Here is a 108468-nt window from a genome sequence, read left to right on the forward strand (position 1 = left end):
ATTGCACTAGAATTATAGAATGAGAGAAGTGAAAAAGAATAAAAAATGAAGTAAATAAATATGACACTAATTTGTATGTTTATTAGGATCGATCGGATCGGATGTTTGATAGATCAAAAATGAAGTAAATAAATTATAACACTAATAGGATATCCGTGCGATCAATCGAACTAATTCATTAGGATCGACCGGATGTTTGATCGATCATTTAATCATATCGCAATCAATCGAACTAATTCATTAGGATCGACCGGATGTTTGATCGATCATTTAATCATATCGCGATCAATCGAACTAATTCATTAGGATCGACCGGATGTTTGATCGATCATTTAATCATATCGCGATCAATCGAACTAATTCATTAGGATCGACCGGATGTTTGATCGATCATTTAATCATATCGCGATCAATCGAACTAATTCATTAGGATCGACCGGATGTTTGATCGATCATTTAATCATGTCAAGTTTTATTGATTGTATCCCGATCAATTTAAGTAATGCACTAATATAATAGAAAATGCTTAGAGTTCAATTAAATGTTCGATCGAACATTTAATTTGTTTGAATTTTGTTCGATTATTTGATGTTATCACGATCGATCTTACGAATGCACTAGGTTGGACCAATTGGATGTCTAATCAAACATTCAATTTCAATTGTTTCAAGTTTGATCTCACATTTGATCATATCATAATCGAAGTTGTTGTACATTATGCAATAAAAATTAAAAAAAATAATAATTGCATAAAATATAAATATATGTATGTATGTATGGTGATTCTGTGATTGCGATCGATCGCACATTGGGTGCGATCGATCGCAATCACAGAATCAAACACGCGGATCCTTGGCCAAGTGCGATCGATCGCACTAGGTGTGCGATCGATCGCACTCGGACAGCACACCACGTGACCTATTTTAGGTCACTTTCCCCCCACCCCCACAAAAATTTCCTTCTCCCCACTGCGCCGTACACCTCTCCAACGCTTGGTCCACGCACCTCCGGCACAACTGATTCGTCCACCATTGCCAATCACTTCTACCACACAACCACCACACGGTTGTCTTCTCCGGCAACCATACCAGGTACGTTTTCACCACCTCTAGTACTTTACACCCCATTCCCCATTCCCATCAACACCCCAACCACGAGCACCTTCACGAGATTTTTTTTTTTCTCATATTTCTGCAATTGTGGGTGTTCATCCACCCACATTGCTTTGTTGTGGTTGGGTTTGGATGTTTTTGCAGGGGGTTTTGAGCGAAGTTGTGTTGTTTTGCAATTTTGCCTATCTCTAGTGCACGCCAGGTGTTCGACAAAAGTCCCCAATCACGCTCATCATGCCAAGAACTCGAGCTTCGTCCTCCCGAGGGTCTGATACCCGAGCCACTTCTCCCCCGCCCACTTTTGAGGAACGGGAGCTGCTATTTGAGACCACTTTCGCCATTCGCGAAGACTTTGAAAATCTTGAGGGGACTCAATGGGCGGTCGCCGAGTTCAAGCGACGGGGGCTAAAGAAGCTTTTCAAGCCGGTCACCCCCACTGCTTACAGAAAATTGGTGATCGAGTTTTATGTCCACCTATATCATGACTGCAGGAACATAGCTGCCCTCTCTTCGAAAGTGCAAGGCAAAGCTATTGACATAACACGGGCCGACATTGCTGCTGCCCTTCAATGCAATGATGAGCAACCTCCAGAAGCCGCACAACTTGCTGACCAACCGGACAGCTTCTACGTGGCGGAAATTATTGACGACATGTGCGAAGGGATGTATGCCGATGCCCACCATAATGCCGCCAGCCGATCAAAGCTACCTCAACGGCTTTGGTTTGTGGACTCCGTATTACACCGTAATGCGTTTCCCTTGGGGCACAAAAGTCAGAGGCGGGATCAATTTCTTCAAGCACTCTACGCCTTCCATAAAGGTGCTTGGTACTCCATTCCCGACATAATTTGGAGGCAAATTTACAAATTTTGGAATGGGGTGCACGTTGGAGGAGCGGGGTCCACACATTCATGGGGGTTGCCTTTCCCATACTTAATCTCCTACATCCTCCGGAAGAAAGGCGTCAAGGGTACCGCAGCTGATGAACCAGTCACTACTACTCCCATATTTGGCATTCGCCAATGGAACAAGAGCCTCTCCCACATGCCCCAGGTAGCTCCAGCACCAGCAGCTGCTGCGGAAGAGTATGAGGCCGAGCCAATGGCCGAAGATGAACCAATAGTTGATTCAGAGGCAGCTGAGGAGGAGGCCCCGAGAATTTTTCGTGAAGCACGAAACCGCTCAGTTAGTGAAGAAATAGCGGGCCTTCGGAGAGAGTTGGCTGGCCAAAGAAAGGAGGCTCGGAAAAATTACGAATCAATGGACAAACGCCTAGGTGCCTTAGAAGAATTGATGCAGTCCATTGTCAACCGGTTGCCACCACCATCTGCAGGAGCATCATCTTCTAGACAACAGTAAGCAGGGACTATCGTCTGGCTGAAGACATTAAACTTAGCGCTCATGGGAGGCACCCCATAGTTTACCCTTTTTATTTTGTTTAGTATGTTTTAAGTTAATTTTTTATTTGTCTTTAGTTTTGTTTCTTTTGACTTGCTTTTGTGTTTTCTTATGGGAATGACCCCGTATTTGCACATCATAGATGGTTTTTGAATTGCAAGGTATCAATATATTTTCACTTAAAACTGAGATGAATTATTTTACGGTTTAGATTTTATTTTGTTATATTTAACAGTGTAAAATCTTTCCATAAGGTATCAATATATTCATCATATAATATATATACACTATTAGATCTGTAAAATTTAATATGAATTATGAAATGAGAATTAACTCTTCAAATTAGTCCATATGTAACAACTAACCAAATGGCAAATATATACAATTTAAAATCTTTCTTTAGGAGGATGGAATCGACGGTGCATATTGTGTCACTTTATTTCAAAATTTTAAATAATGCAGTGATATATATATACACAATTTTAGTAGATGTTATTGGGCAGCAATAAAATATATATATATATTTGAGCTTTTCTGCATGGGTGCGGTCGATTGCAATAACAGAAAGTTGGAATCAAACTTTCTGTTACTGCGATCGATCGCACCTTGTGTGCGACCGATCGCAATAACAGAAAGTTTGATTCCAACTTTCTGTTACTGCGATCGATCGCACACAATGTGCGATCGATCGCAGTAACAGAAAGTTTGATTCCAACTTTCTGTTCTTGCGATCGGTCGCACCATGGTTACGATCGATCGCAGTAATCGAATATTGGATTTCAACATTCTGTTACTGCGATCGATCGCACATTGTGTGCGATCGATCGCAATAACAGATGGATTATTTTTTTTTATTTTACTACGGACTCTTTAGGGTCGACTTTTGTCGACCCTAATACATAAGCATTAGGGTCGACTTTTAGAGTCGACCCTAATGATGTAAGTGGACGCTATTAGTCATCGATTTTAATTTTTTTTATTTTTTTTATTTTACTACGGACTCTTTAGGGTCGACTTTTAGAGTCGACTTTTAGAGTCGACCCTAATGATGTATCTTCAGCGTCCACTTAGAGTGGACGCTATTAGTCATCTATTTTAATTTTTTTAATTTTTTTTATTTTACTACGGACTCTTTAGGGTCGACTCTTGTCGACCCTAATACATAAGCATTAGGGTCGACTTTTAGAGTCGACCCTAATGATGTATCTTCAACGTCCACTTAGAGTGGACGCTATTAGTCATCTATTTTAATTTTTTTAACTTTTTTTTATTTTACTACGGACTCTTTAGGGTCGACTTTTGTCGACCCTAATACATACGCATTAGGGTCGACTTTTAGAGTCGACCCTAATGATGTATCTTCAGCGTCCACTTAGAGTGGACGCTATTAGTCATCTATTTTAATTTTTTTTAACTTTTTTTTATTTTACTACGGACTCTTTAGGGTCGACTTTTGTCGACCCTAATACATACGCATTAGGGTCGACTTTTAGAGTCGACCCTAATGATGTATCTTCAGCGTCCACTTAGAGTGGACGCTATTAGTCATCTATTTTAATTTTTTTAATTTTTTTTTATTTTATTACGGACTCTTTAGGGTCGACTTTTGTCGACCCTAATACATAAGCATTAGGGTCGACTTTTAGAGTCGACCCTATTGAACTTTTTTGTGATTTTTTTTCCCAGCTTATAGCGTCCACTTAAGTGGACGCTATTTGTTAATTATTAGGGTCGACTATTATGGACCCTAAAAGTTTTTTTTTTGCCGCTTAAATTTTTCCCGCCCCTCGGATAATTCCCGCGCGTGTATTAGGGTCGACTTATTAGCGTCCACTATAAAGTGGACGCTAATAGTGCAATTTTCGACCCATTATTAGCGTCGGCTATTAGGTGGACGCTAATACTGAACTATTAGGGACGACTTTCAAAGTCGCCCCTAATAGTTGAGTATTAGGGGCGACTTTTTAGTCGCCCCTAATAAGTCGCCCCTAATGAACAACTTTCTTGTAGTGACTTGACAGTGTGGGAGACCGAGTTTTGATGGTTGCCCAGTAAAGTCCCATCAACATCCTAGCTAAGTCTATCAATTTGAAAATGAGAAACTTAAACTCAGATAATGGTTTATGGTTTTCAAAAATTGAAACAATTTTACTAAAATTAAATAAGTTTTTTGGGTCAAACGAAAAATATTTTTCGTCGATTATTATTATTTTTTTCACACCAATCACCAATATATATATATATATATATATATATATATATATATATATATATATATTCAGAAATTGTTTTATGCCAAATCAAAACGAGACTTTGTCTCTATCAATTAATCAACCCAATTCACAAGTGAGAGTGATCTAGATTGCGGGGGTGATCGGTGTATCTCTTTTTCTATGAAGTAGCTAGAATAGTATTTTTCGACTAATCAAGTTTTTCATGTATAACAAAACACCAAAAATATACTAAAATAGCAAGTTGAATATTTTAAAAATTGAGAAAAACAAAACAACCTGAGCCAAATCTTATTATATACCATTGATTCGTCAATTTATCAAATGCCAAACACGTAAACACAACAACAAAAACATATATGAGTACCATTATTTACGTACGTACATGCATGCATAATGCATTAAGACTTATGGAAAATAAGGTCGTAAATCATATTTCTTTTATGTCTTCAATAAGCTTGTCCAAATTGTGGTAGGAAGATCCACCATGGTTAACACAATCATGAGCCAATTTCACAATCCGATCCATTGACCTCATCATTTCCTCCCTTCTCTCCCCCATCACTGCTCTTATCATCATCTCAATCGTCGATCTATCACACGTGTCCTTCATGTCAAGGCCAATTCTCCATACCTCACTAACCCACCTGCTATTAATTTGTTGGTCGGCGAGTGTGGGCCAACAAACCATAGGGACCCCAGCAACAATGCCCTCTAGGGTTGAGTTCCAGCCATTATGGGTCAAAAACCCACCCACCGCCTGATGGGCCAAGACTTCTTCTTGTGGAGCCCAATCCACTAAAAAGCCCCTTTCTTTGGTGCCCACTTGTAGCTCCTCTGGTATTGGGTGCTCTGCTTCCGCACCCTCAATGTCATCACGCCGTACAACCCATAAAAACGGCTTGCCACTGTTGACCAGGCCGTGCCAAAACTCCAACAACTGACTACGTTTCATCAACCCCGTGGTGCCGAAGCTAACGTAAACAACGGATCTTAACGATTGTGAATCGAGCCAGGTCATGCAACTGCGGTCCGCTTCGCATAAATTATTAAAGGACGATAAAGACGGTAAAATGTCATGTTCAATATGGGATGTCAGAAGAGCAGTGAGAGGTCCAATTGTGTAAATTTTAGAAAAGAGAGGGGCGATGTAAGAGAGAGTGGGATCTTCGAGGCGGTCAAAGGTGTTGAGTATGAGAGCTGAAGTTCGAGTCATGGCCTTGATCTGCTCGACGTAGAATTGAAAGATGGGGCTATCCAATTGTCGTCTACAAATACTGGGTAAATCTCGACGTCGCAAAAGGCCTTCCATTCCTGGCACGCCTTTGACCATCCGATCCATATCGTCATCTGCTACAGTTTCATGAAAGACATTAGCATTTATTAGTCTCTGACAATTTTTATTTTATTTTATTTTTCAAATTTTCAAGAATTTGAACAATAATTATTATTATGAAAGTGTTTATATAAATTTGAATTAACAAACCATATACTTAATTAGTTGGATGAATCCCATAAAAATTTCTTCACATTTCAAATCCTAATTACTAAGAATATTTGATGCATCCAATCCAAGCGCGGTCTGCATTACTCTTGGACTTGGAATATTTAAGTTTCCTAAAGCCTTTTCTTAAATCCTTGTTATCAATGGAGCCATGAAACAAGGGAAAGGAACAAAGAGCCGGCTGCTTAATTGCTTCAGTCTTTCCAACACCACAGCCGATCGACAGGCATAAAGTTTTGATTTTTGTCGCATCTTCTACAAGATGTTCGCTGTTTTCACTTTGGAATATTCTCAAACAATATAAGTAAAAAAGAAAACCCTAAGTGATTTACACACTTACCCTCACCTCCAACAGGGAGCTGACCTTCCTCAATGAGCTTCGGGAGGCAGAGAAAAGGCCACAAGCAGCAAGGACTGAAGGCCCAAAACGTAATTACGCGAACGCCCAATTCCTTAGCAATATCAACTGCGAAGGACATAATGCCATCGGCTATTACACAAGTGACCGGACGCTCGGACTTTGTGCTCAACTCAGCGAGCAGATCGCGGAAGCGTTGCTTGGTGACGGACTTGAGCGAGATCATTAACTCCCCAATAAGCTTCATATTGCGGGGGTGATCGGTGGGCAGGCCATCGGAGATGGAGTCAAAGTAGAGGGTGGGAAAGTGAGAAGAGGGCTGTGGTAGGCGAGTGAGGCTGCGATGCATGTGGTCGGTGTTGAGGAAAGTAACGTGGAGGCCAGCCTGGCATAGGAGCTCTGCTAGGCTGAGCAAGGGTTTGATGTGGCCTAGTGCAGGGAACGGCAAGAGCAGTATATGTGGTTGATGTTCCATCTTTCAAGGCTCTCTATCCACAAAGGGTTTTTTGTTAATTCCTTTGGGTGTTGGATTATTTATATTGCACGATCAAACCGAAAACAAAGAAGACGCGCTCCTTATACAGAGAGTTCACAAGATTCTTGCTGATATTGCAAGCTAATTTTACTGCTCAAAAGAACAAAACAAACATTACAAAGATAACATACCTGGCGGGAATACTTTTGTTAAAGGTAATTATGATTCTTTTGTAGAAAGATATGACAACATGAGTTATGCAAAACTTAGCAGAGATCGTAGCGCCAACCTTGGACCATTACACAAAAGTGATTAAGCATATTGATACCTAGCTACTTTAACGACAGAATTTAGTGGTGTACGCTATTTATGAAAATGCAAAGTGGAATAATATTGAACAAACACATGAAGAGGGAATCAAATTCGCGCTTGCTGTATTCTGCATTATGGACATCTATTTTTTTTTTTTTTTATAATCAAACAAAGGAAAAGGGAAAGGGGCTACAAGGGAGGGTCCTTGCCACTCCTAAAACGAACAGAACTAAGAAAAGAAGAAGAAGTGGGAATGGTTCCAAACACATGGTGGGAAGTGGCCCATCTAGCTACATTATGTGCACAAACATTTGCACTACGAGAAATCTTCAAAGCTGACCAAACAGGAATGGAGAGCAGAAGATCAAGAGTATCAGAGATCACAGGAGCCGAAACCCAATCAGAGAAAAGGTGTGGATCTTTGATAGCTACAATAGACAGGAGGGAATCACCCTCTAAAATCAAAGAGGAACAACCTACTGAGACAGCGAGAGAAGTAGCCAAAAGAGCCGCATGAGCTTCACCCAAATTAGCATCCATAGACGGCAATTTTTTGGAGCACACAGCCAAGAAGTTACCTTCATGATCTCTGAGAGTTGCTGTAGCTACAGCAAAATTAGGCCTAATGGCAACATCAAAATTAGCCTTAAGAGAACCAGGAGGAGGGGAAAGCCATTCTGCAGAGATGGCATCTCCAGACTTCCATGCATGAAGATGGTGGAGAGTAGTAGTGCGAATCTTCTTCAACACAGCTTCCGGGTCAGGATGGGATCCACCATGAATAAGAGAGTTACGGGAGAGCCATATCTGATCGAAAAGAACCAAAACAGAAATCTGGAAGCTATGGACATCCTGCGGCTGAATACCAAGAGAAGTAGTTGGATGCAGCAACGACTTGGCCCAAACAGCAATGGGCTGGGAACTGAAAACTTCGGTGATCAAAGGCCATGGGGAGTTAAGCCACAATCTTCTAGCAAAAGGACAACCCAAAAATAAATGTTGCAAAGTTTCAGGAGGGCCCAAACACATGGGACAGCAAAGCATCTCTAAATCTGCATTAGGAAGAAATCTGAAAATATTAGTACACACAGGAAGTATATTCCAAGAGATTCTCCATAAAAGATGTTTGAGTCTGAGCTGAATTTTGAGACTCCATAGAGTTTTCCAATCTGACTCGGAAAGGGGGGAAATAGAAGGGTTGAGTTGGCTAGAGATCAAAGAGTGGGCAGATTTAACTGAGAAGGAACCATTGGGAGAAGGAGACCAAACCCAACGATCCAAAGAGGGGGAATGGGGGAGATGGATGGCTTGAATTTGAGCAACAGAAATGGGATCAAAAAGAAGGTTTAAGAGAGGTAAGAACCAATCTCTAGTAATGGGGGAAATAAGATCAGACACGTCCAGGTTGGGGAGGGAAAACAAAGATGGGTTAGGGGTTGGCTTAAAACCTGCAAGGGAGGGGATCCATGGAGAGTTCCAAACATTCAGATTATGCCCAACAGAGACCGACCAACAGGCGCCTTTGGCTACTACAGTTATGCATTTTAGGACCCCTTTCCATAACCACGAAGCAGAGGAGGGAATTGGGGAGGAGAGAAAGCTGGAAGATTGGAGGTACTTGGTAGACAGAGCCTTAACCCAAAGAAGGTCTTGATTAGAAAGCAATTTCCAGCCAATTTTTGAAAGGAGAGCAAGGTTTTGGCATTCCATATTTCTGAGCCCGAGACCTCCTGCCTCAACAGGGGAGCATATTTTGTTCCAACCCAATAGAAAAAGGTTATGTCTTTTGTCTTAGGGAAAACCCCACCAAAATTTTCTGAGGGAGGAGTCGATTGCTTTACAAAGGGGCTTGGGGAAAAGAAACAGAGACATGGAGTAACTTGGCATTGCATTGGCAACAGACTTGATGAGAGTTGTGCGAGCCGCTTGAGACAGAAGCTTAGACTTCCAACCAGAAAGATTACTGAGAATCTTGAGTTTGAGGTCTTCAAAAGTAAGGCTTTTGTTTCTGTGAAAAAACAGAGGCAACCCTAGGTGCTTCGCATTGGAGGGGATCTTCCTGAGATTGAGGATAGACTGAATTGCAGCAGAAGTGGTAGGAGAGCAGTTCCTACTTAAAAACATAGAAGATTTTGCCATATTAACTTTCTGACCCGACCAAGCTGAAAATTTATCCAAGCGTTTCAGAATGCAAGAAGCTTCAGAAGCATTTCCCTTGGTGAAGACCATGAGGTCGTCAGCAAAAAGAAGATGAGCCACGGGGGGGCTATTTCTAGAGATCTTTATACCGTGGATATTACCTGCCATTTCTTCCTTGAGAATGAGTCTGGAGAGCACTTCTGAACCCAGCAAAAACAGAAAGGGGGAAAGAGGGTCCCCTTGCCTGAAACCTCTATTAGGAGAAAACTTGCCAAAAGGAGAGCCATTCAAAAGGACCGAGAAGGAGACTGTGGAGATACATTGCTCAATCAATTGGATCCATTTCAAATTAAAGCCTAAACAAGAGAAGATTTTCAGGATGAAACTCCACTCCATTCGATCAAAGGCCTTCTCCATGTCGAGCTTAAGAGCCATAAGCCCTCCATTACCTCTTTTCTTCTTCATAGAGTGGAAAATCTCATGAGCTAAAATAGAGTTATCCTGAATAGAACGACCCTGCAAGAAAGCAGATTGGTTTGGGGAAATAATTTTTTGAAGAAGAGGTTTTAGCCTATTAGCCATGATTTTGGAGATAATTTTATAGGTAAAATTAGAAAGGCTAATAGGTCTAAATTGGGTAACACGAGAGGGGTTGTCAATTTTTGGAATAAGAGCAAGGTGGGTATGGTTGAATTCCTTAAGAAGAAATCCATGTCTGAAGAAGCTTTGGACAAAATTGATCACATTAAGACGGACAATAGACCAGTAGGTTTTAAAAAAGAGGCCAGTAAAGCCATCTGGGCCAGGAGCCTTATAAAGGCCAAGCTGGGAGATGACTAAACTGATCTCCCTTTCGTCAGGGATGGCACATAAGCTCAAATTTTCCTCTGAGGTAATAACAGGGGGAAGCAGGGAATCAAGCTCATCGTCCAAAGAGGGATTGGAAGAGGTAAATAAAGATTTGAAATAATCACAAAAGAGAAGGCCAATATCATTACGGTTGGAAACAAAAGAGCCATTGTCAGTTTTTAAAGAAGAGATAGAATTATACCTGCGGCGAATGGTAGTAGAGGCGTGAAAGAATTTGGTATTCAAATTTTTACTAGAGAGCCAGAGGTCTCTAGATTTTTGCTTCCATAGGCTTTCTTCCCGAATGAGCTCTTCTTGTAAAGCAAACTGCAAGTTATCTTCTTTGGCCAATGCATCATCAGTAGAAGGGGAGCATTGAATTTTGTTGAGCTCAGCCAACAAATTCTTGATGTTATGGTGAATGTTGCCAAAATGATGTATGTTCCATAGCTTCAAGGAGGCCTTTGAAGCTTTTATTTTCCTACTCAAAGCAAAAGCAGCTGAGCCATTGAAGGGGGTATTCCAAGCATCAGCAATGACAGCATGGCTAGAAATATCACGGGTCCAAAAAGCTGCAAATTTGAATGGCTTAGGGAGATTTGGAAAATTTCCAGAAGTGGATAACAAAAGAGGATTATGGTCAGACTCTGAAGCAGGCAAGTGAGTGAGGTGGGAATTTGGAAAAAGAAGGACCCAAAGGTGGTTGGAAAGTCCCCAATCTAGACGTTCCTTTATGTTGAATCTGCCATGACGTTTATTATTCCAGGTAAAAGGATTACCGGAGAAACCCAGGTCCACAAGGCCATTATCCTGAACAAAATTCCCAAAGAGAGAATGGGAGGAGGAACCAAAATGCCTACCTCCTTTCTTCTCAGCTGAAGAAAGGATAGCATTAAAATCACCAATCAACATCCACGGGCCTCCGAACCTATTACCAACACGATCCAAATCTTCCCAAAAGCCCCTACGTGACCTCCAAGCAAAAGGGGCATGAACACAAGAAGCTAGCCAAGGGGAGGAGATCGGATCTGAATAAACCAAAAAGGAGATTTGATGATTGTTAAGGAAAACAGGCTCAATATCAATACCCATCTTCCAAGCTACTGCAAGACCCCCCTTAGTGCCAACTGGGGGGACATGCAACAAAAAAGGGAATCCCATCCTAGAGAGAGGATTTTGATCAGCATGGAGAAAAATCTTAGTTTCACACAAGAAGATGATATCAGGCTTGTGAAGACTACAGAGTGCCCGGAGAGTACGCACTGTCGATGCATGGGCAAAGCCTCGACAGTTCCATGATAAGATCTTTATGGGACTGGGGGGGGGCATGGGCAGGCCCGCCTCCTCAGCCGTGTCATTAGAGAGAGAGAACTGGTGTGGGTAAGTAATTGCCAGAGTTGCAAGGAGGGCAGGGTTGGGATGATCTTCAAAAGAGGGAGGATCAAGGGAAGGGTTAGAAGATGAGTATCCATGGGGAGAGGCTAGGGGCTTTCTGGTAGAGGAGTAAGGGTGGAATTTGGACGAGGCGTGTTTCTTTCTAACCAGGTAGTTAGGGTGGGGAGAGGTAAGGTTAGTGGTGATAATTTGGTTATTTTGAGGAGGGGATAGCACGTCGGAAGGGTTGAGTGCCAGATGAGGGAAGGTGGGGTCAAGACAGGAGGATGATTCCAAGAAAAGGTCAGAAATATCCTCAATATCAGTGATAAGGGATTTGAAGTCAGGAGGGTTGATTTGGTAATTAGCTAAGGAGGGGATGTGAGGGTCTTTAATACTGGGGGGAATATCTAGTTTGTGATTGAGAGCTTGCGAAATATTAGATGGGACAGTAGGGTTACTGGTAACTTGGAAAAGAGGTGGAGTGTTTAATGAGAAGCGATGGGAGGGTATGGTAGAGATAGACTCAGTGCAAGGGGATGGGCTCGATGAGGGGATGATTGTAAGAGATTGAGACTTAGGCTGACCTAGGAGAGTGGGATGATGGGACTGGGTTTTTGTGAACTGAGTCGAGGTAGAGTAAATGGACTCAGTTGTATCCATGGGGGTAGGAAGAGAGCTAGAAGCCTCATTCGAATGGGTTTTTCCCTTTGAAGGGGAAGGAGTGGGGACAAGGGGTTTGAAAGTCTCAAAATGAGGTGGAATGACGGGAGGAGAATTGGCTTTATGGATGGGGTTCATGTTAACAGTTTTTTGTTGGGGAGGGGTTTTCGCTCGCATAACAGGACCAAAAGGTGTGAAAGATTTGGAAGGAGGCCCAGCTGGACAATATATTTTTGCATGACCCAATCTGCCACAAGAAAAGCAAAAATCTGATAGTCTTTCGTACTTCAGTTGTACCCAAGAGGAAGGTTTACCTTGACGTTCCTGATAAAACCCCGAAGCCAGGGGTTGGTGCAGGGGAATGAGGACCTTAATCCTGAGGAATTCACGTCGGAATGACTCCTTTTCCAGTAGAGTCCCTAGCTGCCCGCCAAGGATATCCGCATTCTGAGCGGTCATTAATTCAAGGGGTAAATTATGCACTTGAATCCAATATTCTCCTTTAGAGAAGTCTAGCTCTGAGAGAGTCATTCTAGGATCCCAATACTTGAGGATAAGTGGATGACCACGTATGTTCCACGGGGATAGGTCCAAAACACGTTGCAAATCCTGCTGATTTTCAAAGGTGAAGAGAAAAGTGTTTTTGGCTTCAGTCTCTTCTATGGATATTGAGGATAGAAAATGCCAAGCAGTTTCTAGATTAAATTTTACAGTACTTTTTGTGGTAGGACGAAGGGAAATAACCCGGCCAGCAAGGATACAGGGAGGGGTTTCACTATTGGTAACTGTGGGAATAAGGGAAGGAGGTTTGTCTGACCAGTTAAGAGCTTCAGTTTGAGAGATGAGAAGGTCCATAACTAGCTGAAGGGTGGGGGAAGGAAACAGAGGAGAGGAAGGAAAGGAAAGGAAAAGAGAAGAAAAGGAAAACCAGGAAAAGGAAAGCTCAAACTAGAGAGTGGGAAGAGCTTCTCTCACTAGAAGCGGCTTTACCCATTATGGACATCTATTTATAATACATCAAAGGGTCCCAGACTAAACTAAGCAAAAGAAAAGGAGCACTCACATATAAAAAGAGCACTACAATTAAAGTAAAGAACAGAAAATGAACACTAGCACTACATTACGAACTAAGGAACGAAAAGAAATGAGGAAAACAAGGAGAGGGAATTAATTAAATCTCAATACTCCCCCTCAAGTTGGTGCATATATGCAGATCCGTAACGCCCAACTCGCAAAGAAAGCGAGGAAAGTTGTCACGACCCAAAGCTTTAGTAAAAATGTCTGCAATCTGATTACTAGTAAGAATGTGAGCTGTAGAAATGATCTTGTTAAAAAGCTAATAAAATTGCTTTTGGCGGAATAAATTATCAGCTTCGTTCTCATTGTATATATAGGCAAAAAGTTACAATTGAAATCAACTAAGTAAAGAACTAACTAGAACTAGCAGAAATAATTCAACTAGGACTAGGAGAACTAATACAACTAAAGAACTTAACAAGGAATAGATAAAACAATTATAAGGATAATACAGAGTCTGCGTAGGACTTTGCTACGCATGTGCTGATAGCTAATAGATTAATGGACTCTTCATCACTGCCAGCTAACCTTTCCCTTGAAAAAGAAGGAAAACGACTCTTAATGGAATCTTCATCTTCCCACGTCGCTTCTACCGGTGCCAGACCTAGCCAATGGTCCATGGATCAGAAGCTATAGCTCCTTTCTTCTGTTTGATCTCCTTGGCGTTCCTAGCACGTACATCTTGGGGACTTGGTGTAACGATAAGACCATGCATAACCAAACCATCTTTTATGTGCCTTAAAAGTTCAATTTAAAAATGCATTGGCTAGGAAATGTCTGATTAATTAATTACTTGACAACTAATTGACATCAGACAACTATCTCCACGTAAAGGACATATTTCTGATCAATTGCATAACAAATTAATGAGTGCACATTCATCTCAACAAAATAATAAATGGTTGAGGCATCGAGGTTCTAATTTTGTGAATCCTTGTTTCAATTTTTTGAAAAGAACCTCAAAATTTATAGCTAAAATATTTGAATTTTACATAGAAAGATGACGTATAAGCTCCATTTGTTTCGATGTAAAATATTTTTTTTTATCAAAAAATGTTTTTCGCAGAAAATGTTTTCTTGAAAAAATGATTTATTTAAAAACATTGTTCGGCGTTTGACATATATATATATATATATATATATATATATATATATATATATATATACACGATAATTTCTGATCAGGTCCTGGTTGGATTACAGCGAGTCTCGATGGGTCTTGGTGAAGTCCCGACGGTGGCCAAATTGGGTCCCAGCGAGTCCCAATGATAGCTTGGTTGGATCCCCACGAGTTACAACCGAGTCCCAGTGGTGTCTCAACCGGATCCCAGCGAGATTTAAAAATGAAAAGCTCAAACTCAGAAAATAGCTTACGATTTTCAAAATTGAAATATGAAAATTAAATAAGCTTTTTCGATCAAAAGAAAAATATTTTTTGTTGACTATTATTTTTCATCACACAAAATATCAAATATATATCATTTTATACATAGAGCCTTACTCTCTATCAAGTATCAAGTAATCAACCCAATTCACAAGTGAGAGTGATGTAGATTGTGGGGTGATCGGTGTTTCTCTGTTTCTATCAAATAGCTAGAATAGTATTTTGCGATTGATCGAGTTTGTCATGCATATCGACGAAACACCAAAAAATACTAAAATAGAAGAATATTTTAAAAATTAAGAAAAACGAAACAAACATAGTCAAATCTTATTACATGCCATTGATTCCTCGAGTTGTTAAATGCCAAACACGTAAACACAAAAAAAAAAAAAAAAAAAAAAAACATATATATAAGAGTACCATTATTACTTACGTACATGCATGCATGCATTAAAACTTATGGAAAATAAGGTCATAAATCATACTTCTTTTATGTCTTCAATAAGCTTGTCCAAATTGTGGTAGGAAGATCCACCCTGGTTAACACAATCATGAGCCAATTTCACAATCGGATCCATTGACCTCATCATATCCTCCCTTCTCTCCTCCATCACTGCTCTTATCATCATTTCAATCGTCGATCTATCACACGTGTCCTTCATGTCAAGGCCAATCCTCCATACCTCACTAACCCACCTGCTATTAATTTGCTGGTCGGCCACTGTGGGCCAACAAACCATGGGGACCCCAGCAACAATGCCCTCTAGGGTGGAGTTCCAGCCATTATGGGTCAAAAACCCACCCACCGCCTGATGGGCCAAGACTTCTTCTTGTGGAGCCCAATCCACCAAAAAGCCCCTTTCTTCGGTGCCCTCTTGTAGCTCCTCTGGTATTGGGTGCTCTGCTTCCGCACCCTCAATGTCATCACGCCGTACAACCCATAAAAACGGCTTGCCGCTGTTGACCAGGCCGTGCCAAAACTCCATCATTTGACCACGTGTCATCAACCCCGTGCTGCCGAAGCTGACGTAAACAACGGACCTTAACGATTGTGAATCGAGCCACGTCATGCAACTGTGGTCCGCTTCCCATAAATTATTAGAGGATGATAAAGACCGCGAGATGTCATGTTCAATACGGGATTTGAGGAGGGTAGTGAGAGGTCCAATTGTGTAAATTCTGGAAAAGAGAGGGGCGATGTGAGAGAGAGCAGGATCTTCGAGGTCATCATAGGTGTTGAGTATGAGAGCCGAAGTTCGAATCATGGCCTTCATCTCCTCGAAAAAGAATTGAAAGAAAGGGCCGTCCATTAATTGTATTCTGTAAATGTGGGGTAGATCTCGGCGTCGCAAAAGGCCCTCCATACCTGGCACGCCTCTGACCATCTGATCCATATCGTTGTCGGCTACATTTTGTGAAAGACGTACATTAGTATCTACTAAGTACTAACTAATGTATCAAAGGTTAAGGCATGAAGCTGCAGTGCAAATAATTAAATATCTTTCCGGCTTAATTAGGTGCTTAACGAGAAAAAAAAAATCCTGTCAAAATAATGAATGGTCCAGATTTAACTCTACTATTTTTTAGCCAAATCACGTCGTACAGGGCTGAAAAAACTCCATAAGAACTATAAGAACACTAAAAGAACTCCAAGAGCACTAAACAAAAAAAAGCATGTGCTCTTGGCCTCCACTTGAGCAGTTAGCCTTATGCATTTCTTCTCAAAATTAAACTCTAAAAGAAAATATAACTAAACCCACCAAATACTATTTTTATATAGCATTCCCAAGTTAAGTTAAGTACTACACTCTCTAGAAGCAATAAACTAAAAGCAAAAGCAAAAAATGTACACTTGAGAATAAGTATATATATGAAAAAAAAAAAAAAAAAAAATCATGATCAGGTGTGTCAGAATTTAGTTACACACTTACCCTCACCTCCAACTGGAATCTGGCCTTCCTCAATGAGCTTGGGAAGGCAGAAAAAAGACCACAAGGAGCATGGACTGAAGGCCCAAAACGTCATTACGCGAACGCCCAATTCCTTAGCAATATCAATTGCGAAAGACATGATTCCATCCGCTATTACACAAGTTACTGGACGCTCGGACTTTGTGCTTAAGTGAGCCAGCAAATCGCGGAAGTGTAGCTTGGTGACGGACTTGAGCGAGACTACTAAGTCTATTAAATCTCTCATAACCTGTATATTGCGGGTGTGATCGGTGGGCAGGCCATCGGAAATGGAATCAAAGTGGAGGGTGGGAAAGTGAGCAGAGAGGTGTTGTAGGTGGGTGAGGCAGCGATGGTTATGGTCGGTGTTGAGAAAAGTAACGTGGAGGCCAGCGTAACATAGGAGCTCTGCTAGGCTGAGCAAGGGCTTGATGTGGCCTAGTGCAGGGAACGGCAAGAGCAGTATATGTGGTTGCGGTTGTTCCATCTTTCAGGGCGAAGGAAGGGTTTTTTTGTTAAACTATTGTCCATCTTAAATCATATATAATATTATAGGTGAAAGAAGATGCACATCGAACTGAGTACAAATTAATGCACGTACGTCGTACGGGATGCTCCTTTCTGTTTTTTATGCAGCAAATGGTCCAGGTGCCCCGATTTCGATATCCAGTTTTTTTTTTTTTTTTTTTTTAAAGAATTCGATACCCAATTTTTGGTACCGGGCTACAGCACTACAAAAAACAGGGACTTTATTGACGTGGTAAACAGTAATTCATGTTTGCCACATCAATAATTTTTTACGTGTGTAAATAAACACGTCAATAAAAATTTTATTAACGTGTCGGATTTTAACACGTCAAAAATTTTTAACGTGTTCCATTGACACGTCAAAAATTTTTGACGTGTTCCATTGACACGTCAAAAAATTTTGAAGTGTTATTTTTAACACGTCAAAAAATTTTGACGTGCCTTTATTCTACACGTCAATAATTATAATTAATTCTAATTATATATGGTTATTATATGTGCTTTGTATTCTTTAATTTATGGTTCGTTATTAATTAATATTCGGTAACAATATATATATGGCTATTAATTAATAATAAAAATGATGCAATGCTTTCACTATATATGGTTATTATATATATGCACTTTATACTCTTTAATTTATGGCTATTAATTAATAGTAGGTAACAAAATATATATGATTATTAATTAAAGTGATATAGTATTAATACATATCACGTTTTCAATATTGTAGGAATATTAATACATATATGTATTATCTTAGTTAAGTATATAGTATTTTTTTAAAAATAAGTGCTCATATAATTTTTTTCTCTTATTATTTTCAAAATATTTTCTTGACGTGTCACAATAATTTCTTGACGTGTCACATTTTGACACATCAATAATTATTGACGTGCCATTATTTCACACATCAAAAATTAATTAATTAATAATATTAATTATTTGTTTTAAAAAAATATTAAATAGCAAAATTTAATTGGTACCTATATTAGATAACAAAATTTAATTGGTATATGTATATAATATATATGTATAATTGGTATATGGTTATTAATTAATATTAGGTAACAAAATATATATGGCTATTAATTAATAATAGAAATTATGCAATGCTTTCACTATATATGGTTATTATATATATGTGCTTTATATTCTTTAATTTATGGTTATTAATTAATAGTAGGTAATAAAATATATATGGCTATTAATTAATAATAAAAATAATGCAATGCTTTCATTATATATGGTTATTATATATATGTGCTTTATATTCTTTAATTTATGGCTATTAAATAATAGTAGGTAACAAAATATATATATATGGTTATTAATTAAAGTGATATAGTATTAATACATATCACATTTTCAATATATATATATATATATATATATATATATATATATATATATATATGTATTATCTTAGTTAAGTATATAGTATTTTTTTAAAAATAAGTGATCATATAAATTTTTTCTCTTATTATTTTCAATATATTTTCTTGACGTGTCATTTTGACAAGTCAATAATTTGATGACGTGTCACATTTTGACACGTCAATAATTATTGACATGCCATTATTTCATACGTCAAAAATTAATTAATTAATAATATTAATTATTTGTTTAAAAAAAATATTAGATAACAAAATTTAATTGGTACCTATATTAGGTAACAAAATTTAATTGGTATATGTATATAATATATATGTATAATTGGTATATGGTTATTAATTAATATTAGGTAACAAAATATATATGGCTATTAATTAATAATAACAATGATGCAATGCTTTCACTATATATGGTTATTATATATATGTGCTTTATATTCTTTAATTTATGGCTATTAAATAATAGTAGGTAACAAAAGTATATATATGGTTATTAATTAAAGTGATATAGTATTAATACATATCACGTTTTCAATATTGTAGGAATATTAATACATATATGTGTTATCTTAGTCTTAAGTATATAGTATTTTTTAAAAAATAAGTGATCATATAATTTTTTTCTCTTATTATTTTCAAAATATTTTCTTGACATGTTAAATGTAACACGTCAATAATTTCTTGATGTGTCACATTTTGACACGTCAATAATTATTGACGTGGCATTTTAACATGTCAATAATTATTAACGTGCTATTATTACACACGTCAAAAATTAATTAATCAATAATATTAATTAGTTGTTTAAAAAAAATATTAGATAACAAAATTTAATCGGTAACCTATATTAGATAACAAAATGTAATTGGTATATGTATAATTATACATGATTCAAAATTTAATTGGTACCTATATTAGGTAACAAAATTTAATTGGTATATATATATTTTCTATTCATGTATAATTGGTATATGTTGTCATATATTAAGAGATATATTCAAACCCATTAAAATTTTATAAAACTAGTTAATGCTCTTGTCTCTTAACATTCTTATGCATTAGCTATTAAATGTTTATAGACAATAATAAATATGTACATATTTCTTGTGGTTTGTACTCTTTTAATTTATTTTGAAAACTAAAAAATTAAAGTGTTTTTTTAGTATTAACATTCTAGAATATTAATATAAATATGTGTTCTCTTAATCTTTAGTATATAGTATTTATAAAAAAAATAAGTGATCATTATGAAAAAGATTTTCAAATTTTTATTTATTGACGTGTCACATATGACACGTCAAAAATTTATTGATGTATCACATTGGCACGTTAAGAAATTCTTGACGTGCCACAAGTAGCACGTCAAAAAACGGCATTGGGAAGGCGCAAGCCAGTTGCGCGCCTCCTTTTTTTTCCTTGTTTTTCCCTCCTCCTCTAAAGCATCGTTTGCCAACAGTGCTGCGGAACGGCACTATAGCTGGAATGGTACTGTTCCAGCTACAGTGCCATGACCAGATGAGCATTAAATTTTTATTTTTTTTATTATTATTATTTTTTTTAATATATGTCATAGTACTTACATAATTTAGAATATGATTCACCATCTTTAAAAGATGCAAACTTACTCAATATTCTATTCTTCGTTCCAAACAATTTATCCACATTCTTACCCTGATTATTTTATACGAATAATTCATTTTTATTTAATATTTATGCAATAGACTTGGACTTGGAAATGACAAACAACACGTCAGCAATGAAGACAATAATGGGCCGGAAATTGAGCCTTGGGCTCTGTCCTTCCTTGTGTTTTTTTTTCAAAAAGTCCTTTCTTACGCAGAAACAAGGTCTCGCTCTCTTATCTATTATCTATGGATCTTGCACGATCTTCTTAGAGTACAAAATCAATGAAAGGATTTTTGGAGGAACCAAGTTAACTGGCCCAAGGCCTCCCCGTCCAAGTCGCCTTCTCCCCCTCCTCGCCGGTCACTTTCTCTCCCTTCTGGTCACGTCTCCCGCTCTCGGCCGATTACTTTCTTCCCCTCTTTGACGGTCCCTTTATATGCCTATATATAATTCTTACTGTACACAAATCTCGACCTACCCTACCTACACTATCATTAATATTTTCTCCTCACCACACAGCTCTCCATCACATGCCATATTGACTTGGGCGTCAGAGTCCCTCTGCCCCTTTAGGGCTGGCGGGAGCTTCTGACGCTTTTTTCCTCATTAGCAAGCAGTTCTCCTCCCTTGAAAGACGGCTTGGTGCTGGTTATTCTTGACATCAACAATTTTGATTATGAATTTGAAACTTTTTAAAAAACCTTTTCAAAGAAAAATCATTTAGAGGCCGACCATCAGAATAATCTGTTAATTCTATTAATTTAATTAAATGTATAATATTTAGCAATCGCATGCCATAAAAATAAATAGGAGGTAACTTCACTTTAAACCTTTGAATTACTACGCGATTTGAAAAATCCCTCCAAAACTTTAAAACTTCTCAATTTGGACCATTGAACTTTTAATTGCAATCAATTTGAATCACTCCGTCAGATTTTAAACATTAAAAGTCAGACAATAACGTTTATACCCCTGAATTTTTTATAAAATTTTAAATTTACTCTTAATTCCAAATTAAAAAAAAAATTTAATTTTAATTTTTTTTATTAAAAAAATCAAAGATATTTTGGTTATTTTAGGGGTAGATCAGGGAAATTAATGACACACTAAAAAGTTTAAGATATTATGTGTGCAGATTCTAATTATTAACTGTTACATCAATTTATACAAAAATCATAATATCTTAAACTTTTTTCATTTAATTATTTGTACAATGAAGTTTGTCATGCTAGTTTATCATTTCTCGCTCTATAAAATAGAGTATATATTTACTTTTGTTTATTTATTACAATAAGTAATAACAAGTAATTAATTCAGACCTCCTACTCATTCTAAACAATTACAACCGTAAGTTTTTAGTATTAGCAAATTTAGTTTCATTGCATGTTGTAAGGTTTAGGTATATAGTTGAGTCAGGATCAAAATGCGGTTCAAGAAACATCAAGAATTGAAGTTTGGAACATCTCGGTGGATGCCTCGATCAATCTAAGCTTGATCGATCAAAGCAGTGCATCAACTGTTGTTCAATGCTACACCAGTGTTGGCAATAAGCAAACCTGGGCCATGTCCCACTGAAATTGTTTCATTTCCACGGTATATTCGGTTGTAGAAATGTCAAGTTGCCAAAGTCAAAAGTAATATTTTGATTTGGCAAGATACCAAATCATGCTCTGTTTTTCAATTATATAGGATAATATTGTACACTTGGTAACTCCTATCTCGTATCAGGTAGGTTAATTTGGATTTAAACTATATATATATATATATTCAAATAAAACTACTGTAATATCCACCGACACCACAAGGGACACTTTCAGCCTGACAGGACAAAGCGGTCAAACAAAAGATGGCTGCTTACTTTGACCCAACTCCTTGTCCAACTCTAAACTTTCAATCGTCATTGCATACGTACGCATTTTGATGAATAAGTAGAATTAATTAAACCCAAAAGTTTCACCATTTCCAGCAAGCATCTACAATTTATGTGCATTTTTCTCCCTCTGTTTCATTTGTGACTGCATTTTTTAAAAATGCTGGCTCAAAAACAGAAAAATTTATATATATTATCTTATAAACATAAGTAGCAGCATCTTAATGATAAAAAAAATTAAGCAACAAAATTTGACATGTAAATTTAATTATAGAGTTAAATAATTTAATTAATTATTACGACTTAAGTGTAAATTGGCCATTTTCGTCCTTTTAGTTTCAGTCCTTGGCTGTTACTCTTATTATGTACATGTGACTCCAATTGTTGCTTTTTTGTATACAAATTTAATTTAATTTGGGAAACAAAACAACAAAAATAAAAAAGGCTTTCTAGTTCTCAGCTCAGTGTAGTATTTCGAGGAGTGGTTTCCACAACTAAAATTTGAATATTTAAATTGACTAATATTATTTAGTAGATTGTTATATAATTGTCATACATTTAAAAATAACATTAATTTAAAAGGAGTGGTTGGCAATAACATCGTTTGCATGATTTATTTGTTCTTTTTAATCTTTTAAATCTTGTCTTCAGCGATAAGCCTTCAGCATTTTATGACCAACCCTCGCAGGTTGGTGCAAACATAATTACGTTGTCATGCCATTGAGTTTGGAGAGCTTTCAAAAAAGTATGTCTTTACATAAAAAATAGAAAACAAAACAAGAAGAGACACTTGATTTGCTTGACATATCAATGAACATAAAGTTGGTTTCAAGCGATATGAGTTTTATTAAACTATAATTTATTAACTTATAATCCGGGCTATGGTTAGGGTTTTTATTATAATTTAATTTTAAATTTTTCTAGTGAAAATGTCTTAGAAAAATTAGGAAAAGACTAGGGGTGGGGGGGAGGGGGAGAGAGTGGGGTTCCAAGGTTGGACTATGTTGGGTCGGATCTAACCAAATAATGATGGTGGGTATAAGGCCCAAATCCAAATGGTTACCATCGCTTGCTGAGACACTCAACAGTCAACAAGATGACAATTTACGTACGGATTATGGGTAAAAGCGAGTTAGGGTTTTTGATAAGGATTGCTATAGCGAGTAATTCTATAAGTCCGTCTTGCGTTCTTCATGATATGAGTCATTCCAAGAATGATGTGGCTATTAAAATCACTATTTGATCAAAATCCAATAATGATCAATCACAAACTCAATGGTAATTTCATAGCCACATCATTCTTGGAGGGACTCAAGAGGAATACAAGAGAGACTTGTAGCATTATTCTAACAATTGTGATCTTTGAGAGACAATATCAACAACAGCATAGCTTATGCTTTGGTTCGTGGGGTAGAAGAAGATCACAATATAGATGGAATGACAAATTTGGTCCAAGAGGAAGAGGAGAGCTTTTACGTTTCCTTATCACTTATGTGAACCCACTAGTAACAGAATATAAGAGGGAACCTAAATCTTTTGACAAATAAAATGTTTTAAGATAGCAATCAACCAACATCGATCCTTTATTATTGATAGTTTCTCCTTTAAATAGAAGAATTGCATACTACTGATTACATAAGAGATCAATTGGGTCTTGACTTCTAAAACAGGGACTCTCACTCTAAGGGCAGAAAAAAAATTTTTTTAAAAAAAATGAAGATTTACTCATTAGTCTGACTTGACTCTATTGGTGAAAAATACCATTTTCTATTCTATGGGACTTGGATCTAAAGTAGCGAGAGCAAGAAGTTCTTTGTCTTGTGCTATTATAGTCATATGTTGTTTATTTAACATAACCCATGCTTCTATTCCGTCGCCGGATCTTGTATCCATTAAAATTATCGTATTTGGGAACACGGTCTCTGAATCGTTGCTTGGACCAACAGTGCTTACCCACGTCGGCTTTCCCCACCCAAAATCAATGTCATATAAACCAAAGTTAAAAAAGCTGGTACACGAAATGTGATCCATTCCACCATAGGATTCTATACTCGAGAGAGCTTTAAGACATGCTTTGAAAAGCTCACAAAGTTTGAAAAACCCTCCATCACCTTGTAGGCTTTTTACAAAATCAGGATTGATTTTCATTACGGCTTCTCTAAGCTTGCTCACCATGCAAGCTAAATCTATCTCTTCAGCCGTGCATACCGCGTCTGTTCCCCAAATTATATTTCCCATGGAAGATTCAGTGAATGGCGGATCTGCTCGGCGACACAAATTCACTAAATGGATAATAAAGGTTGGCCTTTGAATACCAGAAGTGGCCTTGAAGGCAATCATGGTGCATTTCCATAGGAATGCCGCCACAACCTCAACTCTTGTTGGGTGTTGCACGCTTGAGCTGGTGGCTTTGGCTTTAAGTGATGCAATGGCTGAGGCATCAAACACAAATCTCCTTGCAATACAACTGCCTGATTTGGAGGACTTGGGAAAAGTCGCTATAACTGCTTCTTTAGAGAATGGATCGGTTTGTATGAAAACTGATGGGGCATCAAAATTAGGGCATAGATGTTCACAATCCTTATGAGCACTACTGGCAGCCCAACCTTTGAGAAAGACACTCAAGGCAGTTCCATCAGCGATCATGTGGCAAACAAGGACACCGATCGCAATACCGCCACATGCAAAGCTGGTCACCTTTATCATAGCTACATGATCTCCCGCAATTGCCTGTTTCCAAGAGATATCTTGGGGAAGAAATGTTTGCAATGATGAGGTAACATTAGGTTGGTTGAGGTAGTCAACAAGAAGACAATTTGCACGAGCTTCTAAATACAAAACTCCCTCGTCATTACAAATCGATGGAGAGATTGTCTTTGATTTTGCCTGCAAATGGGTAAAAGCGAGTTAGGGTTTTTGATAGGGATTGCTTTAGCATGAGTGATCTTTGAGAGACAATATCAACAACGTTAACAGCATGGCTTGTGCTTTGGTTCATGGGATAGTAGAGGATCATAGGAATATAAGCGGAAGGAACGAACTGGTCCAAGAGGGAGAGCTTGTGGGTTCTTAGGTTTGGGGGTGTTGGAGAAGATGGTTTGATGCACTCTTCGGAAATAATTTCCACCTCCATTTTCATCTTTACTTCAATCCGATATGGAAATTAAGCTAACAAAAGGATAATTTTCACAAGCAGCAAGTATGTCAATAATAAAAGTCAAAGAATTTGACATTTTAGCCTAAAAGCCTAAATTAATGGACATGGGTCCAGTTAGGTATATCAACCACTATTTTTCTTTATATTTTCTAATTAATGTGGAACGCAAACCTCATAAATACATACACAACAAAGTCTTTGTTTACATATATATAGTCACTCCGTTGTAAGATTAAATCTATACTATTTTTGTCAGTTTAAACTTTTAAAATATATGATAATTTAACGTGGTATTAATTAGATTAAGAATCTTGTATTGGAACCATATATATATACTTTTGTAATTTATCAATCATTTTAATTAAATATTTTATGTGTTGAACTTTACTTATTGGTATGGTGTTTGAGTTTACTTGTAAAGAAGAGTGTTTTATAATATTAAAAAAATAATTAAAATAATTATTACGATTAATATAAACTTTTAAATAAGTAGTAATGTAACCGAAGCTGCCAAAATTTGTGAACAATTCTTGAGCCTGATAGCTAGGGTGATGGGCCGATCTATGGCAGCCCCCTAGCTAGCTAGCTACCATGCAGGTTGGCTTTGCATTAATACAATGCAACCCCAATTCAGCCAACCAATATCATCATAGCCTAGCTAGCTAGAGTGTGCAAATCCGGCCAGGTAGTTCTCATGTCAATGTTGGCTATGATAGCTAGGTTGGCTTAGCTTAGCCTTAATTTCATTAATGCAAAAGAAACGAAAGAATGCTAAAGCCATGCAGGAGTTAGTGTATTTACTATTTTGATCAACTACGCTTAAAACTTTTAGAGATACGATAGAGGTTCAATTGAGTCTTATTTAAGAGCCAACTTTTATTTATGTGGTACAAAATCATATAAGAATTGTGTCATGTTTAAAATTAAAATTTAAAAAAAATAGATAAAAATCAAAGAGGCTATGTATAAAGGCACAACTTTTTTGCACAATTTTGACCAAATTTTTCTCTTATTTTTTATTTTTTTTTTGAAAACAAAATTTAAATTTTTTTTTAAAAAAAAAAATCTAAAGCAATGACATCCTATATATGTAGTCCTTTTTTTAAAAAAAAAATGGTATTTTTCTTGATAAAAATGGTCATTAGTACGAAGAAAAAGACCATTTATTTTTTTTTTATAAAAGAAATGACTACATAGGATGTTTTGCTTAAGAATTTTTTTTTTTAATTTTTAATTTTTTTTAAATGACCACATAAGGAAAAAATTTGGCCAAAGTTGTGTATTTATCATTTCTCAAAATCAAAACATATATCTACTTTCTTCATTATAAAAGTAAGAAATTCTATCCACTAATAGATTAATGGACTCTTCATCACTGCCAGCTAACCTTTTCCTTGAAAAAGAAGGAAAACGACTCTTAATGGAATCTTCATCTTCCCACGTCGCTTCTACCGGTGCCAGACCTAGCCAATGGTCCATGGATCAGAAGCTATAGCTCCTTTCTTCAGCTTGATCTCCTTGGCGTTCCTAGCACGTACATCTTGGGGACTTGGTGTAACGATAAGACCATGCATAACCAAACCATCTTTTATGTGCCTTAAAAGTTCAATTTTAAAATGCTTTGGTTAGGAAATGTCTGATTAATTAATTACTTGACAACTAAATGACATCAGACAACTATCTCCACGTAAAGGACATATTTCTGATCAATTGCATAACAAATTAATGAGTGCATATTCATCTCGACAAAAAAATAAATGGCTGGGGCATCGAGGTTCTAATTTTGTGAATCCTAGCTTGTTTCAATTTTTTTAAAAATAGCCTCAAAATTTATAGCTAAAATATTTGAATTTCATGTAGAAAGATGACGCTTAGGCTCCATTTGTTTCAACGTAAAATATTTTTTTTTATCAAAAAATGTTTTTCGCAGAAAATGTTTTCTTGAAAAAATGATTTATTAATTTAAAAACATTGTTCAGCATTTGGCATATATATATATATATATGATAATTTCTAATCAGGTCCTGGTTGGATTACAGCGAGTCTCGATGGGTCTTGGTGAAGTCCCGACAGTGGCCAGGTTGGGTCCCAGCGAGTCCCGATGATAGCTTGGTTGGATCCCAACGAGTTCCAACCGAGTCCCAGCGGTGTCTCAACCGGATCCCAGCGATATTTAAAAATGAAAAGCTCAAACTCAGAAAATGGCTTACAATTTTCAAAAATTGAAATATGAAAATTAAAGAAGCTTTTTCAATCAAAAAAAAAATATTTTTTGTTGACTATTATTTTTCGTCACACAAAATATATATATATATATATATATATATATATATATATATACATAGAGCCATACTCTCTATCAAGTATCAAGTAATCAACCCAATTCACAAGTGAAAGTGATGTAGATTGCGGGGATGATCGGTGTTTCTCTGTTTCTATCAAATAGCTAAAATAGTATTTTGCGATTGATCAAGTTTGTCATGCATATCAACGAAACACCAAAAAAATACTAAAATAGTATAATATTTTAAAAATTAAGAAAAATGAAACAAACATAGTCAAATCTTATTACATGCCATTGATTCCTCAAGTTGTCAAATACCAAACACGTAAACACAACAACAACAAAAAACATATATATAAGAGTACCATTATTACTTACGTACATGCATGTATGCATTAAAACTTATGGAAAATAAGGTCATAAATCATACTTGTTTTATGTCTTCAATAAGCTTGTCCAAATTGTGGTAGGAAGATCCACCCTGGTTAACACAATCATGAGCCAATTTCATAATCCGATCCATTGACCTCATGATATCCTCCCTTCTCTCCTCCATCACTGCTCTTATCATCATCTCAATCGTCGATCTATCACACGTGTCCTTCATGTCAAGGCCAATCCTCCATACCTCACTAACCCACCTGCTATTAATATTCTGATCGGCCACTGTGGGCCAACAAACCATAGGGACCCCAGCAACAATGCCCTCTAGAGTGGAGTTCCAGCCATTATGGGTCAAAAACCCACCCACCGCCTGATGGGCCAAGACTTCTTCTTGTGGAGCCCAATCCACCAAAAAGCCCCTTTCTTTGGTGCCCTCTTGTAGCTCCTCTAGTATTGGCTGCTCTTCTTCCGCACCCTCAATGTCATCACGCCGTACAACCCATAAAAATGGCTTGCCACTATTGACCAGGCCGTGCCAAAACTCCATCATTTGACCACGTGTCATAAACCCCGTGCTGCCGAAGCTGACGTAAACAACAGATCTTAATAATTGTGAATCGAGCCACGTCATGCAACTGTGGTCCGCTTCCCATAAATTATTAGAGGATGATAAAGACCGCGAGATGTCATGTTCAATACGGGATGTAAGGAGGGCAGTGAGAGGTCCAATTGTGTAAATTCTAGAAAAGAGAGGGGCAATGTGAGAGAGAGCAGGATCTTCGAGGTCGTCATAGGTGTTGAGTATGAGAGCCGAAGTTCGAATCATGGCCTTGATCTCCTCGAAAAAGAATGGAAAGACAGGGTCATCCATTAATTGTATTCTGTAATGGGTGGGTAGATCTCGGCGTCGCAAAAGGCTCCCCATACCTGGCACGCCTCTGACCATCTGATCCATATCATTGTCCGCTAAATTTTGTGAAAGACGTACATTAGTATCTACTAAGTACTAACTAATGTATCAAAGGTTAAGGCATGAAGCTGCAGTGCAAATAATTAAATATCTTTCCGGCTTAATTAGGTGCTTAACGAAATAAAATATATCCTGTCAAAGTAATGAATTGTCCAAATTTAACTATACTATTTTTAAGCTAAATCACGTCGTATAGGGCTAAAAAAACTTCATAAAAACTATAAGAACATTAGAAGAACTCTAAGAGCATTTCCAATAATAAATAACACTAAACAAAAAAGAAGCATGTGCTCTTGGCCCTGGCCTCCACTTGATCTGTTAGCCTCATGCATTTCTTCTCAAACTTAAACTCTAAAAGAAAATATAACTAAACCCACCAAATACTATTTTTATATGTACAAGAGAATATATAGCAAGCAAAAAGCAAAAAGCAAAAAATGTACACTTGAGAATAAGTATATATATATATGAAGAAAAAAAAAATTCATGATCAGGTGTGTCAGAATTTAGTTACACACTTACCCTCACCTCCAACTGGAATCTGGCCTTCCTCAATGAGCTTGGGAAGGCAGAAAAAGGACCACAAGGAGCATGGACTGAAGGCCCAAAACGTCATTACGCGAACGCCCAATTCCTTAGCAATATCAATTGCGAAAGACATAATTCCATCGGCTATTACACAAGTGACTGGAAGCTCGGACTTTGTGCTTAAGTGAGCCAGCAAATCGCGGAAGCGTAGCTTGGTGACGGACTTGAGCGAGACTACAAAGTCTGTTAAATCTCTCAGAACCTGTATATTGCGGGTGTGATCGGTGGGCAGGCCATCGGAAATGGAATCAAAGTGGAGGGTAGGAAAGTGAGCAGAGAGGTGTTGTAGGTGGGTGAGGCAACGATGGTTGTGGTCGGTGTTGAGGAAAGTAACGTGGAGGCCAGCGTAGCATAGGAGCTCTGCTAGGCTGAGCAAGGGCTTGATGTGGCCTAGTTTTGGGAACGGCAAAAATAGTATATGTGGTTGCGGCTGTTCCATCTTTCAGGACGAAGGAAGGGTTTTTTTGTTAAATTATTGTCCATCTTAAATCATATATAATATTATAGGTGAAAGAAGATGCACATTGAAGTGAGTACAAATTATTATACGTACGGGATGCTCCTTTCTGTTTTTTATGCAGCAAGTGGTCCTTGGGGGGCGTGGCCAATGTAGGGAGAGAGGGGGACAAGTTTTTAAATGTGTGAGGTAGCCAGTTACCAATCAAAATTAATAATGGGCACATTTGCTTTTCTTTTTCTTTTTTTTCTTTTTTTTTTTTTTTTTTGTAAAAATTAGAGTGTCAAAAATTATTGAAAGACAGAGAAACCAGGGATGCAATTTCTGTTTCAATTGGGAAAAACAAAAAATTAGGTACCCCAATTTCAGAGTTTTTGATACCCGGTTATTACTAGGTTATCAAGAATCGGTATCTCTTTTTATATATATATATATTTATATATTACAAATTTTTATGAACTATTTATATATTTATATTTATGAACTATTTTTATTGTAAGGGATATTTCTTTTGGTTGGCAAATTATTTAAGTACTTGTTTTATTTTTTCTTTTTGGGTTTTGAATTGTTGTAGTAAGGGGATATTTCTTGTACATGTTGGTTTGTTTAAATACTTGTTTTTATTGTTTTAATTTTTTCTTTATGTAACTAATTTAAAATGATTTCAGGGCATTTTAAAAAAATGAATTTTTTTTTCTAATGCTCGTATAGGCAAAAATATTGAGTTTTTAAGATTTTTGGGCTTTTATAGGTTTTTTTTTAAAAAAAAAAAAAAAATTATTTGGAACAATAAAGCCCAATTAATTTGGACAAAAAGACTAATAAATTTCTAAAAAAATGGACCAATTGTATGAAAAAAAAAAAAAAAAAAAAAAGGCTTATTTTAGACTCAATAACTAAAATAAGCTAAAAATAATAATTTTCTTAAAAAAATCAGTTACGGGATCGGGTACAAATCGAAACCAGCTGGTAACCGGGACCCCAGTTCCCAGTTCTGGTTGCCCAAAACCAAAAACTGGGATATCCCGGTTCCAGTCCTCAATTTTGGCCAAAAACCAAAAAACCAAATTAAATTGACACTCCTAATAAAAATTCTGAAATATTTTGAGTCTAGCCGACACTCCTATCCATCTAAATTAAGTGTTGGAATAAGCGGATCCAGTTTCCGTAGATGAGAATAAGAGTAATCCACTGCTTTCCTCTGGTTTGTGAAATTCGTCAAAAACCCATAATCATAATAATTATGTGCTCCTGAGAAATCATTATTTATGGAGCTGACAAAATAAATATTTATATCTTTCGCGAGCATATTAAAAAGTAATGTTTCCTGTGCGCTGGGTTCTCCCTGTTAGAGTATATAGTGACAGTCTTTAACTAACACCCCATATATGAATAATTGTTTTCGTTTTTATGGATCTTGTAAACCATAATTGACATGCAATTAATCCAGTCTAAAATGACATATTTTTCCTTTATTTCTTCAATTTGATATTCCTCGGGTTCCCCCATGGTCTAAAAGATACTTAACTATTATTTCTGCTACAGTGTTCTTTTTATCTTTAACAATGGTTAAGTCTGCAAAGATACTTCTTAAGTTAGAATATGATCTCAACGCTTCTTTTATCCACCTAAAAAGTTTGAGTCCCGTAGGATTAAAAGTCGTCCTAAAATCATTTTAAATATGACGTAATTTTAAAATTACTCATAAATTAAAATTTAATAATAATGATTTCAAATTCAACATTAATTTTAAAAGTCACGTTATATTTGAGAGGACTCTAATCTTTTTTAAAACATTACCCAAAAAATTCATACTAATTGCAAGTCTTTTTACAAATTTTGTCATTTTTGAAAGCAATTAAAACTTTTTCTTTTTATAATTATGACAGGAACCCCTTACCCTTGGCACTACAAAAAAAAAATCAAGGTTTAGGGACGTTCTGTAATAGGGTTGTTTTATTAAAATGACCCTACCAGAAATCATTTTAATAGTAAAATGACCATTCTAAAAGAGATGGATCGTTAGTACACGTCCCCACTCCCCACTTAAATGAGTGTGGTCACTGTTATAGTGAATGTCCCCATTCATCTGAGTGGGGACGTGCACTGTACCAACGTCTCCACTCAGTTGGGGGGGCCATTTCTATAGTGAAAAGCGCCCCCTCCCTCAATATACGCACTCTAGCCCATGGTGAAACCTTTGGACTTGATGCCGTCTTCATTATATTTTTCTATAGAAGCTCATAGTAATCTAAAGATATAATGGAAAAAGAGATAAAGAAATGAAAAATACATATCATTAACTTACATTCACATGCTAAAAACTTTATAGCTAAATCTTTCGTTTATTGGATTTGAGTATAATGCTTTATTTATAAAACTTTACAAAATGTTGAATAATGTCAAATACAAACTAAATTCCTTTATTTACAGCAATCAAATCATCAAACATTTCTATCCTTATCACTTTCGAAGCAATAGGCAATGAAAAATGACAGGACCCACATTAACTTTTTTATTTTCAAATTATAAGCAATCAAATCAATATGAGAATAAGTTCTATAATATTTTGACACAAATCAAGACATTATAGAAGTTATTTTATAATATATAGTAAGAGCATATTTGAGATTATGTTGGAAAAATAGAGCTTTTAAGTTAAAAAACAGTTTTTAACAAAAGTTTTATTTTTAAATTTTTGTCAAAAATATGTTTTAATCATTTTTAAACTTTTTAAACCTTTAAAAAAGCTTTTAATTTTTTTTACCAATGTGATGTTATTTATTTATTGGCCCAAATGTCCTTTCAAATATTACGAATTTATATTGCAGTTGTTGAGTCGAATCTTATTACATGCCATTGATTCCTCAAGATTGCATTGCTATTCTCATGCGGATAAGGAAAATCAAGACCACATAGCTGCTCCTTATCTTATGCATATAAGAAAAACTACAGCAAGGCGTCGGTGATCACGATAGAATTAAGAGCTTTGACTTAATTGCCCTAATTGTAAAGAAAATAAGATTTCTTCTGTTATCCTTTGGTTGTTTTCGAACGAATAAAAATTAATAAAACATTATTAAATTAGTCCATATAATTTGACAACTGGCACCCAACCCAAATCAGAAAAGAGAAGAAAAAGAAAAAGGTCGACGGCATTCAGTGATAAATTTATATGGAGTGAATATCAAAAATTCAATGGTCAGTGCATTTTGTGGGCTTCTGTTTGCTGTACTGGGCTGGGCCTCATTCCATCAAACAGAAGCCCACAACGGCCTGGCAACACGGGTTACAAATTACAGTGATCTCAAAGATCACTACTCTCACCTTTGAATTCGCTTACTCTTTTTATTTTTCTTCTTCTTTTCTTTTTTATAACAGAAATAACAGAAATAACACGGGTTACAAATAACAGAAGTCCCACTGTCACCACTCACTTCAACAACTTCTTTTCGGTGGTTATTGTTGTCTCCAAACAAAATTTGGAGAAAGGTTGAGGAGCTTTTCGAAGTTAATATCTATTTTGCTTTTGTTACCACTATATATTGTCCCTTTTGAAGAAGATTGACTAGGTTAATTTTTTACTTATTTCTTACTATTTGGTTCTATTTTATGTATAGTAATTTTCGTTTTGACCCGATTGTTGGAGAGCTAATTCATTTTCCTGTGTTTGATAACAAAGAAAACTCCCCTATTGGATTGGAGAATCCGTAAATATGAGTTTTAAAGGCAAATGGGCTCTTCTGAGTAACATATGTTTCCAGAAATAAAGCCCATGTTACTGTATGTTATGTCAACAGTTGCTGTAACGTAACAGTGTCTCAAGTAAGGGTGTAAAAAAAAAAGGACCGAGTCCGGTTCTTATTCCGGTTTTTAGCACCCGGTTATAAGTGGGTAACCGGGTATATATATAAAATAATATTTTTTATTTTAATTTATCATTTTTAAGGGCATTTTTAAATATTGAAATTTTTATGGCATTTGTAAACATTGGATTTTAAAGGCATTTTTAAACAATGAAGTTTTAGGACATTTTTAAACCCTAAACCCTAAACCCATTTTTAAACATTGGTTTTTTATTTATTTTAGGCCCAAAAAGCCAAAAACAGTGATTTTTTAAGGATTTTTTTGGGGGGTTTTTTAGGTTTTTTTCAACAATCACAACAAAGCTCAACTTATTTGAACAAAAATACTAATTATTATTTTTTTAAATGGGCAAAATATATTTAAATTAAGCACAAAAATTAGACTCACTACCTCAAATAAGCCCAAAAATTAGGCCTAATACCTAAAATAAGCCCAAAATGAATTTCTTTAAAAAAAAATTAAAAAAAAAAATCAGTTACCTGGTCCGGATAATCGAGTACCAACTGGAACCTGTTACCCAGTTATACAATAACCGGGTAACCGGTTCCGGTTTTCCAAAAAAAAACTTGCGTACCCGTTTTGCCCAATAACCAAGAACTGGGACTAGGTTGACACCCCTAGTCTTAAGAAAGAGACGTAATGAATGCTTGACAACAACAAGAAAACAACAAGAAAATATCTGGATTCATTAGGACCACCACTTTAATGATTTTGGCCAATAATATTTTTTTTATTTTAGTTTTTAATTTTTTTAGGGCATTTTTAAACATTGAAATTTTTATGACATTTGTAAACATTGGATTTTAAGGGCATTTTTAAACAATGAAGTTTTAGGACATTTTTAAACATTGGATTTTTATTTTTTTTAGGATTTTTTAAGTTTTTATTTATTTATTTTTGAACAATCACAATAGCCCAACTTATTGGGACAAAAATGCTAATTATTTTTTAAAAAAAAGGGCAAAAAATTGTTAAATTAAGCACAAAAATTAGACCAACTACCTCAAATAAGCTCAAAAATTAAGCTCAATACCTAAAATAAGCCCAAAATGAATCTCTTTAAAAATAAAAATAAATAAAAAAAAAAAAAAAAAAAAAAAACTGGTTACTCGGTCCAGATAATCAGGTACCAACTAGAACCGACCGGTTATTGTATAACTAGGTAACTGGTTTCGGTTCCGGTTTTTCAAAAATTTTATAAAAAAAAAAAAATTAAAAAAAAAAAAAAAACCGGATACCCTCGTTCCGGTTCCCGATTTTGGCCAATAACCAAAAACTAAGACCGAGTTGACACCCCTAGTCTTAAGAAAGAGACATAATGAATGCTTGAAGGTTAGGTCTTATTTTAGGTGTCTGGGTTTAGTTGTGCAGTAGCACAATACCATATTTAATTATGGGCATGCGTACGAAATTTCCCTCATTATTAAGAAAAAATAGAAAAGGTTTTATTTTCCAACTTTATCTTATTTTACAACATTTTAAAAGTCAACAAAGAAAATACATGAAAATTCTCTCATTTTATAAATAATCATTAGAATAAAACCAGTTAACAAATTGGATTTGAACATTCGGTTTTGCTTATGCTTGAAACAATTCTGTCTTCTTCGTATTACTATATCTTTAGAGTTAATAATTTTATACGATCGAGTTGGAAGATCAGTTTAATAAAAAAGAAAAAGAAAAAGGAATTGGAATAAGCTCTTTTGGTTATAGTTTTTTTCTCAAAGATCTGCTCTTCCCGCTTTAACAAAGTATTGAAGTACAGTCTACTGCATAAAGGAAGAAAAGCATTAAGATCGCCCACAAAGCCTTAGATTGAAGCTGTGAAGATATGAATACGTGCGAAGCTTGGAATACGACAAACCCAAAAGAAAAAGATTCCCACCAAGAATTTGCCCACATTTCTTTGGTGGGGATAACCGTCTTTGTCTATTAAAAAAGTAGTCCATGGGCCCATGGCCCTGTTAGCAAAAGACTTGCTCCACCATCTTCGTATATTTTTCAACAAAGCAGACCATGCTTGTAGACTAGCCTCGCCTCGATATTCCGCATGGACAAAATATATCCCAACCCACATCTTTTCACACATCCACTCCCCCAAATTACGAGCTTTAACAATTAACAAGTAGTTAGACTTTTTTTTTTTAAAAAAAAAAAAAAAAAAAAAAACCTTTAATTGGAATAATTATTTTTTTAATTCAATATAAATTTGTCTTTAAGCATATGATTCTCTTCTCACATTTTTTTTTTTTTTTAAAATGAAACATGTGATCCTCACATAATTTATGGGTACATATCATTTTAATATATGAGAAATGTTAAATACTACATTTGGCTGACGTGACAATATATCTTCCATTGTTTTTTTTTAGTAGGATAAGGGTGTAGTGTGCAAAATTACTCTAAATAGATTGAGTAATATTACAAATTATACATTTATCTTATCATTATCTCATCCTACTCATATGTTACTGTAATCCTAAAAACTATATTTTTATTATACTATTATTTTATCCTGCTAATTGTCACATAAGAGAGTATAATAAAAGTGAGATAAAAGTGTGGTTTATAGCATTATTTTATTCTAGTAATGGTATTTAGTAGATTCTCATACGATTGTCATACAACTATAATGATATAACAGTAAAAATCAACAAGAGCTTTTAAAAATAAAAATTAATGCCTAATATTCACTAAATATCATTTCTCAATTCTAATAAATTAAATTAGAGAAATTTCTTGCTGTCCAATATTTTGAAGAAAAAAAAAATTGAAATAAAACAGCAAAAATAAGGAATTACCAATTAATCTACTCCCAGTTAAAAAATAAAAAATAAAAAATAAAAAAATTTTATAACAGGAGTAAAGAAAAGACAAACAGTACGCATCAGTTATCATTATATATCGCAATTAGAGGAACCGGTGACGTGACATCCGTTCTCCCCCGTGAGCCCCACACAGAGCTTGGGGATTCGCGATGACCCGCAGTAAAGAAAAAGAAGTCGCCATGTGGGTCCCACAATAGCCACCTCCCCCCGGCCCCACCCCATACTAGACCTACTCCCTCGCTTTTCAACCGTCTGATTAGAAAAAGAAACACCCTTGCGCCACGACACACACACTCTCTCTCTCTCTCTCTCTCTCTCTCTCACTGAGATTTCTAGCGGTCTCACACAGAGCAGCGGTTTCTCCTGTAATTTCTGTTCTTCCTTTTCCAGCTCTCGGAGAACGAAAACGCGTAAATACCGATACGAAAACCGAGGAAGATTTTTGTTACCTTCTTTGGTTACTGTAGGTAATTCTTTGCTTTGCTTGTAATCAACGTCGGTTTCGGGAATTTTTTACTGTGCGCAACACTCAGTCATTACGTTTCGGATCTTTATCGGGATCGACGAGTCTCAGAGAATGTCATTCTTGTGGACCTGCATTTTCCTCCGTTGCTGAGGTACGCCATTCTTATCTTCGGGGGGAGTCTTGGTTGTAGTCTTTGGCTTTTTACGTTTCTGTTTTCTTTACGATCCGTTTGGTTGCTGAGAAACCGGAGGAAAATGGAATCTTAGAGTCTTGCATTCTTACAAAAGACTATTTGTTTCGAGGAACTTGCGCCTCAAAAATGTTAGGACTTCGTTACTTTTATTTTGCTACTTTTTTGTTTTTAATTTTCTTCAGCTTTTTCAGCAACCGATTAGAGCTTTATATATATGTATATATATGCGCACACACACACACATACATAAACATGTATAATACAGACGGACATATATGTAAGTAATAAAGAAAGCTTGAGTTGATATAGTCTGACGTTTTGATCAATGCTTTGTTTGGATCTGTGAGTTTCTTGATTTGGCTCTGACTTAAATGCATGTTTTTGATTCAAATCTTGAAGCATGTTAGGAAAGGTAAGCCGTGAGGAGGATTTTTTTTTTCTGAGCAATTGCAGCAATAGCTATATGAAATTTGCTTTGACTTGAGAGAGCGTTATATTCCTTTTAATTAACTTATTCAAAAGTCGTTTTTTTTTTCTAAAATAAAATTTTAGCTGCCAAGCAAATATTGCAATGTCTGGGGCATTGATGCAACTGGAAGATTGAATTTTTGTAACAAATGAAACAATCTAATATTCTGGTAAAACAGAAGTAAATTACCAAAAATTAGCGGACGCTTCGCTTCATTTTGTCATTAAGCTCTTGAGTTTGTTTGGTAGCATATGGCTCTGTAGCGGTAGCCCCAACATTTTCTTTTCTTGTTTATGTGTTTGAGAAAAATTCCTTTTTAAAATTTTTATTTGTTACAGAAATTATTGATAGAAGCCTTTTTACGCGAACAAATATGGTTTAGCTTTTCGATAAATAATCATAGACTCGTCATGATCAATGCGTTATTTTGTCAAGTTCTATTAGAGAGCTCAAAGAATGCTTGAAAATTCTTTATTTGAGAAAGAGGTTAGAAACAGAATAGGTACCAGTCCTTTTGATATATGTGTGAGTAAAATATTTTGAAATATCATTTCCGTTTCTCTGATGAAACGGTGCATATTTGGAAACTCACCTATATTTGAAATGTCTGAACATCGGCTCATGATCTCACACCAGGAAGCAAAGGAAAAGATAGGATGATGACATCGGCACATGATCTTTTCGTATATTAACCAGAAAAATTTAGGGATCATCAAGTTATATTGATGATGAGGTTCTGAGTAGAGATGAATGTGTAAAATGTAGAAATCAGGGTACTTAATCAGCTTGGTTTCCTATCTTGTTGCTTTTGTTTTCTTGTATAGTGGCTTCAGATTTTTAAGAATTTAATTAAGTCTGATAGCAGAATTGTTTTCCGCATTAAGAAGATCACTTGCTTCTGTTTCCCAATATTGTAATATGGGAGTGTTCTTACCAGTATAAATTTCATCTTTGTTGGATTTATTGTTTTAAAAGCTTAAGAGCCTTCGCCTTTTGACTATGATGGTATTTTTTTTCCTCCCTTCTCTCTCTTTCTTTTAAATTTGATCACAGCCATCTAATTTGACTCTTATGCTCAGAATCAGGACACTCTCCCGTGTCAACTTCTCTTAAAGTAAGGTTGCGAGTGGTGAGCAAGATCCTCTTCTGCACCATGTGCTGGAGATATTATGTGCCAGTGAAGCTTTAGCATAGTTGATCCTATGCCATCTGATATACGTCCAAATAATTTCTTAAGACCTGCTGGAGAAATGGGAACCAGTTCAGAGCTCAAAAAGAATTCAAAACAGGAAAACAGCTGTAAGAGAGTGAAGCAGAGGGCTATATCACCCCAAGCTAGTCGAAGCCCAAGGTATCAAGACAACTTAAAAGTGAAAAATTCTGTTCGATCATTATACAGTGATATGCATCGTGAACGAAAACAGGATAGAGATGATAAAAACTTGGTCCAAGCAAAATCTTCTGGAAATCATCAAAAGCAGTTTGACAAGGCAAATACTAAGAAAGAAGATGAGCTTGTCAAGCACATGTCAAACTTGCCAGGTTATCTCCAGCGTCCAGAGAGGGGAGAAAACATCCAAGAGAAAGCTTTGAATTTTGGGGTTCTAGATTGGGCACAACTAGAAAAATGGAAATGCAAGCAAAAGCAAATCCCTGCCAGAGGTAGCGATAATGTAGTATGCAGTAGCAGTGATTTTTCTTTGAAAGCAACCAATAAATCATCTACATTTTCTACTACCATCCACAGCAAGACATTTTCTGAAAGACACTCTTTGCCTCGTTCTAACCTCAACTCATCTCAGAAGGTTGGTCATCCTCAAGGTGCCAAACTGCCTGTCAAGAATGTCATGCGATTTCAGGATTTTGAAACTGCTTCCAAAAGCAACATGGATGGGCAGAAAAAGGTACCCTGGACATACAAGTCTTTTGGCAGAAATTGCTCAGATAAAATGCTTGATAAGGGGAATAGAAAAGATTTAGATCATAAGATTACTTCAGAAATGGCAAAATTTTCAACGAACTCAAGAACTAATGGAATCTCACCCAGTCAGAAGCACAATGTGAGTGCTTGGGATGGTGACGGTAAGAAGAGCATCGAGGAGTTGGGAGAATCAGAAATAAAGAGAAAAGATAGAAATCAAAAAATTATCTCAGAAAGCAGAGCTTCACATCGCCGTGGGATCTCACTTGGTTCAAAGGAAAAGCTGAGTTCTGGCAGTGGTGAAAATAGGAAGAGGGTAGAGGAGTTGCGACAACCAGATATAGATCTCACTAATGGGCGTTCCCATGGTGAGAAAAAGAATGTTGTTCTCCCTCGACCAAAAGAGTTACCCAAAAATGAATTTTCTGAAGTATTACAACTTTCGCAACCCAAACAATCCGAGGAGAAGTCATCAGAAGCACAGTGGAGTACTTTTTCAGATACCTTTTCTGGTGAGGTTGTTCACTCTGCAGGACTCAGTTCTGAAATTCCATACTCCTGCCCTCTGCCTTCTAGTGTTGAGGCCAATGCCATGTCAGGCATGGTGCCACATAGCCTGATCAATGCTCGGTGTAACGAGCTCTCATCTGTTGTATCTCGCACATCCCAATGCTCAAATAAAACATCCAACATGCTATCTAAAAGTAGATATGAAGAAAGGAATGACTTGGACCTCGAGCTTGCTAATTCAGATGTTGATACTGTAAAAATATCGGATGAAGAAACTGCTGTGCTGGCAGCTAGAAATGGCCGAAATCTATCACCCCACCGGTTTAGCTTCAGCTTAGGTCGCCTGCGAAGAAGTTTCAGTTTCAAGGAGGTTTCGTCTGCACCACAATTGAGCTCCTCATATGTTAGTATCAAGTCCGGTCCCGTGAGATCTGAAACTTCTGTTTCTTTCGATAACTCAAATAGAGAGAAGTCAATTCTTCATAACAGAGCTAAATCCAGCCCTTTAAGAAGGTTACTAGACCCCTTACTGAAGCATAAGGTAGCAAATCGACACCACTCTGCTGAAACCGTTCAGCCATTGAAAGAAAGTTTGGATTCCTTCAGCTCTAGGCCAACCAGTGTCAGTCACTCACTTCAAAATGAGAAGCATGAGGCATCAACTACTCAAGCCCTTTTGCAACTTACAGTAAAGAATGGGCTCCCTTTGTTAAAGTTTATGGTTGAGAATGACAGAAACGTTCTTGTAGCCACAGTGAAAAATTTAACATCATCTGGGAAGGAAGATTCGGGCCAAAATTATACATTTTACTATGTTAATGAATTTAAGAAGAAAAGTGGTGGCTGGATGAGTCATGGAAGTAAAAGGGATAGTTGTAGCTTTGTCTATAATGTCATCGGTCAGATGAAGATTTCCAGCTCTTGCTTCTCTGATTTGAGTGGACATTATTCCAGCAACCAGTACATGGTTAGAGAATCTGTCTTGTTCGGTGTTGAGCTAAGGCAGGCAGATCAAGAACCTCTGAAATTCAAGCCAAAAAGGGAGCTTGCAGCCGTTGTTGTCAAGATCCCTTGTGAAAACTTTAGCCATGATGGAATGGACAGTAATAAGGTGGAGGAGCTCTGCACCAAACGTTTGCCAGAAGACAGATGCTCTTGCAACTTCAAAGAAAATGAAGAGTCTGATAGTATTATGGTCATACTTCCAGGCGGTGTTCATAGCTCACCAATTAAAGGAGAGCCTTCGCCATTGTTAGGTAGGTGGAGATCTGGTGGATCATGTGACTGTGGAGGTTGGGATGTTGGCTGCAAGCTGCGTGTTCTCTCCAACCAGAACCAAGGCAGTAAGATTGACGAGACATCCAATGCTTGCCCTATCCCAAATCATATTGAACTTTTTGTCCAGGTACAGCTTTATACCAAATTGTTTCAGCCTCCTTTATCCCAAATTGTCCACAGTTGTTGATTTTGGAATTGACATCTAGCTATTGTACTATTGTTCAGGGAGAAGCTGAGCAAACCAAACCCTTCTTCAGCTTGACACCATTGAAGGACGGAGTCTACTCGATTGAATTCAATGCATCAATCTCTCTGTTACAATCATTCTTCATTTGTGTCGCGCTTTTAAGCTGTAAGAAACAGGCGGTTCTCTCCGGAATGACCAATATGGCTGAAGCAAAAGTTTTGAAAGAATCCATTCTGAATGAAAATGGTGGAATTCAGAGAAACGCGGCTTCAAAATATGCACCAAGTCCACCTCCCTCCCCTGTCGGGAGGGTCTAGTTTCATGCAAGGAAGCAGTGAACTCCTCAAAAGCAGATGTTATGTTCATAGTCAACCACTGTATTGACACGTGCAGCGACGTCTGAGAAAAAAACCTTTTAACTAGAGTGCTCTTTGCCTCTTTGGTAGAAGACATGTAGTTTTGTGTTGGCTTTACTACCGCACCAACCTCACTCTTTGTACAAAAAGATAATAATCTCATCCATCCCACTGTGTAAGTACAGCATAGCAAATTAAAACAGAAGTCTAAGACTACTGTGTGCTCCAAAAGAGGATTGAACTCAGCCTTGAAATCTTTTGCAAAATACTGAAGCTGATGCCATAGTTTTTCTATGCATGCTTAGATATCTGTTTAAATTCTTTCAAAAACAAAAGATATCTGTTTAAATGCTCCCTTTTTCTTTTCAATGCATTGAGGTGTGGAAGTGAAGTCCCCCATCAGAGACTAAAGAGTAAATATATCTGATTTAAAATTGGATTTATGTCAAATTAATTTATTCATATATGTAGAGTTCAATAATAAATGAGGTTCTTCATTGAGTAAAAAAAGGCTGTTATTATTAGATTTCTCTCATAAGTGTGGTGGTGAGGGAACAATAACGACACAAGCTGGACAAACGTGGTACGTTTGTTAATGTGTTGAAAACAAATGTCAGAAGAAGAGAATTGTAACAAACGAAGCCATGATTTCTTGACAGTAAACTTCTGCTCAATTTTCTGGAGAGAAATACACTGGACATGTCCATTACACAACCTTTGGAGGAAATTGCTTGAATACAAAAATGAGCACTGCAGGGAAACCTAATATCGTAGTGCAACCTTTGGCCACTAGAGGAGGCGTTCTCTTTCAGCAGGTTGAAGGCATCATAAACTCGTCGAAGCCAATGCCAAGGCTGTGAAAGACAGAAATCATTCTAATGTATCATAAACTATAAATTGAGATGTTTCACAAATCTACAGGTGAAGCATGGTGAATAGAGATGAACCATTGACCATCAATCCTCTCAAATACATTTGTTGCAAACTGTACCCCCCATTTGCTACCTTCTGTCTTAACAAATTCCCTACACGTAACGTACCCTATGTTCCCTTTGACGTGAACCCTAACATCTTTCAGCTGAATCTCTAGTGGGAATTCATAGTCTGCCCATACAAACTCCCAGCTTTCCATAACGTCATCATAACCAGATATCCCACACGCACCCGGGTGCACAACACAGACATTATCACCCTTAGCCCAAAGGGTTTGCATAGCAGCTAAATCCCCAGTCCTGAGCGAGTCATAAAATCGAGCATTTGCTAGCAATACAGAAGTCGTGCTATCCTCATGGAGATTTTTAAGGCTATCCCTAATTTTTGCTGCTTCAACATAGTTTTCCTCAGCAATGGCAATCTGTAGGTCCTGCTCTAATGCCTGCTCATCCATTATGAAGCTTTCACCACTTAAAGGATCCTGCGAGTCCGCACTTTTTACTTGACATGGTCTTGATGAGAGCAAACTGGAAGCTTGTTGAAAGAATTCTGCACTAAATATCCATCGAATTCAAAGTGCCCAAAACTTGGGCATGATAAAAGAAAATTTGTCTACAATGAAACAGAAAAACCGAGCCCCATAGATGGTCACGGACTATAAACTGCAATTACACATGATGGTGTAAGCAGTAATTAAGAGTAAAGCTTACAGGGGCAATGAAAATAACAAATAGAATGGCAAATCATAGGACTTACGGGATCTTCCAGTCGGCAAACTAAGGCGACAATGATCGGGTGAGAACTGGATCCTACGTCTTCTTCCAGAGGGTTTAGCTAAAACTAGATTGTAATGCTTCAGGGAAGGTGCCGAAAGACGACCAAGTGTTGCAAAACTATTGACAAACGGACACAGCAAGCTATAGACTTCCTTGATAGAGGAAACATTTCCCTAGAGAAGACATATAACTAAAAATGAAACAAACTCAACTACGAACAATACAAATTGGAAAACAAAGAGCTTTGGACTCGATTGACTCATATGAAGAAAATTGTTACTTGGTCTATACTATGCATGTTTATTTTATCCAATACATGAATGCGGAATAATCTTAGCAACCATTGAACTTTTACTACTACTATTCATCATTTTCAACCTCAGCAATGGTATTTCATCAAGCCACAAGTAAGGAACTTGACGAGTAATCAGTAAATGACTTAGTTTCTTAACCACTAGGTATAATTTTAAGCATTTTCCACCTTTTCTTTTCCCTCTCATAGTTCCCAAAAGCCAAATTCAATTTATCCAAAAGCTACAGCTTGACAAAAATGAAAAATCAAAAAGTGGGTTCTGTCAAAGAACAAAGGTCTAACTCCTAAAATTATACAATTTGCTTAATAACCCAGATAATTTATCTGCAGAAAACCAGTTTTGCTTCGCTTCTGATAGATTCTAACAGCAAGATATGAAGATCAGCACCTATGTTTAAACCAAATGTACCACAAACTGAAAAAATAAAGTAAAAGATTAGTTGGGAAAAGCATAACTCACATTGTAGCAGAAGCTGGACCAATGAAGCGCCATGGATAAGGAGATTAATGACAAAGGAAAAGGCTTAAGAGAAAAAAATTAGGGTTAGGGTTTTGACCCGTCAAGACTTTCGAGGCTCTCTAATACCAAGGACTGCAATTTATCTTCTCAGTGATCTCGCGAAAACATTGGATATCGGAATGGGACGAAGGAAATATGGGCTGGACTCAAGCTACATGGGCCGGGCTGAACGAATAAATTGAATGGACTTCTAGATTGGGCCAACCACAATTTTTTGGGGCTATCAAAGCTCAATTCATATGCAAAAAGCATGTCTTTTTCTTCAAAGAAACCTCCTACAGACAGGTGAAATTCACTATTTCAGCTTAATTGGTAACTCCAAAAATATTCTAAAAGATTCTTTTTCTTTCAAAGATTCTTTTGATTTGGGACAAGAAACATCCTGAGAGAAGAAAGTACCTTTCGAAACAATAATAACATCATCATGTCCGCCATTTCCATTGTCCTTGTCGAAATGCACCTCCTTGGCTTATGCTGCATCATAGCAACTTCGCGGCTCCACCACTCCATGATTTTTCTTGAGTTTTCTTTTTGCGCTTTTTATCTGTAAAATGCAAATTTGAATAGGTCAATTTCATACCTGGTCAAACGCGGTGGAGTCCTTGTTGTTTGAACAAGCCTCTGTAGAAGGGCATGTGCGATAGAAAATTTGTTTTAAGATTTGTATGGGTCAATGGATTTGACCGGAGTTGTTCAGTGGAATGCTCCGTACTCCATTTCAACAACACGTACAGAAATTATTTAAAATTCAAAGGCCTGAAGGACGACTATAAGGAGGCCAGCCCCCGTCCATGTCAACCATTGAAGAAGAAGTTGCAACCAATACAAAAAAGCGAAGGAATCCTTGATGAACTAATTAATAATAATACGCCCAAATTGAATTTGTCATAGAATACCCAAGAGAAGAGGGAATCTCTAGGGTCAGTGTCCTGTGGGGTGAGGGTGGGGGTGGGGGTGGGGGTGGGGACCCTGTAATCCTGATGGAAGATTTCTGGGGAACAAATTGATATTTGGTCTGGAGATAAATTGACCAGACATGACATGCATGGTTTCACCAACATGTATGATTCTATATATATATATTACATGGCCTTCAGTGGTCCTCATAAGGTCACGCACTGAACAACTGGGCTTGTTTGATGCCACTGCAGAAAGCTGGTCGATGCAACAAACAAATTAAACCATTCAACAAAGCCAGTGGCTTGGGTGGAGGGGTCCTACTCAGAAAAAAATAAAATAAAATAAATAAATAAAAATTTGAGAGTAGGCCGGTCAAAACTCGCCGGAAACTGAGCTGCCTGGGCGGCTTCCGACTAGGCTCAGGTTGGGTTGTTGTCTAGGATAGATTTGAGTTGTTTAAATTATTTTGTAAAATACTCATTGTTTGGAGATATATATATATATATATTCGGTGATGGGTGGCATGATGAATCAAGCGTGCAGACCAATAGCTTATAAAATTTTGATAGACGGTTTTTTTTTTTCTTTTCTTTTTGGGTAAAGTAAAATTTCGAGTAACGGTACCGTTAAGATTTGCTTGAGAAGGGACGACACGTCGTAATCACGTTGGAGAAGCCGCCTCCATGTGCTGCCAAGCCTCTAGAATCCCAACCGTCAAAACAATCTCATCCATTCACTGAACCTCACAGCGCGTCGGCTTCACACCGTCTCAGAAAATCCCACCACAACAAAAAGTGGTCGGCCCCCGTCGGCTATTACGACCTTTGACCTTTGACCTTTGACTCCAATAAGATTAGTCCAAACTGCTACGCCACTCGTCACGTCCCATGCCTAATCTTGCTTGCTAAATTATCACCCTCACCCCCACTCTCAAATTATTTATTTAATGTCCCCTCAATCAAATTATCAAAAATATTTCTTCTTAATGACAAAAATAATTTTTATAAAAATTAAAAAAAATAAATCTAAATTTTCTTTTTAAAAAAACAAAATTAAGAGGAAACTTTACAAAAGACCTATGAACTACCACGTATTTTGAGAAAATCTCTCAAATTTTAAAAACTCTTTCACTCTTCAAACTTTCAATTTGATGCAATTTACTGACTTCGTCAATTTTTGCAGTCAAAACTCCTAAAAAGACAAAATTACCCTTCAATTTTCTTTTTTAAAAAAATGAAGAAAAAAACAGTTTGAAAAAAAAAAAAGGGTCACAAGGTGGCCCAACCGTGGGTCACCTTATGACTTTTTTTAAAAAATAATTTTTTTTAATTTTTAATTTAAAATTAAGGATAAATTTAAAAATTTATTAAAAAAAAAAAAGTAACGGGTATAATGGTTATTGTATCACTTTTAACGTTTAAAAACTAATTGAGAGGTTTAAATTAATTTCAATTGAAAGTTGAAGGGTTCAAATTGAGAATTTTTTAATTTTAGGGTCTTTCCAAAACATGCGGTAATTCAAAGATTTAAAATAAAGTTTTCCATAAAAATTATATACTCAAAAAAAAAAAAAAAAAAAAGTTCTAGTCTTTCATAGGTGGTTCTGCCAGAGTACCAATTGCCAAACCACTCCTCGAGAAACTTACAGAACCGCTAAATTGCTGTCTAATCTCTTTAATAAATGTGTTCTCATACCTTAAAAAAAAATTAAAAAAAGAAAGAAAAAAAGAGTACTAGTTTTCTTCCAACAGCACCAATGAAGCTATATTGGTCAAGTTGTCACGTAAAACCAATAAAATATTGTTACATATTTATTGGTGCCATATTAATATTTTACTTGAAAAAAAAAAAAAAAAAAACGAAGGTATTTGTCGGGCAACAGGGTGGGTTGTGGGGTAAAATATCCTCCGTGAGTGAGTCGCCTCGTGACCTGAAAATCACCAATCTTTCGGTGTTTTGGTAAAACAATAAACACAACACGCATGAACCACTTTTGGCACTTTTTAAAACTTGTGTAGCTGTTTTTTTGATTAAGGTGCAAAATAAATGGATAAAAAAAAGTATTGAACTCTAAAATATAAATAAAGGAAAGAGTTGCCTCATCTAAAAGGAGATGGGTGGCCACATAGTCACTAATTTCCACAATAGAAGGGTGCTCACACAACCTCTGCTCTCCGACAACAAATGAGTGGCTAGACAATTACCATGATGTGGCATGCGATTGACGTAGTAAAAATGATTAATCAAAGTGGAACAAACATAGTAATTTAATAATGAATTTAAACTTTTTTGATCGATTTTGAACTCAATTGAGTGATTTGGTAAAAAGTGGAATTCCTGATACAATATGTTTTCCTTATTCCTTTCAACAAAAAAAAAGTTTTGTTTTTTAATTTTATTTAATAGTGGGCTAAGCTAAGCTGTCACCCACCATCTCCCCCTCCTCAATTCATTCGCAGTTCCCGCCGGTAACTAGACAAAGTGAGACTACATCGAATTCGAGGTTGCAAGGTAAAAATAAATTAATCCTTTTTCATAGTTGACACCAAAAGTAGGTAATGTCGTTTATTGTCCAAGGATTAACCAGGAAATGCACTCAACAACTGTGTTGTGTTGTGTTGTGTTGTGTAGTGTGTACTAGACATGTGGTGGGTGCACTGGGCGTACACGAAAATGACAGAACTATGGTTTTTTGGAATCTTTTGTCACATCTGAAACCTCTCTCTTCTTCTTCCTAGCAAATTAACAAATGCCAGCCTAAAAGCGGGCCAAAAAAAACCTTACTTTTACTGAGCCACCCAGTAGAGCATAAAATAAAGGTAAATAAATTATTTTTATCTTACAATTTATGCACAATGGTGTTACGTCAGTTTAAACTAATATTTGAACTAATTTTTATTAAATAAAAATATATCAAAAGGTTAGTTAAGGCTATCGTGTCAACATTATAAAATAATTGTGAGATAAAAAATGTAATTTCTAACTTTTATCAATAAAAGAAAAAGGTTTTCGGTTTTAATCAATTTTTAAAGAGTAATGCTATGCACGTGTGGATTCCATAAATTCAATAATAAATTTGTAAAGATGAAATCAAAGTAAGTGAGTTTCATGATAGTTACATTTATTAATAAAAAATAATATTTAGTTAAAGTATATATATATATATATAAACAAACAAAAAAATTAAAGAACTTGAAGAAATGCTGCACATTTTTTAATTAGGATAAAGTATACATAGCCTCCTTATATTACTACTACAATGACAATATATCTCACAAACTATCAATTATGACAATTTACCCTCCAAACTACCAAAATAATGACAATGTACCATTTAATGCTAGCAAAATGACGAAATTACCCTTATACAATTTTCAATAAGACAAAAATATCCTTAAAATTTTGAAAAAATAAATAAATAAATTTTAGTATTTTTATTTTTATTTTAGTATAGGTAATTTTATCATTTTTTAAAAATTGGAGGTACATTGTTATTGTTTTGGTAGTTTTGTAGGTAAATTGTCGTAATTGATAATTTGGGAGGTAAATTATCATAGTAGTTTGAGAGGGTTAAATGGACTTTACCATTTTAATTAATTCCACTGTTGCCATCATGAAATGGTGCCATTTGGTATAATTTTAATTATAATCAGGAAAAAAGGTGTTTTTGCGGATGCATTACCTTTTGACTAAAAACGCAACACCCAAGTACGGACAGCGAGGGTGAAATGAGCTTGTCCTTGATTTCTTCAATCGACCAATTCTAAAAAAAAATAAAATTATTTATTTTATATCAAATTTAACTAAAGTTTTATAAGAATCGTGTTCCTTTTAAAAAAATATGTGAAATTAAAATCGTATAAAGTTTTTTATTTTTGAAAAGTTTCATATATTTTAAGAAGGAGTAGTGATTCACTGCACGCATGTTCTTTATCATTACACTTAAGAAAGAATGACATATTTAATTGTTGTGTCCTAATCATCTAATTGAAAAATAACTCAATCACAAACAAAAAGGAATAACATTTTACTTGAGTATTGACGTTAAAGTGACAAATAGAGTTGGAAGTTGGGAAACATTAATAAATTGTCTGTCGCTTTTAATGAATAATGACCGTTTCCTTACAATTAAAACGATTAAATGAATAAGCTAGGTTGTGATGTGTCGGTTGCCTTATGACGTGAATCACACAAGGACTAGTACTATGGGGGTGTTTGTTAAACACTCCAACACTGTTCATTTTTTAGGACACTGTTTATGAATAAAATAATAATAATAATAATGATTTGTATGGAAAAATGAAAAAGTGGTATTGGAAAGTAAAAAATTTTGTTTTGTAGTGATTATTTTATTGGAATAGTAATAAAAAGTAAATGATGTGATATAAAAAGTGAATGATTAGATATAAAAGTGAGAATGTTTTTTTTTTAAAAAAATGAAGTGAATAGTGTGGTGGAGAATGAATAGTGCCAAGGTGTTTGTCAAAAGCACTATCATAAATCATTTTTATGCTTAATATATTCACTTAATATATTTCCTTCCTTATCCTTAGAAGGGTGTTTTTCTCCTAATTGAATTAGAAGAAAGATAAATCATTTTTATATTAAGTGAATCAAAAGCACTATCATAAATCAATGTTTTTATGCAAAACAGCTAATCAAATCCCACTTTATCTAGTTTAGCTAATGAGTTTACAAGACACCATACATCCGATTATTATTATTATTTATTTATATCATTTAAATATTATTTCTTTCATTTTTTTTATAAGGATTTTATTTTTTTATTTTTTTCCTAAAGATCCTATTTTTCAACTTTTGGGAAAATAGAGATGTTGAGAGAAAAATAGTAAGAGAAAATTTTGAGAAAAAGAGAGATGTGGATAGAGAAATAGTATGACAAAATTTTGGGAAAAAAGATATGCTGACATAAATAATATATTAATGAGATGGATATACGAATAATGCCCACTACATGTAGCGGTGCACCATTCACAAATGCAACAATAATATATTTTGCATTTGAGATACGTAATCGAATGCAGAGAGTTTCTAAGTATAATGCCTGCTACGTGTACTTGCTGAGCATGGCTCTTTTTAAGTTATAATGAAGTTGCTTTTGTTCTTAATAAAAAAAAAAAAAAGTATTTTGTTTATTTATTTTAGATAAAAGTAAAAAATGGCTAAGCCACTGTGAGTGATTCAATATTTCATTAGCTCAGAAACACCAATCACCAAATGGTCCAAATCAGTCTGTTTGTGGTGTTTTTTAGGGGGTTCTTACATTTAATAAAAAAAATTGAGATTTAAAAAACTGATGTTAATGCTTTAGAGCATGTTTGAAATTGCTTTGGAAAATATAATTTTTAAAGTACAAAACAGCATTTTAAAAAAAACTTAATTCAAAAGCTTCTAAAAGCTTTTCTCAAAAAATGCGTTTTCACCAGTTTTTAGAGTGACAAAGTCAAATAAGTACTTTTTGAAATTTTTTGCAAAACATGATAACTTTTTGTTTAGCACAACTTTTTAAATACTTTTCAATATCCATAATACAACCTAAAACATGTAAACTATTTTGGACTAATTTGTCATCTAGGCACCTTTGATAGTCTATAGATTTGTTTGGTACAATGGCAAATTTAATAACTAAATAATTAATTTTTCATATTTGAAAAACATACAAAAGTACGATAGTAATGTTAAAAAGGGAAAATGCTACAGTTCAAGTTCAGTACTAAAAAAAAAAAAAAAAATTTGACTACATATTGATACATAAAAGTATTTTTTTATTTTTATTTTTTGGACATATTTGCACAAGAGGAAAAAGATAATTCAAACTAGTGACCTCTATTTTATTATGCATAATTATAACTAATTGAGCTATCTTTTAAAGATAATAAATAAAAATAAATTAATTATAAGTCTAATACTATCCAAATTATGATTTCACACTAGCTTGTCTAAGTAAACTTTATGATTATTGATTTATTTATTTGTTCTTTATAATTCTGAGCTAGCTAGTACTCGGACACAGTTAAAAAGCATAGACGGATAGACCCAACTGATTTTCCGGCACATACATTCACGCGGGCCTGTACCTTTGCTGTCTTCCATTTTGTCGTGGAACGAATTTCGTCAAGTACATAATATATATATGGTGGCCACTTTATTCTTCCAGTTAAAAAGCATATATACATGCACCACCCCCAATGTATGATGCCATATATATATATATATATATATATATATATATATATATATATTTACATTTGTCAACCTGGTGATGCTTCCAGGGCGATTAGCGTATACACTCACATCATGTGTGGTGCGTACCAGACATTAAAATATACTTTTCAAATCAAGTCATGTGAATCGGCCGGCTCATCTGTATCAAGGAAAAATATTTCTATCTTTTAACCTTTCACTTTTTCTTTTTTACGTATTGACGTGATAGTTATTGGTCCTTTTTTGTTTTGAAGTAGAAGTAATTCTTTATTTATAAGGATTGAGGACGACTTCAAATATTGGTTAACCTTAAAATATTTTTAATTAATTAAATGTTACACTTTTAATTTATGTAAATTATTTTTTGTCTTACTCCCAAATCCTTAGGCGGGCTTTTGGGCTATTATGAAAGGCATTTACGGAGCTTACTTACCTAAGTAGGTCTTGGGTCGCCCAAACACTTGTTCTGATAATTGAACCTTATAAAAGTATTTTCAAAATTATTTGCTCATATCAGGGACAAAGCTTGAGATGAGTAATGGCTCACAACTAAAAATTTTAGTAGGTAGAGTACAATAGGAAAAAAAAAAAAATTGTACCTTATAATTTTTTTGGTACATTTTTTTTTTCCCCTTGAGTTAGGGTCTATGGCCTACACCAGCCACCCTCCAACTCCGTCCTTGCCCATATGTCATTGCATTGAATCTCAATTTTACGTTCGAAAACTTTCTATTTTCACACTATTTGTCTTCATAGTTTTTTTTATCCGTCTTTTTCTGTCTTGTAGTTCCTCATATTATTTAAAATATAAAAAATATTTATTGATTTTTTTTACAAGTCAAACGCTGTAAAATAATTTTAGTTGAAAATATTTTACAAGAAACAAAACTCTAAAATAATACCTAATTTTTTTTTAAAAAATTGAATGTGAGGTATGGAAAGACAAGCGGAATGAGGATTCACATGGACATATCCCTCAATCAAACCGTTTACTTAGCCAATGACAGGAGGATCTGTCTGGTGCATGTGAATTATCGTCGAAGTTCGAGATTTTGATAAAATTTTCTCTCAACTTTTCTCAGGGAAAAAAAAAAAAAAAAAAAGAGGAGAAAGACTTTTCAAATTTGAACACCGGACGAGGGAGTTGGCGATTCTGGTCTCCCAAGCCGAGACGCGCGTGACTAGCGAGTCCCGTCACTCCCCTGCCGCTCTTCGTCATTTTCAGCAAAATTCGAGAGCATTATCGTAAATCCACCAATCATTGACCTTTTTATCCTTAGTTTAATGCTCCTTGTACCAAAACCTTGATCTAATAAGTAAATAAAATAAAAACAACTGGAAACATAAAACTGTAATAAAATTCACCTTTCGCTGTTGGTAAAATATTGCAAGCAAACTTTTCTTTTAAATTGAGTTTAATTATTAAACTAACAGCTTTAAAATATGATATGATTTTTAATATAATAAATTACATGTAATTATATATTTTTATTAAAAATTACATATTCTAAAATCAATTTTAGTATAATAAATTGAACCAAAATAATTTCATACTGCCGTCTCGTATGATTTACTTCCCGAGTTTAAACAAATAAGTACTTCCGAGGATGATTTTTCCTCGTTTTCTCAGTTCCAATTAAACGGTAAAATAAAAAAATAATATATATATATATTCTGATTTTATAGTTTTATTATTAGATAAATTTTCGGGAGAGTAACTTTCTCGCTCTGTCACGCGCGCGCGCGCACACGAAGGCACACTTTCGTAGTAATAGCATATGGGGGGAGGGCTGGCGTAGCGCGATGTTTCGTTTTCTTTGTTTGCAAATAAAAAGCCCTCTTTTTCCCTTTCTCTCAACTGTCTCTCCGTGTTCACCTCGCGTGCCCAGCAGTCAGACAAAGCTAGAATCAGATAGAGAGATATAGAGAGAGAGAGAGAGAGAGAGAGAGAGAGAGAGAGAGAGAGAGAGAGAATTGGAGAGGGTGTTTGTTGATTTATATCAAACAACCCACCACTTGAACTCAACCCCTTTCGCTTTGGCCTCTAATCGTCGAACTTCCCTGATCTTCGTTTTTGTTCCGAATCCGATCTCTACCTCCGAAATCGCGTTTTGATCCGTTGGATAGCATCGAAACGCTGCGTTTTTGAGGTGATTCGTTGTGGGTTTTGATTTTCTCGGTAGTTTAAGGTTGTTAAGAGGAGCGGGATTGGACGAGACTGTGTTGAGGAATTCTTTTTTGGGTGATGAATGATGTTGACCTCATTGGTTTGGTCGTGAAGTAATATGGAACTGGTTGTTACACGCCAAAACGATGACGCTTTACATTGGTCGCGAGGCTTCGAAGGTTGGTTACCCTCTTTAATTCCGTACTATCTTTTGCATAATTATGCAAATTTTGGTAGGTTTTTATTGATCTGGGTTGTTACTGTTTGTGGATGAGAAGCTATGGAAGAGAGTTTGCGCAGAGACAACGACGGAGATCTATCTTCTTGCAGAGAATTGGAAGTACCTTCTCGCCGGTCTCATTCTTCAGGTACTCTATATTGATAGGTTGCTGGATAATCGGACTTTTCATTGCACAGAAATTTATTTCTATTTTGGTTGTATTTGTGTTTAAAAACAATTTTTGTAATTTGGAGAATAGGGGGGGCGCTTTTCATGAAATGCTGGAGTCATTTGGTCCGGTAGTGGGATTTCTTTCTGGCATGTTTGCTTGGATTCATTTCTGGGGATGAAGTTTGAACTTGCATTCAGTGTTTGTTTGTTTATTTGGATTTTAGTGTTGAGAGTATCGATTACCCTTTTTTTTTCTATAACGGAAGCACAGGAACGGGTCAATGGTTATGCTTATGGCTTGCTGCAATTTTTTGTAACTTTTGGAGATGATCTATGTGTTTAGTACGAGCTAAACTTTCTTTTCTGGTCACATGGATGGCCTTGGTTTGATAATTTTTTTAAAAATGATTTTCTTCATTTCACTACGCTTAATTAATCTTGTTGATGTTTTTCGTGGTTTGCCTTTTACTTTTCATTGGTGTTTGTTAGAATGCTTGAATAATCAATATAGTAGTCATGTGGCTGCGTCTTCCTTGTAACAGAATCGAATGTTTGAGAAACCAAGCCCTCCGTTTTTTTTCCCACCCTTCATCACGATATTCCATTTTGTTTATGAGTGTCGGTTTATGTACAGATCTTAAATATTACATGGGTGGAATTTTTTTTTTTTTTTTTTTTTTTTTTTTTTTTTTTTTTTATGCTGCTTTTTTGTTCCTTATATTTGTCCAGTGGATGACATATATACCTTTTTTAACAGTATGTACATGGTCTGGCTGCCCGAGGAGTTCATTATCTGCATCGGCCAGGGCCAATACTTCAGGATGTTGGGTTCTTTCTTCTCCCGGTTAGTATCCTTTTTTTCTCCGTCTCTGTGTAATGTACTTCTATTGTAGAATTGTTTTCTTATAGGTTGGGCTTTTTTGCGCACCCGGCATCCTGTTATTTCACTGAATAACACTCGTATATATTGTTTAATCTCTACGTGACATAGGAGCTTGGGCAAGACAAAGCTTACATCAGTGAGACTCTGTTCACCTTCATTTTTCTATCTTTTGTCTTGGTAAGGTTCATCCCCTTATATTTCTTTTGCTAGTTGCCTATTTCTTTGTTGCCTCTGGTATCAGGATTGATGAAAGACAACATTAATAAATTTAATTTCAATGCTGACTCAAAACTTGCCTCTCTCTCACTCATAAATGTACAATATACTTTAGCTGTCTCCATGAGACTCTTGATTTTCCCATTGACTTCTATGCTTTATGGAATTCAGACAAATTAGGATAGTAGCAATGTGTATTATTTCCAGCATGGAGACAAGGTATGTGAGGGGAGGCTTGCAAATAAATTACCTGCTATATTAGTTTGCAGGCAAGCAATGCTATTCTAAAGAAATGAAGCTTGGTCTCAGTTTATGCAAGTAAATCTTTAATTTTTTAAAGGAGGTTCATCAGCGATAAGCTCCTTTATGACTCAATTTTGAAAGCTAGGATAGTGGGTACCTCTTGTTATTAACTTTCTTTGTTGATTCTGATCATATGCTTTTATTCACACATATTATCTGCCATTATTCTCGCTGAACAGTTGTTAATTGATTCGAGTTTGCCTGGATTTTTGTCTAATTGATTCATGGTTTGAGGCTGCTTATAACTGAATTGATTGTTAAATCATGTCCTAATGTTGCTACCCATTACTTAAATTTTCCCTCTCATCTTTCACTGAGGTTTACTTCCTTTTGACTTTCTATTGTGCAAGATCACTTTTGCAGGGAAAAGTTTATTTACTTTTTTCTAATAATGCGTAATGCTCTATTGCAGTGGACTTTCCATCCATTCATCTTGAAGAGCAAAAAGATCTACACAGTTCTAATTTGGTGCAGGGTTCTAGCATTTTTAGTTGTAAGTTGAAATTATATTGCGTGATCTTTTTGTGTTGTCCATGTTTTGAGAGTCCCTTTTGGCTTGAGATGTAGAATCATGCGAAATATATGAGAAATCGTTAAAACGGAAAGTTATTATTGATGAGATAAGTCGTAGAATTCATGGTTAGAGGGCAATTTGGGAAAATACTGATTAATGTTTAGATTTGTAATAATTCATTGACTCTTGAGTTTGCACGTTCAATACCTGTGTCTTTGAGAGAAAGCTGCAAGCTGCTATTTCGTTTCATTGAGTGTTGGATGGAGGAATCCATAGAGTTTTTTTGTAATGTTAGAAACAGAGTAGTTGGTTATCCTATCTGGAGAAATGTTTAGTTGTGTAGGTAGGGATGGATGGGTTTGTCAACTCTTAGGTATATGGATCCTGTTGAAGATATTGTGTATGGAAGTGATGCTGGTGTCTTTCTGATGGTTGGTTTGTTTGTATTTATTTTTTGCAGGGTTCTCAATTTCTCCGGATCATAACATTTTATTCTACCCAGCTTCCTGGTCCAAACTATCACTGTCGTGAGGTAGACTCTTTTGCATAAGTTAATGATTTTGTTTTGCACTCTATGTTGCTGAATGCAAGGCTTTATGTTGAAAATGTTTATAGTCTTATTCTCTGCTGAGTAGTATGTAACATCTTGCTCTATTATGAAGGGTTCAAAACTTGCCACGCTGCCTCGTCCTGATAGTGTGGTTGAAGTCCTCTTGATTAATTGTGAGTAACTCTTGTATTACTGAAGTGCTTTGGCTCATTGCTAGGAAATAATGCATATTTGTGCTTATATATCATTTTTGAATACGCAGTTCCCCGGGGCATAGTGTATGGTTGTGGTGATTTGATTTTTTCATCCCACATGATATTTACTCTAGTCTTTGTGCGCTCGTACCAGAAATATGGCTCTCGAAGGTAAAGTATGGCTTGTAAATATTGATGAACCAAAATTGACTTACAAGTTAGCCGATCGTATCTGGTTAGAGATTGTGACTTGTGATTCGAGTTTTGTTTTGAATCTAACTTCACAATGCTCCCTGACCCAATGCTATCGTACTAGTTGTAATATGGTTCTTACTAAACTTAAATTTTTATTATGCATCATTGCAGGTTTATAAAACAGTTAGCTTGGTTGCTTGCTGTTGTCCAGAGTTTCTTGATTGTAGCATCCCGCAAACATTACACGGTTGATGTTGTTGTTGCATGGTATGGTCTGCTTTGAACTTTTCGAACTTTTATAATTGCTGAAGATAAATGATTCTGTAACTTTTATATATTAAGTTCACTAACGGGTACCCTTGCAGGTATACTGTTAATTTGGTGGTGTTCTTTATAGACAAGAAATTGCCAGGTTAGAATGTTTTGAGTCTGTTGTTGCTCTATTTTTTGGTTGGCATCTTTGAGCAGTCGCATTAACTTGTGTTGCTACTGCAGAATTGCCTGATCGGACTAGTGGAGCAGCATTGTTACCCTTGAATACCAAAGACAAAGACAGCAGGACCAAAGAAGAGAATCACAAGCTTTCAAATGGGAACTCTGGAGACCCCGCAGATTGGGTATGGTGAATCTATTAGTTTTGTTCGATCTTATAATCAAAGTATGTTTTTCGTTAAGTGGCGACTTAGATTAGCATTACATTTTTTCCAGAGGCAGAGAACTCAAGTCAATGGCAAGACTCTGGAAGATGGAAACACAGGCCATCCTGACACTGCAATGAATGGTGTATAGATAATGGAAAAGCTGATGCTGCAGCAATGTCGACGGGAGCTGCTAAAAAAAAGGACTGCTGGTTAGATGTTCATGCTCTCTAAAGGGTTTAGTTGATTGTATGGTGGGCTGTTATTCTAACCTAATTACAATATGCTAGAAGTGGAATTTGGCTTGTGCTTTATTGCATTTTGCGGTCTTGCTCCTTTATGTTGTGGTTAATATAATTTATTATCTGCATCGGCTTGTACCTTGAATTTTCCATGTTCCTATTATTTCAAGTCTTCAATTATTATTATTTTTCTTTTTCTGACATGCAAATGTTGTCCCCTTGTGTTCTGCTGGTGAATCACTCAATCCTTATAACCACTTTGTTATTGTGTTATTTTGGTTGAGTCTTAAAAGAAAGAAATCCAATTCTTGCAAATGAGTAGTGGGTGATGAGTTATTGAGCCGAGGGTGCACATGATGGCTTTTGTCTTTTTATATGGCTGAGAGTCTGTGACATGTGCCTGGTGATGCAAAGATAATGCGCCCTGTCTGTAGCCCCCATGCCCCCACGTTGTCCATAGGTTGCTCTGTTTGTGGAGCGACACTTTTTTGGGTTGGCAAAAGTTTCCATTTAAAACGGAGACCTGCAAAGCAGCTTGCCTCCCGTGCCTGTTCAGTTTTACCCGTTTGACGCAGACTATACCTCCCTTCTCTGTACTACACTGGAACCCCATTCACTGCTCAACCGCTTACTTTTACTTGCTTCGTTAACTCACTTGTCTCTTCTTATAGATGAGAAACTGTAGAAAGCACATATTTATTCTACTACTATACCCCATCCATCTTAACAGTCTCAAAAATAAAAAAAAAATTTATACATTCAACGCCTTCAAAAATATATATATATATATTTTTTTCCCAGAAAACTAAACTATCCTTAAAACCATACAAATTTTGTTAAATTTGTCAGAAACCCTAATTTTTGTGAGAATTGGGGAGTAAAGGCCAGGATTAACAAAGCTGAACATCTTAATATATTTGGGATATTGGCCATTTAATAAGAAAACAATACCCTTTAATAGTTCATATTGATTAAAGGTTAACTAAATTTGGATCACCGAAAAAACTACAACACACATGTACAATGATTTTTTACAGCACCTAAGCCAAATCGGCCCAACAAAATATGGGCGGTCAATAGACATGAAATTTCTTTTTCTTGAGACAGTAATGGATCTTTACTATGAATTATGAACCATTAGTGTATCAAAGTTTACTCTTTTTATTTTTTTAAATGAATAAAGTTTACTAAATTCATGTTATTCAATATTCACAATCGAAATTACAACATCATAAGTTTACTTATTGGTGCAAATTGGTCCATATCAGAACATGAATACGGGATAACTAGAACAAGAGACCAACATTCTAATTGACACGCTACTACCACCGAGGGTGTGGTTTAGTACTTAGTAGCACTTGGATTGTCTTAGTGAGGGTTAGATCTCAAGTTCTTACTTTACAATGGGAAGCGCTTGGGGTTATTGGCTTGAGTATCACTAGAGTCCTCAAGAAAAAGAAATTAATTCATTCTATTTTTCGTATTTAGATCTCCCACTGGCTTTTTTGGTCTGCTTTTGGTGTGCATCTTCATATGGATGGCACATGATGATCAAGTGTTTGTTCTTGGCCTCTCTTTTACTTGTTTATTCTGTCAGTAATAAATTTGAAGGAAACATGGGCTGCTGCACGTATCTGAGCTAGCTAGTTTTGCCTTGGTCATGAGTCATGTGGCTCGATCTCTCTCTCTCACTTTCTCATGATGCTTGTTTTTGTTGACACTCGACTGCATGGAGGTCCCATAGTCGGACATGTTATGTAGGATGGAAGAGTGTGATGGCCCACCTGCGGCCATGGCCTCAAAAAGCGATGCAGATTGCAGATGGATGCTGGCGCAATTTAAGCTGTAAAAGACTCAAAGTTAGTCAATAAAGGGGAAAGAAGATGGAGGGAGAGAGAGCATTGTTGTGTCTCAATATAATCATTTGAGCATGTCTATAATAACCCACCACTTTCTCTTTCTTTCCCTGTAAAGGGGTCCCTCTTTGAACCCCATATGGGTGGTACTAATAATAACACCACCTGTCACACACTGATTAGCTAGTTTTTTGGTGGGGTGTCGGATCTTTCTTCTCCATTGCTCCTGCTAACCCATGCTCCACAAGCGAAAATATATCCCATAGCTAGTTTTTTAAATGTTTGATAGGGATATTTGTACTCCCGATAGTAGTATCTATCACTAGTATACGTTGCGGCAAAAGTTTTCTTGGGCTGCATTCGCATCTTTCTTTTCCGTTTTTGATCTCATTCTTGTTTTTTGAGATCTGACCGGTTGGGATTTTAGTTAGCTTGTTTGTTTTCTTTTCTGTTCTCCCTGTATTCATCTTTGTTTGAATGAATGTTGGTTTGTTACCACCAAAAAAAAAAAAAAAAAGGTAAGGTAACACAAATATGAATTTCAATAAATAGTTTATATGACTATGAGCATAAACTTGAATAGATTCGAAATCGTAACTTTTATCATGTTAAATCATTACTTATCTTAAAAATATAACAAAAAAAAAATTAATCATTTAATTATATTATAACAGGATTTGACTGATACTATATATTCATTATATCATCACTTCTTAGGCAGTGAATAATATGTACCTGTTAAATCATTACTTTTCCATATGTGGTCGATCAAAAAGAAAGATAAAGCTTGGTACTTACTTACGCAATGAATAATAAATCTATTTGAAACTAAAAATTCTCTAAGGAATGCTATACTTACTCTCATTTTTTTTTATCCCAATAAGTGGTTTTTAAAACTACCATTAAATATAAAATAGATTTTTATTGGATTTTGCTGATGGTAGTTTTAAAAGCGACTTATTAGTGTAAAAAAATTAAAAATAAGTATAGCATTATTCTAATTGTATGCATTTGTCATGCATAATTGAAGGGGTTGTAAGGTCAAATTAAAAAGGCATGACTTTTATGGGAACGTAGTATATATGCATGATGATTTGACCATATGAGCATGATCTCAATCCCTAACTAACGAACTACCCACGCAGCACAAATCGTGATTTATTTTTTATTTATTTATTTTCCTCTCTCACATTTCATGTGTGGGCCGTAAAGCCCTTTCTTTTTTGACTTTCTGGTTGCAGCTTTCTGCTTTTTTTTGCATTCCTAATCATTTTCCCCTCTTATTTTGGGAGGGGCATAAGACAGTTTTATTCATGAGAAACGGTGTTCAGGCAATTCAGATATTTACTGCTCAAAAAAATCTTGATTCCACCTTCATGCAAGCCTAGTTGGTTCGAAGAGAAAATTAAAAATGGCAAAATACTGAATAAATACGAAATGGGTACTCACATCCAAAATAATGGGCTGGCACGCCCTACCTGCTCAGGCAAGTATTTGGGCGGCCCGAATAAGTAGGGTTTGAACTATCTAAACACCTATCTTATCTTACTATTCATTACATTGAATAGAAAATACAAATCTTACAAAATGGAAGGAATTAATTGTTACAATTAATTTAAATATGGGTAATTCCGCTAATAATATTTTAGTCTTAAAACTTATTAAGAAAAGGGAAATGCGAGGTGTTCTTCTAATGTTTTTTTGGTGTTCTCTCAATGGTGATGTTACTTTTAAAATCACCAATTGATTAAAAGTCAATAATGATAATCTTAAATTCAACGATAATTTTAAAAGTCACGTCACAGTTGAGAAGACGTAAAAAGAATATTAGAAAAACACCTAACATTTTCCTTAAGAAAAATACGTAAGTAAGAAAAAAGCATTATAAAATCTTAAATTTTAAATGCAATAAAATAAACTAAACATAAAAAAATTCAAACAAAACAATAAAATCTTAATCTAAAAGAGAAAATCAATTGTCAACCAAATGCAGCTGGGATCGTGTTTTGGTGACAAAATTCTTTTCTTCTGTACTTTCATTAATTAACCGACTCCGAACAAAAGTCTACTGAAACGACAATGGTTCAATTTAATTTTTGTTATTTTCCTTAATTTAGCAAACACCAAAAACATTGGTGTTTGTCGTAACAAAGGAGAGCCGGGTGTTGCCTGGCCATTTCACTCCCATCCCGTTTCGAGATGAGAGAGAGAGAGAGAGAGAGAGAGGGGAATGATGAAAATGCAGAAAAGCAAAAAAGTAGTGAAAAAGCTCCTTTACGCACGCACATGTATTGTGATAGCTAGAATCAAAAAAGAAAATGAAAAAAATAAATAAATTACTAAAATCACATTATTACTGCTACTGCTCGCAGTAGAGATTTATAGAGAGAAAGAAAGAAAAAGAGGGTGTGGAAGACTGAGTAACCAACCTTGGATCCAAAACCAACACATTCACTCACACTCAGAGTCTTCACACTTTCTCTCTTTCTCTGTGTCAGTGCTGAGCAATGAGCACCGTCTGATTATTCGACCTCCACCGTTCGATCTCTCCGCCGCCCAATGGGAGCCCGTTGCTCCAAGTTCTCTCTCTGCTGGTTCCATTCCCACCTTAAACCCTCCGTCCTCGAGTCCTCCGATCTCGGTATGATAATTAATCGCTACTTTCTGTCTGACGTTTTATGTTTTATTATTATTATTATTTTTTTGCGTGTCACGGGGATGAATGAAACTGTTAACTGAGTCAGTGAGTCCGTCATTGTGCGCAGAAAATGGGGGCAAAAGTGACCGAAATTCGTGGCCGAGTTTCACCGAGTTCAGCTACGAGCAACTCAAGGCTGCCACGTGTGGGTTCTCCTCCGATAACATAGTCTCGGAGCACGGTCTTAAAGCTCCCAACGTTGTTTACAAAGGAAAGCTCGATAACGGCCGTTGGATCGCCGTTAAGCGGTTCAACAAGTTGGCCTGGCCCGATTCTCGCCAATTCATCGTCCGTTAACTCGTTTTAAATTTCTTACTTATTTCATTTTTTTAAAAAAAAATGTATTTTTATTTTTAAATTGATGCCACTGAATGTGGTTTAGGAGGAAGCGAAATCGGTGGGAAATCTGAGGAGCGAGCGATTGGCGAACCTGATTGGGTGTTGCTGTGAAGGCGAGGAGAGGCTGCTTGTAGCGGAGTTTATGCCCCATGAAACGCTGGCGAAGCATCTGTTTCACTGTGAGTGTTGTGAATTTTGATTTTCTCTGAAGGTAGCGTTTGGTTATAATGGCTGCCGTTCCTCTCTGCTTTGCATTATGGAATTTGTGTTTGAATTGGTAATAGGGGAGGCCCAGCCCATGAGATGGGCAATGAGGTTGAGGGTGGCGCTGTATTTGGCACAAGCTCTGGAATATTGCAGTAGCAAAGGGCGGGCACTGTATCATGATCTCAATGCGTACAGGGTCTTGTTTGATCAGGTAAAGAGGTTTTCGACGCAGGTTTTGCTTAGCTTTTTTCATACCCATTTCATTGTTTGGTTTTTTTATTTTGGGTCCGTGGTGAACAGGATGGAAATCCCAGGTTGTCTTGCTTTGGCCTTATGAAGAATAGCAGAGATGGGAAGAGCTACAGTACTAACTTGGCTTTCACCCCTCCGGAGTACTTGAGGACTGGTATATATATATACTTTGTTATGACGAGTGTCAAAATCAATTTGCTTGCATATTTCCGGAAGTTTCTCCTTTTTATCTAATTTTTGTTTCAGTAGACAGCTTGCTAAGGCTTTGTAGATAATGGGTTAAACTCTCTCTCTCTCTCTCTCTCTCTCAATTTAGAACTGTCAGATATGGAGCTTAAATAATTGTTTCTTTTACCACTTAACTAAATTCATATTCATTTGACATGAATGGTGGCATGAAAAAAGGTAAGCTAGGAATTCCTATATGATATGGTATGGAACAAGTTTAGAAAATCTGTGCAAATAGTTTGTTACATAATTGCCATTCGGTTTCAGTTTAATTCAAAGAAAAGTATATAAATGTGTCTTATCTTTTGCAGGTAGGGTGACTGCAGAAAGTGTAGTTTACAGCTTTGGGACCATGCTGCTAGATCTTCTTAGTGGCAAACATATTCCACCAAGTCATGTCGGTTTTCATCAAAGTCTCATATGTGAATTCTCGAGTATTTCATGCTTGTGTTCAATATGCAATGCCATAATTAATGTTAGACAGTAATTTAATTTAGAGTAATGCTTCATACCGCACAAATATCCCACAAAGCTGACGTGGTAGGGTCTAATAGCCCTTAGATCAGCTATTGTTAAAAAATATATATATCCAATGGCAATAGACATTGCCACGTCAGCTTTGTGAGATGTTTATGTGGTATGTAGCATTACTCTTTAATTTAAGGTTTGTGAGTTGAACAATCAAGTTGTGATTAAAATTGATGAAGTTCAAAATTTTCATGTTGCTACGATCTGTATTTGTTCGTAGGCACTTGACCTGATCCGCAGCAAGAATTTTCTGATGCTAATGGATTCTGCCCTGGAGGGTCATTTCTCTAATGATGATGGAACTGAGTTGGTGCGGTTAGCTTCCCGTTGTTTGCAGTATGAAGCTCGTGAGAGGCCAAATGCGAAGTCCCTTGTCACTTCTCTCATGTCACTTCAGAAAGAAACAGAGGTATACACCGTATTGGATAAACGTCTTTATGTGTGTATTAGTTTGTAGATTTGTCCTTATTGATAGTCATTGATACTTGTAACGTTAATTATTCAAAATACAGTCATCCATTTTCTTGATGCTGGCCTCATTTCATTGGGACTTTGAGAAAGGAACTTGTTTTTTCATATATGTATATTTATCAAAAAACATTGTGTTTATCTTAAGCTGACATTATCTCTATGCTCCTATCTTCAACGTGGTTTATGGTTCTTGAAAGTAATAATGACATCATTTTCTCGATCATGGGTTTACCCTTCTCCCCACTTTTTTTTTTTTTTTTTCTCCCAATAGTGAACTTTTTATTATTTTATTTAGAAACACCAAGGGTGCATAACCCACGTACACAAGAAGCTTACAAGAGAAAAAACACTAATAGCAAAAACTAGAAGTTTATCACTGTCTTTGCTCATTATTTCTATTTGCCTGACGTTTGATTAAGAGATAAACTCTATTTTTTTGTTAAAACTGTCCTGGGAAGGCTGATTTCTCATTCAATAGTATTTTAGCAGGTTCCCTCATATGTTTTAATGGGTATCCCACATGAAACTGCACCCGCCACGCAGCAATTGACGTTAACACCTTTTGGTGAAGCTTGCTTGAGAATGGATCTTACTGCCATACTTGAAATATTGGAGAAGATGGGATACAAGGATGATGAGGGAATTGCCAATGAGGTTTGCTACTGTCTGTTCTGTACTCGGTGTTCTTTTTTAAATTTTGAAATATGCAAATAGCATCTCCTGCTATGCAAACAGTATCATCAGAATTTGTTCATTGAACTTGAACACCACTTCCCTTCCAACCATTAGAAAAGAATCAATGCTTCTCCCTTGCAGACAGTATATTTATAGATGCTTCGACATTAATGTATTTTCTCCTTTAAACTTTTTTTTTTTTTTTTTTTTTCCTTTTACAACGCTTCAGCACTGATTCTGCTTGAGTACTTGTCAAGGTGCAGCTTTCTTTTCAAATGTGGACCAGTCAAATGCAGGAGACCCTGAATTGTAAGAAACATGGAGATACAGCTTTTCGAGCTAAGGACTTTGCAACTGCCATCGATCGCTACACAAAAGTGAGTCCACTGCCCTCTACAAATTCTTTTGGCCTAGCAAATTGGGCGCATATAACATGTGTATCAGGCCATGAAGTAACAAAATTTATACTGCAAAAACATAGTGCAAAGGAAATGTGCTTTATGTTGTCTAGTGTACCTTGAAGCTAGATTGAGTAGTAGTTTACGAAACAGAATTTGTTTCATTTATATGCATTATACATTTCAGAGCTACTTGCAATAAATTTAACAGAAATGTAGTTGTTTTCAAAAGCATAGAGACATGGAAAATGTGCATTAGATTGAGTAGCACAAATTGACGAGTGACAGTGTAATGAGGATTGGGTTTTGAGGAGGAAGAAAGGGACAATGAAAACAATCCACAACCAGAGGAGAGGAAAAAGAGAGCAATGCACAATCAGATTTCTATTACATCAGTAGAGAATAATGATTTTCCATCATGTTTTTAACTCTTCCTTTACATAGGGTATATAAATATTAATTTTACTACAACTTTCAAAAAGTTTAATTTTACACATTGAAGAATTGGGTTCGTTTGCTTGGGGGATTTGATGCTGGTTTGTGCAAAAGGCTTAAGATTTTCTTCTTTTTTTGTTGTTGTAGTTCATAGATGGCGGGACCATGGTATCACCCACTGTGTATGCTAGGCGCTGTTTATCTTACTTGATGAGTGAGATGCTACAGGAAGCTCTCGGGGATGCTATGCAAGCTCAGGTGGTGTCTCCTGAGTGGCCTACTGCTTTGTATCTTCAAGCAGCTTGCCTCTTCAAGCTTGGGATGGATAACGATGCACAAGAGACACTCAAAGATGGCACAAACTTGGAAGCCAAAAGGAACAAAAAAATTAATAGTGTATAGATTCTTTCTTTCTTTTTTTTAGTGGGTTTTTTTTTTTTTTTTTTTTTACTATATAGTTATGCTTAGTCTTTTGTATCTATCCTTCATTTGCCATTTTGGAAAAAACTACTGTTGGTTTAATTATTATCTTCCTGCGGTTTATTGTTAATCTGGCAAGGGTCTGTTTTTGAAAATTTTACCTGTAGAGTAAATCCCATTTGATTATTTGTATTTTGGCCCGTCCCTTCTCCCTGCCAATCATCCTATTGGAAGGTCTTTGTCGTTTAGTTGTGGAGACGCCGTTTTTCCCTATTTTGCATGCCTTTCCTGTACCTTTTTTTTTTTTTTTTTTTCATAAAAGAGGCTACAGGGAATCACTAATTCACTTTGTATTAATTTGTTTAAGTGTGTTGTCGGGGGTTTTAGGTATATAAACTAACACAACATTCTATATGGCATTTACTGCGTTTACAAATTGACGTCTCAATTCATGTGTCACTCGCTTTTATAAAATATGGATTGTCATGTGAGTTTGTAAGAAAATTATAGTAAAAGTTATAGTACCAAAAACTTGTTTTTTTTGTTTAATATGCAACACTATTTTCAACACCACTAAACAAAGACTTCTGAATTTTTATTTTTATTTAATAGTTTCATAATGGACTACCTTAATTTCAGCTTTACGTTAATAATGAATTTGTAATTGTTGCTTAACCGTGTTTAACAACATGATTGATAGCCACTCTCTGTCTTACTTGTGGGCCTGTGGCCATTAACATATGGGACAAAGTTGAATCATATTTTTTTCCATGGATTATGATTTTTCAAATAGGTTCTTGATACTGTAACAGATAAGACTGAAAGCAATGGGTAGACATGAAAGACTGTTCTTGGGCAAAGGTTAAGTGTCTTTAGAGTGAGGAACCATTTAGCTTAAGCCAAACATTTTATCTTGGCTTAAGCAATTTTTAAGGTATTGCTGTGGATCTTGATCCGTGAAAAATATCCTTCCAACCCAAATCCATTTTTAACCCAACCCCAAGTGCTCTATGCGTACTTTGGGAGGTGGGAGTTGGGGTTAACCAATTCATTTCCCTGAAAAAGAGATTATCTTTTGATTATAGGCTGTTGTCGAATTTTTCAAGAAAGATAACCAAGGCTATAGCCTTTGTAATTATCTTCTTGGAAATCACATGCATTCGTACAAATATTAAATTCCAAAAACAGGAATCTTCAAGGAAACAAGATATCACCATGCAAGAAAATTAAGCGGGGCAATACAAATATACAATTCAATACAACCCTTCCAAGTATTTTGCCAGAAAAAAACCAAATACATTAATTTTGAAACTTGGAAAGCAGAAAAGCCTGATAGAAGTTGTTGTAATATATGAGGAATATTCAAACATTGGTAAAAACCAAACTCTACAAGTATGGAGGAGCAGATTAAGTTGTATTTTTATCTATATAAACCTACCAAGGCTTGAATGTTGAAACTCTCCTTTCACAGCAACAATTTTGTAAGACTTTTTTGTTTTTTTTAACTTTTCTAAACCCTTCACTCAACAGCTCTTTTACAGAATTTTACGATGATGGCACATTAAAGTGAAAGAGCCACGACAAGACAAATGCAAAGACCATGCAAGCAAGCAGGAAATTCAGGAACCGGTGGCCATGCCAGAAGCTTCGTGACTCCGATACGGGCACTTGTGCCAAGACTGTAGTTGCAGCTGTGGCATTGTTTGTCTCATTTGAATGCTCCGTGGACTCGATCTCATTTGATGCAAAGACATTATGTGCAACAGAATGACATATCTCACAGGTCCTAGAACAAAAAACCAAGCCAACTGAAATAAATATAGAAGTAATGAAACTCAAAGATGAGATCATAGAAAACTTCAACAAAGTAAAGGGAACTGTCTTAGAAAATAGCATGTAAAATGACCACTACGATGCCCAGAATTGACAGCTTTATACATTTTATATCCAATTATGTAATCTCAAGCAGCTGCCATGGTGATGATAAAGGAAAATAAGCCGCGAGAGGAAGCTATGTGAAAGCAATGGGGGTGCAAAACAATATCTGGAAAGCCTACAATCAAGAACTGGAATTTGATAAGCTAGAAAAGCTAACAGGCCAAGCAGAAAAACAAATTACTAGTGCAAACTTGACAAGCTCTCTATCATACATAAAGATGAAATATTACTTCTAAAAAAATGAAAATATGATGCCTTTATTAACCAAGGCATTTGTATATAGCACAAGCTTGATGCCTTCATTGACTAAGGCATCACAGCTAGCATCTGACTGGCATCCTCTGCTAACTATAAAATATGCAGTTGTTGAGAAGCCTAGGACAGAACAAACTAAAATCTTTGCCATTATGAGAAGGAATCATCTCTAGGCCAATAAAAATAGGTTCACCGGATACAATTCTCTATTGGGTTTTACAATTTTTTTTTAAGAAATGCCACAAAAAAACTGTGGTTGGCAGGATATGGATTGTGATCAAATAATTTTTAAAGCATAAGTCCAACCCCATCTGATTAAAACTATATCTGGGCCAATCAATCACACAGTTCTAATCAGTTGAGTATTTGATAATAGCTGTTGGGATACTACCATGGTTTTAAGTAATGGTATCGAGATCGATCTTGCCGGCAAGCGAAACCAGTATAGACACATGTATGACACGTGGCAATAGTGAGCACAAAAGATTTTAAGGATCAGAACAAGTATCAGGGCATCTGTTTGACTAATTCAGTACCTAAGATACTCTTCAATTGTGAATATATAAATATCATTAGAAACAGGGGGTGAATAGGATGCACATAAGCAATTAGAATATATTTTTATTAAGTGGCACACCAGCAAGCAATAATCTTCCACCAGGACAAATGGATTCATCAATAAGTGGTCAAATCTCCACTTACATAAAGGTTAGCTAGGGAGATCAGAAGGAAGCTCCGGAGAGATTCCTAAACTTCAAAAAAGTTAAGAGCATTAAGGAATCGTCGGTGTACTTAGACATATCACCACGACTTCAGAATGCTTTACTATTTTACTTTTCTCCGGCATCTTCTTTAACTTTCACAGATCAAAATTCTTGTGCCCCACATCCTCTAAGCTGCTAGATCACAAACTATGCTTTACATCGAATTAATAAGTTAAGGTACTAAAAACCAACTTTCTGAGAGTGATTTGTTTAGTTATCATTAATTTTCCCTTATGGTGGATAATTATAAGTAGCATTCCTTCAAGAAGAGGAAACCTCAGTCGAGAAAGGGTTTCAAAGTGTACACAATCACAACCAGTAAAATATGACTATAATTTACAGTCAGACGAATGAAACTAAGACACATCCAGTACATTAACTCTCAAAAGAGTCAAAACATAACCTTCCATAATGCTACGAACCATCAATTGGGTTCGCAAAAAAGCACCAAAATCATGCAATAATATCAAAAATCAAAGAAAAAGCAAAAAGGATTTTGTTACTCACTTATTTCCCTTAATCTTGAACCAGGCCTCCGCACAGTTCTTGTGGGCTGCACCCAGATCATCCTTACAAGAACAACCCAACTCAATAGGAACCCCTGATTCATGGCTATTACTTTCCAAACCCAGATGACAAATCCTACAATCCCTCTCCGTTTTCGCCAACTGCACCTTGACTTCGGGGACCCCACTCTCAATCTCCACCACCACGACCGAGCAATCCGAGGCCGAAGACAAAGACGCTCTCCGAGAATCCGAGCCGTTCCCAATCTCAGGATCGTACACACAAGCGAAGCTGTACTCGTCGTAGGACCCACCGGTCGTGGAATAGAACTGGGAATAGCACGAGCCCTCGTCGGCGTCTGAGAAGAACACACTACCATCTTCGCTGACGTCACTTCCAGTGACGGAGCGGCGGTGACCCCCTTGCTCCAAATCGGCGTGGTGAGACATTTCAACGGTTGACATTTCGAAGACCCAGAAGCGAAGAGGGAAAAACACAAACAGAGCGTCCAATGCCTCAAAAAGTTTGCAGCTTGAGGACTGCAACTGTTTGTTTGAGTTTATCTGTTTATGAGAGAAAAATCTGAGAAATTTAAAGAAGTGGGTATAGGATTAGGTGACCCATCTTCAACTCCATTAACGTTTGTCACCAAAAAAATTACAGTGCACCCAATTGAAAATTTTGATATGAGACATAATTTCAGGCTAAGACTGAAAAATGCAGAGAGAGGAAGTGAAAGAACAGAGGAGGATTAGACAGTTATACGGAGGTAAAGAATGGTTTGTCTCTGAGAGAGAGACTCTTCAAGCTTTTGAAGAAGTCTTGGTCTGAGGCCCGGCAGAGAGGCAACAGAAACGTGTAGTGGGTGCACTGAGAACACAGGACAGCGAGAGATTTCACTGATAAAGAAGTGTGTTGGGGTGTTGAACTAAAAAACAAAAAAGAAAAAAAGAAAAAGAAAAAGAAAGAAAAAAAGAAAAAGTTGTTGGAAGATTTCGTTCTAATACTAGAATTTTTTGACAAATCAGTAGATTCTGTGTGTTGGATGGCATTCATCAGAGACTGCAAACAAGATCTTATTATCGATGTGGATCGGAGGACGCGTCTCCTTTGAGTGTCTGAGAGTCTGAAAATCAATGATTTTACAATTCGTTAAGGTAATAAAAATGCATGTCGGATTAACATGAACATTAATGTGTCAGATATTTATTTTTATTTCCAAAAATTATCCTTATGGCATATACTGTTTATAAAAAGACTGATTTGTCCATCTTATTGTAAAAGATCAGTGCTACAGAATGTGGAAGTGGGACATATATATGGTTTGGAGCAAAGGGGTAAAACCGTCAATACGGTTGTTCCCTTTAAATATACTGTCGTGTCCTTGTTAATTATTTCTTCTTTCGGCAAACTGACACTGTAATCACTGTAAGCTAGCAGATACAGGAGGGCTATTATTCACTGCATCATAAATCTTCCGTGAGATTCTCTTTTCGTTGTGAATGAACCACCAGGATTTTGCAAAGATGAGATCTGGATATCGGTGGAATAATGGGGTCCATTTTGCAAAAAAAAGTAAAGGGAAATCATCACACTGCTCTGGTTCTTGCCCGATTTCAATTTTTTTTTTTTTAATTTAATTTTTAAAATCTTATTTTAACCCTTTTTATATATATATTTTCATTTCTCTTTTTTAATTCAATGTTTCGGTCTAAAATGCCATTTCACATGCTACATGTTTTTTTAATTAAAAATAATAAACAGATGGAGGAGGGGTGATCCGCTGCCCCGCAGGGTAGCTCATTACAGGATTAGCTTGCGCGGCCACCCCAAGTTTTCATTTTTGACCCGCCTTTTCTTTTCTTTTTTTCGCAATTTTCAATTCACTGCTTTTGTCTAAAACTTAGTATTAATGGCATTAATGTCATAATACTTTTGCCACATTGGATGTCAGGTAGCGTAGAATTGAGTGTTTCATAATGATAAATTGATCAAAATACATAAACTTTGCCTCTTACATATTAGGAATGATAAAAGAAATTAAACCTAAGCCTATTATAGAAATTTTTAGAATAATAAAAGAAATTAATAAATTATTACAATTAAATAAAATCTTAATTTAAATAACGTAAATAATAAAATAAAATATATTTGATTGTTGGATTATTTGATTTGTTGGAATAAAATCTTTATTAAAGTTCTCAATAGAGTAATCAAGTATTTCTTTCTTAGAATTTTGCCTTTATTTTTGTCTAATTTTTTAATCTTTCTTTTACGGTCTGTTTTGACCTAATAAACATTAGAATTAGCCAAACCTCGTAAAACATGAATTTGTATATATTTGAATTAGTTCCAACGCCAATAAACTTGCTCAAATCAAATATCCAAAACTCGAGATATGACTTTTTTTTGTAAAATTAGTCAAGTGCAAATTTGACCAAAACGGGTAAAATTGGCTTATTAAAAAATTAATGTTAATTTTATATATAAAAAAAAAAAAAACTAAAATCTTGAAAGAAGTTTGCACCCCTAATAGAGAGGTGGCTCACGTGACCACCCCAACAAGGATGGCTCCATTCTCCATCCCATTGCCGAGGGAGGCAAAGTACTGAGAATGATGAAAAAAAAAAGACGAGAATAGATATTCTAGCATTTTTCATTTTAAAAACATTAAAGTATACATTAAAATTGGATTGTTACCAAAAACCTAGGGAATTTGATTTCTCTATACCATTTAGTTTAAGCAAATCGAAGAGGAGCATGTTTCAACGAAAAGATAGGCATAATTGTCCAACAAAAATAAAATTATAATTCTACCATTCCATTGTTGGAACCCGCTCTTCTCCTGTTCATTTGAAACTGAGAGAATCCAAATAAGAGAACTTAAAAGAGTTGGAATGATTTTTTTTTTTTAAAGGATTAAATACTTAATTCCTCCCAAGGGTTTCAACACTTTATTTTTTGTCTCTTAGGGTTTTATTTGAATCGTAGAAGGTGCATGTGGTTTTAATAAAGACGAAGATGATACCTCCGTTAAAATTTCGTCCAAAACTTAAAGGAATGCTATGTTAGCACCAATCAAATGTCGCCATGTGTCATGTAATTATTTTTTTAAAAAAATAAAAAGATTAAAAAAATATTTTTTTCTTAAAAAAAAAAAAAAAAAAAAAATTGGGTGGCCATAGCTACCTCTTGGCCATTTGGGGGGTGGCTAGCTACCCCCTTTGGCCATGGGGGTGGCCAGGCCACCGCTAATGGGTCTTGGGGGTAGTTTAGGCTACTCCACTTTTATTTTTTTATTTTTTGAAAAAATATATATTTTTAATCTTTTTAATTAAAAAAAATTAAAAAATTAATTACATGACACGTTGTGACATTTGATTGGTGTTAACGTGATGTTCCATTAAATTTTGGACAAAATTTTAATGAAAATACCATCTCCGTCTTTATCAAAACCACAAGTACCTCGTCCTATCCAAATAAAACTATAGAGAACAAAAAATAAAGTGTTATTAAGCCCTAGAAAGAATTAGGTATTTAACCTTATTTTTTAAATTTTTTTTTTTTTTTTATTTACAACAGATACGCCACTGCGCATCGAACACGCAAAGGCACATACGAAAATATGGGTGTGTTGACTGGTGGACCACCTCAAGGTCAGTCAGTGATGCCTTTGCGTGAAAAACACAAAAGCTATTATTGTTTTTAATTATATATATATTCATATGAACTTAGGAAAAACGAAAAAGAAGAAAATTCCAAATCTGGTCGTTACCCAAACCCCCTCCCCCCACCCCACCCTCCTATGCCGACAATCACGCCACTACACCTCGATAAAGAGAGAAGTGGCCAATCAAATTCTTTTCATTTATAATTATAGGAAAGGAAAGGAATCTTCTTACTTATTATATATGTCTTGTTTCTCTTAACTATTGCGTGATGTTTTCCTTCAAATTTACTTCCAACTCACATTTTCTAAGCTAATAATAATTGGGCCGATAAACCAAACAAATGAAGATATATTAATGCACATTTTTCTTCATGGATTTGAGGCCTTCACATGTTAATTTGCCATTCCAGGGTCTTCACCGATAAAACTAATAAAAAAAAGAAAGGCAAAATCAATCCACATGGTCTGCATCTTTATATAATCGTTTCGATTATTTAATTTGTATGGAATAGGTCTCTCTTACTTAATATTGTTCTCACATAAAGGCGGTTGGCCGCCTTAGATGAAGGGCCGCCACCTGAGTGGAGGTCGATCAGACACTCTTTTTTTTAAAAAAATTATTTATTTATTTTCTATTTAGAAAAGATTTGTATTTAAATATAATAAAGCATGTTATTTTTTATTTTTTTATAAATATAATAAAGCATTTAAAAAAGACCAGATTCAAAAAGAGGTCAATGTTATACGTTAACGTAACGGATACTTCAATCTTGAGCCATTAGATTGGAATCTTATCCGAATTCCACTTTTTTCTTCTTTTATCCACTCTTGGTTGCGACTCAGTTGAGTCAGTTCCACTTGTAACATCAGAATATTATTTCAACCAACGACAATAAATAAAACAAGAAACATTGTAAATCGCTTTAACACGTAAAAGGTGAACAAAGGCACATTGCCACTGATGCTCCTGGTTTTATGGGGATGCACTACTACTGTTGAATGAATCTTCCATCTGGTTTTTTCTAATATTTCTTCCCTTTCTTTTATTTTCCTTTCACAGGATCAGTTTGCCAACAACTAAAGGAAACACAAGCGGGGGCCAGTTTATGGGTTTAGTTCAAACTTGGAGCATATGATAATTAATATAGAGTCTTCGGGGGTTTAGTTGTGTTTGTTCACCTGACAATCAACACGTACATTGGGGTCTACAAGTCACTTAGTTCATTACATTACACCAACCACAAAAAGTAGCAACTTTTTGGGATTAGAAATCCAAAAAAATAGGGTTAGGATTTCTAATTGAATTTACTTCTGATGGAGTAAGGAAACTTTGTCCGAGCAAGGAGCTCTCAGCGTAAGAAGGGCTTTTCTGTTTGAGTAGGAGAGTCTCTCTCACAATTTAACTCTTATTACTCCTGCTCTTTCTTCTTTGAGTAGAGAAGAACAAAAGATCAGGATGCGAGAAATAAGCTGCCTACTTGTTCTAATGAGAATCACTTTTGGTTTGACTATTGTTTATGTAGACATGATTTTCCAGCATTCTCAGTTTAGTTAAGAATTTACAAACTATAATCTATCATCCTCTCTTAATAATATAAACTTTAATTATTCGGCATCGCTTAGGACCAAGAGAAAATGAGCAAAAAAACCTAACGGCATCACAAAGTTCTTCCACAATGAAAATCAACGACACAATTACTAACTAAACAATTAGATAGGAAATTGGGAATTGACCTTAGAAAGCAAACCTCAAAAACTCTCGGACCCACTGTGCTATGATTCCTACACTATAATGCTTTCCAAGCTTCAATCTGCACAACTCGAATCCAAGAAAACATTACTAGAATCATAATTAATGCACTTTCAAGTGTTTATTTTTAAGTGAATCGAACGAGAAAAAAAAGAAAAAAAGAAAAAAGGTGCACATTCCCTTATAGAGCAGTAAAAATTACTTTTGAATTCAAATTTAATAATAATTCAATTAAAATTCAATAATAACTTTAACTTTCACGTAAAAAAAAAAAAAAAAAAAATTACCATTGAAAGTAAGCACTGAAAAAGTGCATATACATATTCCTCGTCACAAAAGACAAGAGTAACAAAATAAATAAGAGCATGCTTTGATGTTGAAAATACAAAAACACTAGCACGATCCTCGAGAAAGTGTGTTGCTATGTTGCAAAAATATAGGAGGTTTTTTTGGCTGTTACTGCGTTGCTGTCATTTTTTTTTCCTAAAAAACAAATATTGTGTAGCAAATGAGTTTCGAGTTAAATGGGTATTAGATGGGTTGAATTTTTGGGCTGTTCGCAATTGTTTGGGTTTTAATTTTGGATTGTTTACTTTCTTTTTTTCATATGAGGTTTGGGTAAATATGGGCCCAACCTAGTTTTTGTTGGCTCTATATATATATACGACAAGCATATATATATATATATATATATGCTTGTCGTGACAATTATCTCACAATGATGCCGTCGACCCCCTAGACCCCTTCGATTCCGTCCTGCAAGCATATTATTGCATACTACAAACGCAACTGTAGACAGAACAACATCTTACCGTCTTACTGGCTCACTGAGTATCAAATGGGAACCACGACGGTGACAGAACAATAGTAAAAAGGAATGTTGTCCATGAGATACTTATTAGCAACTAAATTATGTGGGAGTGAGCCGGGCTTTTGGACCACTTTGATGGTGTCTAGTTGCTGGAGTTTTTTTCTTCCCTAGACAAACCAATTTGACTGTTCACGCAGGCCGGTTAATAACCGGCCCGCATTGCCCACCTGCCAACCGCCCTTGTTTCGGGTGGCACAATGCATAACACGAGCAGGGGTGGAGGTGGTGATTAACCACATCCACCTACCCTTTATATATATATTAAACATACCAAAAAGACGTCGCTAGAAGAGCACAACAAGATGGCATAGAAAAAGAGGAGGTGGCGGCCGAGGGGGGTGCCGGGGAAGAGGGAACGTTTATGACGCATGGGGATGCATATTAAACATCCAGAATTAAATTTTTGAAATTGATGACAAAAGGTTTCCAGTACTTCTGGGAGTCAGAAGTGCAGGGACTGGAAATTGCAATTCGGCACTGTGGATTCAGTTCCTCTTGGAGTTCCCAAAGTCGAGTTCAGCCAATCCAGGCCGTTGATTCCAAACTGTGAGGCCATGATCTTGCCAAAACTTGATGCAGAGAGGAGGAGGGGAAATTTTCAACAAGATAAGTATAGCTGAATCCAGATACTTGGACAAGCTTTGCTTGACTGAAAAAAGTTGCTCCAAGTTATTTATAGCCAACTCCAAGTACACGCTACCGAGCGCTACTAATGCAAAGATAGATTGCCAAGTTCTCTACTAAAGTTTGCCTCCTGCAACATACCAAGAAACTAATCATTAAGAATAATGGTAAAAGGCGCCCAAGCTAATAGAAGGACCACTGGAAAACTTCTAATTGATTTCTTCTCTTTTCTATAATCCATGATTTATAATGTTTCTTAGGTAAGTCTTCTGGTGGGAAAATTTAAATGGCCGATCACACAATACTACCACAAAGATCACAGTTAAACAAATTTTCTTCTAGATCTGTTACCTTGTGAAGTCACCTTTTAACATGGAGATATAATCATTGAATTTAATCCAATCCCCTCAACTTCAACTCGCAAAAAAGAAAATGGTTTCTTACCAGTCTACGTCGATAGTACATTGGTCTTCATGCCCATTAACCTGTTGTTCCCCTCATCAAAACAAAAATGGTCATTCACTCTAGTCTCTTCAAAAATCCCCATTTGCACTTGAGATCCATGAGATACAATTCTGCCGGCTGCATCACCCATCGCTCTGACACTGCTATTCTCTAACCCACTTTTAAGCCAAGCAAGGTTACTTATATCTGTGGCTATTGCAGCCAATTCAAAACTTGGGAAGGATGGAGGCTCTGAAAATTCAACAAATTCTGGCCCCAACAAAGAACTTCCAGGATTTCTATCACTTTCTTTCCCGCAACAACCATGGCCACAATTATGAGGCACCAACTGCTCACCATAGACTCCTTCAAATAACTTGCAAATCTCAACATCTGGTTTTGATGCTTGAATCAGAGGTCCTTGCATTGGAACTGGCGTTGGGAAAGAAGATGCAGGATCTAAGCTATCTGAAGGGTTATATACACTAAAAGCACTAACACGTGCCACGGGTCGAAAAAGAGTAGGCTTGTCTTTGGCTTCCTGGCAAAAATGACCCTCTATTGGCAGCTTGTCTTCATTCTGCTCATCCATATTCTCTAAAGAGCTTATATCTCTCCCTTCGAAGGATTTGAATGAATTGACATCCCCAAATGACAGGGTTTCTTCAGATGATGCCTTGGTTTTGTCTAAGCTAACATCATCAAGCATACTAGATTCTAACTTAATCTTGCCAAACTCCACGCACTGACGCTTTAGGGTAGAATTCCAGTGGTTCTTGATAGCATTATCTGTTCTTCCCGGTAAAAGCCTTGCGATTGCTGCCCATTTGTTTCCATGAATTGCATGCGCTGCAACTATGATACGATCCTCCTCATCTGAAACAACTTTAGTTTTGTTAGCCTTGTTCTTCAAGAAGGACAATATACACTAATTCAACATTTATTAATGACATACTGAAAACTGTTGTATGTCTACATGTACATTCTATGACTAAAAATACAAACAACAACATTTTCCCATTATTGCAAGATGCATGCCTGTTACTACCAGACAGCATGTAAAAATCTGATTGGGATTCCATTGCCATCAAACATCAGTATAAATGCAAGTTTCCCATATTTGTCAATAGCATGAAATTGGAAACAACCATTTGCACAGTACATATATGCATATAAAGATGAAAAAGTGTGACCATTGTATGCCAATTCTCATAATCGCTTAAGCCTTAAGGTGAGGGTAGTAAGTAGTAGCTATACAAGCAAACTCCCACACTGAGGGCAGATTTTGGGTGAATTTCTGTGGATATCATGAGGTTCATAAACAAGAGATCCCATGCCATTATTCATTACATTATAGTATGGTATCTCAACAAATGAGGGTCCCATGCCATCATTCATTACAAAATTATAGCCGTTCATTGACACAAACAATGAGATTATAAAATTCAATATACAGCATAAGTAACTGAACGAATGCTTTGATGTAAAGAGGGTGACAAGAACATATTATTGGCTGTAGAATGCAGCATGCGAGCCTTGGGGCCTGCCAAACTATTTAAGAACATTGATTGGGGAGACATGGACCAATTCAGCAGAAGGCTAAGCCTGGCCAGGAAACCTCCAACAGTTCCAAAAAAATTCAAATCCAACCTCTCAGAGTAGCTCTGTCATGACATACTCCAGAATCCTCTTGATGTACCAACATATTATATATTCTGGGGCATTTTGGGTAATGTAGACTACAGTCCACCCCAATTCACAAAATAGAGATACCAAGGTTTCATGTAATAACGATTCATGAGAATATAATGTCTCAAATTTATATTTTTCCAATTATCAAAATTCTGATAAGTTAAGTGCTGCTAATCAAGCCAGGATGATCTTATTAGTAAACAAAGAATCTAATTTCAATGAATTGATGGTTCACTCTATTCATCTCCTCTAAAAGGCACATCATACTTCTATTCAAATCTTCAATATTGCTGGGTTCAAATTTAAGCCTCAAAATCCCCAATTGGTTGCAAAAGTAGACTTCTATTTTTAAACTAAGACTAACATGCATAACCTAATGTTTGAAGACCCAGAAAGCGATCAAAATGGTGTCTAATCCTCAATTTACAACAAACGAAAAATCAAATAATCAATAACAAAACACAACCACATTCTAAATCAATCAAAACAAGAGACTGAAATGAAAAAATATAACATAAAATAAAGGGTTTGAGATCAAGCAATGTGTACTACACCAGTAAAGGGCTTGCGCTTCACGGCAGGGTCGAGCTGATTACACCACCGGAGCCGGCAAGACTTGCCGGATCGGCCGGCGATTCCGCGGGCGATTAGGCTCCAATTTCTCGCCCCGAACTTGCTCACCAGCCGACTCAGTACCGCGTCCTCCTCGGGAGACCACGGTCCCTTCACCCTGTCTCTGCCCCCTTGCGCGCCTCCTCCGCCCACAACCACCACCGCCTCGTCGCCGCTCCCACCGTCTCCTCCGACGTCCATCTCGTCGCCTCCGTCGACCACCGTTGCGTCCTCCACTTCCATCTTCCTCTCTCGCTTTCTCTTTATGCGTCTGTGTGTGGAATCCTCAGGACTAGTACCTACCGGAATTAACTGCAAGTGTCTTCCAACAGAGACTGTGAACGAGATTTATAGGGCAAGTGTTTCGGGATTTCCCTGTTGTCAGTTTTACTTTACCATAGTGGCTTTTTCTTAAATGACTACCGCGTCCCTGATCAAATTACTATTTGCCCTTTTGTTTCAAATTCATCGACACCAAAACTGAATTTACCGAGTATTTTCAGTAGTAGCAACTATTTTCTACTCAAAATATTTTTTCAACTATTAATTTTTTTTTTATATATAAACTCTTTCAATTCTTTATTTTCTTTAAATATTATTTTTATTGTTTGTTAAGAAATAATGAGAGGGAGAGACGGGAGAGAAATTATTAAAATAATTGTAAAATGTACTACAGCTAAATTTTAGAATGACTATTTTGTTGAAGGGAAAAAAATGGTTGATAATAGTTAAATATGTTAAAAAATAATCTCACATTACCTGTAAACAAGATTTTGGATAGGTTTATAAGGAATTAACAATTCTCTCTTATTGAACTGATTTTATAAAATGAGTTAGACTCATGAATTTCTTCATGATATCAGAGCCTACCACATGATGAATGGAGCCACATTATTTACCCCGTGACAATGATCAGGAAAAATACCGGCCTGTATGTGAATGAGGGTGTTGAGAAATAATCTCACATTGCATGTGAATAAGATCTTGAGCATGTTTATAAGGAATGTGCAACCCTCTTTTATTGAACTTGTTTTATAAGATGAGTTAGACTCACCAATTTCTTCAAAATATAATATTTATCAGTCTTTTAGAGCATTTGCTGAAGATGCCCTAATTACCATAAAGAGCAATGCTATTCATATTTTCGTCTTATCCCCTTTTTTCCTTACTTCCTATTTCCTAACATGATAGTGCCGGCAAAAAAATTTTGCACTCCACCTCTTGGTCTACTATACCTTTAACCACCACCATGTAAGAGTAATTGAGGTCACTCGACTTGGTGGTTGTGACCACTTCAAAGATTTTGTGATGGTGCGATGACCCTTAAAAGTTTGGTTGAGGTTGCCAACTAACTTATGAACAAATTTTGTTGTGTTAATATAGTATTGGCATGTTAAAAAAAATAAAAAATAATTAATTAATTATGAAAGTATGCTACCATTTTCCATTATATATATATATATATATATATATATATATGGAGAGAAGATAAGAGATCTTAGTTTTCTTAGTTTTTTTTTTTATTTACATGTTTATACAATAAAAAGGAGAATGAGAAATTCGAACTAGTAATCTCTGCTTTATGAGACATAGAACACAACATATTAAACCTTGTGGACAGATCTTTGTTTTCTTTGGGTGTGTAAAGAAAGTAAAAACAAAATTGCAATAACAAGGTTATTAATGTAATTCATGGCTTTAGTGAGTAAATGTTTTGCCCATGGTAATAAAGGCGTGGCAGAGATGCACACAACGCACATGGAAATACCTAACACAGTTTTGTGACGACTATACTTTGATTACTTTCTTTACTACATTTACAGTTACATCTACACAACGCGCGGGAACGGGTACGTTCCGGAGTGGCGGGAAAACTACTACGCTTTCATCAACCATGTCAACATTTTACAGTGAGCATCTTTAAAAAGGTTAGTTAAAATAATTAATTTAAAAGTATATATATTTTTATTTTTATTTTTTATTTTACCAATTAATTTTTTAATATATTCTTTAACAATTTTTTTATTCTCTTATGTATTTTTCTTTAAAGATATATTTTTATTATATATGTATATAAAATCTCAAAAGTAGCCCAAGCCTCTCACATAGAGCTCCTTGCATATACCCTAGGTTGAGATGAAGGGTGTCCCGAGTCCGACATATATGACGTTTTTTTTTGGGTCCTAGCCCATCCAATGGTCTAGGCAACCCCAGTAAAAGTTGCGATAGTTTGCGTAGCATCGGATCTCATGCTGGGGCTCAAACTCATTAAGACTAGAGACAAATAGCAAAGGACTCGGGAATTCCAGCAAGTCCAAGAACTTTACCATATTTCCTTTATGATTTTTACCAACACAAATATAAAACCTAACACCGTCAATCATCGTCCAAGTCCTAGCCTTAGTAACGCTCTATTCTTGACATTTTATATACTCAAAATTGTCATCTTCGTTTCTGCCTCATTTTCATTGAAAAATGTTTAGATTTATAAATTGATGAGGTTTGGCTGTTTCACGGTTTTTTTTTTTTTTTTTTTTTTTAAATAATAATAATAATAATAATAATAATGTTTTTTATTTTAAACATTCAAGTCTTTTATAGGGATCCACCAAAGAGTGAACAATGTCTTAACCGCCGTAGTCGTAGTTCGCATTCTACTTCGGACAACACAACTAGGCCCATCATATAACTAAGGCTTGGCCCAATTTAATGAAGCAAACGTTATTGCTTGGCCCATTTTAAGGAAGCAAGCAAGAAAATCGCGCCAGTGCTGGGCCTTTGCTTGTCGGGTTTCGTTGTTTTTCTTGACATGTCCACACAAAGGAAGGGGGAGGAGGAATTCGAATTAGTGACATTAGGCGTAGTTCACAGCCGATTGAACTACCTTTTGGAGACGGATTTCGTTGTTATTGATTCATTAAAGTCAAAATTTCAACTATTTGCAACTCTCGCTTTGAATTTTATTTGGCAGTCCAGGAATAAGTTGATTCATGAGGCGTTGCAACGTGATCCGAGAAAGGCTATTTTGCAGCTTAAGATAAACTTGGATTCTCATCTCTCTTCTTAGCGTGTAGCTACTCTTCCCTCCCTCTTGATGTTACAATCAGAGACAACTTTGCGGTGACAGTTGCGGTTATCAGTGATTCTTTAGGAAATATTATTCTTCCAGCTACGCAGAAACTTCACTCCATTAATGTGCTCTTAGGAGAAGCCTCAGTAGTTCTTTTGGCCTCTCAACTGACTTATTTTACGGAGTGTGGTTGTTTTGCTTTAATTTGGAAGATGATGTGCTTCTGGTGATTTTTGTTGTGAATCAACCCCATCTTTTCCCCTCTTGGTAGCTTACTTTCTATTGTATCTAATATTACTCTTGATATCTCTTCCTTTCAAAGCTGGAAAGTTTTGAAAGTATTCAGATGTGCTAATTATTGTGCACACTTGTTAGCTAAATGGGCCGATACCCATCATGTGTTTGGTAACATTCCCATTGAATTTCTCATTCTCTCTTCCAATTGGATCAATAATGAAAAAGATCCGTCCTTATAACCTCTTTTTTTCTTTTCCTCTTTTCCCCTTTCAATTAAAAATAAATAAAAATCTGAGTAGATTCAAGGCAAATCTTTAAAATCTGAGTAGATTCAAGGCAAGGTGAGGTATCAATTTTCTTCAAACGTGTGGGTCTCCATACGGCACCGCCACCGACTATGTGCATCTCATTAAAATATTTAATGACTTACAATCTTCATACCTATAGATTTACTTATTTTGTAAGGAAAGTACAATATTGAAAAGGTTGATAACTATTGATTAGACTCAATAACTATTAATTAATTACTCAATAAGTTTTTTGAAAAGGTTGATAACTATTGATTAGACTGTTTTTTATACTTGATTAAGAATAATTACCAAATTTGAGTTGTATTACATATCAAGTGATATTTTATGGTTAAAGAGTTTTTTTCTTTACAATTTTTTTTTTTTTTCAATCATATTTATTATAGAAGGTTTGAATTAAATGTTCCCAGTTTCTCGAAAGGTTTTGAATTTGATGAACTAGTATTCTCACTTTCTGTATCATTGTCTTCACTTTGGTGTCCTGTTCTCAATTAAATATTGCTGTAGCAGAAACTTCTAAAAGACTCTCTGGGCATCAAAAAACAAAAAGACAGGTTCACACACAAAACCTGAAGCCACCAAAGCAATGGCCTCATCCCATAAAATTAACCTTTTTTAGGTTGAATTAATTCAAAAAAAAAAAAATTAAATCTAATATGGATGATTCTGACCAATTGATGAGGTTCTTTTAGACTAGTTCCTTGTTTTTTTTTCTTGGCGACTAGTTCTTCATTTACTATTAGACTATGTATAGAGTTAGTAAGAGTCTTTGGGTTGCGTGCGTGGATTTTAATTCCAGTATCATTATCATGTCTTCTTCTTTTTTATTTTATTTAATTATACGCAATCCGGCCACCGATCGATGACCAAACCATCGATCACCCGCACAAAGTTAATTACATAAAGATGAAAGTGACAAAAATGTATAGCTTCTTTCAACGACATTGCCAAGAAGACCACGGAACATTTTTCTGAACTGTTCATGATGTGCTCATCAAATGTTGACAGATCAGTTGATCTCACCGGAACTTATAATTTAAGTGGTTTACCAATTTCTGAACTAATTCGATCTCTATTCCTTGTGCTTGTGCGACATGTTTATATATATATATATATATATATAGTTTTTAAATATATATAAATATTGCCCACAGTATTAAGGCTATGACCCACTTTTTGTTTTTCTCTCTTCTTAATTTCCACAGAACGTTTGAATTGTCAGAGGATGTATTTTTCTAGGGCTACTGGCTATAAAGCCGATTTTGTCTTCGGAAACAGCATGGAAGCAACTAACGTTAAGACTGTGATTACTGTGACAGGAAACTTATGACCAAAACAAAAGGATAAAGAAAACGTTGAATTACTTTTTTTCTTTATATATATATATATATATATATATATGTGTGTATGTGTGCGCCCCTTTTAAAATCAATTCTGGTGCAACTATTTCAACCATTTGCTTTGCTTCGAATGTGAAAATGTAAATTCTTGGATCAGAAAACAGAAATATATATGCAAAGTTTAGGTATATATAGCTTTTTATGTTAGATTCATAAGAAAAGGGTTTAAATTCATTGACATGTCATATATATTAGTGGAACTATAAGAATGCGGGCAATATTTAGCCTTGCAATTTTACACGTTAAAAATGTGCTTTTAAACAAAATAAGAAAAGTCGCACATTTTAGAACGGGTAAACCAAACGGAAGAAATATATATATAAAGTTTGAATGAAGAGAACCATTAATTACTTTTCTTAAAAGTTTGAATGAAGAGAACCATTAATTACTTTTCTTATCAAAATAATCTCATATAGCAAAGACATGACGTATGAAAGATGATCAAAGATGAGCTAAGGTTAAAAAAAAAAAAAAAAAAGATGAAAGACGAGGTAAAGTCTATGATGAGTAGAAGATTCTATCTCATTGAATTACCATATGCCTACATTTCAATGACTAATTGCATGTAACTTCAGTGCCAAGGCAACTGACTAGTTTATCTTTGCTACAGTCTACAGAAACTTGGAGAAGATTTAGTCAACGGTTACCTAACCGATAACGACCAGAACTACGCGCGTGCTCCAAAATGTTTGTTCTAAATCAGGAACACGAAAATAAATAAATATTAATTAGAAACAAATTTATATATGTATATATATAATTAATGAGATCGATTATTTGGAGAGCTACATGCGTTGACAAAGATATATATATATAACAAACTGAGGACGACAGGGCTTCCTTTGTGTTAGCCATCACAAGTTACAACAGCTGTATAAATTTAATAATCTCAAAATATATTATCCACATATAAGTGCCTTCGATCAATATGCTATATATTATTGTTTTCTTTCTTTTTTCTTTTTTTGAATCAGCCTAATTAGCCTGAATCCCAATCTGTGATTGGTGGGATCGATCGATCGATATATTGTGATGAGATCTTGCCAACTCCGATACTTCTTGTAATAGAAAAAAGATACTATATATTTTTTTTTTTTAAAGAATGATGAAAGATACGAGAGTGATTATTTAATAATAAGTAATAATTTTAATTCATAGTTGTAGTTGTAACTTGTATGTTAGTACATAATCTTCTTTTTCTTTCGTTTGCTATTTACAGTTGGACGACAACCATTTTCTGCTTCAACCATTTTCCAACTCCCATAAGTTTAATAAGAAAATAAATGCATGATAAACGAGAAGTTTTGAAAATGATCATCATTTGGACAATTAGTCGAGCCAGAATTAATCATGATATCGAGTAATGCTAAAATCTATATATTTATCTGATCATTATTTCATCATATTGGGGGGGTCTCAGAAGTCTTGAGACTTATCCCTTCACCGGTTGCCATATTATACAGCTAGCTTAGCTCCCAAAATGAATGCCTGTAGAGAAATATCATTTGTTGGGAGCCAACTATGAAAGCATGACTTTTACATTTGACTACGTATCAAGATTGAAAGGAATCTCTGCCTGCCTCGATCGCCATTGTTTTTTCTACATACGTTTAATAATAATCATTTATTTCCTAATAAACAACGTGTTGTAATCATCACTCTAAAGCCATTTGAATTAATCAAACTAATCATATGAATTAGTCAAAGACAATGAATTAAGCGCGGTTCTCTGCTATAAACTATAAAGTACTGGAGAAATCTTCTTCTACCATGTAATTGTTACCAACTTCTAAAGGAACAACAACAAAACTTCAGCCACTCTTTTTTACTTTTACTTTTCTTTCCTTTTTTGTTGACTTCAACCACAATGCTTGAAAAGGTAAAAATTGCACCTCCAATTGTGATGACTTGTATAATTAAGCTTCTTTAGAGACGTTGGGTTGCCAACTAAGGAAGTTAGATAACGAAATTCCAATTCATCAAAACCCTTATCTAAACCCACGGGGAACTATTAGCTAACTTTTCACGCAATCGTGGCGAGTCCCCTCAGGCTTTCCCTATATATATAAGCCAATCCTTGCCTTGAGACAATATCACACAACCCAAAAACATTTTCGTTAGAGAACAACCAACTTCTCATCATCTGATATAAGTAGAAACTTTCCTACTTTGTTCCTCCATTCATCCCATTGATAGCTAGCTAGCCTTCTTCTCTCCAGTCCTCAGCATGGGACGTTTTGTGTTTTTGCAAGCTTGTGCTTTAGCTCTTTTAGCATCTTCTCTGGCTTCTGCTGCAATAGTGGAACATTCATTCAATGTAATTAACTTCTCTTACCCCCTATGTTTTCAACAATATTTGAAATTTTACGTATTAATTAATTACCCTTATGTTTTCGACAATATTTGAAATTTTACGTATTTTAACATCTCTTATATATTTACATTGTTTCAGGTGCAAAACCTCACTGTTCGGCGGCTATGCAATGAGCAAGTGATAACTGCCGTGAATGGAAGCCTCCCTGGTCCGACAATACGTGTTCGAGAGGGTGATACCCTTGTCGTCCACGTATTCAATAAGTCACCCTATAACATTACTATTCACTGGTAAATCCTCACTTTGGTCTCTAGAATCATAGGTTTGTCTTTGACTATATATAAAACATGGTGGCATTTTCTTTCACAAATCTCAAATTTTCAACATTTTTTATCCTCAGCCAGTTATTACTTTTTACTTATTGAACATAAAGTGATTACGTTTTCTTCACAAGAATTCAGTGAATACTTAGTCCATTACTTCAGGTTTTTCTCTTCTTTAAATTTGGTTAAATCTAAATTTAATTATTTAATTAATATTTTAATAGTCTCCTTCATATGTTGGCTAGAATTTTTACCTAAGTAAACGTGAGACTCAACACTTGAAATATTTAATTAAAATGAAAGATAATAAGTTTACTTAATATCATAACATCAATAAAAACTAAAAGATTTGTATTTCTATCCAAATATATATTCAGCATCAGAATATTATACTTTACTTCAAATGTATAGTTGTTTCTATTAAGAGTTCGTTTGGCCTTATAGTTTTGCTGTATTTTTAAATAAAATCGTAAAAAGTGTCTTGTCATATATTTTGAAATCGCAAACTTAAGTAATTAAATTATTTCGTTTTTACTTCATACTCTCTTTCTTATTATGATTACCAACTACATTAATTTTTTATTTTTTATTTTGGGATATTATCGTCATTAATTAGTTCGCACATGCTTATATTGCGGATGAATATTGTATTTCCAGGCATGGTGTATTTCAATTACTAAGCGGTTGGGCTGACGGGCCAGAATATGTCACTCAGTGCCCTATACGTCCTGGAAACAGCTATACTTACAAATTTAAAATCACCGGCCAAGAGGGCACCCTTTGGTGGCATGCTCACTCATCCTGGCTCCGTGCAACCGTCCACGGCGCACTCATCATCCACCCCAGAGCCGGTCATTCCTACCCGTTCCCTAAAGCCTACAAAGAAGTTCCCATCTTGTTTGGTACATCATCTTTGACTTTTCTAATTATTCTCTCAAAAGTAAGAAGCATGCCACTAAAATCTATCTCTTTATTATTTCAGGAGAGTGGTGGAATGCTAATGTCGTTGATGTTGAGAACGAGGGGCTCGCTACCGGTGCTGCTCCCAACATTTCCGACGCTTTCACAATAAATGGAAAGCCCGGCGATCTTTATCAATGCTCTCAAAATGGTACGTAACAAATCATGTATCGTTAATAATATTTGGATAGAAATTTCCTTCAAATAAGTTTGAAGAAAATATCTTTAAACCCATTTAAAATAGTGCAAAGTGTCTATAAACATTAAAAATGAACATTAAATTTAGTTTAAGTTAGTAAACGGCTATTTAATGGAATTATGATCTTCTCAATTTCATTTGAATTAGAGAATATCCATTTAGTTATAATGAAGGGTATTTTTGTCCCCTCAAAAAATGAAAAGACAAAAATACCCCTCCACTATTTTAAATGTTTATACACTTGACACTATTTTAAAGGAAAATAATCATCTCCATTTCAAATTCCCTTTATTTTCTCTCATTAGTGCATTTAGAAGGGTAAAATTGTCCAAATTTTTTTGAGGTTAAAATTTTTGGACAACACTATCCTTCTAAATATACTAACGAGGGGAAATGGAAGGGATTTAAAATGGAGACTACTCTTTTCCTATTAAATGAGTTAAAAGATATTTTCTTCATATATACTGACCGGTTTGCAGAAAATTTATTTCCATAATATTTTGTTCTATTAATCATGTTAATTTCTATATATCATTTTGAGCATGCAGACACATATAAGCTGAAGGTTGTGCAAGGAAAGACCTACAAGCTACGTATAATCAACGCTGCACTCAATAACCAGCTCTTCTTCAAGATAGCCAATCACAATATGACAGTTGTCGCTATAGACGCCTCGTACGCTAAACCGTATGTCACCGACGTAATTGTGGTGGCTCCCGGCCAAACCACCGACGTCCTTCTCGCTGCCAACCAGCCGGTGGGGTCTTACTACATGGCCGCAAGGCCGTACCTTAGCGCTCCAGGCGTGCCGGCCGATAACACGACCACAAGGGGCATCGTCGTCTACGAGGGCTCCACGTCAACTACTCCCCTCATGCCTGTCCTGCCGGCTTTGAACGACACCCCCACCGCCAACAAATTCTACACCAATCTTACCGGTCTTGCGGGGGGGCCCCACTGGTTCCCGGTGCCGAATCAAGTGGACGAGCATATGTTCGTCACCATCGGTGTCAACCTCGCGCCGTGCGGAGGGAACGCCACGTGTGGAGGTCCTTTAGGGCAGCGAGCCTCTGCGAGCATGAACAACGAATCGTTCGTGCTCCCGAGCAACAGCAGTCTGTCTATGCTGCAAGCGTTCTTTCTCAACGTGGATGGGGTCTACACCACTGATTTCCCCAGCGTGCCTCCGGTGAAGTTTGACTACACCAACCCCAACATCAGCCTTGACCAATCACTGCTATTTGCGCCAAAAGGAACCAAAGTGAAGAAATTTAAGTATAATTCAACGGTGGAGATGGTCTTGCAGAACACGGCATTATTGGCTGTGGAAAATCATCCTATACACCTTCACGGCTTCAATTTCCACGTGTTGGCTCAAGGGTTTGGGAATTATGACGCCGTTAATGACTCCAAAAAGTTCAACTTCATTAATCCACAGACCCGTAATACAATTGCCGTTCCTGTCGGAGGATGGGCCGTCATTAGATTCCAATTAAATAATCCAGGTTTGTATTTATTCTTTTAACTATATAATATATATCCCTCTTATATATATTATTTAAATTAATCTTTGTTTCTTACATTAATATACATATAATGTACAGGTATGTGGCTATTACATTGCCATCTGGATGTGCACTTGCCATGGGGGCTGGCCACGGCTTTTGAAGTTGAGAATGGACCAACTCCATCATCTACGCTGCCTCCACCACCGGCTGATCTACCACAATGCTAGAAGCTTTAAGTCGACGGCCATGGCTTCCAAGCCGTGTCACTGTTTTTTTTTTCCTCACATTCTATCATTTATCAATGTTTGTAGTTTGGCATTTGGTTAATTCGTTTGATCGAAAAATAAAATTGTAATAAAGGTAGGAGTCATCCGTTGATTCTTTTCACCATTAATTTCTTATTAAATTACATTAATTCCTCGAGTGAAATAATATTTGCTGTTTTTGCCTACATTTATTTTCAGTTTGTAAATTAATCTAATACTCTCGCTCCCTTCTAACATAATATTAAGGGTGGGTGGTCGACCATCATATGCTTGGAGGAGTATTCATAGTTCCTGTGAAGTACTCAAAGAGGGTTTATTTTGGCGTATTGGGAATGGATCCACAGCACGTATTTGGAAGGATAGGTGGCTCCCAAACCCCTCTACTTTCCGTGTGGTCTCTCCCATACGGGAACTTCATCCGGATGCAAAGGTGCGGGAGCTCATTGACGAAGGTTTGCATGGGTGGAATTTGAATAAATTGGAGCGACTTTTCTCACCGGAGGAGATCCAAATTATTCTTTCCATCCCAATCAGCAGTACGAATCAGCCAGATACCTTGATTTGGCGTGGGACGGCAAATGGTATGTTTTCTGTAAAAAGTGCGTACCATATGCAACTTGAGCGTGGGGTTTTGGATCTGCCCGAGAACTCTACTCACAGGGGAACCACTGATGTATGGAGGCAAATATGGACTTTGACAACTCCAAATGCAGAAAAACATTTTCTATGGAGGGCTTGTCACGACATTCTGCCCACCCGGGAAAATTTGCTGAAGCGGAAGATCATTCAGGATCCCATCTGTCCCCTGTGTGGCTTTATGGTGGAGACCTGTTTCCATGTATTATGGGAGTGTCCTGCTGCACTGGACGTATGGGGTATGGGTCCAGTAAAATTTCAAAAAAGTCATTATGAAGGCCCAAGTTTTATGGAAGTGGTGGCAGATTTGTTTCAGAAATGCACAGTAGAGGAGAGGGCCCTGTTTGCTGGATTAGCTCGACGTATCTGGATGCGGCGAAATGACGTACTGCATGGGGGCTCGTTTTCTCATCCCACAACTCTGCTACAGATGGCCCATCGGGCACTTGAGGAATTTCAGGAAGCTCAGGTAGGCAGACCTGTTTCTATCCCGGAGCAAGATGCTGGAATTTTGACTAGATGGACGGCTCCGGAGCAGGGATGGGCGAAAGCGAACTGGGATGCTTCCCTTAATAGTGTTACTGGACGCGTGGGCTGTGGCGTTGTGATACGTGATTATCAAGGCCGTATGATTGAAGCTAGATGTATATCGCGTCAAGGTAAGCTCACGCCGGCTGCAGCAGAATCATTGGCAGCTCTTTTGGCGATTGATACGTGTTCAGCTTTGGGCTTAACACATGTTCAACTAGAAGGGGATGCCAAAGGTATTATTGAGGCCGTCAACTGTGATGAGCCTGACTGGAGTCGGTTGGGGCACATGGTGGCTGATATTAAGGTGAAGTTACAAGTGTTTACCAGGTGGAAAATGTGTTTTGTGAAGAGAACAGCAAACCAGGTGGCACATCTTTTATCAAGATATGCGATGAAATAGAGGACTGCTACTGTGTGGAGAGAGCCTCCAGAATGTATCTGTGAAACTATTTTGCTGGAGCAATTAGCTCTAGCAGAGTGAATTCAATAAAAATAGATCTTTATTCAAAAAAAAAAAAAAACATAATATTAAGGGGTAATTATCTTTTGCCTCGATGAACTATAGTGCATTGACACTTTCTCTCATGAACTACCAAATATGACTCATGACTCCATCAAACTACCATCTTATGACAAAAAGTCCAATTCCATTAGTTAAAGAGGTTAAAATTGACGGTCAACGATCATGTGCAAGTCACGTGTTATTTTAAATTTTTTTTCTTCCACTTTTGCCTTCGCTTCTGACCGAGAAAATAACATTTATACCTTCCTAAACATATTAACTTTATTTGTTTGAAGTGAGGGTAAAAGTGAAGAAAAAAAATTGGTTTTTTGCTACCACAAAAATCGTCAAAAAGAAATCCTTTTTGGGTGGGAGATCTTATAAAACTCCACCATATATACCAAGAGCCTCTCCATCGTACGTTCTATTCTCTTCTCATATTGAACATTATTTAAAAACTGTAGGGCTTGGTACGGGTGAAGTCGGTGGCGGAAATAGGTATTCCGGCCCCGCCACCACTAAAGTTAAAAAATTTAAAAATGCCACCGACTCTTTTCGCTGGAAGGGTGTTTTCGACATTCATTGCTACCATTTCAAGTCAATGACGGTGGCGGGTGGTAGACAAAAACTAAATGGGCTTAATTGGAGTTTGTTTGGTCCTAATTTGAACTTTTTAGGCCCATTTTGAATGTTCTCGGCCTAGTTTTTGTTTTCTTATTTGGACCGTTTGACTGTTTGAGGCTTTTAATCTTTGAACATTTTTGGGCGTAACTAGTGATATTAACAGCTTAGATACATATTAATTCCAATGAGTTTTCGCCATGAAATTAAAGGTCGCATGCGTCCAGCCCCACACGTGCAAAATGGCTCATGCTCCATCTACTACCATGTATTACATTGTAATAATGCTAGTAACAATTGAAACATGAAAGTCTAAACCATGCTCCATAATCGATCGACCCATCAAACAACAATGTAATAAAAATACATGTATTACAATGTAATAATGCTAGTAACAATTGTACCACTTACAACAATAAAAACACATTAAAACAACACTAGTAGCACACAACAATAAAAACACATTAAAACAACACTAGTAGCACAACTAAACAATTGTTACTAGCATTATTACATTGTAATAATGTAATAAAAATACATTAAAACAACACTAGTAGCACAACTAAATAATTAAACATCATTAAAAGCATGCAGTAGTACCTAAGGTATACAAGGAAATAAACATCATTAAAATTAAGCGCGCGGGCCTCCCAAGCCAGTCGAATTAATTAATCATCATCAACCTTTGGTCCCTTCAACATCCAAATAAATCAAAAAATAAACATGTTGTTCAAAAAACATCACAAACAAAACAAGAAAATTGGAAGAAAAGCATCTGAGAAAGCCTGGCCAGATTTGGTTGACTTTTGGTAGAATAATCATGATATGTGCTTCCGTATTCCGTATTAAGTAATTAATCCCATTCAGAATGTAATTCAAATCAGTTAACGATCAATTTCTTGCCTTAAAAGTGATTCTTGTGGCATCTTTAGCAAGTTTTTGATATTTGCTAAAGAATTTATCTGCAAAATATTAGTGGAGGAAGTAGAACAATCCGAACAAAAACCAAAAGTAGTACTCATAACTATCGCGTCGATCAAGATTTGTTCCAGATTCTGCTCGTATTTGCTTCCTTAAGAATGTTCCAATTGGTCAAACTAATCTGCTGTAGCTAGCTAGATAACTTAAGTTTTAGTGAAACACACGCAGCGCCAACTCAAATGCCCATGACGAAATTCCGTTGGCAGAGTTGACAATGCATGGGTGTTTTAGGTTTTGAAGAGAGAAAACAAAAGACAAACATATAATTAATCTATGTGAATTTAAATAATATACAGAGTCACAGAAACCTCCTTTTTCTTTCCATCTTGATCTCTTGGTAGCTGCCAGCTAGTAACTGCTAACACAACTAAACTGGCAAGTGGCAAATCAAATGCGTATGCAGATTTCCGATGGATTATTTGACAAGTCTCTGACAATTGTGAAGAAGTCAAAAGATCCATGTATTTGAATAATACCACACACTTACCACGCAGATAATATCGTATAGGATATGATGCTGCCCAGTTCGTTAAACTCCATGCATGCTACCTCTCTATTCTCTAATATAAATAGGAACACTTCCATTTTCATTCCCTCTTCAGCTCTTACTTCATATCTTTCCTTCTCTCCAATAATGATGGCGCGTTTTCTGTTTTTTCTGGCATGCGCTTTTGCTCTTCTGGCTTCTTCACTAACCTCAGCTTTAATCGTGCAACATTCTTTCAAAGTAATTAGCTTCCCCGTTTAATCTCGTTTTCCCACTTCTTGCCCATATTTGAAGTACGATGTACTATCGATTCTAACATCTTTTGTTGTTGCAGGTGCAAAACCTAACTGTCCAGCGGTTGTGCAATGAGCAAGTAATAACAGCAGTTGGTGGAAGCCTCCCCGGCCCAACAATAAACGCCAATGAGGGTGATATCCTCCTCGTCCACGTACTCAATATGTCTCCCTACAACATTTCTATTCACTGGTAAATCCTTTAAACATGATAATATTAATTCTTCTTTTATTTCTTATTTTCTTCGTCCATCTATTTCTACTATTAGCAGGAATAAAATATTTAATTATTGGGGACGTTCACTCAACATATGCATGCGTACGTTTTTTAGTAGATGAGATCTCACCGTATGCTTAGCCAATGCCATTGTTTTGTTTATTCTCAGATTTAGGTCAAATATTCATTTGGTTTCATTTAAAAACAAATAGGTCACGATATATTTATATTTTACATCAGATATTGTAGGTTATTGTTATATCATGGAGGGAATATTTATGCAGGCATGGAGTTTTTCAGTTACTGAGTGCTTGGGCAGATGGACCAGCATATGTAACCCAATGTCCCATTCGTCCTGGACGAAGTTATACCTACAAATTTCAAATCACCGGGCAGGAGGGGACTCTCTGGTGGCATGCTCACGTGTCCTGGCTCCGTGCAACCGTGCATGGAGCACTCATCATCTCTCCCAGACTTTTCCATTCTTACCCATTTCCAAAACCCTACGAAGAAGCTACCATTTTATTGGGTTTGACTCCTATCACTTTAAACACCACTCTTTGTGTCGTTTGAAATGGAGGAATTGTAGGGAGTATATATAACAGCATGCTATGTCGTTCATGTTGGAAACTAAACAAATCAAAACGCAAGAGAGGTTTTTTCTAAATGGTAGAAGTTATTAAGTTCTTTTAATTAATAAGAGACTCATGTGTTTTTTCTTAATTAAGTTATTAAGTTCTTTTATTAACTCATGTGTTTATTTAATTCTCAACTGAAGTCTTAAGTTAGAGATAAGTTTTTGTTATTTAATACATTAAATAAGGAGAAGTAAAAGCCTTGTAAGTTAGTCTTTGAATGCCTCTATTTATAGGCTTCGTAAGATGTATTTTCAATATAAGTGAAATACGAAGAAGACTTCCTCCACTCTTCTCTAGTCTAATTTATTCTTTGTCTTTAGTAATAAAAGAGAGAGAGAGAGAGAGAGAGAGAGAGAGAAATAGAAAGGTAACTAGTTTGTAAACTAGTATTTTATCCTTCAAATTGGAATCAGAGCCCAGTTGTGCCAATTCCCATTTTGTCCTTTCTAGAAATGGGTTCCAACATAGTCCAACAACAAATCCCTAGATTATCAAAAGATAACTATGGGTCATGGTCTATCCAAATGAGAGCCCTGTTTGGGTTTCAAGATCTGTGGGAAGTCATTACTGACGGATTTACAGAACCCACTGAGGAGGAGGAAGCTGAATACACAGCAGATGAGAAGAAGACTCTTAAGGAGCAAAGGAAGAAGGATAAAAAGGCCTTGTTTTTACTCTATCAATCATTGGACGAGTCTACCTTCGAGAAAGTTGCCGAAGCAATGACAAGTAAACAAGCATGGGAGATTCTAGCTTCCATCTTCAAAGGAGACGAACGGGTGAAACGGGTCCGTCTCCAATCATTACGGGGCGAGTTCGAGGCTCTTCACATGAAGGATGGAGAATCGGTGTCCGATTATTTTTCACGATTACTGGTAATTGTGAATGGTTTGAAAAGAAACAATGAGAAGGTCGATGACATCCGAGTTGTCGAAAAGGTACTTCGATCCCTTTCCTCTAAATTTGAACATGTAGTTGTAGCTATCGAAGAGTCCAAGGACTTGGAGAAGCTAACAATTGAGGAGTTGTTGGGTTCATTACAAGTACATGAGCAAAGGATGCAGAAGAATGTTAGTTCTAGTGTATTAGAACAAGCACTAGAGTCAAAACTGACTCTAAATGATCAAGGCAAATTCAGCTCCTACCGTGGTCGTGGTAGAGGCCGGGGGCGTAGTATTTTCCAACAACCACGTCAAAGTCAACATGAGACTCAAAGTTTCAGAGGTCGAGGACGAGGAGGCTACCGAGGAAAAGGAAGATTCACATATGGACGTGGAAACTCCAAGAATATCCAATGCTACAACTGCAAGAAGTTTGGACACTATGCCTCGGATTGTTGGCACAAAAATGATGAACAAGCAAATGTTGCAGAAGCAACACATGAGGTTTGTAGTGATTCTATTTTACTTCTCGCTCATGATGTTTCAGATTCACAAGATGAGGTTTGGTACCTCGATTCTGGCGCAAGCAATCATATGTGTGGGAAGAAAGATCTGTTCGTTGAACTCACAGAAGGAGTTCGTGGAAAAGTGAACTTGGGAGACTCCACCAAACTCTCAGTTGAGGGCAAAGGGAAAATAAAAATCTATCAAAATGATGGTAAGAAGGGGTTCATTTCTGATGTTTATTATGTGCCTAACATGAAAAGCAATATTCTTAGCATTGGGCAGTTGCTCGAGAAGGGGTACACCATACATATGGAGAACTACTCTCTCATTTTGAGAGATACACGTGGAGGAATTGTGGCTCGTGTTCCAATGACCAATAATCGCATGTTCCCGTTACATCTTAACACAAAGTCTGAGAAGTGCTTCTATGGACTCAAGGAAAGTGAGTCATGGAAGTGGCATCTTCGTTTTGGCCATCTACATTTCAGCGGCCTAAAGCTATTATCTTCATTTGGCATGGTGCATGGGTTACCAGTAATCGAGCCACCGAGCAACATTTGTGAAGGATGTATACTTGGCAAGCAGGCACGACTTCCTTTTCCCAGCAGGAAATCTTGGAGAGCAACATCACCATTGCAACTGGTTCATACCGACATATGTGGACCAATAGAGCCCATGTCCTTAGGAGGTAATAGATACTTTATTACCTTCATCGATGACTTTAGCAGAAAACTTTGGGTTTATTTTCTTAAAGAAAAATCAGCTGCCTTTATTGTATTCAAGAACTTCAAAGCCCTTGTTGAAAATCAAAGTGGCCATAAGCTTGTAACTCTTCGTTCTGACCGAGGTGGAGAATACACCTCAAAAGAATTTGATAAGTATTGCAGGGAACAAGGCATAAAGCATCAATTGACTGCTGCTTACACACCACAGCAAAACGGGATTGCCGAAAGAAAGAACCGTACCATTCTTAATATGACCAGAACTATGCTCAAGGAGAAAGGGCTGCCAAAACAATTCTGGGCAGAAGCTGTAGCTTGCTCATCTTATCTACTCAACCGATGTCCTACCAAAAGTGTCAAGAATATGACACCTCAAGAGGCATGGAGCGGCCACAAGCCAAGTGTTGCACACCTAAGAATCTTTGGATGTGTTGCATATTCTCAAGTTCCCGAATCCAAGAGGAAGAAGCTTGATGATCGTGGTGAAAAATGTATCTTTCTCGGATATAGCGAAGAGTCGAAAGCATACAAGCTCTACAACCCACTAACAAAGAAATTAGTGGTTAGTAGAGACATTATCTTTGATGAAGAAAGTGTGTGGAGCTGGAGCGATGAAGAGAAGGTCAAAGAACAACAAGTGTTAGAGGAGCCTGAAGAGCTTTCAACAGAAGCTCCACCAAGTACCCCACCATCTTCTCAGCCTACCACACCATCCGTAGCACAGAGAGACTCTACATCTTCTATGGGAGGTAGCAGCAACAGATCCTCCACAAATCAAAGTAAAATGAGAAGTCTCAGGGAAATCTATGAGCAAACAGAAGATGGAGAGACTAATCTTTTCTGTCTATATGCTGATCATGAGCCTCTTACCTTTCAAGAAGCCGTTGAAGAAGATTGTTGGAGATCCGCAATGGAGGAGGAGATACATGCTATTCAAAAGAATGATACTTGGGAGTTGACAACACTCCCATCAAACCATAAGGCTATTGGTGTCAAGTGGGTGTACAAGATCAAACGCACTGCAGAAGGTGAAGTTTCTCGATACAAGGCAAGACTTGTAGCTAAAGGCTACAAACAAAAGTATGGCATCGACTATGAAGAGGTCTTTGCACCAGTTGCGAGACTTGACACAGTGAGATTGTTGATCGCACTTGCCGCTCATCACAATTGGAAGATATACCAACTTGATGTCAAGTCAGCCTTTCTCAATGGCATCCTTGAAGAAGAGGTGTACGTACAACAACCGGAAGGCTTTATAATGGAAGGAGAAAAAAGCAAGGTGTACCGTCTTAAGAAGGCGTTATATGGCTTAAAGCAGGCACCAAGAGCTTGGAACGCACGCATTGATAATTACCTTCATCAGAACGGCTTCACTAAATGTCCATATGAGCATGCTGTTTATATGAAGAAAAACCATCGTGGTGAATTTCTAATCATTTGCCTATATGTTGATGATCTGTTATATACAGGAAATCATGGTGAAATGTTCAAGGAATTCAAGCAATCAATGTTTAAGGAGTTTGAGATGACAGACAACGGGTTGATGTCCTATTTCCTTGGTATTGAAGTGAAGCAACAACATGATGGAATTTTCATATCCCAAAAGAAGTACATGGGGGAGATTTTAGAGAAATTCAAGATGGATAGCTGCAACTCTGTGAATACCCCAGTTGAAACAAGCATAAAGCTGTCAAAAGAAGGAGATGGTCGAGTTATTGAACCAACTCTTTACAAGAGTTTGGTTGGAAGTCTGAGGTACTTGACGATCACAAGGCCAGATATTGTCTATGGAGTTGGACTTGTGAGTCGATACATGGAGACACCAATGGAGACTCATTGGTTAGCTGCAAAAAGGATTCTAAGGTACATCAAAGGCACTCTGAATCTTGGTTTATTCTATGCTTATGGTGATGAAGCGAAATTAGTTGGTTATTCAGATAGTGATTGGGGATGTGACCAAGATGAGAGGAAAAGTACTACCGGGTATGTGTTCTATCTTAGTTCTACAGCATTTTCTTGGACATCCAAGAAACAAGGAATTGTAGCCTTGTCTACCTGTGAGGCGGAGTATGTGGCTGCTTCGTCTACTGTTTGTGAAGCTATGTGGCTAAGGAATCTCTTGAAGGAACTGGAACATCCACAAGAAGAACCGACTGTGATTTATGTGGATAACCAATCAGCTATAAAGTTAGCAAAGAATCCAGTGCAACATGGGAGGAGTAAACACATTGACACTAGGTTCCACTTTCTTAGAGACCATGTCAAGCGGAAGACAATAGAGCTTCAGTATTGTCACACCACTGAACAAGTAGCAGATATATTTACTAAGCCATTATCAGGTGCAATTTTCATGAGGCTAAGAGACATGCTTGGCATGAGGAGGTTTTGATTTGAGGGGGCGTGTTGGAAACTAAACAAATCAAAACGCAAGAGAGGTTTTTTCTAAATGGTAGAAGTTATTAAGTTCTTTTAATTAATAAGAGACTCATGTGTTTTTTCTTAATTAAGTTATTAAGTTCTTTTATTAACTCATGTGTTTATTTAATTCTCAACTGAAGTCTTAAGTTAGAGATAAGTTTTTGTTATTTAATACATTAAATAAGGAGAAGTAAAAGCCTTGTAAGTTAGTCTTTGAATGCCTCTATTTATAGGCTTCGTAAGATGTATTTTCAATATAAGTGAAATACGAAGAAGACTTCCTCCACTCTTCTCTAGTCTAATTTATTCTTTGTCTTTAGTAATAAAAGAGAGAGAGAGAGAGAGAGAGAGAGAGAGAAATAGAAAGGTAACTAGTTTGTAAACTAGTATTTTATCCTTCAGTTCAATTGTGATTAATGCAGGGGAGTGGTGGAATGCTAATGTCGTTGACGTCGAGAATCAGGGCCTCGCCGCCGGTATTCCCCCTAATAATTCCGACGCCTTCACTATAAACGGACAGCCCGGTGATCTCTACCCTTGCTCTAAACCAAGTACGCCATATATATTTGAAACATAAAACACTTTCTTTTTTTCTTTTTTCAAGAAATCAAGTCAAATTTTGAACAAGGGTTAATTAATTATTAAGGTTGTTATTAATTTGTACATTTTTTTCAGACACATATAAGTTAACGGTGGTCCAAGGGAAGACCTATATGTTACGCATTATCAACGCTGCTCTCAATCACCAGCTGTTCTTCGGAATTGCCAACCATACGATGAAAGTTGTCGCCATCGACGCCTCATACACGGAGCCCTACACCACTGACGTGGTCGTGCTCGCGCCTGGTCACACCACCGACGTGCTCCTGACCGCTGACCAGCCTGTGGGGTCCTATTACATGGCCGCAAAACCATACATTAGCATTATAGGCATACCCGACAACACGCCCACCACAGGCATCATCGCCTACCAGGGCTCCACGTCAGCTACTCCCATAATGCCGGCCCTACCGGCTTTCGACGACACGGCCGCCGCCCACAAGTTCTACACCAGTCTTTTCGGCCTTGCTGGTGGGCCCCAGTGGGTTCCGGTGCCACGTAACGTGGACGAGCACATGTTCATCACATTTGGGTTGGGTCTGACGCCGTGCGGTGGAAGCGCCACGTGTGCCGGTCCTTTCGGGCAGCGATTGTCTGCGAGCATGAACAATGAATCATTTCAACTCCCCAGCAGGTTGTCTATGTTGGAAGCTTTCTTTTACAATAAAAAGGGTGGGATCTACACCACTGATTTTCCTGACAAACCCAAGGTGGAGTTTGACTACACCAATCCCAGCAACAGCTTCGATCCATCACTGCTATTTGCACCCAAATCGACCAAAGTGAAGACATTGAAGTACAATTCAACGGTGGAGATTGTTCTACAGAACACAGCCCTTCTAGCGATGGAGAATCATCCTATACATATGCACGGTTTCAACTTCCATGTGTTGGCCCAGGGCTTTGGAAACTATGACCCCCAAAATGACCCCAAAAAGTTCAACCTTGACAATCCACAAATACGTAATACTATCGCCGTGCCAGTTGGCGGTTGGGCCGTCATCAGATTCACAGCAAATAATCCAGGTTAATTTAATTTTTACAATAGCTTTTGTATATATATAGGTATTAAATGGACTTAATTTTTTTTTTTTTTTTTCTAATTTTAAATGGACTTAATTTGAATGATAATATATATATATATAGGTATCTGGATGGCACATTGCCACATCGACGGGCATTTGCCATGGGGGTTGGGCATGGCTTTCGAAGTTCAGAATGGACCTACTCTCCTGTCTAAGCTCCCTCCACCACCACTTGATCTACCGCAATGCTAAGAAATTGTTCTACTTATTATATGATCTTCTCATTCTTTTGTGTATTTTGATTTTTAAATTTTACGATTTTTGTTGGAATCAAATTAATTTGTTGTAGCTTTGCAAATATGGTGAAATAAAAGAGAAAGAAGTTCTCGGCACATACAAACTTATGTCCACATTGTTTAAAAAGCATATTATAGACCACATTAGACTGCCTCATCAGAATCACTTTGAGATCGATGATTCACCTCAATTTCTCCCAGGAATTGCTAAGGATTCAATAAGGCCAATATCGATTCCATGAGCCATGTCAATTGGAACCAACTATGTACGTAGTATCTACTTCAAAAATTCAAGTATTGTATACATCATTAGTCTGAGAATTTTGTTATAATTCGATCCAAGAATAGAGATTCTTAGTAAAACTGAGGATCCTCAAAAAAATATAAGTGTGTTATCCATATTAAACTTTCATTAACCGATCCAGCTACCCCAAACTTCAATTTTGATGTTTCTTCAACCACTATTTGATTCCAACTCAACCTTAAACCTTGCTAATACTTACAACAATCAGGTTTGACATTAAATTTGTCAATACTAAAAACCTGTCAATATTCATAAAATAAAATGGGGTTACAACTTATATCTCCAATCACCAATTACAACTCTAGCTAGCTCGATATGTGGAAAATTTCAAATATACTTCTACCATGCTACAAGCCACAAGAGGCGCCCCATGAGGACTCCTTTAGGTCCCTTTTCCTTTAGACCTAAAACATAGCGTAAATCACTCGTTATAAATACGTGTGAGGATTTTTCGTTAAATTCTAATAAAGGGGTGTCAAATTTTCAAAATACCCATAATTATTTGTATATAAAAAATAAAAATAAAAATGTAAGGATTTAGGAGTTGGTAAGAATTTAATAGAATTTGCAAAAATACCAACATCTGAATCTTTAATTTTTTTTTTTTTTTTTTAAAAAAATAATGTTATTTTGAAAACTTTAATGAGATTTAACGCAAAATCATAGCATATTTGTGAAAATGAAAAAAGATTGAAAGATTGATATACTAATTTGTCACTTTTAAAAATTTAAGGGTATACTTTCAAAAGTGAGAAAATATCAGAAATAATGAGTGAAGTTTTTTCTTTTTTTAATACTATAGTTGTACTTTTTTTCTTGACCATTCTTTCTTCTTTTGGAGCTAAATGGGCCTGGTAAATTGGTCTACCATCTATACATTAATGAATATATGAAATAGTCATTATTTTTAAGAATAAAGTTTTCATTTAAATTGGATTAGAGAACATTTATGCAAATCTATCGAACTGACATTGTTTTAGCATGAATTTTTTATAGGATTAACAGCATGAGCATTTTTAGAAATACATGTAACAATTATGTGCTAATTAATGTTAGTTTAATAGATCCTCTAACTCAATCATATATGCATGGTAGTGGCATTAGAAAGAAAATAATAATTGAATTGTGACTAGTTTATTAATTGAGAGTTGCACTGCAGATGATTAATATGAATTATAATATCCATTCACAATAAAAATAGTCAGACGAGTAATATCGGTACAAAGATCAATATTCACACAGTAGTTCGTAATGAACTATTTTTTGGAATGCAAATTTAATTTAAATCCCATCTTTATTCAAGAACAGAACAAATTTCACTCTTCTGTCTCCCTACTTCGCCAATATTCCTCATCCAGATACACATATTTCAGAGGAACATGGTCTTGAAGAACTCACGCCGCGCATTTACGCAGATGGGGCGGAGGCAGCAGTTGCTGGTGGATAGGCAGCAGGAATGGGGCCATTGGCAACGCCAGAGCTCAAAAGCTCGCCCATGGCACGGTGAGGGTTGCTGCGCTGACGCACACAGAGATTTGGCAAAAATACTCCTGCATGTGACAAAATACGTACCATATAATATCACAAATCAGAAAACCAATCAGGACCAAATTAAGTTTTTCACTGAGTTTGGAAAAATTCTTACCTTCGCCGGCGGCCAAGTTGAAGTAAAGGTCAACAATGTTGGGGCACTCATGGTAGCAAGCTGGGGAGCAAAGCTTGGCGGTGAATTGTGGCTCAAGAAGGGCATCAGATGAAATACCAATCATGTTCCTGTCAACCCCACATGCTTGAACGCATTGGTCGGTCTCTATGTACTCAGAAATTTTCTCAACCAACACCTCCGATGACCTGCATTGGTACGCCACGCGTCCATTGCTGGCCACCGACGTCTCCAACAAACACCTTTTCCCCAAAGACGCTACCGAAAACGCGCAGACACTCTTTGGCAGATCCTCGCATGCAAGCTCAGCTGCACCGGCCCAAATATCCAAATATATTAACAAATCATTCAAATATCAAAACAATTGCAAAATTTAAGGATATGAAATTCTTCACACACACATATATATATATATACCTAACGCTGCATTTAGGAAGAGAGAAGAGAGGAACAGAACCAAAGATAATTTTGACATGAAAGCTGCCATGGTTGGAATTAATGTGTTTTGCTTTGAGATTTCTAAATTGAAACGTTGTGTTTTGAGGATATCAAAGACAAAACACATGCCGGGGTAGCTTTGTCCTGTGAGAGACTTGTGATGTTGGAGGGGTGTATATATAGGTGAAATCAAGGTGTGAGGAACACAACAGAAGCGGAATCTGTGTCCTATTTTTAGGAAATTAACTCACCGCCATTGAAGGCTCCTACTCTTTTCTTATTGCTCCGCTAAATTTAACGCGTCTCTATTTAAGTTAAATTTATTGTAACTATAAACTCATTTTTGGTAAACTTGTCCTTGGTCTCTCGGAAATATACTCATACGTGTCTTTCTTTCATTCCTGATGTTCTATTTGCTTCCGGATTCTGCTCATATATTTGCTTCCTTAAGAATGTTCCAATAATCCAGATTCCATATTCTGCTCATTTTTCGGCCTTGATCAGATTCACAGCAAATAATATTCCAGGTTAATTTAATTTTTACAATAGCTTCTATATATATTTCACCCCAGATGCAAGTAGTTATGTTGTTTGAGATTAGAGCGGCAGACGGGGCTTCAGATGAAAGAAACAAGGGTCAAACCAAGCGCAAGGGAGATGCTATAATAAGAAGGAGGTTTGAGGGCTTGAGGGTAATCGGTCGAACCAAAACAAAAGTGTTGTGGCACGTTTCCTAGTGGAAAATCGATTTCAGCCAAATCCCCCTTTTTCGAAAGGATGAGAGTTCCGATCTCATTCTACAGTTGACTCAGAGCGTTTTCAATCGTGAGTCAAGCTGACCCCACACGAAACTAAGAAGTCCAGCATTGATTGCCTAAGCTAAACTAAATAGAAGAACTCGGTTCCTCATCTTAGATAGGATTGGATCAGCACCTTTGAGCTACTTACATATTAGCATTAGCAACCGATTATCCGATCTCTTCCTTAGCACAAGAGCTAAGCAATAATAATTTATTTCGGGAAAGCCGTTGTGAAAAGGGGTGCTTTGGATCAGGAGTAACCACTAGTGATAGGGCAAATGTGATGCTGGGCAGAATTAAGATTGTTCTGATAGTGTGTAATAGCAACAGAAACTAAGAATTGAAGATTGAAAAGTGAATTCAGGAAGAGAGAAAATAACAAATAGGGAAGAAAAAGTCCCTAATTGTCCCAAATTGTCCCAAATAAGCAAACAGAGAAATAACTCTGAAAGACTTAAATTTAATTGATAATATAAATTGAAGTTGAAAAATAACAAAGACTAGATACATTTATATAGGCTAGGCACCTCCTAAATTAACAAGGAAAATGAAAAGCAAACCTAATTGGAAAAGGAAAACAAATCCTAATAGGAAAAGAAAACCCTAATTCTTATTGAAGAAGGAAAACAAAAACACACATGCATAATTAAAATAACAATTTTCTCAAATTTCTTCTGCATCAGTCTCTCCGAGTTGGAAAAGAATTCGTCCTCGAATTCAAGTCATCTTTGTTGGGTTGGAGATAATCCGTATGATGGTTCTTACCTTGATCCTTTGGATGCTAATCAATGCCTTCCATCCCTTTCTCTTCAAAAGTAAAATAATGTAACATCCCAGTATAAATAACACTCCCTTAATTATCACAAGAATGTGAGTATCATTTTGAAAATTCTTTCCAACAAGTTGAGATAATGCAATCTTACACGCACTTTACTCATTTTCTCCCCTTCACGTGCCATGAAGATCTCCCAAAGGGGATAGACGATCTCTTCTGTTTTAAACATAATATTCTCATCTACCAAGTAAACTAATCAAAACCACCATCATCAAGAGAATTTGATAAAATATTGTCTACCCCAAGAAAATCCACTAAACCGATTTCTTCAACCTCCAAATTAAACCCTTCAAATTTAGGGTTTTCATCAAACATGTCATAGTTATTATTTTCTTCAATAAAATTTTCAGTATTAACCACAAAACTTACCTTCTTCCATAAATACTCTTCTTTAGGATAGATGTCATAGATTGGTGGAGAGACCCAATCTACAGAAAACTCTTCCTTAATAAATTTATTTTCCTCCTCCACATGAGATGGATTTGGTAGATGAGCTTGAGACTTGTTAACAATAGTTAAGGATGTGAGACTACCATAAATTTTTGGAAACTCAACTCTAAAGCCTAAGCCTTCATGCCACTCATCTCGAACACGCTGTTCCCGAACCAAAACAGGCTTGTGATACGGGTTCTCAAAATTGAAGTTTGAATTGCGACCGTCAATATCGCAATACATCTCCAAGTTTTGCGTCGCTAGACGCTGGGTTAACTCAACAACCTGCCTCTGCAAATCTTCAATCATCACATCTTGTATACTGCGCTCATGGTAAGGGACTTCCTCCTTTGGAACCTGTCCACATTGACCACGACCACTAGTCATGAAAAACTAATGAAAAAATTCATCCCAAGAAGACGTTAAGCTCTGATACCAACTGACGCCGGGCAGAATTAAGATTGTTTTGATAGCATATAATAGCAGTAAAAACTAAGAATTGAAGATTGAAAAGGGAATTCAGGAAGAGAGAAAATAACAAATAGGGAAGAGAAAGTCTCTAATTGCCCCAAATAAGCAAACAGATAAATAACTCGGAAAGACTTAAATTTAATTGATAATATAAACTTGTTGGGTTATGATTTGGCTCATTCGGTTTGCGTGTAAAGTTGGTGAAAATGAAGCATCTTAACATGTCCAGAAATCTGATTCTAGAAGGGGAGGTCCGAACCGCCAGAAGCAGGGTCCGGACCCCATTTCCAGAACCTTCAATTTTATGAAGAGGTCCGGACCGCCAGAAGCTAGGTCCGGACCCCATTTTCAGAACCTTCAATTTTATAAAGAGGTCCGGACCGTCAGAAGCTGGGTCCGGACCCCATTTCCAGAACCTTCAATTTTATGGGGAGGTCCGGACCGCCAGAAGCTGGGTCCGGACTCCATTTCCAGAAACGTCAGTTTGATGAGGAGGTCCGGACCGCCAGAAGCTGGGTCCGGACCCCATTTCCAACAAGCTCGTTTTTAACTGGGATGTTCGGACATAAGAGTTGGATGTCCGGACATTACTAGGTTACGCATAGGTAACCCTAGCCATGTCCGGACTCCAACTTATCCATGTCCGGACATGGCTGCTAATTTGTTATTTCAATCTCTATTTAAACTCGATTTTGCTACATAGAAAGGTACGTATTTCAGAGGGCAAAATCAGAGAGCTTAAAAAGAGAGATATTGTGTAACACCCCAGATTTTTAAAGTCTTATTTTAGAGATATTAAATTTATGCTATGATTATATTAATATTCATATTAGGCAATGATTTTAATTCTTGGGAAATTTATGAGAGTGGTAATTAGAGAATGGTAATTGGTGAAATAATAGGATAGTAAATGGAAGGTAGAATAGTATAGGGTAGGTAGAATAGTATAGGGTAGGTAGAATAGTATTTGGTGGGTGAAATAGTAAATGAGGGTATAATTGTAAATTGAAGGTAGAATAGTGTTTGATTTTCTCCTATAAATAGAGCTCTTCTCCTTCACAATTTTCACCACTCATCTCCTCTCCCATCTCTTGCATATATTCTTCCTTCTTCCGCTTTTTACTCGATCTTTCTTCTTTCTAAGAGTGTTTACTCAGAACAGAGAGAGAAAGGGCGAGACCAAGCGCTACAAGAAAGAAAGAACACAAGAGAAACCGAGAGTGAGATGGGAAATTTAAGACAGAGAGCTGAAGAGGAAGAAAGAGAGTTTAGGCGAGAGAGAGAGAGAGAGAGAGAGAGAGAGAGAGAGAAAGTCAGTGAAGGGATTGTTATGGGTATGGACCAACTGCAGCAGAACGGGTTTCAAGTAATTACCTTTGATGATCCATTTATGTAATCCACTGTAAGTATTCTTACTTACTGAGTATGATATTGATATCCAATAATACGGATTTTTGTGGTTTTATAACTTGTCTAGCATTTTGCTATATATGATTCAACAATGATTTATATTGTCGGAAATCAATTGACTCACTACTTCACAGTTTTTTGTAGTGCTTGCAGGAATGGAAAATCAAGGTAATTATGCAGTTGTGATTAGAGATTCATATTGAGATGTACAGAGATTCCAAGTTGGTTAAGTTTTGTCTAGAGTTTAGACTGTCGGATAGATTTGTATAAATGCCTTGTACGACATAGCTTTGGGTATTTTTGTATAAAGAAAAGTATTTTAACAGTATTTTTTTGTATTGATAATTACAGTTTTTCCGCTATATGAGATTATTTCAGCGTAACATTCGTGTTTATCTACAAGATAAAAGAAGAGAAATATTG

General features: G+C 36.4%; 12 protein-coding genes and 1 pseudogene across 17 annotated transcripts; 5 read left to right on the forward strand and 8 right to left on the reverse strand.

Annotated features, from left to right (window-relative positions):
- Positions 1-5133: 5133 nt before the first annotated feature.
- LOC132162455 (7-deoxyloganetic acid glucosyltransferase-like) lies at positions 5134-7078 on the reverse strand. 2 transcript variants are annotated; one of them, XM_088511331.1, is made up of 2 exons: positions 6592-7078; positions 5134-6094 (listed from the first exon to the last, which is right to left on the reverse strand). In XM_088511331.1, exons 1-2 carry the CDS (start codon positions 7076-7078, stop codon positions 5172-5174), a joined length of 1410 nt encoding a protein of 469 aa, XP_088367457.1. In that variant the 3' UTR covers positions 5134-5171. The 2 variants fall into 2 exon arrangements, with proteins under 2 accessions (XP_088367457.1, XP_059428676.2); XM_059572693.2 differs by having other exon boundaries at positions 5134-6091; positions 6586-7078.
- An 8211-nt stretch (positions 7079-15289) lies between these two features.
- On the reverse strand, positions 15290-17312 carry LOC132162456 (7-deoxyloganetic acid glucosyltransferase-like). The gene is made up of 2 exons (XM_059572694.2): positions 16808-17312; positions 15290-16281 (listed from the first exon to the last, which is right to left on the reverse strand). Exons 1-2 carry the CDS (start codon positions 17310-17312, stop codon positions 15356-15358), a joined length of 1431 nt encoding a protein of 476 aa, XP_059428677.2. The 3' UTR covers positions 15290-15355.
- A 6643-nt stretch (positions 17313-23955) lies between these two features.
- LOC132162079 (epi-neemfruitin B 7-O-acetyltransferse L7AT pseudogene) lies at positions 23956-25382 on the reverse strand (annotated as a pseudogene).
- Positions 25383-27944: 2562 nt separating this feature from the next.
- LOC132191864 (7-deoxyloganetic acid glucosyltransferase) lies at positions 27945-30098 on the reverse strand. 2 transcript variants are annotated; one of them, XM_059606979.2, is made up of 2 exons: positions 29567-30098; positions 27945-29034 (listed from the first exon to the last, which is right to left on the reverse strand). In XM_059606979.2, exons 1-2 carry the CDS (start codon positions 30063-30065, stop codon positions 28109-28111), a joined length of 1425 nt encoding a protein of 474 aa, XP_059462962.2. In that variant the 5' UTR covers positions 30066-30098; the 3' UTR covers positions 27945-28108. The 2 variants fall into 2 exon arrangements, with proteins under 2 accessions (XP_059462962.2, XP_059462961.2); XM_059606978.2 differs by having other exon boundaries at positions 29561-30098.
- Positions 30099-37101: 7003 nt separating this feature from the next.
- Positions 37102-42442, forward strand: LOC132192368 (enolase, putative (DUF3527)). The gene is made up of 3 exons (XM_059607685.2): positions 37102-37395; positions 38986-41742; positions 41841-42442. The coding sequence occupies exons 2-3, from the start codon at positions 39109-39111 to the stop codon at positions 42117-42119; spliced, it is 2913 nt and encodes a 970-aa protein (XP_059463668.2). The 5' UTR covers positions 37102-37395; positions 38986-39108; the 3' UTR covers positions 42120-42442.
- Positions 42443-42678: 236 nt separating this feature from the next.
- LOC132191881 (Nuclear transport factor 2 (NTF2) family protein) lies at positions 42679-44797 on the reverse strand. Its single transcript, XM_059607002.2, has 3 exons — positions 44641-44797; positions 43848-44040; positions 42679-43640 (listed from the first exon to the last, which is right to left on the reverse strand). Exons 1-3 carry the CDS (start codon positions 44671-44673, stop codon positions 43066-43068), a joined length of 801 nt encoding a protein of 266 aa, XP_059462985.2. The 5' UTR covers positions 44674-44797; the 3' UTR covers positions 42679-43065.
- Positions 44798-53636: 8839 nt separating this feature from the next.
- ATIPCS1 (Inositol phosphorylceramide synthase 1) lies at positions 53637-58263 on the forward strand. Its single transcript, XM_059572233.2, has 12 exons — positions 53637-54171; positions 54271-54360; positions 55141-55227; positions 55375-55443; positions 56198-56278; positions 56760-56831; positions 56962-57022; positions 57112-57214; positions 57410-57505; positions 57604-57650; positions 57734-57855; positions 57947-58263. The coding sequence occupies exons 1-12, from the start codon at positions 54139-54141 to the stop codon at positions 58025-58027; spliced, it is 942 nt and encodes a 313-aa protein (XP_059428216.1). The 5' UTR covers positions 53637-54138; the 3' UTR covers positions 58028-58263.
- A 4044-nt stretch (positions 58264-62307) lies between these two features.
- LOC132161692 (serine/threonine-protein kinase BSK6) lies at positions 62308-66865 on the forward strand. Of its 4 annotated transcripts, none has more exons than XM_059571868.2 (10): positions 62308-62615; positions 62740-62960; positions 63055-63190; positions 63296-63429; positions 63519-63624; positions 64010-64095; positions 64447-64635; positions 65184-65351; positions 65630-65749; positions 66353-66865. In XM_059571868.2, the coding sequence occupies exons 1-10, from the start codon at positions 62534-62536 to the stop codon at positions 66605-66607; spliced, it is 1497 nt and encodes a 498-aa protein (XP_059427851.2). In that variant the 5' UTR covers positions 62308-62533; the 3' UTR covers positions 66608-66865. The 4 variants fall into 4 exon arrangements, with proteins under 4 accessions (XP_059427851.2, XP_059427853.2, XP_059427852.2 ...); XM_059571870.2 differs by having other exon boundaries at positions 62310-62615; positions 65636-65749; positions 66353-66864; XM_059571869.2 differs by having other exon boundaries at positions 62310-62615; positions 65187-65351; positions 66353-66864.
- Positions 66866-67957: 1092 nt separating this feature from the next.
- Positions 67958-71219, reverse strand: LOC132191814 (uncharacterized). Its single transcript, XM_059606920.2, has 2 exons — positions 70090-71219; positions 67958-68411 (listed from the first exon to the last, which is right to left on the reverse strand). Exons 1-2 carry the CDS (start codon positions 70551-70553, stop codon positions 68171-68173), a joined length of 705 nt encoding a protein of 234 aa, XP_059462903.1. The 5' UTR covers positions 70554-71219; the 3' UTR covers positions 67958-68170.
- Positions 71220-76587: 5368 nt separating this feature from the next.
- MYB1 (myb domain protein 1) lies at positions 76588-80115 on the reverse strand. The gene is made up of 3 exons (XM_059607069.2): positions 79695-80115; positions 77449-78324; positions 76588-77134 (listed from the first exon to the last, which is right to left on the reverse strand). The coding sequence occupies exons 1-2, from the start codon at positions 79993-79995 to the stop codon at positions 77453-77455; spliced, it is 1173 nt and encodes a 390-aa protein (XP_059463052.1). The 5' UTR covers positions 79996-80115; the 3' UTR covers positions 76588-77134; positions 77449-77452.
- A 6768-nt stretch (positions 80116-86883) lies between these two features.
- LOC132191931 (laccase-7) lies at positions 86884-90494 on the forward strand. Its single transcript, XM_059607068.2, has 6 exons — positions 86884-87084; positions 87220-87371; positions 88062-88306; positions 88387-88515; positions 89112-90068; positions 90168-90494. The coding sequence occupies exons 1-6, from the start codon at positions 86995-86997 to the stop codon at positions 90296-90298; spliced, it is 1704 nt and encodes a 567-aa protein (XP_059463051.1). The 5' UTR covers positions 86884-86994; the 3' UTR covers positions 90299-90494.
- Positions 90495-94242: 3748 nt separating this feature from the next.
- LOC132162066 (laccase-7-like) lies at positions 94243-101648 on the forward strand. The gene is made up of 6 exons (XM_059572312.2): positions 94243-94335; positions 94430-94581; positions 94890-95134; positions 100194-100322; positions 100447-101397; positions 101518-101648. The coding sequence occupies exons 1-6, from the start codon at positions 94243-94245 to the stop codon at positions 101646-101648; spliced, it is 1701 nt and encodes a 566-aa protein (XP_059428295.2).
- Positions 101649-103185: 1537 nt separating this feature from the next.
- On the reverse strand, positions 103186-104223 carry LOC132162538 (uncharacterized). Its single transcript, XM_059572780.2, has 3 exons — positions 104077-104223; positions 103642-103968; positions 103186-103546 (listed from the first exon to the last, which is right to left on the reverse strand). Exons 1-3 carry the CDS (start codon positions 104144-104146, stop codon positions 103404-103406), a joined length of 540 nt encoding a protein of 179 aa, XP_059428763.2. The 5' UTR covers positions 104147-104223; the 3' UTR covers positions 103186-103403.
- Between the last annotated feature and the right edge of the window lie 4245 nt (positions 104224-108468).

The sequence above is a fragment of the Corylus avellana genome, chromosome 10, assembly GCF_965113065.1.
Source record: "Corylus avellana chromosome 10, dhCorAvel1.hap1.2, whole genome shotgun sequence".
NCBI classification, from domain to species: Eukaryota; Viridiplantae; Streptophyta; class Magnoliopsida; order Fagales; family Betulaceae; genus Corylus; species Corylus avellana.

Excerpts from the sequence above, each read along its gene's own strand:
- LOC132162455 (XM_059572693.2), bottom strand. The coding sequence starts at position 7,078 with ATGGAACATCAACCACATATACTGCTCTTGCCGTTCCCTGCACTAGGC. Across the intron at positions 6,092-6,585 it reads GCTCCCTGTTGGAGGTGAGG|ATGACGATATGGATCGGATG; the intron begins GTAAGTGTGTAA and ends AAACTGTAGCAG.
- LOC132162456 (XM_059572694.2), bottom strand. The coding sequence starts at position 17,312 with ATGGAACAACCGCAACCACATATACTGCTCTTGCCGTTCCCTGCACTA. Across the intron at positions 16,282-16,807 it reads GATTCCAGTTGGAGGTGAGG|CCGACAACGATATGGATCAG; the intron begins GTAAGTGTGTAA and ends CACAAAATGTAG.
- LOC132191864 (XM_059606978.2), bottom strand. The coding sequence starts at position 30,065 with ATGGAACAGCCGCAACCACATATACTATTTTTGCCGTTCCCAAAACTA. Across the intron at positions 29,035-29,560 it reads GATTCCAGTTGGAGGTGAGG|CGGACAATGATATGGATCAG; the intron begins GTAAGTGTGTAA and ends CACAAAATTTAG.
- LOC132192368 (XM_059607685.2), top strand. The coding sequence starts at position 39,109 with ATGCCATCTGATATACGTCCAAATAATTTCTTAAGACCTGCTGGAGAA. Across the intron at positions 41,743-41,840 it reads ATATTGAACTTTTTGTCCAG|GGAGAAGCTGAGCAAACCAA; the intron begins GTACAGCTTTAT and ends ACTATTGTTCAG.
- LOC132191881 (XM_059607002.2), bottom strand. The coding sequence starts at position 44,673 with ATGGCGCTTCATTGGTCCAGCTTCTGCTACAAT. Across the intron at positions 44,041-44,640 it reads GGTCCAGCTTCTGCTACAAT|GGAAATGTTTCCTCTATCAA; the intron begins GTGAGTTATGCT and ends TGTCTTCTCTAG. Across the intron at positions 43,641-43,847 it reads TTTGCCGACTGGAAGATCCC|AATTCTTTCAACAAGCTTCC; the intron begins GTAAGTCCTATG and ends TATTTAGTGCAG.
- ATIPCS1 (XM_059572233.2), top strand. The coding sequence starts at position 54,139 with ATGACGCTTTACATTGGTCGCGAGGCTTCGAAG. Across the intron at positions 54,172-54,270 it reads TTGGTCGCGAGGCTTCGAAG|CTATGGAAGAGAGTTTGCGC; the intron begins GTTGGTTACCCT and ends GTGGATGAGAAG. Across the intron at positions 57,856-57,946 it reads CTGGAGACCCCGCAGATTGG|AGGCAGAGAACTCAAGTCAA; the intron begins GTATGGTGAATC and ends CATTTTTTCCAG.
- LOC132161692 (XM_059571868.2), top strand. The coding sequence starts at position 62,534 with ATGGGAGCCCGTTGCTCCAAGTTCTCTCTCTGCTGGTTCCATTCCCAC. Across the intron at positions 62,616-62,739 it reads CCTCGAGTCCTCCGATCTCG|AAAATGGGGGCAAAAGTGAC; the intron begins GTATGATAATTA and ends CATTGTGCGCAG. Across the intron at positions 63,625-64,009 it reads TCCGGAGTACTTGAGGACTG|GTAGGGTGACTGCAGAAAGT; the intron begins GTATATATATAT and ends TATCTTTTGCAG.
- LOC132191814 (XM_059606920.2), bottom strand. The coding sequence starts at position 70,553 with ATGTCAACCGTTGAAATGTCTCACCACGCCGATTTGGAGCAAGGGGGT. Across the intron at positions 68,412-70,089 it reads TTCAAGATTAAGGGAAATAA|GACCTGTGAGATATGTCATT; the intron begins GTGAGTAACAAA and ends TTTTTGTTCTAG.
- MYB1 (XM_059607069.2), bottom strand. The coding sequence starts at position 79,995 with ATGGAAGTGGAGGACGCAACGGTGGTCGACGGAGGCGACGAGATGGAC. Across the intron at positions 78,325-79,694 it reads GAAGCGCAAGCCCTTTACTG|ATGAGGAGGATCGTATCATA; the intron begins GTGTAGTACACA and ends AAGTTGTTTCAG.
- LOC132191931 (XM_059607068.2), top strand. The coding sequence starts at position 86,995 with ATGGGACGTTTTGTGTTTTTGCAAGCTTGTGCTTTAGCTCTTTTAGCA. Across the intron at positions 87,372-88,061 it reads TATAACATTACTATTCACTG|GCATGGTGTATTTCAATTAC; the intron begins GTAAATCCTCAC and ends TTGTATTTCCAG. Across the intron at positions 90,069-90,167 it reads ATTCCAATTAAATAATCCAG|GTATGTGGCTATTACATTGC; the intron begins GTTTGTATTTAT and ends TATAATGTACAG.
- LOC132162066 (XM_059572312.2), top strand. The coding sequence starts at position 94,243 with ATGATGGCGCGTTTTCTGTTTTTTCTGGCATGCGCTTTTGCTCTTCTG. Across the intron at positions 95,135-100,193 it reads AGAAGCTACCATTTTATTGG|GGGAGTGGTGGAATGCTAAT; the intron begins GTTTGACTCCTA and ends TGATTAATGCAG. Across the intron at positions 100,323-100,446 it reads CTACCCTTGCTCTAAACCAA|ACACATATAAGTTAACGGTG; the intron begins GTACGCCATATA and ends CATTTTTTTCAG.
- LOC132162538 (XM_059572780.2), bottom strand. The coding sequence starts at position 104,146 with ATGGCAGCTTTCATGTCAAAATTATCTTTGGTTCTGTTCCTCTCTTCT. Across the intron at positions 103,969-104,076 it reads CTTCCTAAATGCAGCGTTAG|CTGAGCTTGCATGCGAGGAT; the intron begins GTATATATATAT and ends GGGCCGGTGCAG. Across the intron at positions 103,547-103,641 it reads CAACTTGGCCGCCGGCGAAG|GAGTATTTTTGCCAAATCTC; the intron begins GTAAGAATTTTT and ends TGTCACATGCAG.